At 42.8% G+C, this 144,179-nt stretch overlaps 3 protein-coding genes, 1 pseudogene and 5 gene segments (V, D, J or C); 2 read left to right on the forward strand and 7 right to left on the reverse strand.

The window, feature by feature from the left end:
• Positions 1 to 6,501: 6,501 nt before the first annotated feature.
• On the reverse strand, positions 6,502 to 14,262 carry LOC132870449 (immunoglobulin lambda-like polypeptide 1). The gene is made up of 4 exons (XM_060904093.1): positions 14,039 to 14,262; positions 12,107 to 12,176; positions 7,597 to 7,681; positions 6,502 to 6,821 (listed from the first exon to the last, which is right to left on the reverse strand). The coding sequence occupies exons 1-4, from the start codon at positions 14,260 to 14,262 to the stop codon at positions 6,502 to 6,504; spliced, it is 699 nt and encodes a 232-aa protein (XP_060760076.1).
• Positions 14,263 to 23,756: 9,494 nt separating this feature from the next.
• On the reverse strand, positions 23,757 to 35,534 carry LOC132870457 (immunoglobulin lambda-like polypeptide 5). The gene is given in 5 exon segments (XM_060904103.1): positions 23,757 to 24,003; positions 24,005 to 24,077; positions 24,825 to 24,909; positions 28,116 to 28,258; positions 35,474 to 35,534. Coding segments are annotated over 5 exon segments (609 nt in total).
• A 23,870-nt stretch (positions 35,535 to 59,404) lies between these two features.
• LOC132870466 (Ig kappa-b4 chain C region-like) lies at positions 59,405 to 61,074 on the reverse strand. The segment is given in 3 exon segments: positions 59,405 to 59,724; positions 60,504 to 60,588; positions 61,045 to 61,074. Coding segments are annotated over 3 exon segments (435 nt in total).
• Positions 61,075 to 61,396: 322 nt separating this feature from the next.
• On the forward strand, positions 61,397 to 76,052 carry LOC132870475 (probable non-functional immunoglobulin kappa variable 6D-41). The segment is given in 4 exon segments: positions 61,397 to 61,461; positions 61,577 to 61,920; positions 75,350 to 75,409; positions 75,939 to 76,052. Coding segments are annotated over 4 exon segments (567 nt in total).
• A 6,861-nt stretch (positions 76,053 to 82,913) lies between these two features.
• LOC132870484 (Ig kappa-b4 chain C region-like) lies at positions 82,914 to 84,768 on the reverse strand. The segment is given in 3 exon segments: positions 82,914 to 83,233; positions 83,979 to 84,063; positions 84,685 to 84,768. Coding segments are annotated over 3 exon segments (489 nt in total).
• A 17,104-nt stretch (positions 84,769 to 101,872) lies between these two features.
• LOC132870487 (Ig kappa-b4 chain C region-like) lies at positions 101,873 to 103,763 on the reverse strand. The segment is given in 3 exon segments: positions 101,873 to 102,192; positions 102,978 to 103,062; positions 103,680 to 103,763. Coding segments are annotated over 3 exon segments (489 nt in total).
• A 9,223-nt stretch (positions 103,764 to 112,986) lies between these two features.
• On the reverse strand, positions 112,987 to 119,983 carry LOC132870495 (Ig kappa-b4 chain C region-like; annotated as a pseudogene).
• A 243-nt stretch (positions 119,984 to 120,226) lies between these two features.
• LOC132870502 (probable non-functional immunoglobulin kappa variable 6D-41) lies at positions 120,227 to 133,141 on the forward strand. The segment is given in 5 exon segments: positions 120,227 to 120,231; positions 120,949 to 121,041; positions 130,083 to 130,104; positions 130,568 to 130,804; positions 132,962 to 133,141. Coding segments are annotated over 5 exon segments (537 nt in total).
• Positions 133,142 to 140,724: 7,583 nt separating this feature from the next.
• Positions 140,725 to 144,179, reverse strand: part of LOC132870509 (immunoglobulin lambda-like polypeptide 1) — a 12,002-nt gene continuing 8,547 nt past the window's right edge. The window contains exons 4-5 of the mRNA XM_060904179.1: positions 141,866 to 141,950; positions 140,725 to 141,044 (exon numbers count right to left, since the gene is read on the reverse strand). Of these exons, the coding sequence (XP_060760162.1) occupies positions 140,725 to 141,044; positions 141,866 to 141,950 (405 nt within the window). The remainder of the gene's footprint in view (positions 141,045 to 141,865; positions 141,951 to 144,179) is intronic.

Raw genomic sequence — 144,179 nt, forward strand, 5'->3', positions numbered from 1 at the left:
ACTGTATGTTATCATACTTTATGACTTTATTTGAAGCCATACTGGAAATGTTGTAAAATAAAGCAAGTAAGAGATAATATTACAAATGCAAGAAGAGCCATTAGCCACCATACCTATTGTTTATTTACAGGGTATTTATTTTTAATTATTTATGATATATGTAATTGCTCAGTTAAAGTAAATAAAGCATGGTCACCTGTAATATCAAAGAACTTGAACTTGTGAATAATAATTAAAAAAAAAGACAGAGAACAATATACTGAGGAGACAGGGTTTCAAAGAGGGCAAGACAGGTAGAGAATATTTGTCAGATAACAGACCCTGATGAATGCTCTATTACTAATAAGAAACATAGATAAGAAATAAATTAATAAGAAATATATTAATATAGCTTATTTAAGTATGACCAACATTTTTAAGCCCAACTTTGTGTGCACATTCCCACCTATGGCCAAGGTTCAGCTTTTTGTTTCAATACTTTTCAAACTTAATCATTTTAATGTTTCTTGTAGCACATGGCCATTTTGCTTACTGTTTAAGCATTTTATTTGTTCTTTTGCTGTTGATATTTTTCCCCATGCCAATCTTCTGCTGAACCCAGTGGTGGGGAAAGCCCTTAAATGCATAATGAATAGTCAGTGAGGGACAATCTTATTTTTGCAACAGTTATTAAAAACTTAACATTTAGTTTCAATTCAGAAGGTGTTTAGGCTTAGCTGATGAAATATTTTCAAACATGAACTTGCCTTTAAATCTGAAACACAGGTCTATAGGGCTACAGGAACATTGGCAGTCATCTGTAGTTTTCTAGTGTGGGGGCTTTTAAGCCAAAACTTGGTGCTTTTGTTGGCCACAAGCTGAAGGTCTGGCAAGTCAGGGTGTGTAAGAATGTAGGTATGGCACAGCAGGCCACTCCAAAAATCCACCAGAATGCAGGAACATCTACTAAATCCAAAATCTCACCCCCACCCCCACCCTTCATTGTCCATCTCCAGGTGGACGACCCACAAACAAAACACCAGAATGCAGGGGGACAAGTGAATATCAAACTGAATACAAAATTCCCACTTACTGCGTGGTGTGCAGAAAAATTTTGCCGTCGACCCCCCCCCCCCCCCCCCCCCCAAAAAAAAAAAAAAAAAAATCTCACTCCAAGGAATTTTGAAAAGTTGGCAGCCCTGATACAGCTAGTGCGCCACCTAAGTTAAAATGCATGCTAATAACTAGCTTGTTCACAAATGACGTCTTCACTCAACATGCACGGATGCAGCCTCAGGATTAGGGAACCCTGCCTCAACCCCCCTCCCAGTTGAAGCAGAAGCAGTATTTTGTTGATAATGTATTTACAGATAAATCTATGAATAATGGGTGGCACGGTGGTGTAGTGGTTAGCACTGTTGACTCACAGCAAGAAGGTCTTGGGTTCGAGCCCAGTAGCCAACAAGGGCCTTTCTGTATGGAGTGTGCATGTTCTTCCAATGTGTGTGTGGGTTTCCTCCAGGTGCTCTGGTTTCCCCCACAGTCTGAAGACATGCATGTTAGGCTAATTGGTGGCTCTAAATTGATTGTAGATGTGAGTGTGAATGGTTGTTTGTCTCTATGTGTCAGCCCTGCGATGACCTGGTGACTTGTCCTCTTGCCCATGTGAGCTGGAATAGGCTCCTGCGACCCTGTACAGGATAAGCGGTTATAGATAATGTATGGATGGATCTGTGAATAAAGGGCTTTGGGGTTAAGGCTCATGCAGACTGATTTTTCGTATTTATGCTGCATTAACCAAGTGAGCAGCTACTGTAGCTAGAGCAAGCAAGTACAATTTTAGCTGATAACATTCATATAGACATTCCAATAATGAAATGGACAACTGGCATATGAAATGAACAAAAACTAGCTAAAAAGACTGTTAGATAGCTTGACTTAAGATGTAAAGGGAATAACGCCATTGCCACTTTTAAGATCACCCTTGAAAAAAAATTGTTTCCCTTTTTGATCAACTAATCTTACTAACGAGGCATGCAGCTCATTCCATCCAATTGTTCATAATACATACATATAGTTCTCAAAACATACTGTGTTAGTACAATTATATGACTAGATTCAAAATTATGTGCCTTATGGATACTTTGGAGCCAAGGCCCTCTTCAAGCCATGATGCAGCCCGAGAGGAGGCCAGAGATATTCACAAAGAAGAAGAGACTAAGAATGACAGTGCAAGTAGTGACAGCAGCACAGATGAGGAGGAGGAAGCAGTGAAGAGCAAAAAACAAAGTGAGGCTGAGATCAGGGACATTTCAGTCACTGAGTCACATACACTGGTTTCAGAACTAGATGATCTGCTGTCAGTTGAGCCAGGCTTGTGGCCAGCAAAATTAAGCGACAGTGACAGGGCAACTATTGTTAGAAAATTGGCAACAAGTGAAGACAAAGAAATACCGAAAGATTCAGAGGGAAAGCCATTTCCAGACTACTTGAAATACCTCAAGGCATCAAACAGCAGAGAAAAGGTTAAAAGGTGCTGGTTAGTTCATAGTGACAGTGCAAATGCTCTTTTTTGCATTCCTTGTGCTCTTTTTTCACATGGATTAAAAAGGCCTTCTCATAGCGCTCTGAATAGTGACCACGGGTACAAGATGTGTGATGTTAAGTGGTGCTGCATGTACATTGCTGGAGTGCACAGATTGATGCTGTTTAACATGGAGCAAAACCTGATGTCATTGAGGCCCTTGGTTCCATACTCAGCTCATGCAGTCTCACAAGTGAGGCTAGACCTGAAGCTGTTGGTCTAAGGAAGTACTTTATGTTGTTTGATGTCATTGTACTTCTGACCATTTGGATGAAAGTATTGCAATGTATTGATGACAGAAATGTGATGCTCTAGTCAGGGAAAATATCACTTGAGGTGGAGGCAGCCAGTGTAAATGCACTCTAAGATGAGATGCAGGCTCTTAGAAATGGATGGGATTCTCTCCTCTCTGAGGCATCATTGATTGCTAATCAAATGGGGGTTCCACCTCAGTTTAGAAAAGAACTCAGCCGTGAGAAGAAGAGGAAGAGGTTCCAGGATGAGACCTCAGAGGAAGAAGGTCAGGAAGACAGTGCAGAAACAACATTTCGAAATACTGTATTTTTCACTGCCCTGGAGCAGATAATAAGTGACTTGGCCACTCGGTTCCAAACCATAGCCACTTTATCCTTCTACAGGGTCGCAGGCAAGCTGGAGCCTATCCCAGCTGACTACAGGCGAAAGGCAGGGTACACCCTGGATAAGTCGCCAGGTCATCACAGGGCTGACACATAGACACAGACAACCATTCACACTCACATTCACACCTACGGTCAATTTAGAGTCACCAGTTAACCTAACCTGCTTGTCTTTGGACTGTGGGGGAAATCGGAGCACCCGGAGGAAACCCACGCAGACAACATGCAAACTCCACACAGAAAGGCCCTCGCCGGCCCCAGGGCTCGAACCCAGGACATTCTTGCTGGGATGCGACAGCACTAACCACTACACCACCGTGCCGCCCCTGGGCAGATAAGTGACAGTACTATTTCTTCTCTGTGTTGGCCACTGATAATTAAGTACACAAGGGACCTCACACCTCAGTTTGAGAATGAAATCAGGCATCTTATTCAATATTTTCTGCTACTTTCCACTCTGACTGCACCTGTCTTTCTCTCCTAAATGCAATTTACTAATTGCAACTCCAGAGCATTTTTGGAGAGGGTTGCATTGCCCTTAGGATTTTTTGTACACTTCCATTTACTGTTGCTGGTAGAGAAAGGGTATTTAGTAAGCTGAAACTGATCAAGAGCTATCTGAGATCAACAATGGCTCAGGAGAGGCTGAATAATCTTGCAGTCCTTTCAATCAAAAGCAAGTTGGCTCTGTCACTTGACTGTAAAGAGCTGATCAATGATTTTGCTACCAAGAAGGTTCAGCGTTTGTCTTTTGGAATTTGAATCCTTGGTGTTAAAAATATTCTCGCGCTTCTGTTTTCGATGCATCCATTTGCAGGCAGCATGGTATGACCAAATTGTTGATGTAAAATTTATGAGCGTGTTAAATAAATGTTCCGCTCTATTGCACAACAAAGCACATAAGCCACTTTAAAAATGTATGTAGAGTATGTACAGTGGTTATCTAGCTCATTGTTGTTATTGTTCAAGTCTTTATTTAATAATTTATTTAATGTATAATTTAATTTATTTAATCAGTTGATGAATGTTGAGTTTTTCTCACTGGATTGTGGATTACTGTATTTCCAGTTTTTTTTTTGTTTGTTTGTTTTGTTTTGTTTTTTCTATTAAATTGGCACAGCCAAGAAAAAAAAACCCCGAATCATGTAATTTTCTTCTATGAATTAAATAATTATTCATCAACCTAGAAATGTAACTGCATATAATGAGTCAGTACATGAAGGAGACATCAGGATGAATTTGGAAATCTGTTTGAGACACCAAGGCCAGCCTACACAAAGTTTATACTTATCTACGAGCTCCAGCCTGGGGAGGTCTCGAACTAAAGACTGACACTGAGGGGTGAAAAGTAATATCAGGGTATGGACCTTGTGCGTGTGATGTCATGGTCACGTGATTATCTGTTTACACCGCCATATTGGGGATCACGCTTTCGCAAGTTTGATAGTGATACCCGCTGTCGCGATGTCTTCTTCTCAAGTCTGCCTCTCGACTTATGCTGAATCCCTGGATATCACAGCAAAAAATCATTATAGAGATAAGATTGCTGTCTTAGGGGTCGACCCATATATGATTAGTAAGAGTGAAACCAAATCTGTGCTTGATTGTTCAAGTAATGAGCTGCCAGACGTAAGTTACCCCGATGTATATCATTATCTAATCAACACACCAGGGGGTTACAGTGGTCAGTCACTAAAAGCCTACAAGTCACTAGAAGCTTACAGATATTTCTCCTCAGGATGGGTACGGAACGTGCTAGTTCATATGCGTGAAAAGCGTTTTGTTATTTCTTCACAGGTGCGTACCATACATTGACTTTTCAGAATAGATCTTATTTGCATATCGCTATTATCGAATCATGTAGCATGATACTGTTTTTTAATTAGTAGTAGTACTAGCTATTGTGTATAGATATTACTAGATCTACTACTAGTTTTAGTAATGGCAATGTAGAATGCCACGAGTCAAGGATTTAGGAAACATAAAATTGAAAATGCAAAAGCGTATCATGTTTATTACAAAAATGTATATTATTTATGCGCTATACTGAAACAGTTAATGTTACAGGGGTAGAAGCCACTTGCCTGACACAAAATGTTGGGCACACAATCTCGAGTGTTCGCTTGGTTCCCAGTCAACACGTTTAATGGCAGCAATCCACTTCTTCCTCCGCTCTTGATCAGTGGGGAACCGGTAAAATGATAAACCCTCCATGCTTTTTCTGTTTGAGCACCCGACTGCCACACAACAAGCCATTCTGACTGAAAATTTTAATCAATCTCCAAAAATTTCTACGTGTGAAGTGAGCTGCGGCTTGATACCCAATATGGCGGATCAACAAACTTGACCTCTGACCTATGATGTTGGTGCACAAGGTCCATAAACAAGGTCTGTGTCTTCTGTGATCAATTCAGTAGAGGTGTTCAGATCCAGTGGGTCATTACTGGTGTCTGACGAACTCAGATTTTGTTGAATGAATAACTCGCTAACACTAATAATTAATTAAAAGCACTAATAACACTTCCTCTGGATAAACTAAGGGAAGTGATTTATTTATTTATTTTTGCAGGGGTGGGTGAGGGGGGTGTTTATTATATTTTTTTTAGAGGGCCCAAAATTTCTAGCAGCGCCCCTGCATAGTAAATTGTAACATGTCTTTTAGTGTCGGAAATTCACTACAAAAGTAATACTGATGATTTTTGTAACAGAATATTGATTTGAGTTCAGTCTGAGTAACATCCAGGTTTACAGTTGTGATTAATACAATAGGTGTAACAGCATTTCCATAACCATCACACCAGTCCCCAATTCACCAATGAGTGAAAGCAACATGAAGCATTCCACTTACTCTCTTTTAAACATAAACGCTTTATAATTTAATTCGCATCCTCACTGTCGATACTTTCTCTTGAATATTATTATTATTATTATTATTATTATTATTATTTATAATGAATATATATAATATTAATATTATATATATTACGGTCCATAACAGATACTGAGACAGATGCTTTGGTGATTTGTTTATGATGTACATGAACAATAATGTGCAACAAAAGTGTTTCATGATTCAAAGGCTTTTATTAATAATTCAAAGCAGGACATTGCAGTGATACACACACTTAACACATATGTAAGTGATCATTAAGAAGAAGAGTTGAGTTAAACTGAGGAGTGTGTGAGTTCACATGTTAATAACACAAATGAAATGATGAAAGTGGGAGATTTGAGCAGTAAAGGCCACATGTAACACACAGTGAAGCAGTAGATGGTGAGCTGAGTAAAGTGTGTGTGAGCTCACAGCTCTGAGCACTGCTCTGTGTTCACTCTGCCCACCACAGTAGGTTGGTTGTCTTTGGAGGCCTCACAGGTCACCACCTTGTTCCTCCACTGCTCCGGGTGGAGGCTCAGCGTGCTGCTCCAGCTGTAGAGGCCGTCCGCGTGCAGAACGGCGGTGCTGCGGCTCTCCCCCGAGCTCCAGCTGCTCCCATCAACCTTCCAGCTCAGTGTCCAGTCCGAGGGGAAGCCCTTGTCGGCAACACACATGAGTGTGACCTTCTCCTGCTGCAGCTCCACACTGGAGGGAGGCAACACCGTCACACTGGGCTGAGTGACACCTACACACACACACACACACACACACACACACACACACACAGAGTTGAGACAGGAATGGACAGCTGTCAGTCACTCAGGCTTCGTTTCAGCTCACTGTGTGTTTCACTTCCCTTTATATCTTACAGAGCAGAACTGAGTTCAGTGGAGCATCACAAACGATTCACACTCAATTCAAACACTTTTACATCTTAGATCTATAATCATTTATATTACAGTTATCCCTGGACAGGAAAATTGAATTATACTGAGTATTCAGGAATTAAAAATATTAAACTCATTTTATAACATGAATAAGCCACATTTAAGATACAGAATATTTACCACTTAAGCAAATTCAGTTTTGCTTTCTACATTTAAATCTGTTTCAGGACTCACAGTCTCTAAGATATTAACTGGTGTTAAAATCATTCAACAAAAACATCACCTGTAATTTGCACAATGATATCTACTTCGCTTTTAGATTTAAATTATAATTAACCACAAGCACTATAATAAAATACATTAAGATTTAAATCATAATAAACAACCAGCAGTATAATCAAAGACATTTTTCAAACTTCTAAAATAATGGAAATTTGAGAAACAAAAGGATGTTACACAAAAATCACATCTCATTGAGTGGATGTGGAGGAAAAATACATGTAAAATATATTCTTTACACATTACAACATGAATCTGAACACACTCCATTTCAGTCATGAATCTGAACACACTCCATTTCAGTCATTAATCTGAACACACTCCATTTCAGTAATTAGTAAACAGGTTACTTACGGCCCACAGACAGTTTGGTTCCTCCACCAAAAGTCCACCACAGTGATACAAACAGGTTTAGCGGCCGTACAAAAACCCTGCTGCTCTAAACTCACTGCTCTCTCCATCCATTTAAACCTCTTATTACAAAACAGCTACAAAACACCAACTTCTGCTCACATCAGCTGATTAATACACTAACTCTCTGACTGTTTTACTACATTTTACTGTTTTTTTCTTTTTAAACACCAATAATGTCAATCTAAACTGAGGATGCAATTAGTGAGTGAGAAACACAAATAAATTACACAAAATAAAAGTTGAAATTTCACAAAATGTGGAATTGCAATTGCACAGGATTTACCCAGAATGCCTCATGGAGTAAAAATGCTGATGTACTCATGAGAAATTTACAATATATGACTGAATGTGTGGAGCTAAAGCGAGAATAATTCCTCCACTGCTTCTGTAGACTGATAGAAAGTTATGATATGATATTTAAATCCTACAATAATCTAAATATTAATTTACAGTCAAAAATATGAGTGTGTATTTACTCACTGCCAACACTGATGCTGCTTCTTCCACCATAAATCCACTACAGTGAGAAACTCATTAACATTCAGTACAAACACCATCCAGTGAAAGTTGAAGCTTCTCTCTCTAATTCACTTATTTATGCATCTTAGACCTCAAAGTGTTTTACAGAAAATCTCCATCTGACCCCACAAGTAAAATTCACACAATAACTCTGTAGTAGTGTGAGAATTACAGTAAGATTGGGGGAATGTGGTAAAGGTGTTTCCATACTTAGAGGACACTTTGCATTGGCAGCACATGCTTCAGTGCTCTGGGAGTGTTTATAGCGCTGTGACTTTAACACTTCATGACTGAGAGCTGCTGCTACAGCAACTTCACCCACAGCTACCATGACTTTGATCCCCGTCTTCATCTGGACACTGATCCTCTGGACTCAAGGTCAGACACGGCTTTGCCTTTTATCTTTACAGCAAACTGGTCAATACAATACATTTTTCAGGTTTGTCTCATGATTATTCTTTCAACAGTTTCTGTATCATATGTTTTTTTCAGAATGCAGAGGTCAAGCCACAGTAACTCAGACTCCTGCAGTGAAATCTGCTCTTCCAGGAGAAACAGTCACCATCAACTGTAGAACCAGTCAGGCAGTGGCTAAGGACTCATCTGGTGACTGGTTACACTGGTATCAGCAGAAACCTGGAGAAGCTCCTAAACTCCTGATTAAACTTGCGAATCAGCGAGAGTCAGGTTTTCCAGCTCGTTTCAGTGGCAGTGGATCTGGATCTGATTTCACTCTGACCATCAGTGGAGTCCAGACTGAAGATGCAGGAGATTATTACTGTCAGAGTTACCATTACATCAGTAGCAAAGACCTGTTCACACAGTGTTATAGAGTCGTACAAAAACCTCCCTCAGTCAGATTGTAGAGAGACTGCACTGCTGCAGCTGGGAGAGACTGCAGGTGCTGAGTTGGAGGATGTGATACGACACAATGACCCTCTGTGGAGGAGAGGAACCACACCACACTAACTCACAACTCACATTAGAAATCTCTCAATAATCATCACACCACACTGCACACAGTCCATCACATCCACTACTGTAAGATCAGTGGTTATGTGTTTTTCTCGATTATTATTTGTCATAACTCAAATAATTTGGTGGACAATTTTCTCTCTTTTTTCAGCTTCTATCACTAATCCTGCCTCAGTACAGTTTCTCTTTCTGACCTGATGTCAGTTACTGTTATTATTATTCACAGTGCCTTAGTTTATATCTCCATTTTCTTTCTCTTCTCTCTTTCCTGACCTCCTCCAACATGACCTTCTCCAACTGCCTCCCGACAAACAATAGTTTCAATGTTCTGGACCTGGTCTTCAGCCATTCTTCCTGAGCTCCCGTTATCATTGTTACCCCACTCTCCTTTTCAGATCATTACTTTGTATCCTGCATGTTTGTTCTCCCTGCCCTACCTCCCAGTTTCTATTTATACCTCTCCCTCTCTTCCTGAATCCTCCACACTTTCTCCTTTTCCTTCATGGCTTGCAGCATTTTGTTTCTGCACAGATCTCAACATGCCTGGCAGACATCTTGTCATAGATGGCAGTTCATCACCTGAAACTAAATCTCAACAAGACTGAGCTGTGCAGAAAACCTTGAGGTATTTTTGGACAACCAACAACCCTTCGTTTCTCATATTCCTCACCTAATTTGGCCATGCAGGTTTCTCATTTCGATCAGGAGAATCTGGGCAATTCTGCCCAATGAGGTCATTCAAGAGCTTGTTCAGTACTGTATTATCATGATATTAGTCTACTGTATTCTACACAAGTTTAATCCACTTGTATTTGGACTCAGAACTGAAGAACAGCTCAGACCGTGGCAGAGAGCTCACTTCTCTTAATATCCCAGTTAGTCCATGTAGGAAAAGCTAATGGCTACCGAGCTGACAGGTATACAGCCTCCTGACTCATTCAACAATGGATGTTTTGGATGCAGGCGCGCAGCTTGTGAACAGGCAAGGCAGGCAACTGCTTGCAGCCCCCTGGCCCAGGGGCCCCCAAGAGTCGGGGCCCGAGGGCTGTTTTATGTACTGAAATGTCTCAAAAATATATATATTTGAAAAAAAATTATGTTTGAAAAAACAATGACAGAGAGAATTGAAAAAGACAGCTTGCTCTCAACCGACCTCCCTGTTAAAAGTAAAGGTTAAATCAAATAAACAACAATGGGCGATTTACAATGACATCATCTCAGTAGGAAACCTCCCTAACGGGGCCCCACGTCAATCCCACCTCACGTTAACCTGTGTGATGTTAACGGACTGCAGTGGAAAAGAAGCTGAGGGAAAATGAAGAGGAGTTATCCATCTGGTAGTGAGAAGAGGAAGAAAAAAGAGAATGAAGAAAAAAGAAAGAAAGACAGTGGTAAGTGAAGCAGATAATGATATAAGCATAACATTAACAGTAAATGACTGCTGTTCCGGTCACTGTTGCCTCTGGAGAGAGAAGTTTCTCCTCCTTAAAACTCATCAAGACCTATCTCAGATCCACCATGTCACAGGAGAGACTTTCAGGGCTGGCTCTCATGTCTATAGAGCGCAGTGTATGAAGAGCTTTGGATCTGGAGGAAATAGTTTCTGCATTTGCTCTATCCAAAGCCTGTAGGCAGCATTTCTAGAGGCAGTGCTTACAGTACAAGGTGCTGAAGAGAATTGCGTACTTATATTTTGTACAAAGTTTATATGTGTTTTTTTCAAGTTATTTAAGCCATTTTATTGTTCCATTGTTTATTGTTGCACTGTACATGATGCTTTCTACTGATGTGAAAACTTGTTAATTTCAGCACAATTTAGTCTGCACTGATGTGGGTTATTTACAGTGTAATGTATATTTTATACTAAGTTTATATAGGCTATTTTTAAGTTATTTATTTTATTCATATTTTTATTGTATATTTTGTACTAAGTTTATATCGGCTATTTTTAAGTTATTTATTTTATTTATATTTTTATTGTATATTTTGTACTAAGTTTATATCGGCTATTTTGAAGTTATTTCTTTTATTTATATTTTTATTTTATATTTATGTGATGCCAAATTATTTACCATGTACTGTAACAACCTTGTTGTGATTTAGTTATTTATTTTGTTTTTTATTGTCCTTTACCATTGTATTTTCACATTTGGAATTTAAAAAACTTTGGTTTCATGCATTTTTCATTGGTGTCAGATTATTGATAACATATTGGTGATGAACACTGGTCAGAAGGGCCCCCTGGAAATTTTTGCTTGGGGCAACAACAGACTTTAGAATCACCTCTGTTTGGATGGAAACTGCAAATAACCTCCATGTTTGTGAACTTTTGTCAAACTCAATTTATTGGACTAACAACCACTATCTATACAGGATATAATGTTCAGCACAATGGAAAAGACGTTGTTGTTTTTTTCCTCTCTTCATGCTGTTCTCCCTCACTCTCTCCTCCACATGACCAGCTTCTTTCAATCCTGATCATGACCTTGACCTGGAAGAAAATATGGATAAAATCACAATAAATGAATGTGTAAACAGGTATTGCCCTGTCCTAAACAAGCACAAATAAATAATAAATATATGAACATTTCCCATTATCACACAAACTGAGAATTTCAGAGTGAACAAAAGCGAATATATTATGTTTCCTTTCCCACTGGATTACACTGATATTCTGAGTTTTATTCCTGAAAAGTAGCTGGATATCATTCAGTTTCAGATGAGTGAAGTTGTGAGAAAATGTATGAACACTAACCTGTTCCTTATCCAACCATAACCACTAATTTTTGGGACATTGTTCAGACCACACTGAAGAAGAGCCTTTATTTGTCACATGTATATTACAGCACAGTGATATTTCTTTACTTCATGTGTCCCAGCTTGTTAGGAAGCTGGGGTCAGCCATGATACAGCGCCCCTAAAGCAGAGAGGGTTAAGGGCCTTAATCAAGGGTCACTTGGCAGTGCTGAGGCTCGATCCCCTGACCTTCTGCTCTGTTACTCAGAGCCTTAACCACTGAACCTCTACTGCAACACAACAGAGAAACAAAACAGTTTCAAATCATATTTGCGACCTAGATACAAGAACAGTGATCCCTGAAAATACAGTATAGTTTAAAAAATACATATCCTGAATTTATTTAAAATTATTCACCTTTTCGTTTTACACACTTGTGCACATTTATATATGGAGACATTGTAACGTTGATTAACTCCGGACACATTCAGTTCAGTAAGACGTAGCGCAATACACAGATTTCCCATCCAGTTAATTAGTTTTTTTTTTTACCCCTGATTTCTAACTTGCTGTTTTATTGCTTTTGTCCAAAGAGATATACATTAAAGTGTCTAAAGCACATCTTATGTTCCAGGAAGTTTGCATGATCAGGACCTTCAGGATAGGAGCCTGATCTTACACACACACACACACACACACATGCATGCCTGAGACCCGTGAGATGGACAGCATTGTACTAGTCAGTCACAACAAATTGTTGGATTTATTTTTTATTTTGATGTCAGATGATGGTCTTGACTCTAAATTGAGCGTAGGTGTGAATGTGAGTGTGAATGGTTGTCTGTGTCTATGTGTCAGCCCTGTGATGACCTGGCGACTTGTCCAGGGTGTACCCCGCCTTTCTCCCGTAGTCAGCTGGGATAGGCTCCAGCTTGCCTGTGACCCTGTAGAAGGATAAAGCGGCTAGAGATTATGAGATGAGATGAGATGATGGTCTTGCAATTTTTTTTTTTTTTTTGTCTTGCTTAAAGTAGCGTTCCTGTTGGGCAGTTATTAAGCTTGAGGTTTGGACCTGAGTTTTAATCAGGTTGGATTGTCATTTTTATTTTCTGAGCAAGCTTCATTTACAGCTGTTCCACTGTCTTCCTGATTAATATCCACATACATGTGTGCACACACTGCCAGAGCTGGGTCAGAACGCGGCCATGCTGCTTTCTGGGGGTGGAGAGGAGCGTTGCATTTTTTTTTTTTTTTAGAATGAAAATGCCAATGGTTATTTTTCAGTTCAGTTGTGTGTCATTCTGTAAGATTCTACCAGGTTTTTATTCTCCAGGTTCTACAAGCTAGGCAGAAAATCCAGTCGGTTGTTTCAGAGGCAGCAGGTTTTGTAAGCGTTGTGGCAATAATACAGCAATGCATTGACAGAAAATGTTAATTTAATACTTCAGTATTTTTAAAAGCAAATACTTCAGTACATTAACTTAAGTAAAAAAATTGACTGTACAACTTTCACTTGTACCGGAGTAACATTTGACCAGTGGGATCTGTACTTTGACTTAAGGAATGAAGTTGCGTATTTTGTCCACGTCTGTTCATCAGTGTATTTTAAATGTACTTATTAGACTTTTCATGAGTTTAGGCATATTCTTACCAGTCACAGAAATAAGAAGTAAAAGTTCATTTGTATGAACTGTTCTGAGTCCCAGAATAGATCAACACTTTCAGCAGATGTTCATGGTTCTTCAGTCGAACTCACTCAAGCACAACACACAGCGCTGCCCTCGGCCTGCTGTTAAAGGTCTCATCTCATCTCATTATCTCTAGCCGCTTTATCCTGTTCTACAGGGTCGCAGGCAAGCTGGAGCCTATCCCAGCTGACGATGGGCAGAAGGCGGGGTACACCCTGGACAAGTCGCCAGGTCATCACAGGGCGCTTTTAAAGGTGCTGATCCAAATTACTGTCAAAGACACTTCACGACTGAAAATGGAGACATGCTTTCCACATTTAAGATTTATTTCAGTACAGCAGCACCACTGACACCACCTCAGTCTGCTAAGCGTGTTTTAAAGTGTAGACTTATTTTCTTGTGGACTTTACAGCGGCTCTTTCAGAATGAGGTCATCTAAGTGGTGTCATGGTGGGAGACGGTACAGCCGAACACCTCGGACTCTTCCCAGAATTCTTTGAAGAGGGTCAGGATTCTTCTGTTCTTCTGTGCTGGTCAGAACCCCCTCGTTCACCTCGGCACCATCCATGGTGCAGCTCAGCAGCGCCCCCTGTGGAGAATAGGCTGAGAGCAGGCAGAGCAGCGAGGCCGATTCCTCAGAGAGCTGCAGAGAGGAGGGAGGTAGCAGAGACACGGAGGAGTTCACCATTGGACCATTACATTACATTACAGGCATTTAGCTTATCGAGAACGATGTACAACATGCCCAGAGAGCCTGGGGAGCAGTTGGTGATTAGCTGCCTTGCTCAAGGGCATTTCAGCTATTTCTGATGGGCCAGGGAATGGAACCAGCAACCTTTTGGTCCCAAATCTAAACATCGCTAAACATTTGCTAAGCGTTAGGCCACAGCTTCTCCCAGTTGGTGCTCTGGTGCAGTCAGAAAAATGTGGAGCTAAACATGCTAAAGATCTCATCTCATTATCTCTAGCCACTTTATCCTTCTACAGGGTCGCAGGCAAGCTGGAGCCTATCCCAGCTGACTACGGGCAAAAGGCGGGGTACACCCTGGACAAGTCGCCAGGTCATCACAGGGCTGACACATAGACACAGACAAGCATTCACACTCACACCTATGGTCAATTTAGAGTCACCAGTTAACCTAACCTGCATGTCTTTGGACTGTGGGGGTAACCGGAGCAAACCCATGCGGACAACATGCAAACTCCACACAGAAAGGCTCTCGCCGGCCCCGGGGCTCGAACCCAGGACCTTCTTGCTGTGAGGCGATAGCGCTAACCACTACACCACCGTGCCGCCCACATGCTAAAGATGGTGGAGATAATAGTGAACATCAGGAGACACCCCTCTGCAATGCTCCCCCTCACAATTTTCAGCAGTACTGTGTCAACCATAAAGACATTTCAGTTCCTGGGAAAAACCATTTCACAAGACTTGAAGTGGGAATGCAACATCAACTCCATCCTTAAAAAAAGCCCAGCAGAGGATGTACTTTTAGCAGCAACTCAGAAAGTACGGTATGTCACAGGAGCTGCTGACACAGTTGTACACCGCTGTCACTGAATCCGTCCTGTGCACATCCATAACAGTCTGGTTCGGAGCAGCCTCAAAACAGGACAGGAACAGACTGCAGTGAACAGTAAGGTTAGCAGAAAGGATCATCGGTGCTCCCCTGCCCAGTCTCCAGGATTTGTACATTTCATGAACCAGGAAGTATGCTGAGAAATTCATGAAGGACACCTCACACCCTGGTCACAACCTGTTCCAGCTCCTCCTCTCCAGCAGGTGCTATAGAGCATTGAGAACCAGAACCACCACACATAAGAGCAGCTTTTTCCCCTGTGCCATCAACCTCATAAATATACCTGAACCATCCTTGCCATTATATTAGTGTACAATTTTTACCTCCTGTAACATGCTCTTGTTTGCACTACTACACTGCACTCTGTGGACTCTGACTGTGTGATGTGTGTATTTGTTGTATATTGTGTATTTTCTGTAATATATCCTGCACATTGTCTGTACATTGTGTACCATTGATATTGTTGATAGCATATATATTTATAATGTATACTGCAAATTGTAGATATTACAGATATTTGGATCCATAATATATTGTAGATATTGTTTTACTTGTGGTTAGATTTACAGAACACATCTGTCTGATTAAAGATTTCTTCATTGGTTAGTTTTCTTTGTCACTCTGGTGTTTAAACTCAGTGATGTTTCAGTAAAACTGTCTGACTCTGGAGCACAGTGTACTGTACACACTGCAGGAGACTGGAGGAGAAATAACACCAAATGATGGATTAGTGATGAGATTCATCTCTACAGTCAGAAAAAAAACAATATACATGATCTACGGCGGCACGGTGGTGTAGTGGTTAGCGCTGTCGCCTCACAGCAAGAAGGTCCTGGGTTTGAGCCCCGTGGCCGGCGAGGGCCTTTCTGTGTGGAGTTTGCATGTTCTCCCCGTGTCTGCGTGGGTTTCCTCTGGGTGCTCCGGTTTCCCCCACAGTCCAAAGACATGCAGGTTAGGTTAACTGGTGACTCTAAATTGACCGTAGGTGTGAATGTGAGTGTGAATGGTTGTCTGTGTCTATGTGTCAGCCCTGTGATGACCTGGCGACTTGTCCAGGGTGTACCCCGCCTTTCGTCCATAGTCAGCTGGGATAGGCTCCAGCTTGCCTGCGACCCTGTAGAAGGATAAAGCGGCTAGAGAATCAGTCAAAAATATGAGTGTGTATTTACTCACTGCCAACATTGATGCTGCTTCTTCCACCATAAATCCACTACAGTGAGAAACTCATTAACATTCAGTACAAACACCATCCAGTGAAAGTTGAAGCTTCTCTCTCTAATTCACTTATTTATGCATCTTAGACCTCAAAGTGTTTTACAGAAAATCTCCATCTGACCCCACAAGTAAAATTCACACAATAACTCTGTAGTAGTGTGAGAATTACAGTAAGATTGGGGGAATGTGGTAAAGGTGTTTCCATACTTAGAGGACACTTTGCATTGGCAGCACATGCTTCAGTGCTCTGGGAGTGTTTATAGCGCTGTGACTTTAACACTTCATGACTGAGAGCTGCTGCTACAGCAACTTCACCCACAGCTACCATGACTCTGATCCCCGTCTTCATCTGGACACTGATCCTCTGGACTCAAGGTCAGACACGGCTTTGCCTTTTATATTTTAAACAAACTGGTCAAGACAATACATTTTTCAGGTTTGTCTCATGATTATTCTTTCAACAGTTTCTGTATCATACGTTTTTTTTTTTCAGAATGCAGAGGTCAAGTCACAGTAACTCAGACTCCTGCAGTGAAATCTGCTCTTCCAGGAGAAACAGTCACCATCAACTGTAGAACCAGTCAGGCAGTGACTAAGGACTCATCTGGTGACTGGTTACACTGGTATCAGCAGAAACCTGGAGAAGCTCCTAAACTCCTGATTAAACTTGTGAATCAGCGACAGTCAGGTTTTCCAGCTCGTTTCAGTGGCAGTGGATCTGGATCTGATTTCACTCTGACCATCAGTGGAGTCCAGACTGAAGATGCAGGAGATTATTACTGTCAGAGTGTACATTACATCAGTAGCAAAGACCTGTTCACACAGTGTTATAGAGTCGTACAAAAACCTCCCTCAGTCAGATTGTAGAGAGACTGCACTGCTGCAGCTGGGAGAGACTGCAGGTGCTGAGTTGGAGGATGTGATACGGCACAATGACCCTCTGTGGAGGAGAGGAACCACACCACACTAACTCACAACTCACATTAGAAATCTCTCAATAATCATCACACCACACTGCACACAGTCCATCACATCCACTACTGTAAGATCAATAGTTTCCCAGGTCTCTCAGTCGTGGTGTTACCTGTCACACCTGAAACATCTTTAGAAAGAAGAACAGCTTTAGAGATAACAGATCCGAATCTGCACTGATGGCTGGTTGTGATATTGAATACGGGCTATATCCAATTTTACTCCTCATGTCTCACTTGCTGTTACTATTATGAAGCAATTAGAGATGAGCCTTATGACACTCACTGTGACACTCAGTGAGTCTCATTATATAAGCATAAATAAGACATACACACTCATTAAAATACACAAAGACATCAAGTTTAAATCAAGTGATTAATGTCTGTAATTTTTCTTGCTGTTTGAGGAGCCATGTGTTTGATCAGTGTTCATGGTGTCCTGACATTGACTACCTCACAGGTTCCTAACCCTGGTTTACCCCTTGTCCACCCCAGGATCCCCTGTCTTGCACATTTCAACACTTTCCCTGCACTCAACACACCTCGTTTAATGTTTACACTAATTAACAGTGCTTGTTGGTTTGAGTGAGTGTGTTAGTGCAGGTAAAAGAGTAAAATGTGCAGGACAGGGGACACTCTAGGACCAGGCACAGGAAGTTGTGGACATTCAAATAAACTCTCATTCCATACTGACAGGGGTGGTGTTGGGGGGGGGTATGTCTATTCTTAGGGCCAAACACTGTCTGGGGCCCTCAGGACTCAATACTAATATTATCATGTGTAAGATAATTTAATAAAAAAATATTTCTTTCAGAATGTTATCTCTTAAAATGAGCAAATTTTCTTCTTGTTTGGTTTTCCATTTTTCGCAAAATTATTAGACTAGATAGTCTTTATATTTCACCCTGTCCCTATTCATTACATGGTACAGTCTTGCGTAGGCAGAGCCAGAGCATGACACCACGTTAGGTTTGTTGTTTTCAAATCAAGCACTAAAGTCAGTTGCGCACAATACAGGTAGAATTGATGGTGAGTCATCACTAGATTGAAACCATCATGAAGAAGTCGGGTTACCAGAAATGTAAAGAGAGGCAGCAGAAAGCTGAGGGAGAGAGAAAAAGGACTGACAGTTAGTCACCCAGTTTTTCTTGAAGAAAGGTAGCTGATACGTTTATTCACTCTTTTTCCTTTGGTGGCTATTAACCTCACATGCTAATGTTAATGCTACAGAAGATTATTATTGTGGCTTAACCACTTTTTGGATGACCAAGCTAACAACTTAATTTCCAATGCAGTGACATTTTTCTTAAATATTTCATCGGTTACCTTTATTGCCACTGAAAATGAGATGAGTAATGAATGTAATTTTGGTCTGCAAAGAGCTCAGTGAATTTGTTAGCCCACTATACAGCTAGTGTGCCACCTAAGTTAAAATGCATGCTAATAAATAGCTTGTTCACAAATGACATCTTCACTCAACATGCACAGATGCAGCCTCAGGATTAGGGAACCCTGCCTCAACCCCCCTCCCAGTTGAAGCAGAAGGAGGTGAGCAGTATTTTGTTTATAATGTATTTACAGATAAATCTATGAATAATGAGTGGCATGGTGGTCTAGTGGTTAGCACTGTTGCCTCACAGCAAGAAGGTCCTGGGTTCGAGCCCAGTAGCCGACAAGGGCCTTTCAGTATGGAGTTTGCATGTTCTTCCAATGTGTGTGTGGGTTTCCTCCAGGTGCTCTGGTTTCCCCCACAGTCTAAAGACATGCAGGTTAGGCTAATTGGTGGCTCTAAATTGACCATAGATGTGAGTGTGAATGGTTGTTTGTCTCTATGTGTCAGCCCTGCGATGACCTGGTGACTTGTCCTCTTGCCCATGTGTGCTGGAATAGGCTCCTGCGACCCTGTACAGGATAAGCGGTTATAGATAATGGATGGATGGATCTGTAAATAAAGGGCTTTGGGGTTAAGGCTCATGCAGACTGATTTTTCGTATTTATGTTGCATTAATCAAGTGAGCAGCTACTGTAGCTATAGCAAACAAGTACAATTTTAGCTGATAACGTTCATATAGAAATTCCAATAATGAAATGGACAACTGGCATATGAAATGAACAAAAACTAGCTAAAAAGACTGTTAGATAGCTTGACTTAAGATGTAAAGGGAATAACGCCATTGTCACTTTTAAGATCACCCTTTTAAAAAACTTTTTTCCCTTTTTGATCAACTAACCTTACTAACGAAGCATGCAGCTCATTCCATCCAAGTTCATAATACATACACATGGTTCTCAAAACATGCTGTGTTAGTACAATTATATGACAGATTCAGAATTATGTACCTTATGGATACTTTGGAGCCAAGGCCCTCTTCAAGCCATGATGCAGCCCGAGAGGAGGCCAGAGATATTCACAAAGAAAAAGAGGCTAAGAATGACAGTGCAAGTAGTGACAGCAGCACAGATGAGGAGGAGGAAGCAGTGAAGAGCAAAAAACAAAGTGAGGCTGAGATCAGGGACATTTCAGTCACTGAGTCACATACACTGGTTTCAGAACTAGATGATCTGCTGTCAGTTGAGCCAGGCTTGTGACCAGCAAAATTAAGCGACAGTGACAGGGCAACTATTGTTAGAAAATTGGCAACAAGGGAAGACAAAGAAATACCGAAAGATTCAGAGGGAAAGCCATTTCCAGACTACTTGAAATACCCCAAGGCACCAAACAGCAGAGAAAAGGTTAAAAGGGACTGGTTAGTTCATAGTGACAGTGCAAATGCTCTTTTTTGCATTCCTTGTGCTCTTTTTTCACATGGATTAAAATGGCCTTCTCATAGCGCTCTGAATAAGGACCACGGGTACAAGATGTGTGATGTTAAGTGGTGCTGCATGTACATTGCTGGAGTGCACAGATTGATGCTGTTTAACATGGAGCAAAACCTGATGTCATTGAGGCCCTTGGCTCCATACTCAGCTCATGCAGTCTCACAAGTGAGGCTAGACCTGAAGCTGTTGGTCTAAGGAAGTACTTTATGTTGTTTGATGTCATTGTACTTCTGACCATTTGGATGAAAGTATTGCAATGTATTGATGACAGAAATGTGATACTCCAGTCAGGGAAAATATCACTTGAGGTGGAGGCAGCCAGTGTAAATGCACTCTAAGATGAGATGCAGGCTCTTAGAAATGGATGGGATTCTCTCCTCTCTGAGGCATCATTGATTGCTAATCAAATGGGGATTCCACCTCAGTTTAGAAAAGAAGTCAGCCGTGAGAAGAAGAGGAAGAGGTTCCAGGATGAGACCTCAGAGGAAGCAGGTCAGGAAGACAGTGCAGAAACAACATTTCGAAATACTGTATTTTTCACTGCCCTGGAGCAGATAATAAGTGACTTGGACACTCGGTTCCAAACCATAGCAAATATTGTCGAAGAATTTGCAGCCACACATGAAGTTGGGCAGATAAGTGACAGTATTGTTTCTTCTCTGTGTTGGCCACTGATAATTAAGTATGCAAGGGACCTCACACCTCAGTTTGAGAATGAAATCAGGCATCTTATTCAATATTTTCTGCTACTTTCCACTCTGACTGCACCTGTCTTTCTCTCCTAAATGCAATTTACAAATTGCAACTCCAGAGCGTTTTTGGAGAGGGTTGCATTGCCTTTAGGATTTTTTGCACACTCCCATTTACTGTTGCTGGTAGAGAAAGGGTATTTAGTAAGCTGAAACTGATCAAGAGCCATCTGAGATCAACAATGGCTCAGGAGAGGCTGAATAATCTTGCAGTCCTTTCAATCAAAAGCAAGTTGGCTCTGTCACTTGACTTTAAAGAGCTGATCAATGATTTTGCTACCAAGAAGGTTCAGTGTTTATCTTTTGGAATTTGAATCCTTGGTGTTAAAAATATTCTCGCGCTTCTGTTTTCGATGCATCCATTTGCAGGCAGCATGGTATGACCAAATTGTTGATGTAAAATTTATGAGCGTGTTAAATAAATGTTCCCCTCTGTTGCACAACAAAGCACATAAGCCACTTTAAAAATGCATGTAGAGTATGTACAGTGGTTATCTAGCTCATTGTTGTTATTGTTCAAGTCTTTATTTAATAATTTATTTAATGTATAATTAAATTTATTTAATCAATTGATGAATGTTGAGTTTTTCTCACTGGATTGTGGATTACTGTATTTCCAGGTGTTTTTTTTTTTTTAAATTAAATTGGCACAGCCAAGAAAAAAAAAAACGAATCATGTAATTTTCTTCTCTGAATTAAATTATTATTCATCAACCTAGAAATGTAACTGCATATAATGAGTCAGTACATGAAGGAGACATCAGGATAAATTTGGAAATCTGTTTGAGACACCAAGGCCAGCCTACACAAAGTTTATACTTATCTATGAGCTCCAGCCTGGGGAGGTCTCGAACTAAAGACTGACACTGAGGGGTGAAAAGTAATATCAGGGTATGGACCTTGTGCGTGTGACGTCATGGTCACATGATTATCTGTTTACACCGCCATATTGGGGATAACGCTTTCGCAAGTTTGATAGTGATACCCGCTGTCGCGATGTCTTCTTCTCAAGTCTGCCTCTCGACTTATGCTGAATCCCTGGATATCACAGCAAAAAATCTTTATAGAGATAAGATTGCTGTCTTAGGGGTCGACCCATATATGATTAGTAAGAGTGAAACCAAATCTGCGCTTGATTGTTCAAGTAATGAGCTGCCAGACGTAAGTTACCCTGATGTATATCATTATCTAATCAACACGCCAGGGGGTTACAGTGGTCAGTCACTAAAAGCCTACAAGTCACTATAAGCTTACAGATATTTCTCCTCAGGATGGGTACGGAACGTGCTAGTTCATATGCGTGAAAAGCGTTTTGTTATTTCTTCACAGGTGTGTACCATACATTGACTTTTCAGAATAGATCTTATTTGCATATCACTATTATCGAATCATGTAGCATGATACTGTTTTTTAATTATTAGTAGTACTAACTATTGTGTATAGATATTACTAGATCTAGTTTTAGTAATGGCAATGTAGAATGCCATGAGTCAAGGATTTAGGAAACATAAAAATTGAAAATGCACAAGCGTATCATGTTTATTACAAAAAATGTATATTATTTACGCGTTATACTGAAACAGTTAACGTGACAGGGGTAGAAGCCACTTGCCTGACACAAAATGTTGGGCACACAATCTCGAGTGTTCGCTTGGTTCCCAGTCAACACGTTTAACGGCAGCAATCCACTTCTTCCTCCGCTCTTGATCAGCGGGGAACCGGTAAAATGATAAACCCTCCATGCTTTTTCTGTTTGAGCACCCGACTGCCACACAACAAGCCATTCTGACTGAAAATTTTAATCAATCTCCAAAAATTTCCACGTGTGAAGTGAGCTGCGGCTTGATACCCAATATGGTGGATAAACAGACTTGACCTCTGACCTATGATGTTGGTGCACAAGGTCCATAAACAAGGTCTGTGTCTTCTGTGATCAATTCAGTAGAGGTGTTCAGATCCAGTGGGTCATTACTGGTGTCTGACAAACTCAGATTTTGTTGAATGAATAACTCGCTAACACTAATAATTAATTAAAAGCAGTAATAACACTTCCTCTGGATAAACTAAGGGAAGTGATTTATTTTTTTAATTATTTATTTATTTTTGCAGGGGTGGGTGAGGGGGGTGTTTATTATATTTTTTAGAGGGCCCAAAATTTCTAGCAGCGCCCCTGCATAGTAAATTGTAACATGTCTTTTAGTGTCGGAAATTCACTACAAAAGTAATACTGATGATTTTTGTAACAGAATATTGATTTGAGTTCAGTCTGAGTAACATCCAGGTTTACAGTTGTGATTAATACAGTAGGTGTAACAGCATTTCCATAACCATCACACCAGTCCCCAATTCACCAATGAGTGAAAGTAACAAGAAGCATTCCACTTACTCTCTTTTAAACATAAACGCTTTATAATTTAATTCACATCCTCACTGTCGATACTTTCTCTTGATTATTATTATTATTATTATTATTATTATTATTATTATTTGTCTTTATAATGAATATATATAATATTAATATTATATATATTACGGTCCATAACAGATACTGAGACAGATGCTTTGGTGATTTGTTTATGATGTACATGAACAATAATGTGCAACAAAAGTGTTTCATGATTCAAAGGCTTTTATTAATAATTCAAAGCAGGACATTGCAGTGATACACACACTTAACACACATCTAAGTGATCATTAAGAAGAAGAGTTGAGTTAAACTGAGGAGTGTGTGAGCTCACATGTTAATAACACAAATGAAATGATGAAAGTGGGACATTTGAGCAGTAAAGGCCACATGTAACACACAGTGAAGCAGTAGAAGGTGAGCTGAGTAAAGTGTGTGTGAGCTCACAGCTCTGAGCACTGCTCTGTGTTCACTCTGCCCACCACAGTAGGTTGGTTGTCTTTGGAGGCCTCACAGGTCACCACCTTGTTCCTCCACTGCTCCGGGTGGAGGCTCAGCGTGCTGCTCCAGCTGTAGAGGCCGTCCGCGTGCAGAACGGCGGTGCTGCGGCTCTCCCCCGAGCTCCAGCTGCTCCCATCAACCTTCCAGCTCAGTGTCCAGTCCGAGGGGAAGCCCTTGTCGGCCACACACGAGTGTGACCTTCTCCTGCTGCAGCTCCACACTGGAGGGAGGCAACACCGTCACACTGGGCTGAGTGACACCTACACACACACACACACACACACACACACACACACACACAGAGTTGAGACAGGAATGGACAGCTGTCAGTCACTCAGGCTTCGTTTCAGCTCACTGTGTGTTTCACTTCCCTTTATATCTTACAGAGCAGAACTGCGTTCAGTGGAGCATCACAAACGTTTCACACTCAGTTCAAACACTTTTACATCTTAGATCTATAATCATTTATATTACAGTTATCCCTGGACAGGAAAATTGAATTATACTGAGTATTCAGTAATTAAAATCTGAAGCTCATTTTATAACATGAATAAGCCACATTTAAAATACAGAATATTTACCACTTAAGCAAATTCAGTTTTGGTTTCTACATTTAAATCTGTTTCAGGACTCACAGTCTCTAAGATATTAAATGTCGTTAAAGTCATTCAACAAAAATGTCATCTGTAATTTGCACGATATCTACTTTGCTTTTAGATTTAAATTATAATTAACTACCGGCAATATAATCAAAGACATTTTTCAAACTTCTAAAATAAGGGAAATTTGAGAAACAGAAGGACGTGATACAAAAATCACATCTGATCTGGATTTGGAGGAAAAATAAATCTAAAATATATTCTTTACACATTACACCATGAATCTGAACACACTCCATTTCAGTCATTAATCTGAACACACTCCATTTCAGTCATTAATCTGAACACACTCCATTTCAGTCATTAATCTGAACACACTCCATTTCAGTAATTAGTAAACAGGTTACTTACGGCCCACAGACAGTTTGGTTCCTCCACCAAAAGTCCACCACAGTGATACAAACAGGTTTAGCGGCCGTACAAAAACCCTGCTGCTCTAAACTCACTGCTCTCTCCATCCATTTAAACCTCTTATTACAAAACAGCTACAAAACACCAACTTCTGCTCACATCAGCTGATTAATACACTAACTCTCTGACTGTTTTACTACATTTTACTGTTTTTTTCTTTTTATCCACCAAGAGTGTCAATCTAAACTGAGGATGCAATTAGTGAGTGAGAAACACAAATAAATTACAAAAAATAAAAGTTGAAATTTCACAAAATGTAGATCTGTAATTGCACAGGTTTTACCCAGAATGCCTCATGGAGTAAAAATGCTGATGTACTCATGAGAAATTTACAATATATGACTGAATGTGTGGAGCTAAAGTGAGAATAATTCCTCCACTGCTTCTGTAGACTGATAGAAAGTTATGATATGATATTTAAGTCCTACAATAATCTAAATATTAATTTACAGTCAAAAATATGAGTGTGTATTTACTCACTGCCAACATTGATGCTGCTTCTTCCACCATAAATCCACTACAGTGAGAAACTCATTAACATTCAGTACAAACACCATCCAGTGAAAGTTGAAGCTTCTCTCTCTAATTCACTTATTTATGCATCTTAGACCTCAAAGTGTTTTACAGAAAATCTCCATCTGACCCCACAAGTAAAATTCACACAATAACTCTGTAGTAGTGTGAGAATGACAGTAAGATTGGGGGAATGTGGTAAAGGTGTTTCCATACTTAGAGGACACTTTGCATTGGCAGCACATGCTTCAGTGCTCTGGGAGTGTTTATAGCGCTGTGACTTTAACACTTCATGACTGAGAGCTGCTGCTACAGCAACTTCACCCACAGCTACCATGACTTTGATCCCCGTCTTCATCTGGACACTGATCCTCTGGACTCAAGGTCAGACACTGCTTTTCCTTTTATATTTTAAACAAACTCTTCAAGACAATACATTTTTCAGGTTTGTCTCATGATTATTCTTTCAACAGTTTCTGTATCATACTTTTTTTTTCAGAATGCAGAGGTCAAGTCACAGTAACTCAGACTCCTGCAGTGAAATCTGCTCTTCCAGGAGAAACAGTCACCATCAACTGTAGAACCAGTCAGGCAGTGTCCAAGGACTCATCTGGTGACCGGTTACACTGGTATCAGCAGAAACCTGGAGAAGCTCCTAAACTTCTGATTAAATATGTAAATCAGCGAGTGTCAGGTTTTCCAGCTCGTTTCAGTGGCAGTGGATCTGGATCTGATTTCACTCTGACCATCAGTGGAGTCCAGACTGAAGATGCAGGAGATTATTACTGTCAGAGTTACCACAGTGGGAATGTGTTCACACAGTGTTATAGAGTCGTACAAAAACCTCCCTCAGTCAGATTGTAGAGAGACTGCACTGCTGCAGCTGGGAGAGACTGCAGGTGCTGAGTTGGAGGATGTGATACGACACAAGTTCACAACTCACAGTCGAAATCTTTCAATAACCATGATGATTATGAAAAGTGAGTATATAGTAAGCTATATTTCAATTAAATTAGTTCAGCAACGAAAGATGTAGGATTAGACTTCGAGGCTTTTTTGAATTTTTCCTGCTATATTTTCACTCAGTCCTCCTTTGAGCCCAACACCGAATTGGTTCAGAAAAAGGAAATATGGCTAATCATTTCGAAGGCCATTGTTCTGAAAAACTTAGATGAAGCTGTTGACTGTTTGCCCATTTCTGGTACATCACACACTGACATTACTGACCCTAAAGTGTATACCATGTCAGTTGCATAAGTATTCACACACACTGCACTTTTCCACATTTTCTAGTGTTACAGCCGAGAACTGAAATGCACTTAAGTGGGACTAAAGGTCATGAAGCTACACAAAACCTCCCACATTACTGAAGTTTGGGGAAAATCAGTCAAGATTCTTATGAGTTAATTAACTCTAAATTAGGCAGCACGGTGGTGTAGTGGTTAGCACTGCCGCCTCAAACCAAGAATGTCCGGGAGGGTTTGAGCCCCGTGGCCGGCGAGGGCCTTTCTGTGCGGATTTTGATGTTCTCCCCGTGTCCACGTGGGTTTCCTCCGGGTGCTCCGGTTTCCCCCACAGTCCAAAGACATGCAGGTTAGGTTAACTGGTGACTCTAAATTGACCGTAGGTGTGAATGTGAGTGTGAATGGTTGTCTATGTGTCAGCCCTGTGATGACCTGGCGACTTGTCCAGGGTGTACCCCGCCTTTCGCCCGTAGTCAGTTGGGATAGGCTCCAGCTTGCCTGCGACCCTGTAGAAGGATAAAGCGGCTCAAGATAATGAGATGAGATGAGACACTTGTACACATTTATATATGGAGACATTGTAACATTGATTAGCGACGGCCACATTCACTCCAGTAAGACACAGATTTCCCATCCAGTTAATTTGTTTTGTTTTTTTTGTCCCTGAATTCTAATTTGCTGTTTTATTGCTTTTATCCAAGGAGATATACATTAAAGTGTCTAAAGCATATCTTATGTTCCAGGAAGTTTGCATGATCAGGACCTTCAGGAGAAGAGACTGATCTCTCTCTCTCTCTCTCTCTCTGTACAATTGGAAGAGATTTTAGGTCTTGAATCAGACTCAATGACTGCCTCGATATGTCATTCCCCCCATCAATCTGTCAACATTTTGTCTTTCAGTGTCTTCACTCCTGTCATAGTTTATGACTATTTTTATGTTTTCTCAGAGATCAGATTATTCTTCAGTATATTTAAAATGTACTTGTTAGATTTTTCATGAGTTTAGGCAGATTCTTCCCAGTCAGAGAAATAAGAAGTAACAGTTCATTTGCATGAACAGTTCTGAGTCCCAGAATAGATCAACACTTTCAGCAGATGTTCATGGTTCTTCAGTCGAACTCACTCAAGCACAACACACAGCGCTGCACTCGACCTGCTGTTAAAGGTGCCGATCCAAATCACTGTCAAAGACACTTCACGACTGAAAAAGGAGACATGCTTTCCACATTTAAGCTTTATTTCAGTACAGATACACCACTGACTCCACTCCAGTCTTCTAAATATGTTTTAAAGTGTACACTTCTATTCTAGTGGACTTTACAGCGGCTCTTTCAGAACGAGGTGATCTGAGTGGTGTTGTGGTGGGAGATGGTACAGCCGAACACCTCGGACTCTTCCCAGCATTCTTTGAAGAGGGTCAGGGTGCTGAAGGGTCCTTCTGTTCTTCTGTGCTGGTCAGAACCCCCTCATTCACCTCGACACCATCAATGGTGCAGCTCAGTAGCGCCCCCTGTGGAGAATAGGCTGAGAGCAGGCAGAGCAGCGAGGCCGATCCTTCAGAGAGCTGCAGAGAGGAGGGAGGGAGCAGAGACACGGAGGAGTTCACCACCGGACCAGCTGGAGAACACACACACACAGTGTCAATGTGGTTATATTTACAGAACACAATTGTCTGATTAAATGTTTTTTTCATTGGTTAGTTTTCTTTGTCACTCTGATGTTTAAACTCAGTGATGATTCAGTAAACCTGTCTGACTCTGGAGCGCAGTGTACTGTACACACTGCAGGAGACTGGAGGAGAAATAACACCAAATGATGGATTAGTGATGAGATTCATCTCTCCAGTCAGAAAAAAAACAACAACATGATCCATAAAGATAGTAAGGAAAGAACTTTTTATTGCTGCTCACCTCTAAATCTCCTCTGTAGTCAGTCTGAATCCTGATGGAATTAAAGTGAAAGACTCAACTTCTGTCATTTCTCTACTACATTTATACACCTGTAATTTCCAGGAAATCTCTCATTTTGACTTTCTGATCAGTGAAAGTTTAAACTTCTCTCTCTCTCACTCACTTTTATGCATATTAGATCTACAGTGGTGCTTGAAAGTTTGTGAACCCTTTAGAATTTTCTATATTTCTGCATAAATATGACCTAAAACATCATCAGATTTTCACACAAGTCCGAAAAGTAGATAAAGAGAACCCAGTTAAACAAATGAGACAAAAATATTATACTTTTTCATTTATTTATTGAGGGAAATGATCCAAAATTACATATCTGTGAGTGGCAAAAGTATGTGAACCTCTAGGATTAGCAGTTAATTTGAAGGTGAGATTAGAGTCAGGTGTTTTCAATCAGTGGGATGACAATCAGGTGTGAGTGGGCACCCGGTTTTATTTAAAGAACAGGGATCTATCAAAGTCTGATCTTCACAACACATTTCTGGAAGTGTATCGTGGCACGAACAAAGGAGATTTCTGAGGACGTCATAAAAAGCGTTGTTGATGCTCATCAGGCTGAAGAAGGTTACAAAACCATCCAAACACACCTCGTTTAACGCTTCAGCTAATTAACCGTGCTTGCTGAGTTGAGTGAGTGTGTTAGTGCAGGTAAAACATTAAAATGTGTAGGACAGGGGACACTCCTTACATCTAAAGTGCTAATTGTTAATGAACTTATTACTGATCAGGAGTTTAATGTACTGTTTTTAACTGAAACATGGATGAAGCCAAATGAATATAGAGCATTAAATGAAGCGAGTCCTCCTGGATACAGTTATATACACCTGCCTCGTCTAACTGGCAGAGGACGAGGTGGCGCAGTTATCTATAATGATTATCTAGGTGTAGCACATAAACCTGGTGATAAATTTAATACATTTGAAGTTCTTCATACTAATATAATGTATGCAAAATAAGTCTACCCAGTTAATTCCGTTACTTATTATTTACAGGCCCCCGGGGCCATATTCTGAGTTTCTTTCTGAATTTGCAGATTTTATGTCAGACCTGGTTATTTCCTTAGCCAAAGCTTTAGCTGTCGGAGATTTTAATATTCACTTCAATAACCCAGAAGACCCTTTGAAAACAGCGTTTGTGTCCATTTTAGATTCAGTAGGGGTTAATCAGAATGTCATAGGACCAGTGGTGATCACTCCCTCGATCTAATACTAACATTCGGGTTAAACATAGAAAATATAGTCATACTTCCACAGTCTGAAGTTCTCAGATCATTATCTCATCTCATTCATAATATGTCTGAGTAATAATATATGCACCTCACCACGCTACTGTATTAAACATACATTCACATCAACTACTGCACAGAGCTTTATAAATGATCTCCCAGAGTTATCAACTTTGATTGGGTCACTGTCAGCCCCTGCAGAACTCGATCAGGCAACTGAATGCTTAACGTCAACATTCCGCTATACTTTAGATAATGTAGGTCCTCTTAAAAGGAAAATGATCAGAGAGAAAAAATTAGCACCCCGGTATAATGATGACGCACTTTAAAACAGACCACTCAAAAATTGCAATGTAAATGGTGTCAAACAAAATTGGTAGCGTTCAAATTAGCTTAGAAGAAGAGCCTCCTGAAGTATAGAAAATCTCTTAGTGCTGCTAGATCAACATATCTCTCCTCCCAAATAGAAGATAACAAAAATAATCTTAGATTCCTATTTAATACTGTAGCAAAATTAACCAGGAATAAGTCCACTATAGACACATGCACACCTGTAGTATGTAGTCGCAACGACTTCATGATTTTTTTTTTTTATGAGAAAATTGAAAATATCCGACAAAAAAATTCAAACTACTAATTTAAGGTCAGACCCTGTAGTTAACAATATAAGTGTATCAGATCAGCAATTAGAATGTTTTACTCCCCTGAGAGAAATTGAATTACTTTCATTAATCTCCGCATCAAAATCCTCAACTTGTGTACTTGACCCCTTACCTACACGTCTATTCAAACAGGTAATACCTGAAGTAATTGAACCACTTTGAAAAAGAATAAATTCTTCTCTTAGGATCAGTTATGTACCCAAATCCTTTAAACTAGCAGTTATCAAACCCCTGATTAAAAAACCTGACCTTGATCCCTGTCAGCTGTCCAATTATCAGCCAATATCAAACCTCCCCTTTATCTCCAAGATCCTTGAAAAAGCTGTGGCACAGCAGTTATGCTCATATTTGCATAGGAATAATATTCATGAAATGTATCAGTCAGGATTTAGACCTCATCATAGCACAGAGACAGCTCTGATTAAAGTAATAAATGACCTACTGTTGGTGTCTGATCAGGGCTGTGTCTTGCTGCTTGTGTTGCTTGACCTTAGTGCAGCATTTGGTACCATTGATCATTCCATTCTTCTGGATAGACTAGAAAACGTTGTGGGAGTTAAGGGAACGGCCCTCTCCTGGCTCAGGTCTATTTAACTGATCGCTATCAGTATGTTGATGTAAATGGTGATTTTTCTAGACATACTGAGGTAAAGTTTAGTGTTCCACAAGGTTCTGTCTTGGGTCCACTGCTTTTTTCTTTATATATGTTACCTCTGGGTGATATTGTTTGTAAAGATTGTATTAGTTTCCACTGTTATGCTGATGACACACAGTTGTATGTTTCTGCAAAACCAGATGAGAGACACCAGCTTCGTAGAATTGAAGAATGTGTAAAGGACATTAGACACTGGATGCTTACATATTAACTACCTTCTGCTTAACTCTGACAAGACTGAAGTACTTGTACTAGGACCACATGCAGCTAGAAGTAAGTTTTCTGATTACATAGTAACTCTGGATGGCCTTTCTGTTTCTTCACGTGCAGCAGTAAAAGACCTCAGGTGATTATTGACCCCCGTCTTTCATTCGAAACTCACATCTATAACATTACCCGGATAGTCTTCTTTCATCTCAGAAATATTGCTAAGATAAGAAATTTAATGTCACTACACGACGCAGAAAAACTTATTCATGCTTTTTTTACCTCCAGGTTGGATTATTGTAATGCCTTAATGTCTGGATGTTCCAACAAGTGAATAAACAAGTTCCAGTAGGTTCAAAATGCAGCAGCAAGAGTCCTTCCTAGAACTAGAAAATATGACCACATCACCCCTGTCTTATCCACACTGCATTGGCTCCCAATCAAATTTCATATTGATTATAAAATACTACTATTGACCTTCAAAGCACTGAATGGTCTCGCACCACAGTACCTGAGTGAACTTCTGGTCCTTTATGACCCGCCACGCCTACTTAGATCAAAAGGTGCAGGCTATCTGCTGGTACCTCGTATAGTGAAGGCTACATCAGGGGGCAGAGACATTTCTTACAAAGCCCCACAGTTATGGAACAGCTTTCCAAGTAATGTTCGGGACTCAGACACAGTCTCAGTGTTTAAGTCTAGGCTGAAAACATATCTGTTTAGTCAAGCCTTTTATTAATGGTGTTTATGAGGTAAAGGAGTAGATCTGGAGGGTCCTCAACCATAGAGTGTTTTGGTAAACTGGGATGTATGGATGTTGTCAGTCCCCCACTCGCTTGCTCACTCGAGTTTGTTGGTGGTATAGTGGCTGGCTGCTTTATGTCCTGGGGCTCCCTCATGCCTGTGTTACCTTCTGGCTCTCCCCTTTTAGTTATGCTGTCATATTTAGTTTCGCCAGAGTCCCTGCTTGTACTCAGTGCAAAATGTATACTGTTCCTACTTATTCAGGTGACACTGGGTATACCTAACAACCTGTGTTTTCTCTCTCTTCCTCCCCCACCCCCAATCTGTCCCTCTGAGTTACATGTCAATCCTGAGATTGAGATGCTGACCTCTTCTGCTCCTCGGACCTGCCTGATCCATTCTGATGCCCTGTGTCTGGTTGGAGTTTCATCACATCGCTCCTGTGGAGGACGGCCCCATATGGACAGTTGAAAGTCATACTTGGAAGACATTCTAGAGACTTACAGTAATGCTTTTATGGCTGAGGACTACAGTTGACTTGCTAACTTTAGGACTGCAGTTGTCACTCAAGGTTGCATCAGTGAAGAGTTATAACAATCAACAAAACTGACTTCATGTTAAAATTGTTAATGTTATAGTGATGTTGTCTCTTGTTGCCCAAATGAGGATGGGTTCCCTTTTGAGTCTGGTTCCTCTCGGGGTTTCTTCCTCATGTCGTCTGAGGGAGTTTTTCCTTGCCACTGTCTACCACAGGCTTGCTCATTGGGGATAGATTAGGGATAAAATTCGCTCATGTTTTAAGTCATTCAAATTCTGTAAAGCTGCTTTGCAACAAGGTTTATTGTTAAAAGCGCTATACAAATAAACTTGACTTGACTTGATCTGCATCATACGGAAGCCAAGAGAGGCCCTTCATATAATCTTTTTTTATTCACCTTGTTATCCCGAGATAACGACATAATTAATTCAGGATCTCGAGAAAACAACACAACTAATTCGAGATCTCGAGAAAACAAAACTGTTATTTCGAGATCTCGAGAAAACAAAACAATTATTCCGTTATCTCGAGAAAACAAAACAATTATTTCATGATCTCAGCTGGATCACTGTGTCTCCATCGGTAGAGACAAAGCCGGGCCAGTCTTCTGCGGAGGTGCCGCGGACTAATTTTGAAATTATCCCTTATTAAAAGACTTAATGCAATCTCTCCCTGTGTCAACCCCTGATCAAAATATTGCCTTATTAGGTGATCGATTATTCCAGACATTCTAATGACCAAAGTTGCGTCTATACAGAATGAGAAATAGCCCCAAAGTCAGCATATCACAAGTCTCTTGGTGTACCTGAATGAACCATTTCTCAGCTGTTTACTCGAGATCATGAAATAATTGTTTTGTTTTCTTGAGATCACGGAATAATTGTTTTGTTTTCTCAAGATCTCGAAATAACGGTTGTGTTTTCTCGAGATCTCGAACTAGTTGTGTTGTTTTCTCGAGATCCTGAATTAATTATGTCGTTATCTCGGAATAACAGTTTTGTTTTCTCGAGATCTCGAATTAGTTGTGTTGTTTTCTCGAGATCCTGAATTAATTATGTCGTTATCTTGGGATAACAAGGTGAATAAAAAAAAAAGGATTATATGAAGGGCCTCTCTCAGCTTCCGTAGCATCAGCTTATTGCTTTAAGACATCAAATGGACAAACAAGCCAAAAGCTCAGGTCGTCAGAGTGACATGAATGATGACAAGACAATGACAAATAGAGGAAACTACCTATTCCAACAAGCAAAAAAAAAACAACAACATGCTGTTCAAACAGTAGTCCAAGGGGCTGAAGAGGAACAGCCTGGGATATGGAAGACCATAAGGAAGTTAATACCAAACAAAACATCAAACACTGTTACGTACCTTGAGCATGAGGGACAGACCATTAATGATGAGGAGGGGATAGTGAACACTTTCAACCAGTTTTACCACAAAGTCATAGAAGACCTGTACAGGTCATTGTCTGTAGCTTTTTCTCCCTTTACTCCTGTTCAGTTTGTTCAGAAAGCCACCAGTATGTTCACCTTTACTCCAATCACAGTCGAATTTGTAACGGACCAACTGACAAAACTTAAAGCTAAGAAGGCGATGGGGTTTGATAACATTGACAACAAGCTGCTGAAAGTGGGAGTGCAAATTCTTGCGCCACTCCTTGCTAAGCTGCTAAACAAATCTTTGAGTTCAGGAATATTCCCGACTAAGTGGAAGTCTGCCAAAATCATCCCCATATACAAAAAGGATGACAAATCAAACCCCGGAAACTCCTGTCCTGTGTCTATACTGCCAGGCGTGTCCAAAATATTAGAAAGAGTGATTCATAATCAGCTATATGAATAGCTGGATCAAAACCAGCTCCTTACACAATTCCAGTCCGGTTTCAGGAAGCTTCATTCCTGTGAACCTGCTCTTCACTTGGTAGTAGAAGACTGGATTCAGTCCATTGACATACAACAACAAACTGTTGGTTTTCTGTGATTTATCGAGAGCTTTTGATACGCTCGACCATGACATAATGTTGCTTAAACTCAGAGCCTATGGTGTGAATGACTTAGCCTGTAAATGGTTAAAGTCTTACCTGACTGAAAGATTACAATCCACATGCCTTAACTCTGTTGTATCTACAACATCAACTGTAACTTGTGGTGTACCACAGGGATTGATTCTTGGTCCACTTCTTTTCATTTTATATATCAATGATTTACCAAACTGTATCCAGGCATGCAAGGTGGTATGCAGATGATACCATTATTTACTTTTCAGATCGCAACATTCAAACAATCAAACAGACCATTCAGCGAGACTCCATTAGACTTGTGCAGTGGTTCACTGCAAACATTTCATTGAATCCGTCTAAGTGGACACTTTTAAGTATTTAGGAGTTGTTCTGGACAGTGGTCTACGGTGGACTTATCACTATCTCCATGTTACCAAGAAACTGTCACAGGCCATCGGTATCATGAAATGTATAAAGCCATACCCAAACAGACAGACATTGCTCGCAATCTACACAGCACTGTTCCTCCCTCACATTCAGTACTGCAATACAGTATGGGACCAGGGAGGTAAGGGGTACCTTGAGAAACTGCAGAAACTTCAAAACAGAGCTGGCAGAGTAATACTAGGATGTGATTACTACACCCTCTCTGCCACTGTCCTCGGCATTTTAGGCTGGGCATCGGTAGCTGATATACAAAAAAGAAATAAGGCAACACTAGGCCCTAAACAGTTTGTCCCCTCCACACATTTCAGATCTGTTCACCCAGCTAGCTAACATACATACATACAACACTCGCCTCAGAACACAAGGACATCTTCAATTGCCTAAAGCTCACCTGCAGCAGACACAGAGAGCTTTCTCTTTCTCTGGGGTGGCAATGTGGAACACACTGCCATCCCAGTTAAAATCCGCCAGCTCTCTTTCAGCCTTTAAATGCATATATAAACAAGAGTTCTGATGTAAATATAGTAAATAACAATATGCAAACTCCTTCAAGCTTTGTTTGTATTCTTTGGAATAGCTTCACTTTGTATTGTTTACCTGTTTATCTTATTTATGATTTACTTATTGTAACATTATATTATGTTATTATCAGTTGCCATTTATTTTATGTATGCAGTATGTTTCATGTTATGACTTCATATTTTTTATTTACTATTGTATATTTTCTTATTTCTTTTTGTCCCCCCCAGGGCTCACTGAAAAACACCTTGGGCGATATGTACCCCCTGGTAAAATAAATAAACTGAAACACAATTTACTGGACTAGCAATCACTATCTATACAGGACACAACTTTTAGCACAATGGAAAAGACGTTGTTGTTGTTTTTTCTGTTTTCATGTTGTTCTCCCTCACTCTCTCCTCCACATGACCAACTTATTCCAATTCTGACCATGACCTTTACCTGGAAGAAAATATGTATAAAATCGAAATCAAATAAACTTGTAAACAGGTATTGCCCTCATAAAGAAACACAAATAAATAATAAATATATTAACATTTGCCATTATAGCACAAACTGAGAAAATCAGAGTGAACAAACATAAATATATTATTTTTCCCACTGGACTACACTGAGATTCTGAGCTTTATTTGTGAAAAGTAGCTGGATATCATTCAGCTTCTGATGAATGAAGATGTCAGAAAAGGTATGAACATTAACCTGCGCCTTATCCAACCATACCCACTCATTTTTATGACATTGTTGAGACCACACTGAAAAAAAGGAGAACAGAAGCTTTTGTTACATATGTATTACAGCACAGTGATTATTCTTTACTTCATGTACAGCATCTTGCAAAAGTATTCATCCCTCTTGGTGTTTGTCCTGTTTTGTCACATTACAAGCTGGAATTAACAAGGATTTTGGGGAATTAGCATCATTTGATTTACACAACATGCCTACCTCTTTAAAGCTGCAAATTATTATTATATTTTTTATTGTGACACAAACAATAATTCAGATGAAAAAAAAAAAACAGAAATCTGGAGTGTGCATAGGTATTCACCCCCTTTCGTATGAAACCCCTAAAAAAGAGCTGGTTAACCAATTCACTTCATAAGTCACATAATTAGTTGATTAAGATCCACCTGTGTGCAATCAAAGTGTCACATGATTTGTCACATGATCTCTGTATAAATCAACCTGTTCTGGAAGGACTCTGACTGCAACACTATTGAGCAAGCAACATGAGAACCAAGCAGCACTCCAAACAGGTCAGAGACAAAATTATGAAGTATAGATCAGGGTTGGGTTATAAAAAATATCCCAAACTTTGAATATCCCACAGGACACCATTTAATCCATTATAGCTGTTAGGGCTTTGCTGGGATTCAAACCTGGTTCACTGGTGTAATAATCCAGCAAACCCCCACTAGGCCACCAGGGGAATGACTCAAGTGCAGAGGCGTGAGGCGGAAGTAGAAAAGTATCAAAAAGTTTATTTACAAAATGTACAATCCACGACAAAAAACAAAAGTAATCCAAAAGCTCAGAAGATAAAGGGAAAATAAAAAAAATATCCAAAAGTTCAAAGTCCAAAAATAAGAAAAGAAAAGGCAAAAATGCAAACGCTCAGAAGATCTCAAAAATGGTAAAAAACAAAATTCAAAAAGGTCCAAAAAGAAAGCAAAGTACAAAAACCACAAAGACACAGGCAAGGAACATGGAACAGACACTAACAGGCATAGCATAGGAAAAAGACTCCGTGACAAGGGAACAAACAGAGGGGTATTTATACACACACTAATTAAGGAACAGGGCGGGGCAGGAAACAGGCAATGAAGACAAACACAAAAACACAGTGGCGGCCTCTAGAGGCCAAAACAAACATGACAAGATGGAAATAACAGCGGCCTCTAGAGCCCAAAACAGTCCCAGTCCTAACAGGAGCGTCTCCTGACGTTCCCAGGGCGATCCGGATGGGCCGAATGGAAGTCCCGGCATAGTCCTTTATCTAGAATGTCCCGGGCGGGGACCCAACAGCATTCCTCTGGGCCGCAGCCCTCCCAATCTACTAGATATTGAAGCCCGCCACGGACCCGGCGGGAGTCAAGCAGGCGATGCACGGTGAACACAGTCTGACCCTGGAAGATGCAGGGGGGTGGGGGTTTCCTAGGGGCAGGGGCATACATGGACGTCAGTACGGGCCGCAACAGGGAAACATGGAATGTGGGGTTGATCCTCAGAGTCCGGGGCAACTGGAGCCGGTAGGCGACAGGGTTCACCCTGCGCACCACCTTGAAGGGGCCAATGTAGTGAGGAGCAAGCTGGCGGTTCTCCACCCACAGCGGAAGGTCCTTAGTGGACAGCCAAACCCGCTGCCCAGGGCAGAAAGCGTGGGCAGGTCTTCTTTGGCGGTTGGCCTGAGTCTAGTTGGTTCTGGAGGTCTGGATGAGGGTCTTCCTGACCTTGCTCCAGGTCTTGCGACACCGTCTCACATATTGGTTGACCGAGGGCACCCCCGCGTCCTCCTCCTGGTCCGGGAACAGAGGTGGCTGGAACCCGAATTGGCACTGGAATGGAAACAGCTTGGTGGCCGATGACTGCAGGGTGTTGTGGGCGTACTCTGCCCATGGCAGCCAGGTGCTCCACAATGTCAGGTTATCCATAGCCAGGCCTCGCAGGGTGGTTTCCAGGTCCTGGTTGAGCCTCTCCGTCTGGCCATTGGACTGTGGGTGAAACCCAGAGGAGAGGCTGGCAGTGGCTCTGATGACCTTGCAGAACCCGTGCCACACTTGGGAGGAGAACTGGGGCCCTTGGTCTGAGACGATGTCCTGCGGGAGACCAAAGACTCGGAAGACATGAGTGAATAATAGTTTAGCAGTTTCAAGAGCAGAAGGGAGCTTGCACAGTGGTAAAAAGCGGCAGGCCTTGGAGAATCTGTCAACTATGACCAATATGACAGTGTTACCTTGTGACTCAGGGAGACCCATGATGAAGTCAACTGCCACGTGGGACCAGGGATGCCGGGGAATGGTCAGAGGATGCAGGAGACCCTGGGGGTGCTGTCGTGGGTTCTTGCTTCTGGTGCACACTTCGCAGGAAAGGACAAATGACCTCACTTCCTTCTCCATGCTAGGCCACCAGAAGCGCCTTCTCAAAAAGTCCAGGGTCCTTCGAGCTCCCGGGTGGGCAGTGAGAGGGGACGAGTGACCCCACTGGAGAACCTTGGCCCGGGCTTGATGTGGGACGTACAAAAGGCCCGGTGGCCCAGTCCCAGGACCGGGGTCCTGGCGTTGGGCTCATCGGACGGCCTCCTCAATACCCCAGCGGCCAGGGGCCACAATCCAGGACACAGGGATAATAGGCCCGACTTCACTCTCCCTGTTAGTGGCAGAGAACAGCCTGGACAGTGCATCAGGTTTGGTGTTCTTGGAGCCGGGGCGGTACGATAGGGTGAAGTCAAACCGACTGAAAAACAGGGCCCACCTAGCCTGTTGTGGGTTCAGTCTCTATGCTGGCTGGAGGTACTCCAGGTTCTTGTGGTCTGTCCAAACCAGGAATGGATGTTGCGCTCCCTCCAGCCAGTGCCTCCACTCCTCAAGGGCCAGTTTGACCACTAGCAGTTCTCGATCCCCCACATCGTACCGGGACTCCGCAGGACTCAGGCGGTGGGAGAAGTATGCGCAGGGGTGCAGCTTTCCTTCCGAACGTTGAGGGAGCACCGCGCAGACACCACTGTCCGAGGCGTCCACCTCCACGATGAATGGTTGGGAGGTGTCCGGGAGGACCAGAATGGGTGCCGTGCAGAAGCGGTGCTTGAGGTCTTTGAATGCCTTTTCTGCCTGAGGAGACCAGACATAAGATCCACCTGTCCCTTTGGTGAGGTCCGACATGGGTGCTGCTACAGAACTAAAGTTCCTGATAAACTTGCGGTAGAAGTTAGCAAATCCTAAGAACCGCTGAACATCTTTGACGGACTTGGGAGTGGGCCAGTCCCGGACGGCCAGGGTCTTGACTGGGTCCATTTGAAGTTGGCCTGTCCATACAATAAAACCCAGAAAGGAGACCTCGGGAACATGAAATTCGCATTTCTGGGCCTTGGCGAACAGATTGTTCTGTAGCAGCCTCTGGAGAACCTGGCGGACATGGTGGCGGTGCTCCTGCATGGTCTTGGAAAAGATAAGGATGTCGTCGAGGTAGACAAAAACGTACAGGTTAATCATGTCCCTCAAGACATCGTTGATTAGGGCCTGAAAAACAGCTGGTGCGTTGGTGATTCCGAAGGGCATCACCTGGTATTTGTAGTGCCCAGATGGGGTGTTAAAGGCAGTCTTCCACTCATCTCCCTGTCGGATACGGATGAGGTGGTATGCGTTCCGCAGGTCCAACTTGGTGAAGACAGTGGCGCCTTGGAGCAGGTTGAATGCTGTGGACATCAGCGGAAGGGGATATCGGTTGTGCACAGTGATCTTGTTCAGGCCCCTGTAGTCAATACATGGTCGGAGCCCCCCATCCTTCTTGCTGACAAAGAAGAAGCCGGCACCAGCAGGTGAGGTGGAGGGTCGAATGAACCCAGAGACCAGGGCGTCTTTGAGGTATTCCTCCATGGCCTTGCGTTCTGGCTGAGAGAGGGAAAACAGTCTGCCACAAGGAGGGGTAGTCCCAGGGAGCAAGTTGATGGCACAGTCGTAGGCCCGGTGCAGAGGAAGAACAGCGGCCCTGCTTTTGCTGAATACCTCCTTCAAATCCCAGTACTCTGTGGGAACTTGAGATAGCTCGGTGAGATCAGGGGGCTCGGCAGGAGACACAGGAGAGCTAGAGAGCAGACAAGAGGCATGGCACGCAGGGCCCCATTCCACAACCTGGCTTGTTACCCAGTCTATGCGAGGGTTGTGGCGGGTAAGCCAAGGAAGGCTTAGAATCACTGGGAATTCTGGTGAAGGAATCAGGTGCAGGGATATTTCTTCCTTGTGACCTTGAGACTGGAGGAAGACTGGAGAAGTTACTTGGGTGACTCTTCCGTCACCTAAGGCTTGGCCATCCAGGGCAGACACAGACAGTGGGACTTCAAGAGGTGCAGTCGGGACATTGATACTTTGGGCGAAGTGAACATCCATAAAGTTTCCAGCCGCCCCGGAGTCTAACAAGGCTTGACAAGAGTGGACGGACTCACCCGAAGGAGATGGAGACCGGGATGTAAACTCCTTGGCCAGGAAGTTCAGGAGAGAGGGTAGGCCCCGTCGCAACCCTCCCTCGGCTGGACGGGGCGGTCCTTTTCCCGAGAGTTCGGGACATGATGCTCGGAAATGACCAGGCTTGCCACAGTAGATGCAGCACTTGTCCCTCCTTCTGCGCTCCCTCTCAGATGTGGAGAGGCGAGTACGACCCACTTGCATGGGTTCCGGACAGTCACTGGAGGAAGTAGATGGGCTCCAGGTAGAGGCAGGGAGGCCCGGGAGGCTCAAAACTTGGCGGCGTTCTCTCATCCTGTTGTCCACACGAGTAGAATGTGAGATCACTGTGTCGAGGTCACTAGGGCATCCGATAGAAGCCAGACCATCTTTGATGGGGTCAGACAGACCATGGTGGAAGGCTGACACCAGGGCAGTCTCGTTCCATCCACTTACTGCTGCGAGCGTCCGGAACGAGATGGCGTAGTCTGTGACGCTTCCCCCTTGCCGGATGGACATGAGCTTTCTGGCTGCGTCTTTACTGATGTCTGCTTGAAAGGGGAAAGGGAAGTTTGGGCTTCCATGCTTAGACTACTGCCTCCGCGACCCGGTCCCGGATAAGCGGAAGAAGATGACGACTCCACAGAGAAGGACTTTATGGAAGAGTGGCCAGAAAAAAAAATCCATTGCTTAAAGAAAAACAAAAAAAGAATAAGAAACCACATTTTGAGTTTGCCCAACAGCATGTGGCAGACTCCCCAAACACACGGAAGAAGATTCTCTGGTCAGATGAGACTAAAATTTAACATTTTGTCCATCATGGGAAATGCCATGTGTGCCACAGACGCAACACTTCCCTTCACCCTGAGAACACAATTCCTACAGTAAAGCATGGTGGTGGCAGCATCATGCTGTGGGGATATTTTTCATCTGCAAGGACAGGAAAGCTGGTCAGGATTGAAGGACATATGGATGGCACTAAATACAGGGTAATTCTGGAGGAAACCCTGTTTGAGTCAGTCAGAGGTTTGAGACTGGGAGGAAGGTTCAAGTTCCAGCAGGACAATGACCCTAAACTTACTGCTAAAGCTACACTGGAGTGGTTTAAAGGGGAACATTTTAATGTTTTGGAATGGCCGAGTCAAAGCCCAGACCTCAATCCAAGTGAGAATTTGTGGCAGAACTTGAAGATTGCTGTAAATCAACACAACTCATCTAACTTGATGGAGTTGGAGCAGTTTCACATTGAAGAATGGGCAAAAATCCCAGTGAATAGATCTCATCTCATTATCTCTAGCCACTTTATCCTGTTCTACAGGGTCGCAGGCAAGCTGGAGCCTATCCCAGCTGACTACAGGCCAAAGGCAGGGTACACCCTGGACAAATAACCAGATCATCACAGGGCTGATACATAGACAACCATTCACACCTACAGTCAATTTAGAGTCACCAGTTAACCTAACCTGCATGTCTTTGGACTGTGGGGGAAACCGGAGCACCTGGAGGAAACCCACGCAGACAACATGCAAACTCTGCACAGAAAGGCCCTTGCCGGCCACAGGGCTCGAACCTAGACCTTCTTGCTGTGAGGCGACAGCGCTAACCACTACACCACCGTGCTGCCACCAGTGAATAGATGTGCTATGCAAATAGAGACATACCCCAAGAGACTTTCAGATGTAATTGCAGCAAAAGGTGGCTTGACACAGTACTGACTTTATGAATACCTGCCCGTATGCACACTCCAGATTTCTGTTTCATCTTAATTATTGTTTGTGTCACAATATCAATCAATCAATCAATCAATCAATAAATAAATAATTTGCACCTTTAAAGTGGAAATCAGATGCTGCTAACCCCCCAATAATCCATTTTAATTCCAGCTTGTAATGCATCAAAACATGACAAACACCAAGGGGGATGAATACTGTTGCAAGACACTGTTCAAACGCATGTTTCACAACCATGTTATAACAGTTAATAAGCATGTGAGCCATCTTTGGAGCTCTGTCACTGGTTAAAATAACACGTCAGGTGTTGTGAGTGAGCTTGTTGTTTCATTTTCGATCATTTTCGATCATTTTCCCCATTATTTATTCAGTCAAATTTTTGGGAGAATGTACAAATTTATTTCTTTCGAAGACACACAGTTTACAATATTAAAACTCTGTTCGTAGCAGCTTTTGATTTAGTTTTAAACAGAAATGTGCATTGTTGATTCTGAAATGCAAAACAGAGTCTTTTCAGTCCAAAGTATTCTTCATTAAAATTTAGTTCAAAATATTCAGAGAATCAAATTAAATTGGATCATGAAGCCAGCATTGTGAATAGAATTTTGTAAAATATAATTACACACCAACCTTCCTCCTGTTGTTGTCGAAGACAACATATAGGAAACTGTGAGATTCTTAAAGGGTTGAGGTTTCTGGTTGAAATAAAAACAGTGAACACCTTCCACACAGAGAAGTGGTTATTATTATCTCAATAGATTTGTTACAGAGAGCAAGCAGTTAATATGAAGTTACTGGGATGAAGCATATAGGCAAGGCAAGGTAAGGCAAGGCAAGTTTTTTTATATAGCACATTTCATACACGGTGGCAGTTCAATGTGCTTTACAGAAGTAAAAGCAAAACAGTAAACAATAGAAAATAAAATTACATAAAATAAATGGGGAAGAAAAATAATAAGAATCAAACAATAGTAGAAATAAAATAATAAAATGAAGTAAAAGTTCAGTAAAAAAACAGCAGAATAAAATAGAACAAAAGTTAAGTAAAGTTTAAAACATGCAGAGACTGTAAAAGTTAAGAAAGTTTAAAACATGTAAAGATGACAAAATTAATCATTTAGCAGAAAGCATCTGAAAACAGCTTGGTCTTTAGTCTAGATTTGAAGCTGCCAACAGCAGGAGCATTTTTAATGTCCTCTGGGAGTTGGTTCTATAGCTGTACTGCATAGTAACTAAAAGCTGCTTCACCACACTTTGATTTAACAACACTTTGTTTTAACAATATAGTGTTGTATGTCGCTTTAAAATGCTTGACAAGGAAAGTACCAAAAAAAAAAACATTGAGGTTTTTTTTTTTGTCCGACTGGCTGTTTCAGTGCTTGATGTCCGTAGTGAAAATGTGTGTGTGTGTGTGTGTGTGTTTTTGTGTGTGTGCATTTGAATCCCATGCTTCAGTGCTCTGGGAGTGTTTATAGCGCTGTGACTTTAACGCTTCATGACTGAGAGCTGCTGCTACAGCAACTTCACCCACAGCTACCATGACTTTGATCCCCGTCTTCATCTGGACACTGATCCTCTGGACTCAAGGTCAGACACTGCTTCATATTTTATCTCAGCAATGATCTGTTCATACAAAAACACTGATAGTTTCAATTAAATTTCAGCTTTTAATAATTTATGGTGTTTTATAATTATTTCAGAATGCAGAGGTCAAGTCACAGTAACTCAGACTCCTGCAGTGAAATCTGCTCTTCCAGGAGAAACAGTCACCATCAACTGTAGAACCAGTCAGGCAGTGTATTATCACAGCTCATATGGCCACTACTTACACTGGTATCAGCAGAAACCTGGAGAAGCTCCGAAACTCCTGATTAAATTTGTGAATCAGCTACAGTCAGGTTTTCCAGCTCGTTTCAGTGGCAGTGGATCTGGATCTGATTTCACTCTGACCATCAGTGGAGTCCAGACTGAAGATGCAGGAGATTATTACTGTCAGAGTTACCATTACATCAGTAGCAAAGAGCTGTTCACACAGTGTTATAGAGTTGTACAAAAACCTCCCTCAGTCAGATTGTAGAGAGACTGCACTGCTGCAGCTGGGAGAGACTGCAGGTGCTGAGTTGGAGGATGTGATACGACAGAATGACCCTCTGTGGAGGAGAGGAACCACACCACACTAACTCACAACTCACATTAGAAATCTCTCAATCATCATCACACCACACTGCACACAGTCCATCACATCCACTACTGTAAGATTGTTAGGGTTTTGCTGGGATTCGAACCTGGTTCGTTGGTGTGATAATCCAGCAAACCCCCACTAGGCCACCAGGGGGATGACTCAAATGCAGAGGCGTGAGGCGGAAGTAGAAAAAGAATCAAAAGGTTTATTTAAACTATATACACTATATACAGGGCAAAACAAAAGACAAAAAAAAACCAAAGAGTATAATCCAAAAGAAAAGCAAAGTGCAAAAATACAAAAGCTAAGAAGATCAAAAAACACAGTACAAAGGAAACTGGAGATAAACATAACAGCACAAAGACTCCGTGACAAGAGGACTGAACTCAGGGGTATAAATAGACAAACTAATTAAGGACACAGGTGAAGATAATTAGGCAATTAACACAAACACAAAACACAGGAACAGTGGCGGCCTCTAGAGGCCAAAATAAACACGACATGAAAAGGAAATAACAGCGGCCTCTAGAGGCCAAAACAGTCCAAGTCCTAACAGGACCCCCTCCTCTAGGAGCGTCTCCTGACGTTCCCAGGGCGATCCGGATGGGCCGAATGGAAGTCCCGACACAGTTCTTTATCTAGGACATCCCGAGCAGGAACCCAGCAGCGCTCCTCAGGACCATAGCCCTCCCAGTCCACCAGATATTGCAAGCCGCCACGGACCCGGCGGGAGTCAAGCAGGCGATTCACAGTGAACACAGTCTGCCCCTGGAAGATGCGGGGGGGTGGGGGGTTCCTAGGGGCAGGGGCATACGTAGATGTCAGTACGGGCTGTAACAGGGAAACATGGAAAGTGGGGTTGATCCTCAGAGTCCGGGGCAACTGGAGCCGGTAGGAGACAGGGTTCACCCTGCGCACCACCTTGAAGGGGCCAATGTAGCGAGGAGCAAGCTTGCGGTTCTCCACCCGCAGTGGAAGGTCCTTAGTGGACAGCCAAACACGCTGCCCAGGGCGGAAAGCGTGTGCAGGTCTTCTATGGCGGTTGGCCTGAGTCTGGTTGGTTCTGGAGGTCTGTATGAGGGTCTTCCTGACCTTGCTCCAGGTCTTGCGACACCGTCTCACATATTGGTTGACCGAGGGCACCCCCGCGTCCTCCTCCTGGTCCGGGAACAGAGGTGGCTGGAACCCGAATTGGCACTGGAATGGCGACAGCTTGGTGGCCGATGACTGCAGGGTGTTGTGGGCGTACTCCGCCCATGGCAGCCAGGTGCTCCACGATGTCGGGTTATCCATAGCCAGGCCTCGCAGGGTGGTTTCCAGGTCCTGGTTGAGCCTCTCCGTCTGACCATTGGACTGTGGATGAAACCCAGAGGAGAGGCTGGCAGTGGCTCCGATGACCTTGCAGAACCCGTGCCACACTCGGGAGGAGAACTGGGGCCCTCGGTCTGAGACGATGTCCTGTGGAAGACCAAAGACTCGGAAGACATGATTAAACAAAAGTTTCGCAGTTTCAAGAGCAGAGGGGAGTTTGCACAGTGGTATGAAGCGGCAGGCCTTGGAGAATCTGTCAACTAAGACCAAAATGACCGTGTTACCTTGTGACTCAGGGAGACCCGTGATAAAGTCGACTGCCACGTGGGACCAGGGATGCCGGGGAATGGTCAGAGGATGCAGGAGACCCTGGGGACGCTGTCGTGGGTTCTTGGTTCTGGTGCAAACCTCACAGGACAGGACAAATGACCTTACTTCCTTCTCCATGTTAGGCCACCAGAAGCGTCTTTTCAGGAAGTCCAGGGTCCTCCGAGCTCCCGGGTGGGCGGTGAGAGGGGAAGAGTGACCCCACTGGAGAACCTTGGCCCGGGCTTGATGTGGGACGTACAAGAGGCCTGGTGGCCCCGTCCCAGGACCGGGGTCCTGGCGTTGGGCTCGTCGGACAGCCTCCTCAATACCCCAGCGGACAGGGGCCACAATCCGGGACACAGGGATAATAGGCCCGACTTCATTCTCCCTGTTAGTGGCAGAGAACAGTCTGGACAGTGCGTCAGGTTTGGTGTTCTTGGAGCCGGGGCGGTATGAGAGGGTGAAGTCAAACCGATTGAAAAACAGGGCCCACCTAGCCTGTCGAGGGTTCAGTCTCTTGGCTTGCTGGAGGTACTCCAGGTTCTTGTGGTCAGTCCAAACCAGGAATGGATGTTGTGCTCCCTCCAGCCAGTGCCTCCACTCCTCAAGGGCCAGTTTGACCGCTAGCAGTTCTCGATCCCCCACATCGTACCGGGACTCAGCAGGACTCAGGCGGTGGGAGAAGTAAGCGCAGGGGTGCAGCTTTCCTTCCGAACGTTGAGAGAGCACCGCGCCGACACCACTGTCCGAGGCGTCCACCTCCACGATGAATGGTTGGGAGGTGTCCGGGAGAACCAGAATGGGTGCCGTGCAGAAGCGGTCCTTGAGGTCTTTGAACGCCTTTTCTGCCTGAGGAGACCAGCCATAAGATCCACCTGTCCCTTTGGTGAGGTCAGACATGGGTGCTGCCACAGAACTGAAGTTCCTGATGAACTTGCGGTAGAAGTTAGCGAATCCTAAGAACCGCTGAACCTCCTTAACGGACTTGGGAGTAGGCCAATCCCGGACGGCCAGGGTCTTGGCAGGGTCCATTTGGAGTTGGCCTGTCCGTACAATAAATCCCAGAAAGGAGACCTCGGGAACATGAAATTCGCATTTCTGGGCCTTGGCGAACAGATTGTTCTGTAGCAGCCTCTGGAGAACCTGGCGGACATGGTGGCGGTGCTCCTGCACGGTCTTGGAAAAGATAAGGATGTCGTCGAGGTAGACAAAAACGTATAGGTTAATCATGTCCCTTAAGACGTCGTTGATTAGGGCCTGAAAAACAGCTGGTGCGTTGGTGAGTCCGAAGGGCATCACCTGGTATTCGTAGTGCCCAGACGGGGTGTTAAAGGCAGTCTTCCACTCGTCTCCCTGTCGGATACGGATGAGGTGGTATGCGTTCCGTAGGTCCAACTTGGTGAAGACGGTGGCGCCTTGGAGCAGGTCGAAAGCTGTGGACATCAGCGGAAGGGGATATCGGTTGCGCACAGTGATCTTATTCAGGCCCCTGTAATCAATACATGGTCGGAGCCCCCCATCCTTCTTGCCGACAAAGAAGAAGCCGGCTCCAGCAGGTGAAGTGGAGGGTCGAATAAACCCAGAGACCAGGGCATCTTTGAGGTATTCCTCCATGGCCTTGCGTTCTGGCTGAGAGAGTGAAAACAGTCTGCCACGAGGAGGGGTAGTCCCAGGGAGCAAGTCGATGGCACAGTCGTAGGCCCGGTGCGGAGGAAGAACGGCGGCCCTGCTCTTGCTGAATACCTCCTTGAGATCCCAGTACTCTGTGGGAACTTGAGATAACTCGGTGAGATCAGGGGGCTCGGCAGGAGACACAGGAGAGCTAGAGAGCAGACAAGAGGCATGGCATGCAGGGCCCCATTCCACAACCTGGCTTGTTACCCAGTCTATGCGAGGGTTGTGGCGAGTAAGCCAAGGAAGGCCTAGAATAACTGGGAACTCAGGTGAAGGAATCAGGTGCAGGGATATTTCTTCCTTGTGACCTTGAGACTGGAGGAAGACTGGAGAAGTAACTTGAGTGACTCTTCCATCACCTAACGCTTGGCCATCGAGGGCAGACACAGACAGAGGGACTTCAAGAGGTGCAGTAGGTATATTGATGCTTTGGGCGAAGTGAATATCCATAAAGTTCCCAGCCGCCCCTGAGTCTATCAAAGCTTGACAAGAGTGGACAGACTCACCCCAGGAGATGGAGACCGGGATGTAGATTCCTTGGCCAGGGAGTCCGGGAGAGAGGGTAGGCCCCGTCACAACCCTCCCTCGGCTGGACGGGGCGGTCCTTTTCCCAAGAGTTCGGGACATGATGCTCGGAAGTGACCAGGCTTGCCACAGTAGATGCAGCACTTGTCCCTCCTTCTGCGCTCCCTCTCAGATGCGGAGAGGCGAGTACGACCCACTTGCATGGGTTCTGGACAGTCACTGAAGGAGGTAGACGGTCTCCAGGTAGAGGTAGGGAGGCTGGGGGGGCTCAAGGCTTGGTGGCGTTCTCTCATCCTGTTGTCCAGACGAATAGCATGTGAGATGAGGGTTTCGAGGTCACTTGGGCATCCAATAGAGGCCAGACCGTCCTTGATGGGGTCAGACAGACCATGGTGGAAGGCTGACACCAGGGCAGTCTCGTTCCATCCACTTACTGCTGCGAGTGTTCGGAACGAGATGGCGTAATCTGCGACGCTTCCTCCTTGCCGGATGGACATGAGCTTTCGGGCTGCGTCGGTACTGATGTCTGCCTGATCGAAGACCCGAAGCATCTCTTCAGAAAACAGCTGGAAATCAAAGCACTCAGGTCCCTGTCTTTGCCAGATAGCAGTAGCCCAGGCTCGCGCCTTACCAGCTAATAAGGTGATCACAAAGGCAATCTTGCGGCGATCCGTAGTGTAGGTGGTAGGCTGAAGCTCAAAGGTGAGTTGACACTGGGTAAGGAACTCTCGGCACTCACTGTGCTTGCCGTCATACCTCTGTGGTGCAGGAAGGCTGGGTTCGCGAGGTGAAGAAGGCAGCATTGCAGGAGGCACTGGAGCAGGAGTGGGAGCTGGATCAGGAGCAGGAACTGGATCAGGAGCAGGAGATGCAGGCAGAGATGTCAGCTGTGCCAGGGTTTTCCCAATTTGCTGAAGCAGTTCCTCGTGGCGAGCGAGGGCCTCACGTTGGCTGGTGAGCGTACGTCCATGAGCGTCCATGGTCGCTCCAAAGCGTGTCAAAGCTGCCATAATTCCCTGAAGGTTGGCCGGGTAGACAGTTGAAGCAGCCTCTGCTGAGTCGGTCATGACGGAGTCTTTCTGTTAGGGTTTTGCTGGGATTCGAACCTGGTTCGTTGGTGTGATAATCCAGCAAACCCCCACTAGGCCACCAGGGGGATGACTCAAATGCAGAGGCGTGAGGCGGAAGTAGAAAAAGAATCAAAAGGTTTATTTAAACTATATACACTATATACAGGGCAAAACAAAAGACAAAAAAAAACCAAAGAGTATAATCCAAAAGAAAAGCAAAGTGCAAAAATACAAAAGCTAAGAAGATCAAAAAACACAGTACAAAGGAAACTGGAGATAAACATAACAGCACAAAGACTCCGTGACAAGAGGACTGAACTCAGGGGTATAAATAGACAAACTAATTAAGGACACAGGTGAAGATAATTAGGCAATTAACACAAACACAAAACACAGGAACAGTGGCGGCCTCTAGAGGCCAAAATAAACACGACATGAAAAGGAAATAACAGCGGCCTCTAGAGGCCAAAACAGTCCAAGTCCTAACAAAGATCAATAGTTTCCCAGGTCTCTCAGTCGTGGTGTTACCTGTCACACCTGATACATCTTTAGAAAGAAGAACAGCTTTAGAGATAACAGATCCGTATCTGCACTGATGGCTGGTTGTGATATTGAATACGGGCTAAATCCAATTTTACTCCTTATCTGTGACTTGCTGTTACTATTATGAAGCAATTAGAGATGAGCCTTATGACACTCACTGTGACAGTGAGTCTCATTATATATCAGAATCAGAAACACTTTATTGCCAGGTGTGTGGACACACACGAGGAATTTGACTCCGGTTTCACTTAGCTCTCATAGTACAAAACAGATAAAAAGCATATACACAAAACAAACAAACAAACAAACAACAACGACAACAAAAAAGGGGGTGCAATAGGTGCATAATGCAAAGTAATCCAGGTAAGTCAAGTACGAAATAGATAAATAAATATAAATTACACAGTGTGCACAGAATGACGGTATGATTGTTCAGATATTTTCCAAGTGATATTACTGATATATGAGTCTGGATTTTAGCTGTTTATCACAGAAAGGATTTTCTGTTTTGGTGCAATATGGTGCATAGTGCAAAGATGAAATAGTAAATATAAATAAGTATAAATATAATATAAGTAACAATGAGCACAGAATGACTGTATGAGTGTGCAGATATTTTGCAAGCGATATTACTGATATATGAATCTGGATTTTAGCTGTTCATCACAGAGACAGCCTGAGGGAAGAAACTATTCTTGTGTCTGGTTGTTTTTGCATACAGTGATCTATATCGCCTCCCTGAGAGGAGAAGTTCAAACAGTTTGTGACCAGGGTGTGATGGGTCCACAGAGATGTTACCTGCCCGTTTCCTGACTCTGGACAGGTATAGGTCTTGGATGGAGGGCAGGTTGACACCAATAATTTTCTCTGCAGACCTTAGTGCTGGATATGATGCTCCCCATCCTCACCTGCTGCTTCCTGTCAGTCAGGAAGTTTGTAATCCACTGTCAGGTGGAGGAAGGCACAGTGAGCTGGGTGAGCTTGGTGTGGAGGATGTCTGGAACAATGGTGTTGAATGCCGAACTGAAGTCCACAAACAGGATCCTGGCGTACGTCCCTGCAGTGTCAAGGTGTTGCAGGATGTAGTGTAGACCCATATTTATTGTATCATCCACTGACCTGTTTGCCCAGTAGGCAAACTGTAGAGGGTCCAGCAGGGGGTCTGTGATGTACTTCAGGTGTGACAACACCAGTCTCTCGAAGGACTTCATGACTACAGATGTGAGGGCTACAGGCCTGTAGTCATTCAGTCCTGTGATGGTGGTTTTCTTGGGAACCGGGATTATTGTGGAGCATTTGAAGCATGAGGGGACTTCACACAGCTCCAGGGATCTATTGAGGTATTTCACCCACATGACCAAGTCATGTGATGCTGCCATTTTGGACGGCACGGCTCGAATCAGTTTGAATGCGAGGAAGGCGACAAACGAAAAACATAAAAGAAAAAGGAGCGAGATGCAGAAAACACCTTCACTATCCAGCGACATAGGGCATTTACAGGGCGAGCAGAGGGAGAGGTATTTGCAAAAATTGAGGTTAGCAGGTTTAGAGAACGACGTTTACCTGCTTGCACCAGGATTGTTCACTGACCCATCGCCATACACAGGTTTGGGCAATTAGAATAGAGTATTGAATAGAATATTATTTTCCTTTTGATGAATAAAGTTAATAAATACTACTTATATCATGTCATAGCCGGAGTGCGCTAGCGAGCTCCCCCGGCGCGCCAGCGAGCTCCCCCGGCGCCCGAGCGCGCTAGCGAGCTCCCCCGGCGTGCCAGCGAGCTCCGGCGCCCGAGCGCGCTAGCGAGCTCCCCGGCGCGCCAGCGAGCTCCGGCGCCCGAGCGCGCTAGCGAGCTCCCCGGCGCACCAGCGAGCTCCGGCGCCCGAGCGCGCTAGCGAGCTCCCCGGCGCGCCAGCGAGCTCCGGCGCCCGACCGCGCTAGCGAGCTCCCCAGCGCGCCAGCGAGCTCCAGCGCCCAAGCGCCCAAGCGCGCTAGCGAGCTCCCCGGCACGCCAGCAAGCTCTGGCGCCCGAGCGTGCTAGCGAGCTCCCCGGCGCGCTAGCGAGCTCCCCGGCGCACCAGCGAGCTCCGGCGCCCGAGCGCGCTAGCGAGCTCCCCGGCGCGCTAGCGAGCTCCCCGGCGCGCCAGCAAGCTCCGGCGCCCGAGCGCGCTAGCGAGCTCCCCGGCGCGCCAGTGAGCTCTGGCGCCCGAGCGCGCTAGCGAGCTCCCCGGTGCGCCAGCGAGCTCCGGCGCCTGAGCGCGCTAGCGAGCTCCCCGGTGCGCTAGCGAGCTTCGGCTATGACATGATATAAGTAGTATTTATAAACTTTATTCATCAAAAGAAAAATAATACATGACAAACAGGAGAACAAAATGTCTGCTACATGCAACCCTAGACAAATTAACACTGCCTTGTTTCACTGCTCAGATGGGTTAACAAACACTGACCCATTTACTTTTTGCTATATATTTTATCAAAATTGCGTTGACTGATAAACTAACCTGAAATTAAATGATCACTGCAAAGTCTGGAGTACTCTGTTGGCTCCCAATCCTGTCTCTTCACAGCTGCAATCCATTTGGCCCTCTTGTCTGGGTCAGTAGGAAACCGGTAAAAGGAGCGTCCTGCATGCTGTCCCTGTCTGTTGTGGCAGCCCTCAGCACAACAAGCAAACACCATGGTTATTTATAGAGTGATTACTGACAAATTAATCTATTCTAGGTGTCTGTAACACGTTTTTTTCCAAGCTGGTTCTCCCTCTCTGTCTGCAGCATTAGTATGTAGCTTGCCATCCAAAATGGCAGACACCGGGGTGTCATGTGACCCTGTGACATCAGGTGAAATACCTCAATTGAAGATCGGGGCGAAGATGGGAGCCAGCTGATCAGCACAGACCTTCAGACAGGAGGGTGACACACTGTCTGGGCCGGGTGCCTTCCTGATCTTCTGTCTGCAAAAAAGCTGACAAACATCCTCTTCACAGATCTTGAGTGCTGGTGTGGGGTCAGAGGCGAGAGGAGGCACAATAGCAGGGGGTGTAAATGGGTCTTTAATGACTGAGGGGGGGAGAGGTGTGAATGTGTCAAATCTGCAGTAGAACTCATTCAACTCGTCAGCCAGTTGATGGTTCACTGCAGTATATAAGCATAAAAAACACATACACACTCATTAAAAGACACAAAGACATCAAGTTTAAATCAAGTGATTAATGTCTGTAATTATTCTTGCGGTTTGAGAAGCCATGTGTTTGATCAGTGTTCATGGTGTCCTGACACTGATTAACTCACAGGTTACTAACCCTGGTTTACCCCTAGTCCACCCCAGGACCCCCTGTCATGTACATTTCAGCACTTTCCCTGCTCTCAACACACCTCATTTAATGTTTACACTAATTGACAGTGCTTGCTGATTTGAGTGAGTGTGTTAGTGCAGGTAAAAGAGTAAAATGTGCAGGACAGGGGACACTCTAGGACCAGGGACAGGAAACTGTGGACATACAAATAAACTCTCATTCCATACTGAAAGGGGAGGTGTTGGGGGGAGTTATGTCTATTCTTAGGGCCAAGCACTGTCTAGGGGCCCTCAGGGGACAATATTAATTTATCATGTATAAATTAATTGAATAAAAATATTTATTTAAAAATGTTATCTCTTAAAATGAGCAAATACAACAACCTTCTTGTTTGGTTTTCCATTTTCCGCAAAATTATTAGACTAGATAGTCTTTATATTTCACCCTGTCCCTATTCATTACATGGTACAGTCTTGCGTAGGCAGAGCCAGAGCATGACACCACGTTAGGTTTGTTGTTTTCAAATCAAGCACTAAAGTCAGTTGCGCACAATACAGGTAGAATTGATGGTGAGTCATCACTAGATTGAAACCATCATGAAGAAGTCGGGTTACCAGAAATGTAAAGAGAGGCAGCAGAAAGCTGAGGGAGAGAGAAAAAGGACTGACAGTTAGTCACCCAGTTTTTCTCGAAGAAAGGTAGCCAATACATTTATTCAATCTTTTTCCTTTGGTGGCTATTAACCTCACATGCTAATGTTAATGCTACAGAAGATTATTATTGTGGCTTAACCACTTTTTGAATGACCAAGCTAACCACTTAATTTCCAATGCAGTGTGAGTTTTCTTAAATATTTCATAGGTTCCTTTTATTGCCACTGAAAATGAGATGAGTAATGAATGTAATTTTGGTCTGCAATGAGCTCAGTGAATTTGTTGGCCCACTATACAGCTAGTGCGCCACCTAAGTTAAAATGCATGCTAATAACTAGCTTGTTCATGAATGACGTCTGCACTCAACATGCACAGATGCAGCCTCAGGATTAGGGAACCCTGCCTCAACCCCCCTCCCAGTTGAAGCAGAAGGAGGTGAGCAGTATTTTGTTGATAATGTATTTACAGAGAAATCTATGAATAATGAGTGGCATGGTGGTCTAGTGGTTAGCACTGTTGCCTCACAGCAAGAAGGTCCTGGGTTTGAGCCCAGTAGCCGACAAGGGCCTTTCAGTATGGAGTTTGCTGTTCTTCCAGTGTGTGTGTGGGTTTCCTCCAGGTGTTCTGGTTTCCCCCACAGTCTAAAGACATGCATGTTAGGCTAATTGGTGGCTCTAAATTGACTGTAGATGTGAGTGTGAATGGTTGTTTGTCTCTATGTGTCAGCCCTGCGATGACCTGGTGACTTGTCCTCTTGCCCATGTGTGCTGGAATAGGCTCCTGCGACCCTGTACAGGATAAGCGGTTATAGATAATGGATGGATGGATCTGTAAATAAAGGGCTTTGGGGTTAAGGCTCATGCAGACTGATTTTTCGTATTTATGCTGCATTAATCAAGTGAGCAGCTACTGTAGCTATAGCAAACAAGTACAATTTTAGCTGATAACGTTCATATAGAAATTCCAATAATGAAATGGACAACTGGCATATGAAATGAACAAAAACTAGCTAAAAAGACTGTTAGATAGCTTGATTTAAGATGTAAAGGGAATAACGCCATTGTCACTTTTAAGATCACCCTTTTAAAAAACTTTTTTCCCTTTTTGATCAACTAACCTTACTAACGAAGCATGCAGCTAATTCCATCCAAGTTCATAATACATACACATGGTTCTCAAAACATGCTGTGTTAGTACAATTATATGACAGATTCAGAATTATGTACCTTATGGATAGTTTGGAGCCAAGGCCCTCTTCAAGCCATGATGCAGCCCGAGAGGAGGCGAGAGATATTCACAAAGAAGAAGAGGCTAAGAATGACAGTGCAAGTAGTGACAGCAGCACAGGTGAGGAGGAGGAAGCAGTGAAGAGCAAAAAACAAAGTGAGGCTGAGATCAGGGACATTTCAGTCACTGAGTCACATACACTGGTTTCAGAACTAGATGATCTGCTGTCAGTTGAGCCAGGCTTGTGGCCAGCAAAATTAAGCGACAGTGACAGGGCAACTATTGTTAGAAAATTGGCAACAAGGGAAGACAAAGAAATACCCAAAGATTCAGAGGGAAAGCCATTTCCAGACTACTTGAAATACCCCAAGGCATCAAACAGCAGAGAAAAGGTTAAAAGGGACTGGTTAGTTCATAGTGACAGTGCAAATGCTCTTTTTTGCATTCCTTGTGCTCTTTTTTCACATGGATTAAAAAGGCCTTCTCATAGCGCTCTGAATAAGGACCACGGGTACAAGATGTGTGATGTTAAGTGGTGCTGCATGTACATTGCTGGAGTGCACAGATTGATGCTGTTTAACATGGAGCAAAACCTGATGTCATTGAGGCCCTTGGCTCCATACTCAGCTCATGCAGTCTCACAAGTGAGGCTAGACCTGAAGCTGTTGGTCTAAGGAAGTACTTTATGTTGTTTGATGACATTGTACTTCTGACCATTTGGATGAAAGTATTGCAATGTATTGATGACAGAAATGTGATACTCCAGTCAGGGAAAATATCACTTGAGGTGGAGGCAGCCAGTGTAAATGCACTCTAAGATGAGATGCAGGCTCTTAGAAATGGATGGGATTCTCTCCTCTCTGAGGCATCATTGATTGCTAATCAAATGGGGGTTCCACCTCAGTTTAGAAAAGAAGTCAGCTGTGAAAAGAAGAGGAAGAGGTTCCAGGATGAGACCTCAGAGGAAGCAGGCCAGGAAGACAGAGCAGAAACAACATTTCGAAATACTGTATTTTTCACTGCCCTGGAGCAGATAATAAGTGACTTGGACACTCGGTTCCAAACCATAGCAAATATTGTCGAAGAATTTGCAGCCACACATAAAGTTGGGCAGATAAGTGACAGTACTGTTTCTTCTCTGTGTTGGCCACTGATAATTAAGTACGCAAGGGACCTCACACCTCAGTTTGAGAATGAAATCAGGCATCTTATTCAATATTTTCTGCTACTTTCCACTCTGACTGCACCTGTCTTTCTCTCCTAAATGCAATTTACAAATTGCAACTCCAGAGCGTTTTTGGAGAGGGTTGCATTGCCTTTAGGATTTTTTGCACACTCCCATTTACTGTTGCTGGTAGAGAAAGGGTATTTAGTAAGCTGAAACTGATCAAGAGCTATCTGAGATCAACAATGGCTCAGGAGAGGCTGAATAATCTTGCAGTCCTTTCAATCAAAAGCAAGTTGGCTCTGCCACTTAACTTTAAAGAGTTTATCAATGATTTTGCTACCAAGAAGGTTCACCGTTTGTCTTTTGGAATTTGAATCCTTGGTGTTAAAAATATTCTCGCACTTCTGTTTTCGATGCATCCATTTTTAGGCAGCATGGTATGACCAAATTGTTGATGTAAAATTTATGAGCGTGTTAAATAAATGTTCCGCTCTGTTGCACAACAAAGCACATAAGCCACTTTAAAAATGCATGTAGAGTATGTACAGTGGTTATCTAGCTCATTGTTGTTATTGTTCAAGTCTTTATTTAATAATTTATTTAATGTATAATTTAATTTATTGAATCACTTGATGAATGTTGAGTTTTTCTCACAGGATTGTGGATTACTGTATTTCCAGTTTTTTGTTTGTTTGTTTGTTTGTTTGTTTGTTTGTTTGTTTTGTTTTGTTTTCTATTAAATTGGCACATCCAAGAAAAAAAAAACAAATCACATAATTTTCTTCTCTGAATTAAATAATTATTCATCAACCTTGAAATGTAACTGCATATAATGAGTCAGTACATGAAGGAGACATCAGGATGAATTTGGAAATCTGTTTGAGACACCAAGGCCAGCCTACACGAAGTTTATACTTATCTACGAGCTCCAGCCTGGGGAGGTCTCGAACTAAAGACTGACACTGAGGGGTGAAAAGTAATATCAGGGTATGGGCCTTGTGCGCGTGATGTCACGGTCACGTGATTTTCTGTTTACACCGCCATATTGGGGATCACGCTTTCGCAAGTTTGATAGTGATACCCACTGTCGCGATGTCTTCTTCTCAAGTCTGCCTCTCGACTTATGCTGAATCCCTGGATATCACAGCAAACAATCGTTATAGAGATAAGATTGCTGTCTTATTGGGTCGACCCATATATGATTAGTAAGAGTGAAACCAAATCTGCGCTTGATTGTTCAAGTAATGAGCTGCAAGACGTAAGTTACCCCGATGTATATCATTATCTAATCAACACGCCAGGGGGTTACAGTGGTCAGTCACTAAAAGCCTACAAGTCACTAGAAGCTTACAGATATTTCTCCTCAGGATGGGTACGGAACGTGCTAGTTCATATGCGTGAAAAGCATTTTGTTATTTCTTCACAGGTGCGTACCATACATTGACTTTTTAGAATAGATCTTATTTGCATATCGCTATTATCGAATCATGTAGCATGATACTGTTTTTAATTAGTAGTAGTACTAACTATTATGTATAGATATTACTAGATCTACTACTAGTTTTAGTAATGGCAATGTGGAATGCCACGAGTCAGGGATTTAGGACACATAAAAATTGAAAATGCACAAGTGTATCATGTTTATTACAAAAATGTATATTATTTATGCGTTATACTGAAACAGTTAACGTTACAGGGGTAGAAGCCACTTGCCTGACACGAAATGTTGGGCACACAACCTCGAGTGTTCGCTTGGTTCCCAGTCAACACGTTTAACGGCAGCAATCCACTTCTTCCTCCGCTCTTGATCAGCGGGGAACCGGTAAAATGATAAACCCTCTGTGCTTTTTCTGTTTGAGCACCCTACTGCCACACAACAAGCCATTCTGACTGAAAATTTTAATCAATCTCCAAAAATTTCTGCATGTGAAGTGATCTGCGGCTTGATACCCAATATGGTGGATAAACAAACTTGACCTCTGACCTATGATGTTGGTGCACAAGGTCCATAAACAAGGTCTGTGTCTTCTGTGATCAATTCAGTAAAGGTGTTCAGATCCAGTGGGTCATTACTGGTGTCTGACAAACTCAGATTTTGTTGAATGAATAACTCGCTAACACTAATAATTAATTAAAAGCACGAATAACACTTCCTCTGGATAAACTAAGGGAAGTGCTTTATTTATTTATTTATTTATTTATTTATTTATTTTTTGCAGGGGTGGGTGAGGGGGGTGTTTATTATATTTTTTAGAGGGCCCAAAATTTCGAGCAGTGCCCCTGCATAGTAAATTGTAACATGTCTTTTAGTGTCGGAAATTCACTACAAAAGTAATACTGATGATTTTTGTAACAGAATATTGATTTGAGTTCAGTCTGAGTAACATCCAGGTTTACAGTTGTGATTAATACAGTAGGTGTAACAGCATTTCCATAACCATCACACCAGTCCCCAATTCACCAATGAATGAAAGTAACAAGAAGCATTCCACTTACTCTCTTTTAAACATAAACACTTTATAATTTCATTCACATCCTCACTGTCGATACTTTCTCTTGAATATTATTATTATTATTATTATTATTATTATTATTATTATTAGTCTTTATAATGAATATCTATAATATTAATATTATATATATTACGGTCCATAACAGATACTGAGACAGATGCTTTGGTGATTTCTTTATGATGTACATGAACAATAATGTGCAACAAAAGTGTTTCATGATTCAAAGGCTTTTATTAATAATTCAAAGCAGGACATTGCAGTGATACACACACTTAACACATATGGAAATGATCATTAAGAAGAAGAATTGAGTTAAACTGAGGAGTGTGTGAGCTCACATGTTAATAACTCAAATGAAATGATGAAAGTGGGACATTTGAGCAGTAAAGGCCACATGTAACACACAGTGAAGCAGTAGAAGGTGAGCTGAGTAAAGTGTGTGTGAGCTCACAGCTCTGAGCACTGCTCTGTGTTCACTCTGCCCACCACAGTAGGTTGGTTGTCTTTGGAGGCCTCACAGGTCACCACCTTGTTCCTCCACTGCTCCGGGTGGAGGCTCAGCGTGCTGCTCCAGCTGTAGAGGCCGTCCGCGTGCAGAACGGCGGTGCTGCGGCTCTCCCCCGAGCTCCAGCTGCTCCCATCAACCTTCCAGCTCAGTGTCCAGTCCGAGGGGAAGCCCTTGTCGGCCACACACATGAGTGTGACCTTCTCCTGCTGCAGCTCCACACTGGAGGGAGGCAACACCGTCACACTGGGCTGAGTGACACCTACACACACACACACACACACACACACACACACAGTTGAGACAGGAATGGACAGCTGTCAGTCACTCAGGCTTCGTTTCAGGTCACTGTGTGTTTCACTTCCCTTTATATCTTACAGAGCAGAACTGAGTTCAGTGGAGCATCGCAAACGATTCACACTCAATTCAAACACTTTTACATCTTAGATCTATAATTATTTATATTACAGCTATCCCTGGACAGGAAAATTGAATTAGACCAAGTATTCAGTCATTAAAAATATGAAGCTCATTTTATAACATTTAAAATACAGAATATTCACCACTTAAGCAAAATCAGTTTTGGTTTCTACATTTAAATCCGTTTTTGGACTCACAGTCTCTAAGATATTAAATGTCATTAAAATCATTCAACAAAATGTCATCTGTAATTTACACAATGATATCTACTTTCCTTTTAGATTTAAATTATAATTAACTACCAGCAGTAGAATCAAATACATTTAAGCTTTAAATTATAATAAACAACCAGCAGTATAATCAAAGACATTTTTCAAACTTCTAAAATAAGGGAAATTTGAGAAACAGAAGGACGTGATACAAAAATCACATCTGATCTGGATTTGGAGGAAAAATAAATCTAAAATATATTCTTTACACATTACAACATGAATCTGAACACACTCCATTTCAGTCATTAATCTGAACACACTCCATTTCAGTCATTAATCTGAACACACTCCATTTCAGTCATTAATCTGAACACACTCCATTTCAGTAATTAGTAAACAGGTTACTTACGGCCCACAGACAGTTTGGTTCCTCCACCAAAAGTCCACCACAGTGATACAAACAGGTTTAGCGGCCGTACAAAAACCCTGCTGCTCTAAACTCACTGCTCTCTCCATCCATTTCAACCTCTTATTACAAAACAGCTACAAAACACCAACTTCTGCTCACATCAGCTGATTAATACACTAACTCTCTGACTGTTTTACTACAGTTTACTGTTTTTTTTCTTTTTATACACCTAGAGTGTCAATCTAAACTGAGGATGCAATTAGTGTGTGAGAAACACAAATAAATTACACAAAATAAAAGTTGAAATTTCACAAAATGTGGACTTGCAATTGCACAGGATTTACCCAGAATGCCTCATGGAGTAAAAATGCTGATGTACTCATGAGAAATTTACAATATATGACTGAATGTGTGGAGCTAAAGTGAGAATAATTCCTCCACTGCTTCTGTAGACTGATAGAAAGTTATGATATGATATTTAAGACCGACACTAATCTAAAGATTAATTTATTGTCAAAAATATGAGTGTGTATTTACTCACTGCCAACATTGATGCTGCTTCTTCCACCATAAATCCACTACAGTGAGAAACTCATTAACATTCAGTACAAACACCATCCAGTGAAAGTTGAAGCTTCTCTCTCTAATTCACTTATTTATGCATCTTAGACCTCAAAGTGTTTTACAGAAAATCTCCATCTGACCCCACAAGTAAAATTCACACAATAACTCTGTAGTAGTGTGAGAATTACAGTAAGATTGGGGGAATGTGGTAAAGGTGTTTCCGTACTTAGAGGACACTTTGCATTGGCAGCACATGCTTCAGTGCTCTGGGAGTGTTTATAGCGCTGTGACTTTAACACTTCATGACTGAGAGCTGCTGCTACAGCAACTTCACCCACAGCTACCATGACTTTGATCCCCGTCTTCATCTGGACACTGATCCTCTGGACTCGAGGTCAGACACGGCTTTGCCTTTTATATTTTGAACAAACTGGTCAAGACAATACATTTTTCAGGTTTGTCTCATGATTATTCTTTCAACAGTTTCTGTATCATACATTTTTTTTCAGAATGCAGAGGTCAAGTCACAGTAACTCAGACTCCTGCAGTGAAATCTGCTCTTCCAGGAGAAACAGTCACCATCAACTGTAGAACCAGTCAGGCAGTGTATTATGACAGCTCATATGGCCACTACTTATACTGGTATCAGCAGAAACCTGGAGAAGCTCCTAAACTCCTGATTAAACTTGCGAATCAGCGACAGTCAGGTTTTCCAGCTCGTTTCAGTGGCAGTGGATCTGGATCTGATTTCACTCTGACCATCAGTGGAGTCCAGACTGAAGATGCAGCAGATTATTACTGTCAGAGTTACCATTCTATCTCTGGTTACTGGTTCACACAGTGTTATAGAGTCGTACAAAAACCTCCCTCAGTCAGATTGTAGAGAGACTGCACTGCTGCAGCTGGGAGAGACTGCAGGTGCTGAGTTGGAGGATGTGATACGATACAAGTTCACAACTCACAGTAGAAATCTCTCAATAACCATGATGATTATGAAAAGTGAGTATATAATAAACTATATTTCCATTAAATTAGTTCAGCAAAGAAAAATATAGGATTAGACTTCGAGGCCTTTTTGAATTTTTCCTGCTATATTTTCACTCAATCCTCCTTTGAGCCCAACACTGAATTGGTTCACAAAAAGGAAATATCGCTAATCATTTCGAAGGCCATTGTTCTGAAAAGCTTAGATGAAGCTGTTGACTGTTTGCCCATTTCTGGTCCATCACACATTGACATTGCTGACCCTTAAGTGTATACCATGTCAGTTGCATAAGTATTCACACACACTGCACCTTTCCACATTTTCTAGTGTTACAGCCTGGAACTGAAATGCACTTACAGTAAGTGGAACTAAAGGTCATGAAGCTACACAAAACCTCCCACCTTAATGAAGTTTGGGGAAAATCAGTAAAGGTTCTTATTAGTTAATTAGCTCTAAATTAGTTCTGATGAAACAAGTTCTCATCAGAAGTCATATAATTAGTTGAACGGTGTCCACCAGTGTCACATGATCGCAGTGTAAATCTACCTGTTCCTGAAAGGTCCTGAAATATGTTGGAGAACTTCCTGAAACAAACGGCAACATGGAAAACAAGTTCTTGATGGAAGTCACATGAAACCCCATTTGAGTTTATCTTCAGGCTTGTGACAGACTCAGCAAACATGGAAGAATCGGTCTGATGAGAACAAAACACAACTTGGAGCAATGAACTGAACCATATTTGGTCGAAACTGATGTCCCGATTGAAGCATGGTGGTGGGAACATCATGCTGAGAGAGTTACCTTTGGCCCCTTTGTGGCATCCTGAGTAATGCCCTTCTTTACCTGGACACTGATTTTTGGTGAACAGCCTCCTCTAGGCAGAGTCTCATTTGTGCCATATTTGATCCAGTTTTAAAATAATGGATTTAATTGTGCTCTGTGGTATATTCACACATTGGGAAATGTTTTTACCAAACCAAACCAAACCAAACCAAGACTGATACTTTTCCAGTGAGACCATGGAGATTTTTAATTGCAATGATGTGCTATTTTGTGTAGATTCATGACATTTAATCACACTACTTACTCTTTCCACACTTGCGCACATTTATGGATGGACACAATGTCACTTTGATCAGCTACAGCCACAGTAAGTTCAGGAAGGTGGAGCACAATACACAGATTTCCCATCCAGTTCAATCTTTTTTTTAATTTATTCCTGACATGTACTTTGTTCATTTATTGCTTTTTTTTCCAAAAATATATAAATTAAAATGCTTAAATAATATATTGTGTTCAAGGAGGTTTGTATTACTCTTTGTGTGTGTGTGTGTGTGTGTGTGTGTGTGAACGATAGGACAAGATTTTAGATCTTGAATACGTCTCTACTACTGCCTTGATATGTGATTCTCTCTCTCTTTTGATCTGTCTACAGTTTCTGTGTCTATCACTGTCTTGACTCCTGTTGTGGTTTATACAAATATTACAGGAGAGATTTCTTTTAAAAAGGAAATCATATTTTTATATTTTCTCTGACATCAGTTTATTCTTGAGTGTATTGTTATGGCATGTGTGAGATTCATTCTGATATGATGCACATTCTAACCAGTCAGAGAAATAAGCAGTAACAGTTCATTTGCATGAACAGCTCTGAGTCCCAGAATAGATCAACACTTTCAGCAGATGTTCATGGTTCTTCAGTCGAACTCACTCAAGCACAACACACAGCACTGCACTCGACCTGCTGTTAAAGGTGCTGATCCAAATCACTGTCAAAGACACTTCACGACTGAAAAAGGAGACATGCTTTCCATATTTAAGCTTTATTTCAGTACAGCTACACCACTGACTCCACTTCAGTCTGCTAAGTGTTTTAATTGAATTCTAGTGGACTTTACAACAACTCTCTCAGAACGAGGTGATCTGAGTGGTGTCGTGGCGGGAGACGGTACAGCTGAACACCTCGGACTCTTCCCACATTCTTTGGTGAGGATTGGGGTTCTGAAGAGTCTTTCTGTTCTTCTGTGCTGGTCAGAACCCCCTCATTCACCTCGGCACCATCCATAATGCAGCTCAGCAGCGCCCCCTGTGGAGAATAGACTGAGAGCAGGCAGAGCAGCGAGGCTGATCCCTCAGAGAGCTGCAGAGAGGAGGGAGGGAGCAGAGACACGGAAGAGTTCACCACCAGACCAGCTGGAGAAAACACACACACACAGACACACACACATATTCAATAATTGTGGTTATATTTACAGAACACAACTGTCTGATTAAAGATTTCTTCATTGGTTAGTTTTCTTTGTCACTCTGGTGTTTAAACTCAGTGATGATTCAGTAAACCTGTCTGACTCTGGAGCACAGTGTACTGTACACACTGCAGGAGACTGGAGGAGAAATAACACCAAATGATGGATTAGTGATGAGATTCATCTCTACAGTCAGAAACGGAATACACATGATACAGAAAGATGGTAAAGAATAACTTTATAATGCTGCTCACCTCTAAATCTCCTCTGTAGTCAGTCTGAATTCTGATGGAATTAAAGTGAAAAACTCAACTTCTGTCATTTCTCGTCGACCTTTATACATTTATACATTTGTAATTTCCAAGAAATCTCTCATTTTGACCAGTGAAAGTTGAAGCTTCTCTCGCTAATTCACTTATTTATGCATCTTAGATCTAAAAGTATTTTCCAGAAAATCTCCATCTGACCCCACAAGGAAAATTCACACAATAACTCTGTAGCGCCCCTTAGCTCCCCGGCTACTGAGGTGTGCTCCCCAAATTATTTTAATTAGCAAGAAATCTCTTTCTTTAGATAAATTGGATTCTTGGGATAGATTCTTGAGACAGATAGATTTCATAGATTGGAGTTTGGTTGACAATGAAAGTGGTATCAACCAGGCAGTTTGTTTCTGGAGCAAAATGTTTATAGACACTGCAAATCGGCATGCACCATTAAAGGCAATAACAGTCAAAGGCATTTACAATCCATGGATGACAAGCCAGTTAGCTGAAGAGATGAAAAAGTGTGATCATTTATACAGAAAAGCAATAAGATCTAATTCACTGAAGGTTTGGTCCGCTTACAAAAAACAGAAAATCTTGGTGACAAATTCTATCAAAACATGTAAATCTGAGTACTATTCTAAAGTAATACAAGATAACAAGAAAAACCCAAGTGATCTGTGGAAAATCTTGAATGCTGTGACATCTCGAAAAGAAAGCCCACAGCTAGCTTGCTTGGAATCTGATAGTGCTATTATCTCAGATGCTAAGTCTATGGCTGAAACCCTTAACCACCACTTTGTGACTACTGGTGCTAAGCTAGCTGATAAATTAAAGCCCTTTGTTTCATTGTCCATTACTTCAACAACAAAAGTGTCAGCCCACAAGTTCTTGTTTAAACCAGTTGAAAAAGAATTTGTCATTACTCAACTTAATTGTCTGAAAATTAATAAAGCCATCTGATTGGACAATATTAGCACTCGTTTGATGAAAGATGCATCTTCTGTAATTGCAGACAGTCTTACAAGTTTATTCAATCGCTCGTTATCAACCAATATTGTGCCGTCAATATGGAAATGTGGCAAAGTAACATCTTTATTTAAAGCTGGTGATCGCTGCGATCCAAACAACTATTGGCCGATCACTATATTACCAATAATAAGTACTGTAAGCTCCTAGAGAGAGCTGTTCACATCCAGTTGTACGATTACATGAATACAAATAAGTTGATATCTTTTCAACAATTTGGATTTCGTCCTCAGCTCTCTGCTGGTGTTGCCTTATCACATTTCACAGACAACATTTTGAATAACATGGACAATGGACGATTTACAGGAACAGTATTTCTAGATGTAACTAAAGCTTTTGACACTGTCAACCATTTACTACTACTATGTAAACTTGAATACTAGGGTTTTGATCAAGATGCTCTTGACTGGTTTAAGTCATATCTCACTGATAGGACACAAGTAACATCTATTGGTGACATCATGTCTACATCTGCACCAATGACTATTGGTGTACCTCAAGGAAGCATCCTTTAAAGACCAAGCTGTTTTCAGATGCTTTCTGTGAAATAATTAATATTGTCTTCTTTACATGTTTTATAATCTGTACTTTTACAGTTTCTGCATGTTTCAAATTTTACTTAACTTTATTCTATTTTATTCTGCTGTTTTTTTTCTCCCCCTATTTGAACTTCTACTTCATTTTATTATTTTATTTCTACTATTGTTTAATTCTTATTATATTTTTTCCCAATTATTTTATGTAAATTTATTCTCAATTGTTTACTGTTTTGCTTTTACTTCTGTAAAGCACATTGAACTGCCACTGTGTATGAAATGTGCTATATAAATAAACTTGCCTTGCCTTGCCTTGCCTGGGTCCCCTACTATTCATCATTTATGTTAATGATTTACCATCATGTATTATTCACAGCAACATCATTTTATATGCTGATGATACGGTACCGTATTACTCCTCAAGCAATGCCAAAAATATTGAAAATATGCTGAATAGTGATTTACTCACAGTATCCAGGTGGTTTAAGGAAAATCTATTAACACTCAATTCATCTAAGTGCAAGTTTGTGCTCTTTGGCAGCTCTCAAAAATTAAAATCCATCAGTAATTTGACCATCATCGCTGACAGCAATACCATTGAATGCACTGATTCTTTTAAATATCTAGGAGTAACTGTGCAGCAGAATATGTCGTGGTCAATACACATAGAAAACATCTGCATCAGAGTTAAGCAGAGGATGGGTATATTGAGACATGTCAAAGATCTACCCAGACATGCTAGGATCACCCTGTGTAACAGTCTTATTTACCCACTATTCAATTATGCAGATTTCATCTGGGGTGATAAAAACAACTTCACCATCATGATCCAGCTACAAATCCTTCAAAATAAATGTGCTAAATTGATACTGAATGTTCCAGTATACTCATCTTCGACTGATGCTCTATGTGAACTTAGGTGGAAAACAAACAACATCGTGTCCATCATAGAGTATTACTGGCCTTCAAATAATATCTCAATGGCTTTATCGATAGTGGCATCAAAATCTAATACAGCAAGGACTTTCATAGCTACCACACCAGGAAAAGAGATAGCATTCACTTAATAAAAGTCAAAAGGAATTGGGGAAAAAAAGCACTACTACAAAGTATTGGCCAGGACTGGAACAATTTCCCAAGGGACCTATGTTCAATTAAAAATTTGCATATTTTTAAATAGAAAGATAATGATTATTTAATTTTATAATTGTAATTATTTGATTTGTACATTGTAGCGCGAATAACGTGTGGGTGGAGCACAGAGGACGGCAGGACAGAGATCAAGGTTCTCAGAAGGCTTTATTGCCGAACTTTTCAGTCGAACAATATTTAAACCAACAGGCAGAGACACACACACACACACACACACACACACACACACACACACACACACACACTGTCGGCTCTGCTGGGGAAGAAGCTCCCTTCCGCTCTCCCTTTCCCTCCTTAAGTAGGGCGGTTTACTGGGGAGAACACACACACAAAACACAGGTTAATTACACTCAGGTGAAGCGATTCTGCCACTTACCTTCCCCAACTCCGCCCTCCTGTCACAGACCGGCGCTTGACCACACCCCCGCTGCCACATACCCCCACCGCCCGACTCAGGCCTGGCGCCCGTCCGGCCCGCAGCCGACTCCCCCCCCTTGACGGGAGAGGAAGTCCGCCATGACCATCTGCGCCCCCGGCCTGTGGACCACCTTGAAGTTGAAAGGTTGGAGCGCCAGATACCAACGGGTGATCCGCGTGTTGGCATCCTTCATGCGGTGGAGCCACTGGAGGGGCGCGTGGTCCGAACAGAGGGTGAAAGAGCGCCCCAGCAGGTAGTAACGGAGGGCGAGGACCGCCCACTTGATGGCCAGGCACTCTTTCTTGATAGTGCTGTAGTGCCCCTCATGCACTGACAGCTTCCGGCTGATGTATAACACTGGGCGGTCCTCTCCCCCCACCTGCTGGGACAAAACGGCCCCCAGCCCTCTGTCTGACGCATCCGTCTGTAACAAAAAAAGGAGAGAGAAGTCAGGGGAGTGCAAAAGTGGCCCCCCACACAGTGCAGCCTTTACCTCAGAGAAAGCCCGCTGGCACTGCTCCGTCCACTGGACCGGATCTGGCACCCCCTTTTTAGTGAGGTCAGTCAGCGCGCTGGTGACGTCCGAATAATTAGGTATAAACCTACGATAATAGCCAGCCAGCCCCAGGAACTGTCTGACCCCCTTTTTGGTTTTGGGCCACGGGCAGGCCGCAATCGCTGCTGTCTTATTAATTTGGGGACGCACCTGCCCGTTACCCAAGTGGAAGCCCAGATACCGTACTTCCACCCGCCCAATCGCACACTTCTTCGGGTTGGCAGTGAGCCCCGCCCGCCTCAGCGACCTAAGGACGGCCCTCAGGTGTTGCAGGTGCCGCTGCCAGTCATTACTATAAATAATGATGTCGTCTAGGTAAGCGGCCGCGTAGGTGGCGTGGGGCCAGAGGACCCGGTCCATCAGCCGCTGAAACGTAGCGGGCGCCCCAAACAGCCCAAACGGAAGTGTGACGAACTGGTGTAAGCCGAACGGTGTGGAAAAGGCCGTTTTCTCCCGGGATAATGGAGTTAAGGGGATCTGCCAATATCCCTTCGTCAAATCCAGTGTCGAGTAAAAACGAGCCGTGCCTAGTCGATCGAGCAGCTCATCAATACGAGGCATTGGGTACGCGTCGAATTTAGACACCGCGTTGACTTTTCTATAGTCCACACAGAACCGGACTGAGCCGTCGGCCTTAGGAACTAAGACCACCGGGCTGCTCCAGTCACTGTGGGACTCCTCGACGATGCCCATTTCAAGCATGGCCTGAAGTTCTTCCCGAACTACCTTTTTTTTGTGTTCGGGTAATCTATAAGGACGGCTGCGCACTACCACCCCCGGGGGCGTCTCTATGTGGTGTTCTATGAGGTTAGTGCGACCGGGCAGGGGCGAGAATACATCCGAAAACTCGGCCTGCAACTGGGCGACCTCCGTGAGTTGGGTCGGGGAGAGGTGGTCTCCACAGGGGACCGGAGAGGTACGAGATGCCAATGTCCCTTTTTGGACCTCCGGCCCCAGCTCCGCCTTCTCCGGAACTACCAACACCAACGCCACGGGGACCTCCTCTTTCCAGAGTTTTAACAGATTGAGGTGGTAGATCTGTAGCGCCCCCTCCCTGTCTGTTCACCTAACCTCATAGTCGACGTCCCCGACTCGCCGTGTGACCTCAAAGGGTCCTTGCCACTTGGCGATTAATTTGGAGCTCGACGTGGGCAACAGGACGAGTACCTTATCTCCCGGAGTGAACTCTCTAAGGCGCGTGCCCTTGTTGTACAGGCGGGTTTGCCGTTCCTGGGCCTGCCGCAAATTCTCCTGAGTTAGGTGGGTGAGCGTGTGGAGTTTTGCACGCAGATCCATAACGTACTGAATTTCGTTTTTGCTCTGTGAAGGTCCCTCTTCCCAATTTTCCCGCAGTACATCTAAGATGCCGCGCGGCTTACGCCCATATAATAATTCAAATGGGGAGAACCCCGTGGAGGCTTGGGGGACCTCTCGCACTGCAAACAGCAAGGGTTTGAGCCACTTATCCCAGTTACGTGCGTCCTCACTTATGAATTTTTTGATAATATTCTTGAGGGTGCGATTGAACCGTTCAACTAAACCGTCCGTCTGTGGGTGATAAACGCTGGTGCGGATCGGCTTAATACCCAGTAGCCCATACAGTTCGCTCAGTGTTTGTGACATAAACGAGGTGCCCTGGTCAGTCAGAATCTCTTTCGGGATTCCAACCCGGGAGATGACGTGGAAGAGGGCCTCTGCAATACTGCGTGCTGAGATATTGCGAAGAGGCACCGCTTCTGGGTATCGCGTTGCATAGTCCACCAGAACCAATATAAAGCGGTACCCACATGTTGACCGGTCTAATGGCCCGACGAGATCCATCCCAATTCTTTCGAACGGGGTCTCGATTAATGGTAGGGGGCGCAAGGGCGCTTTTGGAATGGCCGCTGGATTTACTAACTGGCATTCGCGGCACGCCGTACACCACTTACGGACGTCGCCGTGAATCCCCGGCCAATAGAATCGGGCCATTATCCGGGCGAGTGTCTTATCCTGCCCGAGGTGTCCAGCCATGGGATTAAAGTGAGCCGCCTGGAATACCAATTCCCGGCGGCTCTTTGGAATTAACAACTGGGTGACCCGCTCTTTCATCTGAGTGTCCTGCGTCACTCGGTATAACCTATCCTTCAAAATAGAAAAATAGGGGAAGGGCGGGGTGGCGTTCAGCTGGAGCGTTTGACCATCGATTACTCTCACTTGGTCAAACGCGTGTCGCAGAGTCTCATCTCGCGATTGTTCCAGTGGGAAATCCGTGAGGGATTCCCCAATAGAAAGAGGAGGGGCCGGGGGCTCCTCACTCTGTCGCGGAGATGACGTAGACGGCTCTGCGACCGCCGCTCCAGCCAAAGCGACACCGGGACCCTCCCCCATCAACCGGCAGGACCCACTCTACTAGGCGTGCCATCAAACCCCGAAATCCCGGTCAATCAGTCCCCAAGATCAAAGAGTGGGTAAGGCGAGGATTAACCGCCGCCTTCACTATTGATTTTTCCCCTCTGAAATATATGTGGACCGACACTAACGGGTAGCTATGAATATCCCCGTGCACAGACAACACCTTCACCCCTTGTGCTCCCCCCAATGCCTCGTCTTGCACCAGGCTTTGGCGGATCGAGGTCTGATTGAAGCCTGAATCCACCAACGCCTGATATGTAGCCCCTTGTACACTTACCGGTATGCGATACGCTCCGGCCCGATCGAGGGCAGCCTCTGGCGTGTCGGGGATCCGCACCACCGCCCCCACCTCCATCGCTGCACACTGTTGCTGCAGGTGGCCCGGTTCCCCGCAGCGCCAGCAAACCGGCCCGGGCCTTCCCTCTGCAGCTGTGTTCTGAGGCTCACTCACCTGAGGGGGGGGAGAGACAGACACAGAAGGGAGAAACGGGAGGGCACCACGGGTGCGGCGGGCCGGCTGGGGTGGAGCCGGCCCCCGCCTCCGTGGTGGGGGAATGGGGCGAGGACGGGACACGGGAGGAGGGGGGAGAGAAAGAGAGAGAGGAGAGAGAAGACGATGTCGGTGGTTGTCCTGCCGCCGGAACAGCCGGCCTGATCCAGCGACGCCGGGCGGTGGCACTGGACCCACTCTGCGGTTCCGGCTGGTAAGCGGGCGATGAACTGTTCCAGCGCCACCTGGTCGATGATTCCCTCGGCGTCGCGATCTTCGGCCCTCAGCCACCGCCAGCAGGCGTCCCGGAGCTGCTGGCCGAACGCGAACGGGCTGCCGACTTCCTCCATCCGCAGCGCGCGGAAGCGCTGGCGCTGCTGCTCCGGCGTGCGCCCCACGCGCTGGAGGACAGCCCGGCGAAGGTCGGCGTAGGCCAGCCGGCGATCGGCGGGGAGCTGTAGTGCGGCCAGCTGCGCCTCTCCCGTCAGGAGGGGGAGGAGGCGCGCCGCGCGCTGCTCCATCGGCCACCCCGAGGCTTCGGCGACCTGCTCGAACAACGTGATGAAAGCCTCGGGGTCGTCCTGCAGGCCCATCTTAGTTAAGGTGAGGGGAGACAGGCCCACGGCCGGGGCGCTGGTGGACCCCGCCGATGCGAGGGGACGCCGGAACGCCTCTCGATCTTCCTGCTGAGCCAGCACCAGGGCTTCGAAGCAGCGCTCCTGGTCCTTCCGGAGAGTGACGAGTGCCTGGTGCTGGCTCTGCTGAGCCGTGGCGAGGGCGTGGACCAAGTCCGCCAACGGGGAGGAGTCCATGGGGCTGCAGGACTGATGCTCCACCTTTTCCCGGGTTTTGGCACCACTGTAGCGCAAATAGCGTGTGGGTGGAGCACAGAGGACGGCAGGACAGAGATCAAGGTTCTCAGAAGGCTTTATTGCCGAACTTTTCAGTCGAACAATATTTAAACCAACAGGCAGAGACACACACACACACACACACTGTCGGCTCTGCCGGGGAAGAAGCTCGCTTCCGCTCTCCCTTTCCCTCCTTAAGTAGGGCGGTTTACTGGGGAGAACACACACACAAAACACAGGTTAATTACACTCAGGTGAAGCGATTCTGCCACTTACCTTCCCCAACTCCGCCCTCCTGTCACAGACCGGCGCTTGACCACACCCCCACTGCCACATACATTTTTTTGCATTCGTGTTATAATTTGTGAATGATTTTTTTTCCTGTAATTATTGTTATGTTTTATAGACAGGACCTCATTGAAAATCACGTAATGTGACATGAGCTTCCTGAATAAATATAAAAAAAATGAATGCTTTATGGTAAATAACTTATTATTACAAATAGGCCAATTTAAGCAGCTAGAAATAAAACCTTCACTTAACCTTACCGGGCCCTGATAATATTCCTGGTCGGGTGCTCAGGGAATGTGCAGACCAGCTGGCTCATGTTCTAACAGACATCTTCAACACCTCACTGGATCAAGCCAAAGTCCCATCATGTTTCAAGACTGCCACCATCATCCCAGTGCCAAAAACCCCTCAAATCACATCACTTAATGACTACCGGCCCATCGCACTCACTCCCATTATGATGAAGTGCTTTGAGAGGCTGGCAAAGGAGTACATCACCTCCAGGCTCCCTCGCACATTCGACCCCTTCCAGTTTGCCGACCGTCCAAACCGCTCCACTGAAGACGCCATCTCCTCCACTCTTCACCTGAGCTTTGCACATCTGGAGGAGAAGAACACTCATGTGCGGATGCTGGTCCTGGACTTCAGTTCAGTGTTCAATACTATCATTCCACAGCATCTGGTGAACAAACTGGGTCCTCTGGGCTTCAGCACCCCCCCATGCAACTGGCTGATAGACTTCCTCACCGAAAGACCACAGTCAGTGCGGGTCAGACAGAACAACTCCAGTGTCATCACTCTCCGCATAGGCTCCCCTCAGGGCTGTGTCCTGAGCCCTCTGCTGTTCATGCTGATGACACATGACTGTGTCCCCAAGGCTACCAGCAACCACATTGTGAAGCTTGCGGATGACACAACAGTGGTGGGCCTCATTAGGGACAATAACAACCTGGCTTATAGAGAGGAGGTGGAGCAGCTGATGGGCTGGTGCAGAGAAAACAACCTGATCCTGAAAGTGGACAAAACCAAAGAGATCATTGTTGACTTCAGGAAAAAAAAAAAAACAACCCAGCCACGCTCCACTTCTCATCAACAACATGGCCGTGGAGGTGGTCAGTAGCACCAAGTTCCTGGGGGTGCACATCACAGACAACTTCACCTGGTCTGTGAGCACTGCATCACTGATCAGGAAGGTACAGCAACATCTGCACTTTGCTTAGGATGAGGAGAGCCCACCTGCCCCCGCCCATCCTCACTACATTCTACAGAAGCAAGATAGAGAGTGTTTTAACCAGCTGCATCTCTGTGTGGTGTGAAGGCTGAAGTACCTCTGACTGGAAGAATGTGAGGAGAGTGGTGAGGACAGCAGAGAAAATCATTGGGACTTCTCTTCCCTCCATTCAGGACATTGCACGTTGCATGTCTCGAGCCAGAAACATCATCAGTGACCCCTCACACCCTCACTATGGACTGTTCTCACCTCTGGCCTCTAGAAAGAGGTTCCGCAGCATTAGGTGCAGGACCACCAGGTTCTGTAACAGCTTTTCCCGCCAGGTCACTAGACTCCTGAACTCCAAACCCAAACTCTAAACTTCTATTTATACTTGAACATTCCTAATTCCACAGGTCACTTTATACTATTGCACTTTATAATATATTTGCTGCTGCATAATTTAATTTAGTAGACTTCATATTTAATTCTGTGCTGATACACACATACACAAAAGGTTATATCAAAACCCCAAATCCTAAAGCAAGGTTCCCGCTGGCACTCATCACACTTGTCTTTAACAAACATAATCCATCAGTGATGAAGAGAAAATTACTAGCAATCATCACAGTGAAGAATGTATTTGTCATCTTTATCATCAGAATTCATCTTTTCTAGAAATCCCTTAAGAAATCCCTCCGTTTGCTGAAATCCAACCACAGTGAAGAGACAGCGGGAAGCCAGAGTGTAAACAATGAGCATGTGCTTATGACCAATAAAAATTGACTACACATAATCACCAAATGAGTGCCAAGCTTTTGACCAATCACAGTGCGTCTTATTCGGCCTGGAGTGGTGGTGTGATTATCTTTGCGTGAACCAAACAATGGTGCAGTCTAAGCTGATGAAGTTTTTTGGGCAGTCTTCTTCAAGCACTGAAGGTGATTTAAGGGCTGAAACAGCGACGGTCGAAGCACACTCAGAGCCCCTACTGTCCCCGAGCACATTGGACAGGTTCAGTAATACAGGGGTCCGTAAAAAGCGCCAAAGTGAAAATGCTGTCAGCCGGCAAGTGACTGAAGGCAGCTACATTTTGGGAGGCATAGCGTGTTGAGTCCCCTTGGTGAACGTATGATGTAAAACGCTGTCATTCTGTGTTGAGTTTGTAAATTAACGGGAAATTCGCACACTGAACTCAGGGTCATTGTTGTTTGTTCCCAGACTCTTCTCCACTCTGTTCAATTGTAAATGAAGTTTTGTGTTAAAGTAAAGGGGTAAAGGGAATCCTAAAAGCTCTTTTGAACAATTCCATACTAAAATAAACTTAAATAAGCTCAAACTAAAGAGGTTGATTTTATCTTGATGGTGCATAGGGCGCCCAAAATCAAGAACTTTCTTATAAGAGGCTGGAGTGGAGCTTAAATTTTACATGTAATGGAGAAGCCTAGCTGTATCTGTACAAATGTTTGAATTGTGCCAGTGTGGTTGGTATAAACCTGTATTACATCCACTTTGATAAGTCAGTAACAAAGAAAAATTACAGACTAAGTGAAGACAAAAAAGAAAAAGTGAAGAATACTGCTTTGACTTGATTTTTCAAGGAAAAAAGTGGAGAACATTTTTCAGAACCCATGGGGAATGCTGCTAAAGCCACCAGTTATTCTCACTGAGATGAAATAAAATTGAAATCAAATTAATTGGGGAAATGAAATTAATTTAAAATGGGTACCCAACAGGTTATCAGTCAGAAGGTGCAGGCCTGTATCGACGCTTCTGGGCGTAGTCACCTGAAGCGCCTGTTTTATGCAATATCTCACTCGTGTCTCCCTTTCTTCTCCCTCGTGTTGTTCTCTCCCTCAAGAACACCTTCCTGTTTCTTGCTGACCTCTCACCCCAACTGCTGACTGGATCCACGTTAAAGGTAAGTAAATTTAAACTAACTTATTTATTATTAAATGTCAAGGATGTTACCATATTATAAAAGACATGAAATTAAAATTTTAATAACAATAAATAAATAAACTGATAACAAAATTTCCACTGGGCTACAACTCTGTAATAATGTGAGAATTACAGTAAGATTGGGGGAATGTGGTAAAGGTGTTTCCATACTTAGAGGACACTTTGCATTGGCAGCACATGCTTCAGTGCTCTGGGAGTGTTTATAGCGCTGTGACTTTAACACTTCATGACTGAGAGCTGCTGCTACAGCAACTTCACCCACAGCTACCATGACTTTGATCCCCGTCTTCATCTGGACACTGATCCTCTGGACTCAAGGTCAGACACGGCTTCATATTTTATCTCTACAATGATCTGTTCATACAAATACAATTACTGTTTCTATTATAATATTTCAATTTCATATTGTGATATTATATTATTTTTTTCAGAATGCAGAGGTCAAGCCACAGTAACTCAGACTCCTGCAGTGAAATCTGCTCTTCCAGGAGAAACAGTCACCATCAAGTGTAGAACCAGTCAGGCAGTGTATTACTACAGCTCAAATGGCCACTACTTACACTGGTATCAGCAGAAACCTGGAGAAGCTCCTAAACTCCTGATTAAATTTGCAAATCAGCGACAGTCAGGTTTTCCAGCTCGTTTCAGTGGCAGTGGATCTGGATCTGATTTCACTCTGACCATCAGTGGAGTCCAGACTGAAGATGCAGGAGATTATTACTGTCTGAGTCATCATGATATCTCTGGTTACTGGTTCACACAGTGTTATAGAGTCGTACAAAAACCTCCCTCAGTCAGATTGTAGAGAGACTGCACTGCTGCAGCTGGGAGAGACTGCAGGTGCTGAGTTGGAGGATGTGATACGACACAATGACCCTCTGTGGAGGAGAGGAACCACACCACACTAACTCACAACTCACATTAGAAATCTCTCAATCATCATCACACCACACTGCACACAGTCCATCACATCCACTACTGTAAGATCAATAGTTTCCCAGTTCTCTCAGTCGTGGTGTTACACACTCATTAAAAGACACAGATACGTCAAGGTTAAATCCAGTGATTAATGTCTGTGAAATTTCTTGCTTTTTGAGGTGTCATGTGTTTGATCAGTGTTCATGGTGTCCTGACATTGACTACCTCACAGGTTCCTAACCCTGGTTTACCCCTTGTCCACCCCAGGACCCCCTGTCCTGCACATTTCAGCACTTTACCTGCTCTCAACACACCTCATTTAACTCTTCAGCTAATTAACAGTGCTTGCTGAGTTGAGTGAGTGTGTTAGTGCAGGTAAAATAGTAAAATGTGCAGGACAGGGGACACTCCAGGACCAGAGACAGGAAACTGTGGACAAATGAATTAACTCCAGTTACAGACTGATCTTTAAATTGTAGCATGTCTGTTGGTGTGGGAAATGCACTCCAGAAGTACCGGTAATAGCGGAGCTCCCGAGCTGGGCACCATACCTAAGAAAAAATGTTAAACCCATCGAGTCGATTTTTTGTGGTTTGTCCGTGTACGTGTCCCACCAGTCACACACACTGCCTAGTGGTCAGTGTTAGTAATTACCAGTCAGACACACTGCCGAGTGGCCAGTGCTCGCCAGGAAAGAAATAAAACAAGAGACTGGCTATGATATAAGAAAATTCTACAACCCAGAAACAGATGGGAGCTCTGCTTTTAGGCAGTGCCTAAATCTATATATTACTTAAGACAGCACAGATGAAAATTCAGTCCTCTCTGACCCACGGTGCAAACAGACAATGCAATAAATAAAAATAGAATAACTGAAATAAACAATATCAACAGTATAAACACTCAAGAAATAGACATAGACGAAACACTCACAGGTATATATATATATATATATATATATATATATATATATATATATATATATATATATATATATAAATTGAGCAAAGCACATAAAATAAACAGTCAAGGGTACTTGAGGTATAGCAAGTAAACAAGAAATAAGCAGTATAAACAATAAACTAAAAGCTGTTAAGGTGAGGTAGTGTGGAATAGTGCAAATGAGCGACGTAAAGTGAAATGTGCAGACCCTGAGTTCAGTGTGCGAATGAATGTTGAGAGTCTGTGTGTGTGTGTGTGTGTGTGTGTGTGTGTGTGTGTGTGTGTGTTGGGGGGGGACTGTGAGGGTGACATGATGTCAGATGCTGAAGGGGGGGCAGGGGGGTGTGTGGGCAGAATCTGTGGCAGGGGGCAGAGGGGGGAGGAGGGGCAGAACAGAGAGGGAGTTGAGCCTCCTGACTGCCTGGTGAAAGAAACTGTCCTTGAGCCTGCTGGTTTTGGCCCGGAGACTCCGCAGTCTCCTCCCCGACAGCAGCAGGCTGAAGAGGCTGTGAGATGGGTGGGTGGGGTCACCTGCAATCCTGATGGTTTTTCGGGTGAGGCGGGAGTTATAGATATCCATAAGAGAAGGGAGAGAGACACCAATGATCCTTTCAGGTGCTCTCACGATGCGCTGCAGAGTCTTGCAGCAGGACACGGTGCAGGCGCCATACCACACAGTGATGCAGCTGGTCAGGATGTTCTCGATGGTGCCTCTGTAGAATGTGTGTATGATGCGGGCCGGGGCGCTTGCTCTCCTCAGTTTGCGGAGGAAGTACAGACACTGTTGGGCTTTTTTGGCCAGTGATGCGGTGTTGTTGCTCCAGGACAGGTCTTCAGAGATGTGCACACCCAGAAACTTATACCCAACAACCTTTTGGTCCCAAATCTAAACATCGTTAACCATTTGCTAAGCATTAGGCCACAGCTTCTCCCAGTTGGTGCTCTGGTGCAGTCAGAATAACGTGGAGCTAAACATGCTAAAGACGGTGGAGATAATACTGAACATCAGGAGGCACCCCTCTGCCATGCTCCCCCTCACAATTTCCAGCAGTGCTGTGTCAACCATTAAGACATTTCAGTTCCTGGGAAAAACCATTTCACAAGACTTGAAGTGGGAATGCAACATCAACTCCATCCTTAAAAAAAGCCCAGCAGAGGATGTACTTTTAGCAGCAACTCAGAAAGTACGGTATGTCACAGGAGCTGCTGACACAGTTGTACACCGCTGTCATGAATCCATCCTGTGCACATCCATAACACTCTGGTTCGGAGCAGCCTCAAAACAGGACAGGAACAGACTGCAGTGAACAGTAAGGTTAGCAGAAAGGATCATCGGTGCTCCCCTGCCCAGTCTCCAGGATTTGTACATTTCATGAACCAGGAAGTATGCTGAGAAATTCATGAAGGACACCTCACACCCTGGTCACAACCTGTTCCAGCTCCTCCTCTCCAGCAGGCGCTATAGAGCATTGAGAACCAGAACCACCACACATAAGAGCAGCTTTTTCCCTGTGCCATCAACTTCATAAATATACCTGAACCATCCTTGCCATTATATTAGTGTACAATATTTACCTCCTGTAACATGCTCTTGTTTGCACTACTACACTGCACTCTGTGTACACTGACTGTGTCATGTGTGTATTTGTTGTATATTGTGTATTTTCTGTAATATATCCTGCACATTGTCTGTAAATTGTGTACCATTTATATTGCTGATAGCATATACATTTATAATGTATACTGCATATTGTAGATATTACAGATATTTGGATCCATAATATATTGTAGATACTGTTTTACTTGTGGTTATATTTACAGAACACATCTGTCTGATTAAAGATTTCTTCATTGGTTAGTTTTCTTTGTCACTCTGGTGTTTAAACTCAGTGATGTTTCAGTAAAACGGTCTGACTCTGGAGCACAGTGTACTGTACACGCTGCAGGAGACAGGAGGAGAAATAACACCAAATGATGGATTAGTGATGAGCTTCATCTCTACAGTCAGAAAAATCAATATACATGATCTATATAGATGGTAAAGAATCACTTTATAATGCTGCTCACCTCTAAATCTCCTGTGTAGTCAGTCTGAATGCTGATGGAGTTAAAGTGAAAGACTCAACTCCCGTCATTTCTTTACTGCATTGATAAATTTGTACTTTCCAAGAAATCTCTCATTTTGACCAGTGAAAGTTGATGCTTCTCTCTCTAATTCACTTATTTGTGCATCTTAGATCTAAAATTATTTTCCAGAAAATCTCCGTCTGAACCCACAAGCAAAATCCACACAATCACTCTGTAGCGCCCCCTAGCTCCCCGGCTATATGGACTGAGGTGTGCTCCCCAAATTCTTATAATTCGCAATAAATCTCTTTCTTGAGGTTAAATTAATGCTTTATGATAAATAACTTATTATCACTCATAGGCCTATTTAAGCAGCTAGAAATAAAACCGTCACTAAACCTTTTTCTCAATGCCCAATGTCACTCATCAAATAAATCAGATTATCTGAACGTGTTCTTAATACACAATTAAATTAACCCTTGAATGCACTTTAACTCTGAGAGTACTTGAAAGCCTTTTGCAAATATAAACTCAGTATTACCAGTGTATGAAATAATCCATGAAATATGCAAAATGCAACAGATAATTTAAACTATTAACTTAAAAATAGATTTACATATATACATTCAAATATAAAGGGTCATAAAATCAAATTAAAAGCTTTTGGAGTCTTTCAAGTCTCTTTCAATGTCTCATCTCATCTCATTATCTCTAGCCGCTTTATCCTTCTACAGGGTCGCAGGCAAGCTGGAGCCTATCCCAGCTAACTACGGGCGAAAGGCGGGGTACACCCTGGACAAGTCGCCAGGTCATCACAGGGCTGACACATAGACACAGACAACCATTCACACTCACATTCACACCTACGGTCAATTTAGAGTCACCAGTTAACCTAACCTGCATGTCTTTGGACTGTGGGGGAAACCGGAGCACCCGGAGGAAACCCACGCGGACACGGGGAGAACATGCAAACTCCACACAGAAAGGCCCTCGCCGGCCCCGGGGCTCGAACCCAGGACCTTCTTGCTGTGAGGCGACAGCGCTAATCACTACACCACCGTGCCGCCCCCTCTTTCAATGTAAATTAAAAAAAAAAAAAAAACCTCAGTGTTTCAGTTCACGGCCATGCATTCAGCAACACACTTTCAGTATCAACACACAAAATGTGATATCAAAACCCCAAATCCTAAACCACGGCTCCCGCTGGCGCTCATCGCACTCATCATTAACAAACATAATCCATCAGTGATGAAGAGAAAATTACTAGCAGTCGTCACAGTGAAGAATGTATTTGTCATCTTTATCATTACCATACCTGGCGACCAGGGTGTACCCCGCCTTTCGCCCGTAGTCAGCTGGGATAGGCTCCAGCTCGCCTGCGACCCTGTAGGACAGGATAAAGTGGCTAGAGATAATGAGATGAGATGAGATCACACACACACATCACATTATCTCTAGCCGCTTTATCCTTCTACAGGGTCGCAGGCAAGCTGGAGCCTATCCCAGCTGACTACGGGCGAAAGGCGGGGTACACCCTGGACAAGTCGCCAGGTCATCACAGGGCTGACACATAGACACAGACAACCATTCACACTCACATTCACACCTACGGTCAATTTAGAGTCACCAGTTAACCTAACCTGCATGTCTTTGGACTGTGGGGGAAACCGGAGCACCCGGAGGAAACCCACGCGGACACGGGGAGAACATGCAAACTCCACACAGAAAGGCCCTCGCCGGCCCCGGGGCTCGAACCCAGGACCTTCTTGCTGTGAGGCGACAGCGCTAACCACTACACCACCGTGCCGCCCTATGAGATGAGATCATTACCATAAATCATCTTTTCTAGAAATCCCTCTGTTTGCCGAAATCCAACCACAGTGAAGAGACGGCGGGAAGCCAGAGTGGAAACAATGAACACGTGTCTGTGATCAATAAAAATCGACTACAAATAATGACCAAATGAGCACCAAGCTTTTGACCAATCATTGTGCGTCTTAATCGGCCTGGTGTCATGGGGTGATTATCACGGTTTGAACCAAACAATAGTGCAGTCTAAGTTTTCGGGCATCTTCTTCAAGCACTGAAGATGAATTCAGGGCCGAAAGAAACACGGTGGAGGCACACTCAGAGCCCCGACTGTCCCCGAGCACATTGGACAGTGCCAGTAATACAGGGGCCAGTAAAAAGTGCCAAAGTGAAAATGCTGTCAGCCGGCAAGTGACTGAAGGGAGCTACGTTTCAGGAGGCATGGCATGTTCAGTCCTCGTGGTGAACGTATGATGTAAAACGCTGCCTTTCTGTGTTCGGTTTGTAAATCAGCAGTAAATTCGGATTCCTTCACTGTTGTTTGTTCCCAGACTCTTCTTGACTCTGTTCAACTGTAAATCAAGTTTTGTGTTGAAGTAAAGGGGTAAAGGGAGTCCTAAAAGCTCTTTTGAACAATTCCATGTGAAAATAACCTTAAATAAACTCAAACTAAAGAGGTTTATTTTACCTTGATGGTGCACAGGGCGCCCAAAATCAAGGTCTTTCTTATTAGAAGCTGGAGTGGAGCCTAAAATTTATATGTAATGGAGAAGCCTAGCTGTATCTATACAAATGTTTGAATTGTAACAGTTTGGTTGGTATAAACCTGTATTATGTCCACTTTTATAAGTTGGTAAGGAAGAAAAAAATACAGACTAAGTGAAAGAAAAATAAGAAAAAGTGAACAATACCTCTTTGACTTGATTTTTCAAGGAAAAAAGGGGAGAAATTTTTTTCAGAACCCATGGGGAATGCTGCTAAAGCTGTCAGATATTCTCACTGAGATGAAATAAAAATGAAATCAATTTAAATGTGGAAATTAAATGAATTTAAATGGGGACCCAACCAGTTATCCGTCAGAAGCTGCAGGCCTGTATCGATGTTTGTGGGTGTAGTCGCCTGAAGCAATATGGCTGCTTCACACCAGTGGCATATAAAAAAACAATCTCACTCGAGGCACCGATGGATGTCGTCCTTACTGTCTCCACATGATGCTGGCAGTGCTGGGTAATGGAGACTCACTGAGGCTGTGCGTAGCTCATTGAGTCTGTGTGTATATGTTTGGACGACTAGATGACTCATGCCAAGTCCTTAACAACTCCAGTAAGCTAGCTAATAATGATGATGATTATTATTAATATTATTATTATTATTATTATTATTACTATTTTTGATCTTTAGAATAAATATGATGGTCTATTACAGATACTGAGACTGATGCTTTGGTGATTTGTTTATGATGAACATGAACAATAATGTGCACCAAAAGGGTTTCATGATTCAAAGGCTTTTATTAATAATTCAAAGCAGGACATTGCAGTGATACACACACTTAACACATATGTAAGTGATCATTAAGAAGAAGAATTGAGTTAAACTGAGGAGTGTGTGAGCTCACATGTTAATAACTCAAATGAAATGATGAAAGTGGGACATTTGAGCAGTAAAGGCCACATGTAACACACAGTGAAGCAGTAGAAGGTGAGCTGAGTAAAGTGTGTGTGAGCTCATAGCTCTGAGCACTGCTCTGTGTTCACTCTGCCCACCACAGTAGGTTGGTTGTCTTTGGAGGCCTCACAGGTCACCACCTTGTTCCTCCACTGCTCCGGGTGGAGGCTCAGCGTGCTGCTCCAGCTGTAGAGGCCGTCCGCGTGCAGAACGGCGGTGCTGCGGCTCTCCCCCGAGCTCCAGCTGCTCCCATCAACCTTCCAGCTCAGTGTCCAGTCCGAGGGGAAGCCCTTGTCGGCCACACACATGAGTGTGACCTTCTCCTGCTGCAGCTCCACACTGGAGGGGGGCAACACCGTCACACTGGGCTGAGTGACACCTACACACACACACACACACACACACACACACACACACACACAGAGTTGAGACAGGAATGGACAGCTGTCAGTCACTCAGGCTTCGTTTCAGCTCACTGTGTGTTTCACTTCCCTTTATATCTTACAGAGCAGAACTGAGTTCAGTGGAGCATCACAAACGATTCACACTCAATTCAAATACTTTTACATCTTAGGTCTATAATCATTTTTATTACAGTTATCCCTGGACAGTAAAAATGAATTATACTGAGTATTCAGGAATTAAAAATATGAAGCTCATTTTATAACATGAATAAGCCACATTTAAAATACAGAATATTTACCACTTAAGCAAATTCAGTTTTGGTTTCTACATTTAAATCTGTATTTGGACTCACAGTCTCTAAGATATTAAATGTCGTTAAAATCATTCAACAAAATGTCATCTGTAATTTGCACAATGATATCGACTTCGCTTTTAGATTTAAAATACAATTAACACCAGCACTATAGTCAAATACATTTAAGCTTTAAATTATAATTAACAACCAGCAGTATAATCAAAGACATTTTTCAAACTTCTAAAATAAGGGAAATTTGAGAAACAGAAGGACGTGATACAAAAATCACATCTGTTCTGGATTTGGAGGAAAAATAAATCTAAAATATGTTCTTTACACATTACAACATGAATCTGAACACACTCCATTTCAGTCATTAATCTGAACACACTCCATTTCAGTAATTAGTAAACAGGTTACTTACGGCCCACAGACAGTTTGGTTCCTCCACCAAAAGTGTACCACAGTGATACAAACAGGTTTAGCAGCCGTACAAAAACCCTGCTGCTCTAAACTCACTGCTCTCTCCATCCATTTAAACCTCTTATTACAAAACAGCTACAAAACACCAACTTCTGCTCACATCAGCTGATTAATACACTAACTCTCTGACTGTTTTACTATATTTTACTGTTTTTTTTTTCTTTTTAAACACCAAGAGTGTCAATCTAAACTGAGGATGCAATTAGTGAGTGAGAAACACAAATAAATTACACAAAATAAAAGTTGAAATTTCACAAAATGTAGATCTGCAATTGCACAGGATTTACCCAGAATGCCTCATGGAGTAAAAATGCTGATGTACTCATGAGAAATTTACAATATATGACTGAACGTGTGGAGCTAAAGTGAGAATAATTCCTCCACTGCTTCTGTAGACTGATAGAAAGTTATGATATGATATTTAAGTCCTACAATAAACTAAAGATTAATTTACAGTAAAAAATATTATTGTGTATTTACTCACTGCCAACATTGATGCTGCTTCTTCCACCATAAATCCACTACAGTGAGAAACTCATTAACATTCAGTACAAACACCATCCAGTGAAAGTTGAAGCTTCTCTCTCTAATTCACTTATTTATGCATCTTAGACCTCAAAGTGTTTTACAGAAAATCTCCATCTGACCCCACAAGTAAAATTCACACAATAACTCTGTAGTAGTGTGAGAATTACAGTAAGATTGGGGGAATGTGGTAAAGGTGTTTCCATACTTAGAGGACACTTTGCATTGGCAGCACATGCTTCAGTGCTCTGGGAGTGTTTATAGCGCTGTGACTTTAACACTTCATGACTGAGAGCTGCTGCTACAGCAACTTCACCCACAGCTACCATGACTTTGATCCCCGTCTTCATCTGGACACTGATCCTCTGGACTCAAGGTCAGACACAGCTTTGCCTTTTATATTTTAAACAAACTGGTCAAGACAATACATTTTTCAGGTTTGTCTCATGATTATTCTTTCAACAGTTTCTGTATCATACGTTTTTTTTTTTTCAGAATGCAGAGGTCAAGTCACAGTAACTCAGACTCCTGGAGTGAAATCTGCTCTTCCAGGAGAAACAGTCACCATCAAGTGTAGAACCAGTCAGGCCGTGTACACAGACTCATCTGCTGACCGGTTACACTGGTATCAGCAGAAACCTGGAGAAGCTCCTAAACTCCTGATTAAACTTGCGAATCAGCGACAGTCAGGTTTTCCAGCTCGTTTCAGTGGCAGTGGATCTGGATCTGATTTCACTCTGACCATCAGTGGAGTCCAGACTGAAGATGCAGGAGATTATTACTGTCAGAGTTTCCATTCCATCTCTGGTTACTGTTTCACACAGTGTTATAGAGTCGTACAAAAACCTCCCTCAGTCAGATTGTAGAGAGACTGCACTGCTGCAGCTGGGAGAGATTGCAGGTGCTGAGTTGGAGGATGTGATACGACACAAGTTCACAACTCACAGTCGAAATCTTTCAATAACCATGATGATTATGAAAAGTGAGTATATAGTAAGCTATATTTCCATTAAATTAGTTCAGCAACGAAAGATGTAGGATTAGACTTCGAGGCCTTTTTGAATTTTTCCTGCTATATTTTCACTCAGTCCTCCCTTGAGCCCAACACCGAACTGGTTCAGAAAAAGGAAATATGACTAATCATTTCGAAGGCCATTGTTCTGAAAAACTTAGATGAAGCTGTTGACTGTTTGCCCATTTCTGGTACATAACACACTGACATTACTGACCCTAAAGTGTATACCATGTCAGTTGCATAAGTATTCACACACACTGCACTTTTCCACATTTTCTAGTGTTACAGCCTGGAACTGAAATGCACTGAAGTGGGACTAAAGGTCATGAAGCTACACAAAACCTCCCACATTATTGAAGTTTGGGGAAAATCAGTCAATATTCTTATGAGTTAATTAACTCTAAATTAGGCAGCACGGTGGTGTAGTGGTTAGCGCTGTCGCCTCACAGCAAGAAGGTCCGGGTTCGAGCCCCGTGGCCGGCGAGGGCCTTTCTGTGCGGAGTTTGCATGTTCTCCCCGTGTCCGCGTGGGTTTCCTCCGGGTGCTCCGGTTTCCCCCACAGTCCAAAGACATGCAGGTTAGGTTAACTGGTGACTCTAAATTGAGCGTAGGTGTGAATGTGAGTGTGAATGGTTGTCTGTGTCTATGTGTCAGCCCTGTGATGACCTGGCGACTTGTCCAGGGTGTACCCTGCCTTTCGCCCGTAGTCAGCTGGGATAGGCTCCAGCTTGCCTGTGACCCTGTAGAACAGGATAAAGCGGCTAGAGATAATGAGACGATAACTCTAAATTAGTTCTGATGAAACAAGTTCCCATCAGAAGTCATATAATTAGTTGAATGGTGTCCACTAGTGTCACATGATCGCAGTGCAAATCTACCTGTTCCTGAAAGGCCCTGAAATATGTTGTAGAACATCCTTAAACAAACAGCATCATGGAAAACAAGTTCGTGATGGAAGTCATATGAAACCCCGTTTGAGTTTATCTTCAGGCTTGTGGCAGACTCAGCAAACATGGAAAAATCAGTCTGATGAGAACAAAACACAACTTGGAACAATGAACTGAACTACTGTATATTTGGTCGAAACTGATGTGCTGAATGAAGCATGGTGGTGGGAGCATCATGCTGAGAGATTTACCTTTGGCCCCTTTGTGGCATCCTGAGTAATGCCCTTCTTTACCTGGACACTGATTTTTGGTGAACAGCCTCCTCTAGGCAGAGTCTCATTTGTGCCATATTTGATCCAGTTTTAAAATAATGGATTTAATTGTGCTCTGTGGTATATTCACACTTTGGGAAATGTTTTTACCAAACCACACTGAGACTGATACTTTTCCAGCGAGACCATGGAGATCTTTAATTGGAATTATGTGCTATTTTGTGTAGATTCATGACATTTAATCACACTACTTACTTCTTCCACACTTCCGCACATTTATGGATGGACACAATGTCACTTTGATCAGATACATCCACAGTAAGTTCAGGAAGATGGAGCACAATACACAGATTTCCCATCCAGTTCAATCTTTTTTTTTTTTTTAATCCATGAAATTTACTTTGCTCATTGATTGCTTTTATCCAAAGAGATATAAATTAAATTGCTAAAAGCGTATATTGTGTTCCAGGAGGTTTGTATGAACAGGACCTTTAGAATAGGAGCCTGATCTTACTTAGTGTGTGTGTGTGTGTGTGTGTACAATAGGACAAGATTTTAGATCAAGTCAAGTCAAGTCAACTTTATTGTCAAATATGCTATACATGCTCGACATACAGCACAGATGAAATTTCAGTCCTCTCTGACCCACGGTGCAAACAGGCAATGCAATAAATAAAAATAGAATAATTGAAAAAACAAACAAACAACAATATAACCAGTATAAACACTCAAGATAGGAACTAGACATAGACTAAACACTCAGACAAACAATATACACAGTATAAATAAACAGTATAAATACTAGATAAGAACAAGACATAGACTAAACACTCAAACAGTATAAACAGTATAAACACTCTAGATATGAACTAGACTTAGACTAAACACTCATATACACACACACACACACACACACACACACACACACACACACACACACACACACACACACACACATAAATTGGTTCAAATAACCAAACAGTCAAGGGCACTTGAGGTATAGCAGATAAACATGAAATAAGCAGTGTAAACAAACTAGCAGCTGTTAAGGTGAGGTAGTGTGGAATAGTGCAAATGAGCGAGGTAAAGTGAGATGTGCGGTCCCTGAGTTCAGTGTGTTAATGAACGATGAGATGTGTGTGTGTGTGTGTGTGTGTGTGTGTATGTGTGTGTGTTGGGGGGAAACTGTGAGGATGACATGTCAGATGCTGAAGGGGGGGCAGGGGGGTGTGGGCAGAATCTGTGGCAGGGGGCAGAGGGGGGAGGAGGGGCAGAGCAGGGAGGGAGTTGAGCCTCCTGACTGCCTGGTAAAAGAAACTGTCCTTGAGCCTGCTGGTTTTGGCCCGGAGACTCCGCAGTCTCCTCCCCGACGGCAGCAGACTGAAGAAGCTGTGAGATGGGTGGGTGGGGTCACCTGCAATCCTGATGGCTTTTCGGGTAAGGCGGGAGTTATAGATATCCATAAGAGAAGGGAGAGAGACACCAATGATCCTCTCAGCTGCTCTCACGATGCGCTGCAGAGACTTGCAGCAGGACACAGTGCAGGCGCCATACCACACGGTGATGCAGCTGGTCAGAATGTTCTCGATGGTGCCTCTGTAGAAAGTGTGCATGATGGGGGCTGGGGCTCTTGCTCTCCTCAGTTTGCGGAGGAAGTACAGACGCTGTTGGGCTTTTTTGGCCAGTGATGCGGTGTTGTTGCTCCAGGACAGGTCTTCAGAGATGTGCACACCCAGAAACTTGGCGCTGCTCACCCTCTCCACTGCAGCACCGTCAATAGATAGTGGAGCATGCTGGGTGTGCTCTCTCCTGAAGTCCACAACAATCTCCTTCGTCTTCTCCAAGTTCAGATGGAGATTGTTGTCCTTGCACCACATGGCCAAGCAGCTCACCTCACTCCTGTAGATTGTCTCATTGCCATTGTTGATGAGACCCACCACAGTCATGTCATCCGCAAACTTAATGAAGAGATTTGAGCTGGATGTTGGTGTGCAGTCATGGGTCAACAGAGTGAAGGAGAGGGGGCTTAGCACACATCCTTTGGGGGCCCCCGTGTTCAGTGTGATGGTGCTGGAGGAGTTGCTGCTGACCCGTACAGTCTGTGGTCTCCCCGTCAGGAAGTCCAGCAGCCAGTTGCACAGGGAGGTGTTGAGTCCCAGCTGGTCCAGTTTATGAATGAGCTGCTGAGGAATGATTGTGTTGAATGCTGAGCTAAAGTCTATGAACAGCATTCTGACATACGAGTCTTTTGTCTCCAGGTGGGTGAGGGCTGAGTGGAGGGCAGTGGAGATGGCATCATCGGTCGAACGGTTGGACTGATATGCAAACTGGAAAGGATCCAGGGTGGGGGGGAGGGCAGACTTGATATGCCTCATGACTAGCCGCTCAAAGCACTTCATGAGGATGGGAGTGAGTGCGACAGGGCGGTAGTCATTGAAGCAGGAGGGAGACGGCTTCTTCGGGACCGGGATAATGGTGGTGGTTTTGAGGCACGTGGGGACAACAGCCTGGCTCAACGAAATGTTGAAGATGTCTGTAAAGATCTTGAATATGTCTCTATTACTGCCTTGATATATGATTCTCTCTCTCTCTTTTGATCTGGGTTAAGGGCCTTAATCAAGGGTCACTTGGCAGTGCTGAGGCTCGATCCCCTGACCTTCTGCTCTGTTACTCAGAGCCTTAACCACTGAAACTCTACTGCAACACAACAGAGAAATGAAGCAGTTTCAAATCATATTTGCGACCTAGATACAATAACAGTGATCCCTGAAAATACAGTAGAGTAAAAAAAATACATGTACTGAACTTAGTCAAAATTATTCACCTTTTATTTTTACACACTTGTGCACATTTATATATGGAGACATTGTAACGTTGATTAGTGACGCCCACATTCACTTCAGTAAGACACAGATTTCCCATCCAGTTAATTTGTTTTGTTTTTTTTGTCCCGGAATTCTAATTTGCTGTTTTATTGCTTTTATCCAAGGAGATATACATTAAAGTGGCTAAAGCACATCTTATGTTCCAGGAAGTTTGCATGATCAGGACCTTCAGGAGAAGAGACTGATCTCTCTCTCTCTCTCTCTCTCTCTCTCTCTCTCTCTCTCTGTGCAATTGGAAGAGATTTTAGGTCTTGAATCAGACTCAGTGACTGCCTCGATATGTCATTCCCCCCATCAATCTGTCAACATTTTGTCTTTCAGTGTCTTCACTCCTGTCATGGTTTATGACTATTTTTATGTTTTCTCAGAGATCAGATTATTCTTCAGTATATTTAAAATGTACTTGTTAGATTTTTCATGAGTTTAGGCAGATTCTTCCCAGTCAGAGAAATAAGCAGTAACAGTTCATTTGCATGAACAGCTCTGAGTCCCAGAATAGATCAACACTTTCAGCAGATGTTCATGGTTCTTCAGTCGAACTCACTCAAGCACAACACACAGCGCTGCACTCGACCTGCTGTTAAAGGTGCTGATCCAAATCACTGTCAAAGACACTTCACGACTGAAAAAGGAGACATGCTTTCCACATTTAAGCTTTATTTCAGTACAGATACACCACTGACTCCACTCCAGTCTTCTAAATATGTTTTAAAGTGTACACTTCTATTCTAGTGGACTTTACAGCAGCTCTTTCAGAATGAGGTGATCTGAGTGGTGTTGTGGTGGGAGACGGTACAGCCGAACACCTCGGACTCTTCCCAGCATTCTTTGCAGAGGGTCAGGGTGCTGAAGGGTCCTTCTGTTCTTCTGTGCTGGTCAGAACCCCCTCATTCACCTCGACACCATCCATGGTGCAGCTCAGCAGTGCCCCCAGTGGAGAAAAGGCTGAGAGCAGGCAGAGCAGCGAGGCCGATCCTTCAGAGAGCTGCAGAGAGGAGGGAGGGAGCAGAGACACGGAGGAGTTCACCACTGGACCACCTGGAGAACACACACACACACACACACACACACACACACACAGAGTCAATGTGGTTATATTTACAGAACACAATTGTCTGATTAAATGTTTTTTTACATTGGTTAGTTTTCTTTGTCACTCTGGTGTTTAAACTCAGTGATGATTCAGTAAACCTGCCTGACTCTGGAGCACAGTGTACTGTACACACTGCAGGAGACTGGAGGAGAAATAACACCAAATGATGGATTAGTGATGAGATTCATCTCTACAGTCAGAAAAAACAACAACATGAGACATAAAGATAGTAAGGAAAGAACTTTTGCTGCTCACCTCTAAATCTCCTCTGTAGTCAGTCTGAATCCTGATGGAATTAAAGTGAAAGACTCAACTTCTGTCATTTCTCTACTACATTTATACACCTGTAATTTCCAGGAAATCTCTCATTTTGACTTTCTGATCAGTGAAAGTTTAAACTTCTCTCTCACTCACTTTTATGCATATTAGATCTACAGTGGTGCTTGAAAGTTTGTGAACCCTTTAGAATTTTCTATATTTCTGCATAAATATGACCGAAAATATCATCAGATTTTCACACAAGTCCTAAAAGTAGATAAAGAGAACCCAGTTAAACAAATGAGACAAAAATATTATACTTGGTCATTTATTTATTGAGGAAAATGATCCAAAATTACATATCTGTGAGTGGCAAAAGTATGTGAACCTCTAGGATTAGCAGTTAATTTGAAGGTGAGATTAGAGTCAGGTGTTTTCAATCAGTGGGATGATGATCAGGTGTGAGTGGGCACCCAGTTTTATTTAAAGAACAGGGATCTATCAAAGTCTGATCTTCACAACACATTTGTGGAAGTGTATCGTGGCACGAACAAAGGCGATTTCTGAGGACGTCATAAAACGCGTTGTTGATGCTCATCAGGCTGAAGAAGGTTACAAAACCATCCAAACACACCTCGTTTAATGCTTCAGCTAATTAACCGTGCTTGCTGAGTTGAGTGAGTGTGTTAGTGCAGGTAAAACATTAAAATGTGTAGGACAGGGGACACTCCTTACATCTAAAGTGCTAATGGTTAATGAACTTATTACTGATCAGGAGTTTCATGTACTTTGTTTAACTGAAACATGGATGAAGCCAAATGAATATAGAGCATTAAATGAAGTTAGTCCTCCTGGATACAGTTATATACACCAGCCTCGTCTAACTGGCAGAGGACGAGGTGGCGCAGTTATCTATAATGATTATCTACAACCCCGATTCCAAGAAAGTTGGGACAAAGTACAAATTGTAAATAAAAACGGAATGCAATGATGTGGAAGTTTCAAAATTCCATATTTTATTCAGAATAGAACATAGATGACATATCAAATGTTTATACTGAGAAAATGTATCATTTAAAGAGAAAAATTACGTGATTTTAAATTTCATGACATCAACACATCTCAAAAAAGTTGGGACAAGGCCATGTTTACCGCTGTGAGACATCCCCTTTTCTCTGTACAACAGTCTGTAAACGTCTGGGGACTGAGGAAACAAGTTGCTCAAGTTTAGGGATAGGAATGTTAACCCATTCTTGTCTAATGTAGGATTCTAGTTGCTCAACTGTCTTAGGTCTTTTTTGTCGTATCTTCCATTTTATGATGCGCCAAATGTTTTCTACTGTATGGGTGAAAGATCTGGACTGCAGGCTGGCCAGTTCAGTACCCGGACCCTTCTTCTATGCAGCCATGATGCTGTAATTGATGCAGTATGTGGTTTGGCATTGTCATGTTGGAAAATGCAAGGTCTTCTCTGAAAGAGACGTCGTCTGGATGGGAGCATATGTTGCTCTTGAACCTGGATATACCTTTCAGCATTGATGGTGTCTTTCCAGATGTGTAAGCTGCCCATGCCACACACACTAATGCAACCCCATACCATCAGAGATGCAGGCTTCTGAACTGGGCGCTGATAACAACTTGGGTTGTCCTTCTCCTCTTTAGTCCGAATGACACGGCGTCCCTGATTTCCATAAAGAACTTCAAATTTTGATTCGTCTGACCACAGAACAGTTTTCCACTTTGCCACCGTCCATTTTAAATGAGCCTTGCCCCAGAGAAGACGTCTGCGCTTCTGGATCATGTTTAGATACGGCTTCTTCTTTGAACTACAGAGTTTTAGCTGGCAACGGCGGATGGCACGGTGAATTGTGTTCACAGATAATATTCTCTGGAAATATTCCTGAGCCCATTTTGTGATTTCCAACACAGAAGCATGCCTGTATGTGATGCAGTGCCGTCTAAGGGCCCGAAGATCATGGGCACTCAGTATGGTTTTCCAGCCTTGATCCTTACGCACAGAGATTCTTCCAGATTCTCTGAATCTTTTGATGATATTATGCACTGTAGATGATGATATGTTCAAACTCTTTGCAATTTTACACTGTCGAACTCCTTTCTGATATTGCTCCACTATTTGTCAATGCAGAATTAGGGGGATTGGTGATCCTCTTCCCAGCTTTACTTCTGAGAGCCGTTGCCACTCCAAGATGCTCTTTTTATACCCAGTCATGTTAATGACCTATTGCCAATTGACCTAATGAGTTGCAATTTGGTCCTCCAGCTGTTCCTTTAGAAATCTCTCAATCATCATCACACCACACTGCACACAGTCCATCACATCCACTACTGTAAGATCAATAGTTTCCCAGTTCTCTCAGTCTTGGTGTTACCTGTCACACCTGAAACATCTTTAGAAAGAAGAACAGCTTTAGAGATAACAGATCCGAATCTGCACTGATGGCTGGTTGTGATATTGAATACGGGCTAAATCCAATTTCACTCCTCATCTCTGACTTGCTGTTACTATTATGAAGCCATTAGAGATGAGCCTTATAACACTCAATGTGACAGTGAGTCTCATTATATAAGCATAAATAAGACATACACACTCATTAAAATACACAAAGCCATCAAGTTTAAATCCAGTGATTAATGTCTGTAATTTTTCTTGCTCTTTGAGGAGCCATGTGTTTGATCAGTGTTCATGGTGTCCTGACATTGACTAACTCACAGGTTCCTAACCCTGGTTTACCCCTTGTCCACCCCAGGACCCCCTGTCTTGCACATTTCAGCACTTTCCCTGCTCTCAACACACCTCATTTAACGTTTCCACTAATTAACAGTGCTTGCTGACTTGAGTGAGTGTGATGGTGCAGGTAAAATAGTAAAATGTGCAGGTCAGGGGACACTCTAGGACCAGGGACAGGAAGCTGTGGACATTCAAATAAACACTAGTTCCATACCGATAGGGGCAGCATTAGAGGGGGGAAGTTAGGTCTATTCTTAGGGCCAAGCACTGTCTAGGGGCCCTCAGAGGACAATATTATTATGTGTAAGTTAATTTAATAATTTTTTTTTTAAATAATTTTGTCTCTTAAAATGAGCACATATAACAATCTTCTGGTTTGATTTTCCATTTTCTGCAAAATTATTAGACTATATAGTCTTTATATTTCACCCTGTCCCTATTCATTACATGGTACAGTCTTGCATAGGGAGAGCCAGAGCATGACACCACGTTAGGTTTGTTGTTTTCAAATCAAGCACTAAAGTAAATTGCCCATGATATAGGAAGAATTGATGGTGAGTCATCACTAGATTGAAACCATCATGAAGAAGTCGGGTTACCAGAAATGTACAGAGAGGCAGCAGAAAGCTGAGAGAGAGAGAGAGCGAGAGAGAAAAAGGACTGACAGCTAGGCACCCAGTTTTTCTCGAAGAAAGGTAGACGATATGTTTATTCACTCTTTTTCCTTTGGTGGCTATTAACCTCACATGCTAATGTTAATGCTACAGAAGATTATTATTGTGGCTTAACCACTTTTTAGATGATCAAGCTAACAACTTAATTTCCAATGCAGTGTCGATTTTCTTAAATATTTCATAGGTTACCTTTATTGCCACAGAAAATGAGATTGGTAATGAATGTAATTTTGGTTTGCAAAGAGCTCAGTGAATTTTTCAGTCCACTGTATGGCTAGTTAGACAAGACTATACAGCTATACAGCTAACACTAGACAAGATCGGTCCAGTTTTGGACGAAAAGAGGAATTCCAGACTGACCTATGTCAATGCACCCAACCAACTGAATGAAGCAACCATGAAAAAAGCTTGTGCCAATGCACAATGCTTTCTCAGAGAGACACAGAGGGAGTTCTGGGACAACGTTTATGAAAATGTTCAGAGTTGCGATGACTGTGGTGACATTGCGGTTTCCACGCGGCCCTGAAGTTTGTTCTAGGGCCATCACCTCGACTGACTGCGCCTTTGAAAGACTCCGATGGTAACATCTTGTTGGAGAAACCTGTTCAACTCAAATGCTAGGTTGAGCACTTCAGCTCTCTCTACAGCAACCCCGTACCTTTTGATGAATCCGCGCTGGACTGCATAGAACAACTCCTGGAATTGAAGGAACTTGATGAAGATCCCACCTTGCAAGAAATTGAGAGTGCCCTAAAGGACATGAAAAGAGGCAAGGCACCTGGGAGTGATGGTATACCTCCACATCTTCTTAAACTTGACATCCCTGTCTTGAAAGAATACCTGCTCGACCTGTTGTTATCATGCTGGTGTGAAGGACACGTCCCACAGGATCTCAAAGACGCAAAGCTGGTGACCCTCTTTAAGAACAAGGGGTCTAGACAAGTCTGTGACAACTATAGAGCCATTGCTTTGCTCAGTCTGGTCGGTAAACTCTTCGCCAGTATAATTCTGAAGAGATTACAGGTTCTTGCAGACAGAATTTATGCTGAATCCCAGTGTGGCTTCCGAAGGCATCGATCCACTGTTGACATGGTCTTCACTCTCCATCTGCTTCAGGAGAAATGCACTGAGCAAAACAAACCTTTACTTGCTGTTTTCATAGACCTAACCAAAGCCTTTGACTCGGTCAGCTGTGAAGGCCTGTATCTGGTACAGTACTATACAAGTTAGGCTGTCCACCTAAATTCCTAGCTATCATCAAAGCATTTCATGAAGGAATGTCTGCTTGCATAGATTTTGATGGTGACCTCTCAGAAGCCTTCACAGTGAATTGTGGAGTTAAACAGGGATGCGTGATGGCTCCAACTCTGTTTGGCATCTTCTTATCCACCCTGCTACATATCACTTTTCCAAACCCTGAAGGCATCGCCCTCAGCACCCAGAGCGATGGCAAACTTTTCAATCTTGCGCGCCTCAGGGCAAAGTCGAAAACCAGCACAGTCCAGATATACGAACTAATTTTCGCTGATGATGCCATGTTTTGCTCTCATAGTGTAGCCAAGCTACAAGGTACATGTGACGCATTCAGCAATACCTGTGACAAATCTGGCCAAATAATTAGTGTGAAGAAGATGGTTGCCTTCTCAATAAATGCACCCCCTCCTCACATCACCATCAATGAGAGCCCTCTTGACACGGTTGAAGACTTCCGTTACCTAGGTTCCACGGTCTCATCTTCTGGAAATCTAAACCGTTAAGTTAACTCATACATTGGCCAGACTGCCTATCTGTTCGGGAAACTGGAAAGTTATGTTTGGGACAACAAGTGTCTTACAGTCCATACCAAAGTGCACATATACCAAACATGCGTACTGTCCGCTCTGCTCTACGGTAGTGAGACATGGGCTTCTCATGCCCACATTGAAAGGAAACTTAACAGCTTCCAACTTAGATGCCTCAGAAAGATCTGTGGGGTTACATGGATGGATAAAGTTCCAAACTTGGAGATCCACAAAAGATGTGGCACCACAAGCCTGTATCCAATCCTGAAACAACATAGGCTGCGTTGGTTGGGCCATGTGTCCCACATGGCCCACTCTCGTCTCCCCCACCAAATTTTGTACGGTCAGCTTGCAGGTGGCAAATGTGACAGGGGGCATCCAAAGCTTTGCTTCATCGACGTTTGCAAGCATGACCTGAAATTATTCGACATCAGAGGTGATTGGGAGAAGCTTGTCCAAGATCATATTTCTTGGCGGCACAAGCTCCACCAAGGTGCCAAAAAACTTGAAAATGATCTGGTGACAAAGGAGTCTGACAGAAGACATAAGAGACATGAACCTTGTCAAACAATGGAATTCATCTGTGAAACCTGTGGCAAGCTCTGTAAGAGTCGAGCTGGGCTAGATGCCCACGGTCATGACCATCGGTGCTGAGCAGACCATCCAACAGGACGTAAAAGACTTTGATGATACAGCTAGTGCGCCACTTAAGTTAAGATGCATGCTAATAACTAGCTTGTTCACTAATGACATCTGCACTCAACATGCACAGATGCAGCCTCAGGATTAGGGAACCCTGCCTTAACCCCCCTCCCAGTTGAAGCAGAAGGAGGTGAGCAGTGTATTATTGATAATGTATTTACAGAGAAATCTATGAATAATGGATGGCATGGTGGTGTAGTGGTTAGCATTGTTGCCTCACAGCAAGAAGGTCCTGGGTTTGAGCCCATTAGCCAACAAGGGCCTTTCTGTATAGAGTTTGCATGTTCTTCCCACATGTGCATGGGGTTCCTCCAGGTGCTCTGGTTTCCCCCACAGTCTAAAGACATGCAGGTTAGACTAATTGGTGGCTCTAAATTGACCATATATGTGAGTGTGAATGGTTGTTTGTCTCTATGTGTCAGCCCTGCGATGACCTGGTGACTTGTCCCGGGTGTACCCTGCCTCTTGCCCGTAGTCAGCTGGGATAGGCTCCTGCGACCCTGTACAGGATAAGCTGCTACAGATAATGGATGGATCAATGGATCTGTGAATAAAGGGCTTTGGGGTGAAGGCTCATGCAGACTGATTTTTAGTATTTTATGCTGCATTTACCAAGTGAGCAGCTAGCTATAGCAAGCAAGTACAATTTTAGCTGATAACGTTCATATAGAAATTCCAGTAATGAAATGGACAACTGGCATATGAAATGAACAAAATCTGGCTAAAAAGACTGTTAGATAGCTTGACTTCAGATGTAAAGGGAATAACGCCATTGTCACTTTTAAGATCATAAATTTGTTTCCCTTTTTGATCAACTAATGTTACTAACCAAGCATGCAGCTCATTCCATCCAAATGTTCGTAATACATACATATGGTTCTCAAAACATGCTGTGTTAGTACAATTATATGACAGATTCTGAATTATGTACCTTATGGATAGTTTGGAGCCAAGGCTTCAAGCCATGATGCAGCCCGAGAGGAGGCCAGAGATATTCAAAAAGAAGAAGAGGCTAAGAATGACAGTGCAAGTAGTGACAGCAGCACAGATGAGGACGAGGAAGCAGTGAAGAGCAAAGAACAAAGTGAGGCTGAGATCAGGGACATTTCAGTCACTGAGTCACATACACTGGTTTCAGAACTAAATGATCTGCTGTCAGTTGAGCCAGGCTTGTGGCCAGCAAAATTAAGCGACAGTGACAGGGCAACTATTGTTAGAAAATTGGCAACAAGGGAAGACAAAGAAATACCCAAAGATTCAGAGGGAAAGCCATTTCCAGACTACTTGAAATACCCCAAGGCATCAAACAGCAGAGAAAAGGTTAAAAGGGACTGGTTAGTTCATAGTGACAGTGCAAATGCTCTTTTTTGCATTCCTTGTGCTCTTTTTTCACATGGATTAAAAAGGCCTTCTCATAGCGCTCTGAATAGTGACCACGGGTACAAGATGTGTGATGTTAAGTGGTGCTGCATGTACATTGCTTGAGTGCACAGATTGATGCTGTTTAACATGTAGCAAAACCTGATGTCATTGAGGCCCTTGGTTCCATACTCAGCTCATGCAGTCTCACAAGTGAGGCTAGACCTGAAGCTGTTGGTCTAAGGAAGTACTTTATGTTGTTTGATGTCATTGTACTTCTGACCATTTGGATGAAAGTACTGCAATGTATTGATGACAGAAATGTGATGCTCTAGGCAAGGAAAATATCACGTGAGGTGGAGGCAGCCAGTGTAAATGCACTCTAAGATGAGATGCAGGCTCTTAGAAATGGATGGGATTCTCTCCTCTCTGAGGCATCATTGATTGCTAATCAAATGGGGGTTCCACCTCAGTTTAGAAAAGAAATCAGCTGTGAGAAGAAGAGGAAGAGGTTCCAGGATGAGACCTCAGAGGAAGCAGGTCAGGAAGACAGTACAGAAACAACATTTCGAAATGCTGTATTTTTCACTGCCCTGGAGCAGATAATAAGTGACTTGGACACTCGGTTCCAAACCATAGCAAATATTGTCGAAGAATTTGCAGCTACACATAAAGTTGGGCAGATAAGTGACAGTACTATTTCTTCTCTGTGTTGGCCACTGATAATTAAGTACACAAGGGACCTCACACCTCAGTTTGAGAATGAAATCAGGCATCTTATTCAATATTTTCTTTTACTTTCCACTCTGACTGCACCTGTCCTTCTCTCCTAAATGCAATTTACTAATTGCAACTCCAGAGCGTTTTTGGAGAGGGTTGCATTGCGCTTAGGATTTTTTGCACACTTCCATTTACTGTTGCTGGTAGAGAAAGGGTATTTAGGAAGCTGAAACTGATCAAGAGCCATCTGAGATCAACAATGGCTCAGGAGAGGCTGAATAATCTTGCAGTCCTTTCAATCAAAAGCAAGTTGGCTCTGTCACTTGACTTTAAAGAGTTGATCAATGATTTTGCTACCAAGAAGGTTCAGTGTTTATCTTTTGGAATTTGAATCCTTGGTGTTAAAAATATTCTCGCGCTTCTGTTTTCGATGCATCCATTTGCAGGCAGCATGGTATGACCAAATTGTTGATGTAAAATTTATGAGCGTGTTAAATAAATGTTCCCCTCTGTTGCACAACAAAGCACATAAGCCACTTTAAAAATGTATGTAGAGTATGTACAGTGGTTATCTAGCTCATTGTTGTTATTGTTCAAGTCTTTATTTAATAATTTATTTAATGTATGATTTAATTTATTTAATCAGTTGATGAATGTTGAGTTTTTCTCACTGGATTGTGGATTGCTGTATTTCCAGGTATTTTTTTTTCTATTAAATTGGCACAGCCAAGAAAAAAAAAAATCCCGAATCATGTAATTTTCTTCTCTGAATTAAATAATTATTCATCAACCTAGAAATGTAACTGCATATAATGAGTCAGTACATGAAGGAGACATCAGGATGAATTTGGAAATCTGTTTGAGACACCAAGGCCAGCCTACACGAAGTTTATACTTATCCACGAGCTCCAGCCTGGGGAGGTCTCGAACTAAAGACTGACACTTTGCAGTGAAAAGTAATATCAGGGTATGGACCTTGTGCGCGTGACGTCACGGTCACATGATTATCTGTTTACACCGCCATATTGGGGATCACGCTTTCGCAAGTTTGATAGTGATACCCGCTGTCGCGATGTCTTCTTCTCAAGTCTGCCTCTCGACTTATGCTGAATCCCTGGATATCACAGCAAAAAATCATTATAGAGATAAGATTGCTGTCTTAGGGGTCGACCCATATATGATTAGTAAGAGTGAAACAAAATCTGCGCTTGATTGTTCAAGTAATGAGCTGCCAGATGTAAGTTACCCCGATGTATATCATTATCTAATCAACACGCCAGGGGGTTACAGTGGTCAGTCACTAAAAGCCTACAAGTCACTAGAAGCTTACAGATATTTCTCCTCAGGATGGGTACGGAATGTGCTAGTTCATATGCATGAAAAGCGTTTTGTAATTTCTTCACAGGTGCGTACCATACATTGACTTTTCAGAATAGATCTTATTTGCATATCGCTATTATCGAATCATGTAGCATGATACTGTTTTTTAATTAGTAGTAGTACTAACTATTATGTATAGATATTACTCGATCTACGACTAGTTTTAGTAATGGCAATGTAGAATGCCACGAGTCAAGGATTTAGGAAACATAAAAATTGAAAATGCACAAGCGTATCATGTTTATTACAAAAATGTATATTATTTATGCGTTATACTGAAACAGTTAACGTTACAGGGGTAGAAGCCACTTGCCTGACACAAAATGTTGGGCACACAATCTCGAGTGTTCGCTTGGTTCCCAGTCAACACGTTTAACGGCAGCAATCCACTTCTTCCTCCGCTCTTGATCAGTGGGGAACCGGTAAAATGATAAACCCTCCGTGCTTTTTCTGTTTGAGCACCCGACTGCCACACAACAAGCCATTCTGACTGAAAATTTTAATCAATCTCCAAAAATTTCCGCGTGTGAAGTGAGCTGCGGCTTGATACCCAATATGGCGGATAAACAAACATGACCTCTGACCTATGACGTTGGTGCACAAGGTCCATAAACAAGGTCTGTGTCTTCTGTGATCAATTAAGTAGAGGTGTTCAGATACAGTGGGTCATTACTGGTGTCTGACAAACTCAGATTTTGTTGAATGAATAACTCGCTAACACTAATAATTAATTAAAAGCACTAATAACACTTCCTCTGGATAAACTAAGGGAAGTGATTTATTTATTTATTTATTTTTGCAGGGGTGGGTGAGGGGGGTGTTTATTATATTTTTTTAGAGGGCCCAAAATTTCTAGCAGCGCCCCTGCACAGTAAATTGTAACATGTCTTTTAGTGTCGGAAATTCACTACAAAAGTAATACTGATGATTTTTGTAACAGAATATTGATTTGAGTTCAGTCTGAGTAACATCCAGGTTTACAGTTGTGATTAATACAGTAGGTGTAACAGCATTTCCATAACCATCACACCAGTCCCCAATTCACCAATGAGTGAAAGTAACATGAAGCATTCCACTTACTCTCTTTTAAACATTAATGCTTTATAATTTAATTCACATCTTCACTGTCGATACTTTCTCTTGAATATTAATATTATTATTATTATTATGATGATTTCTAATGGATATATATAATATTAATATTATATACATATATATTACGGTCCATAACAGATACTGAGACAGGTGCTTTGGTGATTTGTTTATGATGTACATGAACAATAATGTGCAACAAAAGTGTTTCATGATTCAAAGGCTTTTATTAATAATTCAAAGCAGGACATTGCAGTGATACACACACTTAACACATATGTAAGTGATCATTAAGAAGAAGAGTTGAGTTAAACTGAGGAGTGTGTGAGCTCACATGTTAATAAGACAAATGAAATGATGAAAGTGGGAGATTTGAGCAGTAAAGGCCACATGTAACACACAGTGAAGCAGTAGAAGGTGAGCTGAGTAAAGTGTGTGTGAGCTCACAGCTCTGAGCACTGCTCTGTGTTCACTCTGCCCACCACAGTAGGTTGGTTGTCTTTGGAGGCCTCACAGGTCACCACCTTGTTCCTCCACTGCTCCGGGTGGAGGCTCAGCGTGCTGCTCCAGCTGTAGAGGCCGTCCGCGTGCAGAACGGCGGTGCTGCGGCTCTCCCCCGAGCTCCAGCTGCTCCCATCAACCTTCCAGCTCAGTGTCCAGTCCGAGGGGAAGCCCTTGTCGGCCACACACATGAGTGTGACCTTCTCCTGCTGCAGCTCCACACTGGAGGGAGGCAACACCGTCACACTGGGCTGAGTGACACCTACACACACACACACACACACACACACACACACACACACACACACAGAGTTGAGACAGGAATGGACAGCTGTCAGTCACTCAGGCTTCGTTTCAGCTCACTGTGTGTTTCACTTCCCTTTATGTCTTACAGAGCAGAACTGAGTTCAGTGGAGCATCACAAACGTTTCACACTCAGTTCAAAAACTTTTACATCTTAGATCTATAATCATTTATATTACAGTTATCCCTGGACAGCAAAATTTAATTATACTGAGTATTCAGGAATTAAAAACATTAAATTCATTTTATAAAATGAATAAGCCACATTTGAAATAGAGAATATTTACCACTTAAGCAAATTCAGTTTTGGTTTCTACATTTAAATCTGTTCATAGACTCACAGTCTCTAAGATATTAAATGTCGTTAAAATCATTCAATAAAAAAATGTCACCTGTAATTTGCACAATGATATCTACTTTGCTTTTAGACTTAAATTATAATTAACCACAAGCACTATAATCAAATACATTTAAACTTTAAATGATAATAAACAACCAGCAGTATAATAAAAAGACATTTTTCAAACTTGTAAAATAATAGAAATTTGAGAAACAAAAGGATGTTACACAAAAATCACATCTCAATGAGTGGATTTGGAGGAAAACTAAATGTAAAATATATTCTTTACACATTACAACATGAATCTGAACACACTCCATTTCAGTCATTAATCTGAACACACTCCATTTCAGTCATTAATCTGAACACACTCCATTTCAGTAATTAGTAAACAGGTTACTTACGGCCCACAGACAGTTTGGTTCCTCCACCAAAAGTCCGCCACAGTGATACAAACAGGTTTAGCGGCCATACAAAAACCCTGCTGCTCTAAACTCACTGCTCTCTCCATCCATTTAAACCTCTTATTACAAAACAGCTACAAAACACCAACTTCTGCTCACATCAGCTGATTAATACACTAACTCTCTGACTGTTTTACTACATTTTACTGTTTTTTTCTTTTAAAACACTAAGAGTGTCAATCTAAACTGAGGATGAAATTAGTGTGTAAGAAACACAAATAATTTTCACAAACTAAAGCTGAAAAGTCACAAAATGTGGATCTGCAAATGTTCAGGTTTTGCTCCGATTGACTCATGGAGTAAAAATGCTGATGTACTCATGAGAAATTTACAATATATGACTGAATGTGTGGAGCTAAAGTGAGAATAATTCCTCCACTGCTTCTGTAGACTGATAGAAAGTTATGATATGATATTTAAGTCCTACAATAATCTACATATTAATTTTCAGTCAAAAATATGAGTGTGTATTTACTCACTGCCAACATTGATGCTGCTTCTTCCACCATAAATCCACTACAGTGAGAAACTCATTAACATTCAGTACAAACACCATCCAGTGAAAGTTGAAGCTTCTCTCTCTAATTCACTTATTTATGCATCTTAGACCTCAAAGTGTTTTACAGAAAATCTCCATCTGACCCCACAAGTAAAATTCACACAATAACTCTGTAGTAGTGTGAGAATGACAGTAAGATTGGGGGAATGTGGTAAAGGTGTTTCCATACTTAGAGGACACTTTGCATTGGCAGCACATGCTTCAGTGCTCTGGGAGTGTTTATAGCGCTGTGACTTTAACACTTCATGACTGAGAGCTGCTGCTACAGCAACTTCACCCACAGCTACCATGACTTTGATCCCCGTCTTCATCTGGACACTGATCCTCTGGACTCAAGGTCAGACATTGCTTTGCCTTTTATATTTATAAACTGGTCAAGACAATACATTTTTTAGGTTTGTCTCATGATTATTCTTTCAACAATTTTCCATATCATATATGTATTTTTTTCAGAATGCAGAGGTCAAGCCACAGTAACTCAGACTCCTGCAGTGAAATCTGCTCTTCCAGGAGAAACAGTCACCATCAACTGTAGAACCAGTCAGGCCGTGTATTATCACAGCTCATACGGCCACTACTTACACTGGTATCAGCAGAAACCTGGAGAAGCTCCTAAATTCTTGATTAAACTTGCAAATCAACTACAGTCAGGCTTTCCAGCTCGTTTCAGTGGCAGTGGATCTGGATCTGATTTCACTCTGACCATCAGTGGAGTCCAGACTGAAGATGCAGGAGATTATTACTGTCAGAGTTACCATTCCATCTCTGGCTACTGGTTCACACAGTGTTATAGAGTCGTACAAAAACCTCCCTCAGTCAGATTGTAGAGAGACTGCACTGCTGCAGCTGGGAGAGACTGCAGGTGCTGAGTTGGAGGATGTGATACGACACAAGTTCACAACTCACAGTCGAAATCTCTCAATAACCATGATGATTATGAAAAGTGAGTATATAGTAAGTGTGGCAGCGGGGGCGTGGTCAAGTGTTGGTCTGTGAATGGAGGGCGAAGTCAGGGAAGGTAAGTGGCGGAATCACTGCACCTGATGAGTATTAACCTGTGTTTGTGTGTCTTCCCCAGTGACCGGGCCCTTTAAGAGGAGAGGGAGAGCGTAGGAAGGGAGCTTCTCCCCAACCTGAATGCTTGTGTGCGTGCGTAGTTTAAAGCTGAAAAGCTAAATAAAGAGTCTTTTGAGAACTCAGTTCTGGCCTGCCGTGCTTCTGTGATTCACCCACCTAGAACCCTTGCTACAGTCAGCTATATTTCCATTAAATTAGTTCAACAAAGAAAGATGTAGGATTAGACTTCGAGGCCTTTTTGAATCTTTTCCTGCTATATTTTCACTCAATCTTCCTTTGCGCCCAACACTGAATTGGTTCAGAAAAAGGAAATATGGCTAATCATTTCGAAGGCCATTGTTCTGAAAAACTTAGATGAAGCTGTTGACTGTTTGCCCATTTCTGGTACATCACACATTGACATTACTGACCCTATAGTGTATACCATGTCAGTTGCATAAGTATTCACACACACTGCACTTTTCCACATTTTCTAGTGTTATAGCCTGGAACTGAAATGCACTTAAGTGGGACTAAAGGTCATGAAGCTACACAAAACCTCCCACATTATCGAAGTTTGGGGGAAATCAGTAAAGGTTCTTATTAGTTAATTAACTCTAAATTAGTTCTAATGAAACAAGTTCCCATCAGAAGTCATATGTTGAATGGTGTCCACCAGTGTCACATGATCGCAGTGTAAATCTACCTTTTCCTGAAAGGCCCTGAAATATGTTAGAGAACATCCTGAAACAAACAGCATCATGGAAAACAAGTTCTTGATGGAAGTCATATGAAACCCTGTTTGAGTTTATCTTCAGGCTTGTGGCAGACGCAGCAATCATGGAAGAATCGGTCTGATGAGAACAAAACACAACTTGGAACAATGAACTGAACTATATTTGGTCAAAACTGATGTCCCAAATGAAGCATGATGGTGGGAACATCACATTGAGAGCATTACCTTTGGCCCCTTTGTGGCATCCTGAGTAATGCCCTTCTTTACCTGGACACTGATTTTTGGTGAACAGCCTCCTCTAGGCAGAGTCTCATGAGTGCTGTATTTGATCCAGTTTTAAAATAATGGATTTAATTGTGCTCTGTGGTATCTTCAAACTTTGGGAAATGTTTTTACCAAACCCCACCGAGACTGATACTTTTCCAGTGAGACCATGGAGATCTTTAATTACAATGATGTGCTATTTTGTGTAGATTGGAAGCTTCACAGATTGGGAACAGTAAGTGAGCGTCACTTCCGTCTTCCTCTTCCTTTGGCAGGAAAATTCAGAAAGGCAGTGAGGCGAACAGCTGGCTGTGCTAACAGCTGATGGCGAAAGCTGGTTGTCCCAGCAACTTGCTACCGGGCTATATGGGCCCAAAGAAGATCCCCACTGCTGAGGAAGTCGATGACATAAAAAAGTCACTCGACTTCATAACAGAAGAAGTTTCTGCTGTCAGGCTGCAGCAGAAGAGCATATAGGACTTGGTGGTAGAGGTGAAAATGCTGCGGATCCAGAATGTGGAGAAGGATTAGCAGATCGCCAACCGGGAAAGCCGAGTGGCCGACCTGGAGCAATACTCCAGAATGAACGACGTTGTCGTCACCAGGCTTCAGGTAAAACCTCGGTCATGCGCTTGGGCGGTGACCGCTATCAGCAGGGAGGAGCCCAGGGAGCTGGATGTGAGCGCCACGGAGCAACAGGTAGCTGCTTTCCTGCAGTCCAGGGAAATTCAACTGGACTGCGATAACATTGAGGCTTGCCACCTGCTACCAAGGAGGAACACCAGAGACAAACAGTCCATCATCATGAGATTCATCAGCCAGAAACATAAAGCTACACTACTGAAACAAGGAAGAAAACTGAAAGGGACAAACATCTACATCAACGAGCACCTGACAAAATGCAATGCTGACATTGCCAGAAAAGCATGACATCTGAAGAAGGAAAATAAAATTCAATCTGCATGGATCACCAACTGCAAAGTATTCAGTAAGCTGAACTGTACACCGGAGGAGGCAAGAGTTCTGGTCATACGGAACATCGAGAACTTGGACAAATACCAGTGATGCTATCGGGACTGTATGGTAATCAATACCCACGTGACACTACACCAAACTCAACCATGACACACACCGAAATAACTCCTTCATCCATTACCCGGAACACTACTCGGCTAACGCAAATGCTTGTTGATTATGAAAACCTGGAACTGAAACCACATGAATTCACTGACCATAAACTATTGGATACAGAAAATGACATAGACCCAGACAATAACTTTTTCTCAACCATTAAGGACAATTGCCACTATGACACAGAGAAGCAGTACAATCAGTCCACTGAGGCTGTGGGAAAATTATCAATAATACACTTCAACAGCAGAAGTATGTACGCTAACTTCAAACACATCAAGAAATACTTAAGTCAGTTTACTCATCCATTCAACATAATTGCCATAATGGAGACCTGGTTTGACATGAAGAAAGGAGCGGATTTCGAACTGGCTGGATATGAATTTAATTATATAAACAGGAAAAATTAAGGTGGAGGAGGAGTGGTGGTGTATGTGGACTGTAATTTGAATTATAAGTTAATAGATGGCATGACATCAGTGATTGATAACTGTAGATGTCAGAGCGGGTGGGTGGAGCACAGAAGGACAGCAGGCCAGAACTGAGTTCCAAAAACTCTTTTTTATTTGCACTTTTCAGTATGAACATATACTCTCCCAGCCACACACATACACACACACAAGTCATCTGGTGCAGGAGAGAGCTACCTTCTTCTGCCCTCTCTCTCCTTATATAGGGCGTGGTTGCTGGGAAGACACACAAACACAGGTTAATTCACATCAGGTGTAGTGATTCTGCCACTTACCTTCCCTGACTCCGCCCTCCGCTCACAGACTGATGCTTGACCACGCCCCCACTGCCACATACCCCCACCGCCTGACTCAGGCCGGGCAGCCGTCCGGCCCTCAGCCGACTCCCCCCCCCCCCCTTGACGGGAGAGGAAGTCCGCCACGACCATCTGCACCCCCGGCCTGTGGACCACCTTGAAGTTAAAGGGTTGGAGTGCCAGATACCAACGGGTGATCCGCGCGTTGGCATCCTTCATGCGGTGGAGCCACTGGAGGGGCGCGTGGTCTGAACAGAGGGTGAAAGAGCATCCCAGCAGGTAGTAACGGAGGGCGAGGACCGCCCACTTGATGGCCAGGCACTCCTTCTCTATGGTGCTTTAGCGCCCCTCACACACTGACAGCTTTCAACTTATGTACAGCACTGGGTGATCCTCCCCCTCCACCTTCTGGGACAAAACAGCCCCCAGGCCTCTGTCCGACGTGTTCGTCTGCAATATAAAAGGGAGAGAAAAGTCAGGGGGAGTGTAACAGTGGCCCCCCACACAGCGCAGCCTTTACCTCAGAAAAAGCCTACTGGCATTGCTCCATCCACTGGACTGGATCTGGTGCCCCCTTTTTAGTGAGATCAGTCAGTGGGCTGGTGACATCCGAATAATTAGGTATAAACCTACGATAATAGCCAGCCAGCCCCAGGAACTGTCTCACCCCCTTTTTGGTCTTGGGCCTCAGACAGGCTGCAATCGCTGCAGTCTTGTTAATTTGGGGACGCACCTGCCCATTGCCCAAGTGGATGCCCAGATACTGTACTTCCACCTTCCCAATCGCACACTTCTTCGGGTTGGCTGTGAGACCCGCCCGCCTCAGCAACCTAAGGACGGCCCTCAGGTGTTGTAGGTGCCATGGCCAGTCATTACTATAAATAATGATGTCGTCAAGGTATGCGGCAGCATAGGTGGCGTGGGAGTGGAGGACCCTATACATCAGCCGCTGAAACGTAGCGGGCGCCCCAAACAGCCCAAAAGGAAGTGTGACAAACTGGTGTAAGCCAAACGGTGTGGAAAAGGCCATTTTTTCTCGGGATAATGGAGTCAAGGGGATCTGCCAATAACCCTTTGTCAAATCCAGTGTCGAGTAAAAGTGAGCCGTGCCTAGTCGATCAAGCAACTCATCCGAGGCATTGGGTACACATCGAATTTAAACACCGCATTGACTTTTCTATAGTCTACACAAAGCCGGACTGACCCATCAGCCTTGGGTACCAAGACCACCGGGCTGCTTCAGTCACTGTGGGACTCCTCAACGATGCCCATTTCGAGCATGGCCTCGAGTTCTTCCCGAACCACTTTTTTCTTGTGTTTGGGTAGCCTGTAAGGGCAGCTACACACTACCACCCCCGGGGGCATCTCAATGTGGTGCTCTATGAGGTCAGTGCGGCCGGGCAGGGGCGAGAACACGTCCGAAAATTCGGTCTGCAACTGGGCAACCTCTGCGAGTTGTGTCAGGGAGAGGTGGTCTCCACAGGGGACTGGAGAGGTACGCGATGCCAATGCTCCCTTTTGAACCTCTGACCCCAGCTCTGCCTTCTCTGGAACCACCGACACCAACGCCATGGGGACCTCCTCATTCCAGAGTTTGAGTAGATTGAGGTGGTAAATCTGTAGCGCCCCACCCCTGTCCGTTCACCTCAACTCGTAGTCGATGTCCCCGACTCGCCGTGTGACCTCAAAGGGTCCTTGCCACTTGGCGATTAATTTGGAGCTCGATGTGGGCAACAGTACGAGTACTTTATCTCCCGGTGTGAACTCCCTAAGGCGCATACCCTTGTTGTACAGGCAAGTTTGCTGTTCTTGGGCCTGTCACAAATTCTCCTGGGTTAGGTGCATGAGTGTGTGGAGTTTTGCGTGCAGGTCAATAATGTATTGAATTTCATTTTTACTTGGTGAAGGTCCCTCCTCCCAATTTTCTCACAGCACGTCTAAAATGCCACACGACTTATGCCCATATAACAATTCAAACAGTGAAACCCCCATGGAGACTTGTGGGACCTCTCGCACTACAAACAACGAGGGTTCGAGCCATTTATCCCAATTACATGTGTCCTCCCTTACGAATTTCTTAATTATATTTTTGAGGGTGCGATTGAATCGTTCGACTAAACCGTCCATTTGTGGGTGATAAATGCTGGTGCAGATTGGCTTAATACCTAATAACCCATAAAGTTCATTCAGTGTTTGTGACATAAATGAGGTGCCTTGATCAGTCAGAATCTCTTTCGGGATTCCAACTTGGGAGATAACGCGGAAGAACGCTTCCGCAATACTGCGTGCTGAGATATTGCGAAGAGGCACTGCGTCCGGGTATCGCCTTGCATAGTCCACCAGAACTAATGTAAAGCGGTACCCTCATGTTGACCGATCTAATGGCCTGATGAGATCCATCCCAATTCTTTCAAACGGGGTCTCGATTAATGGGAGAGGGTGCAAAGGCACTTTTGGGATGGCCGCTGGATTTACTAACTGGCATTCGCGGTATGCCGTACACCACCTACGGACATCACCGCGAATCCCTGGCCAATAGAACCGGGCCATTATTCGGGCTAGTGTTTTATCCTGCCCTAAGTGTCCAGCCATGGGATTAAAGTGAGCCGCCTGGAATACCAATTCCCGGTGGCTTTTTGGAATCAAGAGCTGCATGATTTGTTCTTTAGTTTGAGTGTCCTGCGTCACTCAGTATAATCTATCCTTCAGAATAGAAAAATAGGGGAAGGACGGGGTGGCATTTGGCTGGAGCGTTTGACCATCGATTACTCTCACTTGGTCAAATGCATGCCGCAGAGTCTCGTCTCACGACTGATCTAACAGGAATTCCGCGAGGGATTCCCCGAGCGAGGGAGGAGGAACCGGCGGCTCCTCACTCTGACGCGGAGATGACGTAAACGGCTCTGTGACAGCTGCTCCTGCCAATGCGACACCGGGACCTCCCCTTGCTGAAATATGGCAGGACCCACTCTTTACTAAATGACTCATTAATTCCCCGAATCCCGGCCAATCAGTCCCCAAAATTATTGAGTGGGTGAGGCGAGGATTAACCGCCGCCTTCACTCTAAAATTTTCCCCTCTGAAAAAAATGTGGACTGACACTAAAGGGTAGCTGTGAACATCCCCGTGCACACACAACACCTTCAGCACCTGTGCTCCCCCCAATGCCTCGTCTTGCACCAGGCTTTGGTGGCTTGAGGTCTGATTACAGCCAGAGTCCACCAAAGCCTGATATGTATCCCTTTGGATACTCACCGGTATGTGATACGCTCTGGCCCGATCAAGGGCGGCTCCTGGCGCATCGGGGATCTGAACCACCGCGCCTACTTCCATCACCGAGCACTGCTGTTGGAGGTGGCCCGGCTTCCCGCAGCGTCACCAAACCGGCCTGGGCTTTCTCTCTGCACCGGTGCTCTGGGGCTCACTCACCTGAGGGGGGGGGAGAGACAGACACGGAAGTGAGAAACGGGAAGACACAGCAGGTGTGGCGGACCGGCTGTGAGGGAGCCGGCCCCCGCCTCCGCGGTGGGGGAAGGGGGCGAGGACGAGACACAGAAGGGGAGGGGGAAAGAGAGAGAGAGGAGAGAAGCGAAGAGGGGATCTGTTCGAGAAGAAGAAGGTCCAGGTTCGAGCCCCGTGGCCGGCGAGGGCCTTTCTGTGTGGAGTTTGCATGTTCTCCCCGTGTCCGCGTGGATTTCCTCCGGGTGCTCCGGTTTCCCCCACAGTCCAAAGACATGCAGGTTAGGATAACTGGTGACTCTAAATTGACCGTAGGTGTGAATGTGAGTGTGAATGGTTGTCTGTGTCTATGTGTCAGCCCTGTGATGACCTGGCGACTTGTCCAGGGTGTACCCCGCCTTTCACCCGTAGTCAGCTGGGATAGGCTCCAGCTTGCCTGCGACCCTGTAGAACAGGATAAAGCGGCTAGAGATAATGAGATGAGATGAGAAAATGTTTAAAATTCAGGGATATTATAGAATATAAAACTGCCTTAGTAATGAACAAAGTAAGGAATTATAAAGTACCAAGGAATATCCAAACAATGTTCTCAGATAGAGAGGGGGACTATAATTTTAGGGGGAAATTGAAATTTAAAATTCGCAGTGCTAGGACAACGTTAAAAATGTTCAGTATTTCTATTTGTGGAGTAAAGCTATGGAACAGTTTGAATGTGGAGCTCATGAAATGTACAACTATAAACCAGTTCAAAAAAAGGTATAAGGAACAGATCTTTATGAGGTAAAGGGAGGAGGAATTACAATAACATTCTATTGATAATATAGGTGTATATGTGTGGGTATGGGTACATTCGGATATATTATATAAAAAGTGAGTATTTGTATATATATATATATTTATATATATATATATATATATATATATATATGTGTGTGTGTGTGTGTGTATAGTGCATAACTGAATATAATATATACGCATAATATGCATAATTATGATATGGGTGTCTGTGTACGTATGGATGTGTATAATTATAGGTAGGTGTATATGTATGTACTGTATATATGTATTGTATGTGTGTATAAATGCATAGCATAAGTATTTGTATATATATGATTTGATTTGGGTGATATTATGCCATGTTGGTATGTCTTGGTATATTGGTATGTTTTTTTTGTTGTTGATTTTGCTTTCTTTTGTATATATAGTTTATTATGGTGGAAAGTGATGTTTGATTAACGGTGGTATAGAGGGTTAGGATTTGATAAGTTATTTACTTCTTCCTAATCCTTTCAGAACATTATTATGTTATTGCCTTGTGGCTACACTATTCTGTTTATGAGGATGTTTTGATGATTGCATTTTTTATTTTTATTTTTTGTTTTTTGTTTGTTTTTATATCTTCTTTACTGTTTGGAATCAATCAATCAATCAATCAATCAATCAATCAATCAATCAATCAATAAAACGTGGCCGCATGATGCTGGCAGTGCTGGGGAATTGAGACTCACTGAGGCTGTGCGTAGCTCATTGAGTCTGTACGTATATGGGTGGTCGAGTAGATGACTCATGCCAAGTCCTTAACAACTCCAGTAAGCTAGCTAATAATGATGATGATGATGATGATTATTAATATTACTATTATTGGTCGTTAGAATAAATATGAGGGTCTATAACAGATACTGAGACAGATGCTTTGGTCATTTCTTTATGATGTACATGAACAATAATGTGCACCAAAAGGGTTTCATGATTCAAAGGCTTTTATTAATAATTCAAAGCAGGACATTGCAGTGATACACACACTTAACACATATGTAAGTGATCATTAAGAAGAAGAATTGAGTTAAACTGAGGAGTGTGTGAGCTCACATGTTAATAAGACAAATGAAATGATGAAAGTGGGACATTTGAGCAGTAAAGGCCACATGTAACACACAGTGAAGCAGTAGATGGTGAGCTGAGTAAAGTGTGTGTGAGCTCACAGCTCTGAGCACTGCTCTGTGTTCACTCTGCCCACCACAGTAGGTTGGTTGTCTTTGGAGGCCTCACAGGTCACCACCTTGTTCCTCCACTGCTCCGGGTGGAGGCTCAGCGTGCTGCTCCAGCTGTAGAGGCCGTCCGCGTGCAGAACGGCGGTGCTGCGGCTCTCCCCCGAGCTCCAGCTGCTCCCATCAACCTTCCAGCTCAGTGTCCAGTCCGAGGGGAAGCCCTTGTCGGCCACACACGAGTGTGACCTTCTCCTGCTGCAGCTCCACACTGGAGGGGGGCAACACTGTCACACTGGGCTGAGTGACACCTACACACACACACACACACACACACACACACACAGTCGTGACAAGAATGGACAGCTGTCAGTCACTCAGGCTTCGTTTCAGCTCACTGTGTGTTTCACTTCCCTTTATATCTTACACAGCAGAACTGAGTTCAGTGGAGCATCACAAACGATTCACACAGTTCAAAGACTTTTATATCTTGGATCAATAATCATTTATATTACAGTTATCCCTGGACAGGAAAATTGAATTAGACCAAGTATTCAGTAATTAAAAATATGAAGCTCATTTTATAACATGAATAAGCCACATTTAAAATACAGAATATTTACCACTTAAGCAAATTCAGTTTTGGTTTCTACATTTAAATCCGTTTTTGGACTCACAGTCTCTAAGATATTAAATGTCGTTAAAATCATTCAACAAAAATGTCATCTGTAATTTGCACAATGATATCTACTTTGCTTTTAGATTTAAATTATAATCAACTACCAGCAGTAGAATCAAATACATTTAAGCTTTAAATTATAATAAACAACCAGCAATATAATCAAAGACATTTTTCAAACTTCTAAAATAATGGAAATTTGAGGAACAGAAGTACGTGACACAAAAATCACATCTGATCTGAATTTGGAGGAAAAATAAATCTAAAATATATTCTTTAAACATTACAACATGAATCTGAACACACTCCATTTCAGTCATTAATCTGAACACACTCCATTTCAGTAATTAGTAAACAGGTTACTTACGGCCCACAGACAGTTTGGTTCCTCCACCAAAAGTGATCCACAGTGATACAAACAGGTTTAGCGGCCGTACAAAAACCCTGCTGCTCTAAACTCACTGCTCTCTCCATCCATTTAAACCTCTTATTACAAAACAGCTACAAAACACCAACTTCTGCTCACATCAGCTGATTAATACACTAACTCTCTGACTGTTTTACTACATTTTACTGTTTTATTTTTTCTTTTTATACACAAAGAGTGTCAATCTAACCTGAGGATGAAATTAGTGTGTAAGAAACACAAATAATTTTCACAAACTAAAGTTGAAAAGTCACAAAATGTAGACCTGCAGTTGCACAGGATTTACCCAGAATGCCTCATAGAGTAAAAATGCTGATGTACTCATGAGAAATTTACAATATATGACTGAATGTGTGGAGCTAAAGTGAGAATAATTCCTCCACTGCTTCTGTAGACTGACAGAAAGTTATGATATGATATTTAAATCCTACAATAATCTAAATATTAATTTACAGTCAAAAATATGAGTGTGTATTTACTCACTGCCAACATTGATGCTGCTTCTTCCACCATAAATCCACTACAGTGAGAAACTCATTAACATTCAGTACAAACACCATCCAGTGAAAGTTGAAGCTTCTCTCTCTAATTCACTTATTTATGCATCTTAGACCTCAAAGTGTTTTACAGAAAATCTCCATCTGACCCCACAAGTAAAATTCACACAATAACTCTGTAGTAGTGTGAGAATTACAGTAAGATTGGGGGAATGTGGTAAAGGTGTTTCCATACTTAGAGGACACTTTGCATTGGCAGCACATGCTTCAGTGCTCTGGGAGTGTTTATAGCGCTGTGACTTTAACACTTCATGACTGAGAGCTGCTGCTACAGCAACTTCACCCACAGCTACCATGACTTTGATCCCCGTCTTCATCTGGACACTGATCCTCTGGACTCAAGGTCAGACATGGCTTTGCCTTTTATATTTTCAACAAACTCTTCAAGACAATACATTTTTCAGGTTTGTCTCATGATTATTCTTTCAACAGTTTCTGTATCATACGTTTTTTTCAGAATGCAGAGGTCAAGTCACAGTAACTCAGACTCCTGCAGTGAAATCTGCTCTTCCAGGAGAAACAGTCACCATCAACTGTAGAAACAGTCAGGCCGTGTACAAGGACTCATCTGGTGACCGGTTACACTGGTATCAGCAGAAACCTGGAGAAGCTCCTAAACTCCTGATTAAACTTGCGAATCAGCTACAGTCAGGTTTTCCAGCTCGTTTCAGTGGCAGTGGATCTGGATCTGATTTCACTCTGACCATCAGTGGAGTCCAGACTGAAGATGCAGGAGATTATTACTGTCAGAGTTACCACAGTGGTGGTGTGTTCACACAGTGTTATAGAGTCGTACAAAAACCTCCCTCAGTCAGATTGTAGAGAGACTGCACTGCTGCAGCTGGGAGAGACTGCAGGTGCTGAGTTGGAGGATGTGATACGACACAATGACCCTCTGTGGAGGAGAGGAACCACACCACACTAACTCACAACTCACATTAGAAATCTCTCAATAATCATCACACCACACTGCACACAGTCCATCACATCCACTACTGTAAGATCAATACTCTGCACTGATGGCTGGTTGTGATATTGAATAAGGGCTAAATCTAATTTTACTCCTCATCACTATCTTGCTGTTACTATTATGAAGCCATTAGAGATGAGCCTTATTACACTCACTGTGACCAGTGAGCCTCATTATATTAGCATAAATAATAGGCATATACTCTCATTAAAAGACACAGATACGTCAAGGTTAAATTCAGTGATTAATGTCTGTAATTTTTCTTGCTGTTTGAGGAGCCATGTGTTTGATCAGTGTTCATGGTGTCCTGACATTGACTACCTCACAGGTTCCTAACCCTGGTTTACCCCTTGTCCACCCCAGGACCCCCTGTCCTGCACATTTCAGCACTTTCCCTGCTCTCAACAAACCTAATTTAAGTCTTCTGCTAACTAACAGTGCTTGCTGAGTTGAGTGAGTGTGTTAGTGCAGGTAAAATATGCAGGACAGGGGACACTCTAGGACCAGGGACGGGAAGCTGTGGACTAACGAATAAACTCCTTACAGCCTGATCTTTAAATTATAACATATATTTTGTTGTGGGAAATTCACTCCAGAAGTAATACTGATTTATTTTTCGCCGCTGAATATTTATTTGAGTTCAGTATAAGTAACATCCAGGTGTACAGTTGTGATTAGTACAGTAGGTATAACAGCATTTCCATAACCATAACGCCAGTCCCCAGTTCTGTGATGGGTGAAAGTAGCATGAAACATTCCACATACTCTCTTTTAAACATAAATGCTTTAGAACTTCAATTTCACTCAACCACATCACTATAGACGTTTTATCTTTATTATTATTATTAGCTTTTAAAATCAATATGAGGTTCTATAACAGATACTGAGACAAGTGAATTGGTAATTTGTTTATGATATCTCAAAGCTTCCCTACTTCTTTTATTTAACATAACAGTGAAAATTCCAATGGAGTGGATCGACGCAATCATATTATTCAAATGCAGAAACTACAGGGGCATTTCGCTCCTCAGCATCGTTGGTAAAGCCTTCACTGATATTATCCTGCAAAGGCTGAAACTGTTAGCAGACTGGATATACCGGAGTCACAATCTGGGTACTGTAATGATAGAGGTGCCACTGATGGTATCTTTACTCTTTGCCAACTGATGGAAAAGTCTAAAGAACAGTGCAGAGGTCTCTGTATAGCATTTGTGGATTTTGTGAAAGCGTTGGATACTGTAAACTGCGAACTGCTTTTTGTTCTGAAAAAGCTAGGCTGTCCACCAAAGTTTCTAAGGATCATGAAGAAGCTGTATATTGATGTAAGTGCCAAACTCCTTGGTGATGGAGAAGTGATAAGAGCCTTTGAGTACAATAGTGGTGTTAAACAAGGCTGCAAGTTGGCTCCTATACTATTTGGGATTTACACAGCAGTCTTACCGCAGTTCGCTTTAAGAATATCAAGCACAGCTACAGTGTACAAGTTAGGTTTTGGTATGACAGTGATCTTTTTTTATCTACGGAGGCTTAAAGCAAAGATTAAAGTCCTCACTGCATTCTTTACAGAGACTCAGTATGCAGAAGACATTGCAATCTTCAGTGATGCCCCAGAAGGTTTGCAGTCACTGCTGTCCGCATACAATGATATCTCGAGTCACATGGGTCTACAGATCAACAAAACAGAAACCATGTGTACAGGTGGCACAAAGCTTGCTAACGTCAATCGTTTCAAGTATCTCGGGAGCTATGTTACCAGTGACTGTTCTATGAGGGAGGAACTTGCATGCCGTATCCGAGCAACATCATGTGCATTTGGTCTCATCTCACCTCATCTCATTATCTGTAGCCGCTTTATCCTGTTCAACAGGGTCGCAGGCAAGCTGGAGCCTATCCCAGCTGACTACGGCGGGGGTACCAGGCGGGGGTACTACGGCGGGGGTACCAGGCGGGGTACACCCTGGACAAGTCGCCAGGTCATCACAGGGCTGACACATAGACACAGACAACCATTCACACTCACATTCACACCTACGGTCAATTTAGAGTCACCAGTTAACCTAACCTGCATGTCTTTGGACTGTGGGGGAAACCGGAGCACCCGGAGGAAACCCACGTGGACACGGGGAGAACATGAAAACTCCGCACAGAAAGGCCTTCGCGGGCCACGGGGCTCGAACCTGGACCTTCTTGCTGTGAGGCGACAGCGCTAACCACTACACCACCATGCCACCCCGTGCATTTGGTCATTTGCGTAAAAGGGTCTTTGGCTCTCGTGACTTAATGATCACGACCAAAGTAGCTGTGTTCAACCAATGCTTACTGCCACTTTTAAACGTGAAATGGGATCACTTTGTCAGCAACGAAGAGGTCCTAAAGTGGGCGGGAGCTGAGGATATCAAAAGCATTCTAGTCCACAGTCTTCTATGCTGGTTTGGCCATACCTATCGGATGGATGATAACAGGCCTCAAAAACAGCTCTTGTTTGGTGAACTTGTTCATTGCACATCTGGACAGTCATCCGCTACTTCGGTACAGGGGCACATGTAAATCGGCATTGAAATGTGGGGGTGTCCTCAGCACCTGGCAGGCCTGTATCAGCAACAGGACAAAGTGGCGGAAACTAACCACAACAGTGTGCGACAGTTTGCACGGAAAGAGGACAGCTGAATATGAGAAGAGGAGGTTGATTAGACGGAAGAGAAAAGATCTGTGACTTTACCCGTCTGCGGGTTTCTGAGAGGCGTATATATATATATATATATATATATATATATATATATATTAGACTTTATAATGAATATGAGGGTCTATAACAGATACTGAGACTGATGCTTTGGTGATTTCTTTATGATGTACATGAACAATAATGTGCAACAAAAGTGTTTCATGAGTCAAAGGTGTTTATTAATAATTCAAAGCAGGACACTGCAGTGATACACACACTTAACACACATGTAGGAGATCATTAAGAAGAACAATTGAGTTAAACTGAGGAGTGTGTGAGCTCACACGTTAATAACACAAATGAAATGATGAAAGTGGGGCATTTGAGCAGTAAAGGCCACATGTAACACACAGTGAAGCAGTAGAAGGTGAGCTGAGTAAAGTGTGTGTGAGCTCACAGCTCTGAGCACTGCTCTGTGTTCACTCTGCCCACCACAGTAGGTTGGTTGTCTTTGGAGGCCTCACAGGTCACCACCTTGTTCCTCCACTGCTCCGGGTGGAGGCTCAGCGTGCTGCTCCAGCTGTAGAGGCCGTCCGCGTGCAGAACGGCGGTGCTGCGGCTCTCCCCCGAGCTCCAGCTGCTCCCATCAACCTTTCAGCTCAGTGTCCAGTCCGAGGGGAAGCCCTTGTCGGCCACACACATGAGTGTGACCTTCTCCTGCTGCAGCTCCACACTGGAGGGAGGCAACACTGTCACACTGGGCTGAGTGACACCTACACACACACACACACACACACACACAGAGTTGAGACAGGAATGGACAGCTGTCAGTCACTCAGGCTTCGTTTCAGCTCACTGTGTGTTTCACTTCCCTTTATATCTTACAGAGCAGAACTGAGTTCAGTGGAGCATCACAAACGTTTCACATTTAGTTCAAACACTTTTACATCTTAGATCTATAATCATTTACGTATATTACAGTTATCCCTGGACAGGAAAATTGAATTAGACCAAGTATTTAGTCATTAAAAATATGAAGCTCATTTTATAACATGAATAAGCTACATTTAAAATACAGAATATTTACCACTTAAGCAAATTCAGTTTTGATTTCTACATTTAAATTCGTTTTTGGACTCACAGTCTCTAAGATATTAAATGTCATTAAAATCATTCAACAAAAATGTCATCTGTAATTTGCACGATATCTACTTTCCTTTTAGATTTAAATTATAATTAACTACCAGCAGTAGAATCAAATACAATTAAGCTTTAAATTATAATTAACAACTGGCAATACAATCAAAGATATTTTTCAAACTTCTAAAATAAGGGAAATTTGAGAAACAAAAGGATGTTACACAAAAATCACATCTGATCTGAATTTGGAGGAAAAATAAATCTAATTACACATTACAACATGAATCTGAACACACTCCATTTCAGTCATTAATCTGAACACACTCCATTTCAGTCATTAATCTGAACACACTCCATTTCAGTCATTAATCTGAACACACTCCATTTCAGTCATTAATCTGAACACACTCCATTTCAGTAATTAGTAAACAGGTTACTTACGGCCCACAGACAGTTTGGTTCCTCCACCAAAAGTCCACCACAGTGATACAAACAGGTTTAGCGGCCGTACAAAAACCCTGCTGCTCTAAACTCACTGCTCTCTCCATCCATTTAAACCTCTTATTACAAAACAGCTACAAAACACCAACTTCTGCTCACATCAGCTGATTAATACACTAACTCTCTGACTGTTTTACGACATTTTACTGGTTTTTCTTTTTATCCACCAAGAGTGTCAATCTAAACTGAGGATGCAATTAGTGAGTGAGAAACACAAATAAATTACAAAAAATAAAAGTTGAAATTTCACAAAATGTGGAATTGCAATTGCACAGGATTTACCCAGAATGCCTCATGGAGTAAAAATGCTGATGTACTCATGATAAATTTGCAATATATGACTGAATGTGTGGAGCTAAAGTGAGAATAATTCCTCCACTGCTTCTGTAGACTGATTGAAAGTTATGATATGATATTTAAGTCCTACAATAATCTACATATTAATTTTCAGTCAAAAATATGAGTGTGTATTTACTCACTGCCAACATTGATGCTGCTTCTTCCACCATAAATCCACTACAGTGAGAAACTCATTAACATTCAGTACAAACACCATCCAGTGAAAGTTGAAGCTTCTCTCTCTAATTCACTTATTTATGCATCTTAGACCTCAAAGTGTTTTACAGAAAATCTCCATCTGACCCCACAAGTAAAATTCACACAATAACTCTGCAGTAGTGTGAGAATGACAGTAAGATTGGGGGAATGTGGTAAAGGTGTTTCCATACTTAGAGGACACTTTGCATTGGCAGCACATGCTTCAGTGCTCTGGGAGTGTTTATAGCGCTGTGACTTTAACACTTCATGACTGAGAGCTGCTGCTACAGCAACTTCACCCACAGCTACCATGACTTTGATCCCCGTCTTCATCTGGACACTGATCCTCTGGACTCAAGGTCAGACACAGCTTTGCCTTTTATATTTTCAACAAACTCGTCAAGACAATACATTTTTCGGGTTTGTCTCATGATTATTCTTTCAACAGTTTCTGTATCATACTTTTTTTTTTCAGAATGCAGAGGTCAAGTCACAGTAACTCAGACTCCTGCAGTGAAATCTGCTCTTCCAGGAGAAACAGTCACCATCAACTGTAGAACCAGTCAGGCGGTGTACACAGACTCAAATGGTGACTGGTTACACTGGTATCAGCAGAAACCTGGAGAAGCTCCTAAACTCCTGATTAAATTTGCGAATCAGCGAGTGTCAGGTTTTCCAGCTCGTTTCAGTGGCAGTGGATCTGGATCTGATTTCACTCTGACCATCAGTGGAGTCCAGACTGAAGATGCAGGAGATTATTACTGTCAGAGTGTCCATTCCATCAGTAGCAACTACCTGTTCACACAGTGTTATAGAGTCGTACAAAAACCTCCCTCAGTCAGATTGTAGAGAGACTGCACTGCTGCAGCTGGGAGAGACTGCAGGTGCTGAGTTGGAGGATGTGATACGGCACAAGTTCACAACTCACAGTCGAAATCTTTCAATAACCATGATGATTATGAAAAGTGAGTATATAGTAAGCTATATTTCCATTAAAATAGTTCAGCAACAAAAGATGTAGGATTAGACTTCGAGGCCTTTTTGAATTTTTCCTGCTATATTTTCACTCAGTCCTCCTTTGAGCCCAACACTGAATTGGTTCACAAGCAGGAAATATGGGTAATCATTTCGAAGGCCATTGTTCTGAAAAACTTAGATGAAGCTGTTGATTGTTTACCCACTTCTGGTACATCACACATTGACATTACTGACCCTAAAGTGTATACCATGTCAGTTGCATAAGTATTCACACACACTGCACTTTTCCACATTTTCTAGTGTTACAGTCGAGAACTGAAATGCACTGAAGTGGGACTAAAGGTCATGAAGCTACACAAAACCTCCCACATTATTGAAGTTTGGGGAAAATCAGTCAAGGGTCTTATGATTTAATTAACTCTAAATTAGGCGGCACGGTGGTGTAGTGTTTAGCGCTGTCGCCTCACAGCAAGAAGGTCCGGGTTCGAGCCTCGTGGCCGGCGAGGGCCTTTCTGTGCGGAGTTTGCATGTTCTCCCCGTGTCCGCGTGGGTTTCCTCCGGGTGCTCCGGTTTCCCCCACAGTCCAAAGGCATGCAGGTTAGGTTAACTGGTGACTCTAAATTGACCGTAGGTGTGAATGTGAGTGTGAATGGTTGTCTGTGTCTATGTGTCAGCCCTGTGATGACCTGGCGACTTGTCTAGGGTGTACCTCGCCTTTCGCCCGTAGTCAGCTGGGATAGGTTCCAGCTTGCCTGCGACCCTGTAGAACAGGATAAAGCGGCTGGAGATAATGAGACGAGAGCTCTAAATTAGTTCTGATGAAACAAGTTCTCATCAGAAGTCATATAATTAGTTGAATGGTGTCCACCAGTGTCACATGATCGCAGTGTAAATCTCCCTGTTCCTGAAAGGCACTGAAATATGTTGGAGAACATCTTTAAATAAATAGCATCATGGAAAACAAGTTCATGATGGAAGTCATATGAAAGCCCGTTTGAGTTTATCTTCAGGCTTGTGGCAGATGCAGCAAACATGGAAGAATCAGTGTGATGGGAACAAAACACAACTTGGAACAATGAACTGAACTACTGTATATTTGTGGCAGATCACAGAATCCAGGGACACATGTCGGCCCAGGGGCATTTTGAGTTATTGACAGATTCAGAAAGTACAGTTTCTAAGCTTTCCTATGATGCCTTCCATGTGGAGATCTGACAATATTTGAAGAATGTGTGGCCTTTTGAAAGTGTATACTTCTTAAAACAGAAAAGGGAGAAAATCGCCCTCAAAGTTTTCCATCTCAGCTACTCTGGGTGCAGGGCGGCCACATAATGGTGCTCATTTGCATGATATTAAGGAAAGCCCTACCCCCTACTAGCTAGCACGATACTACTTTCATGTAAACAAAGATCACCACGTCAATTTTCCTTCCATGCAAAGTATGCCCAGCACAATTATGAAGTACAAAAATAAGTCCTAAAGTGTACTTTAACGTTTTGTGGTTGAAAAATTACTCACACCGTCAGAAAGAAAGATAGCACGATGATGACACAACTAACACAACACTAGTTTCATGTAAAGCCTCGGTCACAACCGGCTGTATGTGCTCCTACGGCCGGTCTACATGCAAAAAACGCAAGAAACACACGGAGAGCGCGCATGAAATGCACGAGAGCGCGCGTGTGAAAAGCACGAGAGCGCGCGTGTGATGTGCTGATTTTCGAGCCGCAGACCGGCCGCAGAGGTTCTTTGTCATGTCAAACAAACTCTACGGGCGCTTACGTTTTTTTTCAGGTTGCAAGACAAACTTACGGCCAACGCGCGTCTTTCTCCGTGAACAAAAAAAAAACCGCAGCGATTTGGGAAACGCCAAAAATCACACGGCCAAAAAATCGCACGTCCGGTTGTGACCTAGGCTTAACCAAACCACAACACTCTCCGTTACATGCAAAAATAACCACACAGCCTTAGATTAATAAACTTACCCCATCAGAAAGAGAAACGGCGCCTTGCACACACCAATGCCTCCGATGGAATCATGTAGTCCTAGAACGGTCCGTGTATCATCCAATCATTCAAGTATTCCATTCAATCTGGAAAACGAGGTTGCGTTTTTTTTTGCTAGAAATGGTTATCTCCGATGTAAGTACCGAGTGTCTGTTTGCTTCGCGGTGTGTCAGCTCCTCTGCGCTCTGTTTAGTAACTCATTCCATAGTGAAATCACACGCCTGTATGCAGTTAAGTAGCCATGTGCTCAACTCGGATCATACAGCTGATTCGCGGAAAAAAAACAAAACAAATTACTTAAATCATCATGTGAATGGCCCATATGGTAATTTACCCACACCCCCCAGCAGGCTACAGTCCTGATAAAAACGAGACAATTTGCAACAAAAAATGTATGCTTTTCCAACAAAACAATCTATTATCTGAAATACTGATTGCATTCTTCAAGATCTCAACTTGCACATGATGGAAAAAAACAAAAATAACAAATTTCGAAAAAAAAATGCTTCTTTTGCGATTATCTCGGATTCGTTTCGGCCGACATGTGTCCCTGGATTCGGTGAGGGGTGACATTTGGTCGAAACTGATATCCCGAATGAAGCATGGTGGTGAGAGCATCATGCTGAGAGATTTACCTTTGGCCCCTTTGTGGCATCCTGAGTAATGCCCTTCTTTACCTGGACACTGATTTTTGGTGAACAGCCTCCTCTAGGCAGAGTCTCATTTGTGCCATATTTGATCCAGTTTTAAAATAATGGATTTAACTGTGCTCTGTGGTATATTCAAACTTTGGGAAATGCTTTTACGAAACCAAACCAAGACTGATACTTTTTCAGTGAGACCATGGAGGTCTTTAATTGCAATGATGTGCTATTTTGTGTAGATTCATGACATTTAATCACACTACTTACTTCTTCCATACTTGTGCACATTTATGGATGGACACAATGTCACTTTGATCAGATACATCCACAGTAAGTTCAGGAAGATGGAGCACAATACACAGATTTCCCATCCAGTTCAATCTTTTTTTTTTTTTTATCCATGAAATTTACTTTGCTCATTGATTGCTTTTATCCAAAGAGATATAAATTAAAATGCTAAAAGCATATATTGTGTTCCAGGAGGTTTGTATGAACAGGACCTTTAGAATAGGAGCCTGATCTTACTTAGTGTGTGTGAACAATAGGACAAGATTTTAGATCTTGAATATGTCTCTATTACTGCCTTGATATATGATTCTCTCCCTCTCTCTCTCGATCTGGGATAAGGGCCTTAATCAAGGGTAACTTGGCAGTGCTGAGGCTCGATCCCCTGACCTTCTGCTCTGTTACTCAGAGCCTTAACCACTGAACCACTACAGAGAAACAAAACAGTTTCAAATCATATTTGCGACCTAGATACAATAACAGTGATCCCTGAAAATACAGTATAGTAAAAAAAAAATAGGTAAAATTATTCACCTTTTATTTTTACACACTTGTGCACATTTATATATGGAGACATTGTAACGTTGATTAGCGACGGCCACATTCACTTCAGTAAGACACAGATTTCCCATCCAGTTAATTTGTTTTGTTTTTTTTTGTTAATCCCTGAATTCTAATTTGCTGTTTTATTGCTTTTATCCAAGGAGATATACATGAAAGTGTCTAAAGCATATCTTATGTTCCAGGAAGTTTGCATGATCAGGACCTTCAGGAGAAGAGACTGATCTCTCTCTCTCTCTCTCTGTCTGTGTGCAATTGGAAGAGATTTTAGGTCTTGAATCAGACTCAGTGACTGCCTCGATATGTCATTCCCCCCTTCCTCCATCAATCTGTCATCATTTTGTGTCTTTCAGTGTCTTCACTCCTGTCATGGTTTCTGACTATTTTTAGGTTTTCTCAGAGATCAGATTATTCTTCAGTATATTTAAAATGTCCTTGTTAGATTTTTCATGAGTTTAGGCAGATTCTTCCCAGCCAGAGAAATAAGCAGTAACAGTTCATTTGCATGAACAGCTCTGAGTCCCAGAATAGATCAACACTTTCAGCAGATGTTCATGGTTTTTCAGTTGAACTCACTCAAGCACAACACACAGCGCTGCCCTCGACCTGCTGTTAAAGGTGCCGATCCAAATCACTGTCAAAGACACTTCACGACTGAAAAAGGAGACATGCTTTCCACATTTAAGCTTTATTTCAGTACAGATACACCACTGACTCCACTCCAGTCTTCTAAATATGTTTTAAAGTGTGCACTTCTATTCTAGTGGACTTTACAGCGGCTCTTTCAGAACGAGGTGATCTGAGTGGTGTTGTGGTGGGAGACGGTACAGCCGAACACCTCGGACTCTTCCCAGCGTTCTTTGAAGAGGGTCAGGGTGCTGAAGGGTCCTTCTGTTCTTCTGTGCTGGTCAGAACCCCTCATTCACCTCGACACCATCCATGGTGCAGCTCAGCAGCGCCCCCTGTGGAGAATAGGCTGAGAGCAGCGAGTCCGATCCTTCAGAGAGCTGCAGAGAGGAGGGAGGGAGCAGAGACACGGAGGAGTTCACCACCGGACCACCTGGAGAACACACACACACACAGACACTCAGTCATTGTGGTTATATTTACAGAACTCATCTGTGTGATTAAAGATTTCTTCATTGGTTAGTTTTCTTTGTCACTCTGATGTTTAAACTCAGTGATGATTCAGTAAACCTGTCTGACTCTGGAGCACAGTGTACTGTACACACTGCAGGAGACTGGAGGAGAAATAACACCAAATGATGGATTAGTGATGAGATTCATCTCTACAGTCAGAAAAAACAACAACATGAGACATAAAGATAGTAAGGAAAGAACTTTTGCTGCTCACCTCTAATTCTCCTCTGTAGTCAGTCTGAATCCTGATGGAATTAAAGTGAAAGACTCAACTTCTGCCATTTCTCTACTACATTTATACACCTGTAATTTCCAGGAAATCTCTCATTTTGACTTTCTGATCAGTGAAAGTTTAAACTTTCTCTCTCACTCACTCACTTTTATGCATATTAGAACTACAATGGTGCTTGAAAGTTTGTGAACCCTTTAGAATTTTCTAAATTTCTGCATAAATATGACCGAAAACATCATCAGATTTTCACACAAGTCCTAAAAGTATATAAAGAGAACCCAGTTAAACAAATGAGACAAAAATATTATACTTGTTCATTTATTTATTGAGGAAAATGATCCAAAATTACATATCTGTGAGTGGCAAAAGTATGTGAACCTCTAGGATTAGCAGTTAATTTGAAGGTGAGATTAGAGTCAGGTGTTTTCAATCAGTGGGATGACGATCAGGTGTGAGTGAGCACCCTGTTTTATTTAAAGAACAGGGATCTATCAAAGTCTGATCTTCACAACACATTTGTGGAAGTGTATCGTGGCACGAACAAAGGAGATTTCTGAAGACGTCATAAAAAGCGTTGTTGATGCTCATCAGGCTGAAGAAGGTTACAAAACCATCCAAACACACCTCGTTTAACGCTTCAGCTAATTAACCGTGCTTGCTGAGTTGAGTGAGTGTGTTAGTGCAGGTAAAACATTAAAATGTGTAGGACAGGGGACACTCCTTACATCTAAAGTGCTAATGGTTAATGAACTTATTACTGATCAGGAGTTTAATGTACTTTGTTTAACTGAAACATGGATGAAGCCAAATGAATATAGAGCATTAAATGAAGTTAGTCCTCCTGGATACAGTTATATACACCAGCCTCGTCTAACTGGCAGAGGACGAGGTGGCGCAGTTATCTATAATGATTATCTACAACCCCGATTCCAAGAAAGTTGGGACAAAGTACAAATTGTAAATAAAAACGGAATGCAATGATGTGGAAGTTTCAAAATTCCATATTTTATTCAGAATAGAACATAGATGACATATCAAATGTTTAAACTGAGAAAATGTATCATTTAAAGAGAAAAATTACGTGATTTTAAATTTCATGACATCAACACATCTCAAAAAAGTTGGGACAAGGCCATGTTTACCACTGTGAGACATCCCCTTTTCTCTTTACAACAGTCTGTAAACGTCTGGGGACTGAGGAAACAAGTTGCTCAAGTTTAGGGATAGGAATGTTAACCCATTCTTGTCTAATGTAGGATTCTAGTTGCTCAACTGTCTTAGGTCTTTTTTGTCGTATCTTCCATTTTATGATGCGCCAAATGTTTTCTACTGTATGGGTGAAAGATCTGGACTGCAGGCTGGCCAGTTCAGTACCCGGACCCTTCTTCTACGCAGCCATGATGCTGTAATTGACGCAGTATGTGGTTTGGCATTGTCATGTTGGAAAATGCAAGGTCTTCTCTGAAAGAGACGTCGTCTGGATGGGAGCATATGTTGCTCTAGAACCTGGATATACCTTTCAGCATTGATGGTGTCTTTCCAGATGTGTAAGCTGCCCATGCCACACACACTAATGCAACCCCATACCATCAGAGATGCAGGCTTCTGAACTGAGCGCTGATAACAACTTGGGTCGTCCTTCTCCTCTTTAGTCCGAATGACACGGCATCCCTGATTTACATAAAGAACTTCAAATTTTGATTCGTCTGACCACAGAACAGTTTTCCACTTTGCCACCGTCCATTTTAAATGAGCCTTGCCCCAGAGAAGACGTCTGCGCTTCTGGATCATGTTTAGATACGGCTTCTTCTTTGAACTACAGAGTTTTAGCTGGCAACGGCGGATGGCACGGTGAATTGTGTTCACAGATAATGTTCTCTGGAAATATTCCTGAGCCCATTTTGTGATTTCCAACACAGAAGCATGCCTGTATGTGATGCAGTGCCGTCTAAGGGCCCGAAGATCACGGGCACCCAGTATGGTTTTCCAGCCTTGATCCTTACGCACAGAGATTCTTCCAGATTCTCTGAATCTTTTGATGATATTATGCACTGTAGATAATGATATGTTCAAACTCTTTGCAATTTTACACCGTCGAACTCCTTTCTGATATTGCTCCACTATTTGTCAATGCAGAATTAGGGGGATTGGTGATCCTCTTCCCAGCTTTACTTCTGAGAGTCGTTGCCACTCCAAGATGCTCTTTTTATCCCCAGTCATGTTAATGACCTATTGCCAATTGACCTAATGAGTTGCAATTTGGTCCTCCAGCTGTTCCTTTTTTGTACCTCTAACTTTTCCAGCCTCTTATTGCCCCTGTCTCAACTTTTTTGAGATGTGTTGCTGTTATGAAATTTCAAATGAGCCAATATTTGGCATGAAATTTCAAAATGTCTCACTTTCAACATTTGATATGTTGTCTATGTTCTATTGTGAATACAATATCAATTTTTGAGATTTGTAAATTATTGCATTCCGTTTTTATTTACAATTTGTACTTTGTCCCAATTTTTTTGGAATCGGGGTTGTATTCGGCCTGCTGTGGTAGTGTGATTATCTTTGCATGAACCAAACAATGGTGCAGTCTAAGCTGATGAAGTTTTTTGGGCAGTCTTCTCTAAGCACTGAAAGTGATTTAAGGGCTGAAACAGCGACGGTTGAAGCACACTCAGAGCCCCTACTGTCCCCGAGCACATTGGACAGGGTCAGTAATACAGAGGTCAGTAAAAAGCGCCAAAGTGAAAATGCTGTCAGCCGGCAAGGGACTGAAGGCAGCTACATTTTGGGAGGCATAGTGTGTTGAGTCCCCTTGCTGAACGTATGATGTAAAACGCTGTCATTCTGTGTTCAGTTTGTAAATTATCGCGAAATTCGGATTCCTTCATAGTTGTTTGTTCCCAGACTCTTCTCCACGCTGTTCAATTGTAAATCAAGTTTTGTGTTGAAGTAAAGGGGTAAAGGGAATCCTAAAAGCTCTTTTGAACAATTCCATACTAAAGTAAACTTAAATAAGCTCAAACTAAAGAGGTTGATTTTATCTTGATGGTGCACAGGGCACCCAAAATCAAGAACTTTCTTATAAGAGGCTGGAGTGGAGCTTAAATTTTATATGTAATGGAGAAGCCTAGCTGTATCTGTACAAATCTTTGAATTGTGTCAGTGTGGTTGGTATAAACCTGTATTACATCCACTTTGATAAGTCAGTAACAAAGAAAAATTACAGACTAAGTGAAGACAAAAAAAGAAAAAGTGAAGAATACTGCTTTGACTTGATTTTTCAAGGAAAAAAGTGGAGAATATTTTTCAGAACCCATGGGGAATGCTGCTAAAGCCACCAGTTAGTCTCACTGAGATGAAATAAAATTGAAATCAAATTAATTGGGGAAATGAAATTAATTTAAAATGGGTACCCAACAGGTTATCAGTCAGAAGGTGCAGGCCTGTATCGACGCTTCTGGGCGTAGTCACCTGAAGCGCCTGCTTCACGCAATATCTCACTCGTGTCTCCCTTTCTTCTCCCTCGTGTTGTCCTCTCCCTCACACACACCTTCCTGTTTCTTGCTGACCTCTCACCCCAACTGCTGACTCGATCCACGTTCAAGATAAGTAAATTTAAAATAACTTATTTATTATTAAATGTCAAGGATGTTACCACATTATGAAAGACATGAAATTAAAATTTTAATAATGATGCATCAATAAATAAATAAACTGATAAAATTTCCATTGGGCTACAACTCTGTAATAATGTGAGAATTACAGTAAGATTGGGGGAATGTGGTAAAGGTGTTTCCATACTTAGAGGACACTTTGCATTGGCAGCACATGCTTCAGTGCTCTGGGAGTGTTTATAGCGCTGTGACTTTAACACTTCATGACTGAGAGCTGCTGCTACAGCAACTTCACCCACAGCTACCATGACTTTGATCCCCGTCTTCATCTGGACACTGATCCTCTGGACTCAAGGTCAGACACTGCTTCATACTGTATTTTATCTCTTCAATGATCTGTTCATACAAAAACACAGTTTCAATTATGTTTAAATTTGATATTGCATTTATATATATATATATATATATATATATATATATATATATATATATATATATATATATATATATATATATATATAAAATTTTTTTTTCAGAATGCAGAGGTCAAGCCACAGTAATTCAGACTCCTGCAGTGAAATCTGCTCTTCCAGGAGAAACAGTCACCATCAACTGTAGAACCAGTCAGGCAGTGGCTAAGGACTCATCTGGTGACCGGTTATTCTGGTATCAGCAGAAACCTGGAGAAGCTCCTAAACTACTGATTAAATATGTGAATCAGCGACAGTCAGGATTTCCAGCTCGTTTCAGTGGCAGTGGATCTGGATCTGATTTCACTCTGACCATCAGTGGAGTCCAGACTGAAGATGCAGGAGATTATTACTGTCAGAGTTACCATTCCATCTCTGGCTACTGGTTCACACAGTGTTATAGAGTCGTACAAAAACCTCCCTCAGTCAGATTGTAGAGAGACTGCACTGCTGCAGCTGGGAGAGACTGCAGGTGCTGAGATGGAGGATGTGAGACGACACAATGACCCTCTGTGGAGGAGAGGAACCACACCACACTAACTCACAACTCACATTAGAAATCTCTCAATAATCATCACACCACACTGCACACAGTCCATCACATCCACTACTGTAAGATCAATAGTTTCCCAGTTCTCTCAGTCGTGGTGTTACCTGTCACACCTGAAACATCTTTAGAAAGAAGAACAGCTTTAGAGATAACAGATCCGTATCTGCACTGATGGCTGGTTGTGATATTGAATACGGGCTAAATCCAATTGTACTCCTCATCTCTGACTTGCTGTTACTATTAGGAAGCCATTAGAGATGAGCCTTATAACACTCAATGTGACAGTGAGTCTCATTATATAAGCATAAATAAGACATACACACTCATTAAAATACACAAAGACATCAAGTTTAAATCCAGTGATTAATGTCTGTAATTTTTCTTGCTGTTTGAGGAACCATGTGTTTGATCAGTGTTCATGGTGTCCTGACATTGACTACCTCACAGGTTCCTAACCCTGGTTTACCCCTTGTCCACCCCAGGACCCCCTGTCTTGCACATTTCAGCACTTTCCCTGCTCTCAACACACCTCATTTAACGTTTCCACTAATTAACAGTGCTTGCTGACTTGAGTGAGTGTGATGGTGCAGGTAAAATAGTAAAATGTGCAGGTCAGGGGACACTCTAGGACCAGGGACAGGAAGCTGTGGACATTAAAATAAACACTAGTTCCATACTGATAGGGGCGGCATTAGGGGGGGAAGTTAGGTCTATTCTTAGGGCCAAGCACTGTCTAGGGGCCCTCAGAGGACAATATTATTATGTGCAAGTTAATTTAATAAATTTTTTTTAATAATGTTGTCTCTTAAAATGAGCACATATAACAATCTTCTGGTTTGATTTTCCATTTTCTGCAAAATTATTAGACTAGATAGTCTTTATATTTCACCCTGTCCCTATTCATTACATGGTACAGTCTTGCATAGGCAGAGCCAGAGCATGACACCACGTTAGGTTTGTTGTTTTCAAATCAAGCACTAAAGTAAATTGCCCATGATATAAGAAGAATTGATGGTGAGTCATCACTAGATTGAAACCATCATGAAGAAGTCGGGTTACCAGAAATGTAAAGAGAGGCAGCAGAAAGCTGAGAGAGAGAGAGAGAGAAAGGACTGACAGTTAGGCACCCAGTTTTTCTCGAAGAAAGGTAGACGATATGTTTATTCACTCTTTTTCCTTTAGTGGCTATTAACCTCACATGCTAATGTTAATGCTACAGAAGATTATTATTGTGGCTTAACCACTTTTTGGATGATCAAGCTAACAACTTAATTTCCAATGCAGTGTCGATTTTCTTAAATATTTCATAGGTTACCTTTATTGCCACTGAAAATGAGATTGGTAATGAATGTAATTTTGGTCTGCAAAGAGCTCAGTGAATTTTTCAGTCCACTGTATGGCTAGTTAGACAAGACTATACAGCTATACAGCTAACACTAGACAAGATCGGTCCAGTTTTGGATGAAAAGAGGAATTCCAGACTGACCTATGTCAATGCACCCAACCCACTGAATGAAGCAACCATGAAAAAAGCTTGTGCCAACGCACAATGCATTCTCAGAGAGACACAGAGGGAGTTCTGGGACAACGTTTGTGAAAATGTTCAGAGTTGCGATGACTGTGGTGACATTGCGGATTCCACGCGGCCCTGAAGTTTGTTCTAGGGCCATCACCTCGACTGACTGCGCCTTTGAAAGACTCCGATGGTAACATCTTGTTGGAGAAACCTGTTCAACTCAAACGCTAGGTTGAGCACTTCAGCTCTCTCTACAGCAACCCCGTACCTTTTGATGAATCCGCGCTGGACTGCATAGAACAACTCCTGGAATTGAAGTAACTTGATGAAGATCCCACCTTGCAAGAAATTGAGAGCGCCCTAAAGGACATGAAACGAGGCAAGGCACCTGGGAGTGATGGTATACCTCCAGATCTTCTTAAACTTGACATCCCTGTCTTGAAAGAATACCTGCTCAACCTGTTGTTATCATGCTGGTGTGAAGGACACGTCCCACAGGATCTCAAAGACGCAAAGCTGGTGACCCTCTTTAAGAACAAGGGGTCTAGACAAGTCTGTGACAACTATAGAGCCATTGCTTTGCTCAGTCTGGTCGGTAAAGTCTTCGCCAGTATAATTCTGAAGAGATTACAGGTTCTTGCAGACAGAATTTATCCTGAATCCCAGTGTGGCTTCTGAAGGCATCGATCCACCATCGACATGGTCTTCACTCTCCATCTGCTTCAGGAGAAATGCATTGAGCAAAACAAACCTTTACTTGCTGTTTTCATAGACCTAGCCAAAGCCTTTGACTCGGTAAGCTGTGAAGGCCTGTATCTGGTACTATACAAGTTAGGCTGTCCACCTAAATTCCTAGCTATCATCAAAGCACTTCATGACGGAATGTCTGCTTGCATAGATTTTGATGGTGACCTCTCAGAAGCCTTCACAGTGAATTGTGGAGTTAAACAGGGATGCGTGATGGCTCCAACTCTGTTTGGCATCTTCTTATCCACCCTGCTACATATCACTTTTCCAAACCCTGAAGGCATCGCCCTCAGCACCCAGAGCGATGGCAAACTTTTCAATCTTGCGTGCCTCAGGGCAAAGTCAAAAACCAGCACAGTCCTGATATATGAACTAATTTTCGCTGATGATGCCATGTTTTGCTCTCATAGTGTAGCCAAGCTACAAGGTACATGTGACGCATTCAGCAATACCTGTGACAAATCTGGCCAAATAATTAGTGTGAAGAAGACGGTTGCCTTCTCAATAAATGCACCCCCTCCTCACATCACCATCAATGAGAGCCCTCTTGACACGGTTGAAGACTTCCGTTACCTAGGTTCCACGGTCTCATCTTCTGGAAATCTAAACTGTTAAGTTAACTCATACATTGGCCAGACTGCCTATCTGTTTGGGAAACTGGAAAGTTATGTTTGGGACAACAAGTGTCTTACAGTCCATACCAAAGTGCACATATACCAAACTTGCGTACTGTCCGCTCTGCTCTACGGTAGTGAGACATGGGCTTCTCATGCCCACATTGAAAGGAAACTTAACAGTTTCCAACTTAGATGCCTCAGAAAGATCTGTGGGGTTACATGGATGGATAAAGTTCCAAACTTGGAGATCCACAAAAGATGTGGCACCACAAGCCTGTATCCAATCCTGAAACAACATAGGCTGCGTTGGTTGGGCCATGTGTCCCGCATGGCCCACTCTCGTCTCCCCCACCAAATTTTGTACGGTCAGCTTGCAGGTGGCAAATGTGACAGGGGGCATCCAAAGCTTTGCTTCATTGACGTTTGCAAGCGTGACCTGAAATTATTCGACATCAGAGCTGATTGGGAGAAGCTTGTCCAAGATCATATTTCTTGGCGGCACAAGCTCCACCAAGGTGCCAAAAAACTTGAAAATGATCTGGTGACAAAGGAGTCTGACAGAAGACATAAGAGACATGAACCTTGTCAAACAACGGAATTCATCTGTGAAACCTGTGGCAAGCTCTGTAAGAGTCGAGCTGGGCTAGTTGCCCACAGTCATGACCATCGGTGCTGAGCAGACCATCCAACAGGACGTAAAAGACTTTGATGATACAGCTAGTGCGCCACCTAAGTTAAGATGCATGCTAATAACTAGCTTGTTCACTAATGACATCTGCACTCAACATGCACAGATGCAGCCTCAGGATTAGGGAACCCTGCCTTAACCCCCCTCCCAGTTGAAGCAGAAGGAGGTGAGCAGTGTATTATTGATAATGTATTTACAGAGAAATCTATGAATAATGGATGGCATGGTGGTGTAGTGGTTAGCATTGTTGCCTCACAGCAAGAAGGTCCTGGGTTTGAGCCCATTAGCCAACAAGGGCCTTTCTGTATGGAGTTTGCATGTTCTTCCCACATGTGCATGGGGTTCCTCCAGGTGCTCTGGTTTCCCCCACAGTCTAAAGACATGCAGGTTAGGCTAATTGGTGGCTCTAAATTGACCATATATGTGGGTGTGAATGGTTGTTTGTCTCTATGTGTCAGCCCTGCGATGACCTGGTGACTTGTCTCGGGTGTACCCTGCCTCTTGCCCGTAGTCAGCTGGGATAGGCTCCTGCGACCCTGTACAGGATAAGCTGCTACAGATAATGGATGGATCAATGGATCTGTGAATAAAGTGCTTTGGGGGTAAGGCTCATGCAGACTGATTTTTAGTATTTTATGCTGCATTTACCAAGTGAGCAGCTAGCTATATCAAGCAAGTACAATTTTAGCTGAGAACGTTCATATAGAAATTCCAGTAATGAAATGGACAACTGGCATATGAAATGAACAAAATCTGGCTAAAAAGACTGTTAGATAGCTTGACTTACGATGTAAAGGGAATAATGCCATTGTCACTTTTAAGATCATAAATTTGTTTCCCTTTTTGATCAACTAATGTTACTAACCAAGCATGCAGCTCATTCCATCCAAATGTTCGTAATACATACATATGGTTCTCAAAACATGCTGTGTTAGTACAATTATATGACAGATTCTGAATTATGTACCTTATGGATAGTTTGGAGCCAAGGCTTCAAGCCATGATGCAGCCCGAGAGGAGGCCAGAGATATTCAAAAAGAAGAAGAGGCTAAGAATGACAGTGCAAGTAGTGACAGCAACACAGATGAGGAGGAGGAAGCAGTGAAGAGCAAAGAACAAAGTGAGGCTGAGATCAGGGACATTTCAGTCATTGAGTCACATACACTGGTTTCAGAACTAGATGATCTGCTGTCAGTTGAGCCAGGCTTGTGGCCAGCAAAATTAAGCGACAGTGACAGAGCAACTATTGTTAGAAAATTGGCAACAAGGGAAGACAAAGAAATACCCAAAGATTCAGAGGGAAAGCCATTTCCAGACTACTTGAAATACCTCAAGGCATCAAACAGCAGAGAAAAGGTTAAAAGGGACTGGTTAGTTCATAGTCAAATCAAATCAAATCAAATCAAGTTTATTTGTACAGCGCTTTTAACAATAAACATTGTCGCAAAGCAGCTTTACAGAATTTGAACGACTTAAAACATGAGCTAATTTTATCCCTAATCTATCCCCAATGAGCAAGCCTGTGGCGACGGTGGCAAGGAAAAACTCCCTCAGACGACATGAGGAAGAAACCTCGAGAGGAACCAGACTCAAAAGGGAACCCATCCTCATTTGGGCAACAACAGACAGCCTGACTATAATATTAACAGTTTTAACAGGTATAACCCTCAACTGTCCTCATGGGGCCGTCCTTCACAGGAGTGGGGCGATAAAACTCCGACCAGACACAGGGCACCAGGATGGATCAAGCAGGTCCGAGGGGCAGAAGAGGCCAGCATCTCAATCCCAGGATCAACATGTAACTCAGAGGGACAGATTGGGGGGGGGGGGGGGGGGGGAGAGAAAGAAAACATGTTGTTAGGTATGCCCTAAAAATGACAAGTATTAAATCTGTGTGGTAGGCTCGCAGAGACGAGAGTCTTTACATCAGGCATGACACACAATGGCATGTTAATATGGTAAAAAAAATATATCATGACCTGCTCTGGCTGGATGCTTGATTGGGTGATGGGAGCACACTCCTCAGCAATGATGAGATGCAGATGGGACCCTTAGGCCTGGCCAAGACAATTCAGTTACATTTCACCGGGTCTGGGACATGCGACAGAATGTCTGACGGCCGATTCCCTGCAGGCTACGATAGCCAGTCGAGGTCCCCACCGTCTCCACCAAAAGATTTCCTGTTGACTCCATGTAACTCAGAGGGACAGATTTGGAGTGGGGGGGGGGGAGAGAAAGAAAACACAGGTGGTTAGGTATGCCCAATGTCACCTGAATAAGTAGGAACAGTATACATATTGCACCGAGTACAAGCAGGGACTCCGGCAACTAACTATGACAGCATAACTAAAAGGAGAGAGCCAGAAGGTAACACAGGCATGAGGGAGCCCCGGGACATAAAGCAGCCAGCCACTGCACCGTCAACAAACTCGAGTGAGCAAGCGAGTGGGGACTGACAGCATCCATACATCCCAGTTTACCAAAACACTCTATGTCTGAGGACCCTCCAGATCTACTCCTTTACCTCAAACTCATAGTGACAGTGCAAATGCTCTTTTTTGCATTCCTTGTGCTCTTTTTTCACATGGATTAAAAAGGCCTTCTCATAGCGCTCTGAATAGTGACCACGGGTACAAGATGTGTGATGTTAAGTGGTGCTGCATGTACATTGCTGGAGTGCACAGATTGATGCTGTTTAACATGTAGCAAAACCTGATGTCATTGAGGCCCTTGGCTCCATACTCAGCTCATGCAGTCTCACAAGTGAGGCTAGACCTGAAGCTGTTGGTCTAAGGAAGTACTTTATGTTGTTTGATGTCATTGTACTTCTGACCATTTGGATGAAAGTATTGCAATGTATTGATGACAGAAATGTGATACTCCAGTCAGGGAAAATATCACTTGAGGTGGAGGCAGCCAGTGTAAATGCACTCTAAGATGAGATGCAGGCTCTTAGAAATGGATGAGATTCTCTCCTCTCTGAGGCATCATTGATTGCTAATCAAATGGGGGTTCCACCTCAGTTTAGAAAAGAACTGAGCCGTGAGAAGAAGAGGAAGAGGTTCCAGGATGAGACCTCAGAGGAAGAAGGTCAGGAAGACAGTGCAGAAACAACATTTCGAAATACTGTATTTTTCACTGCCCTGGAGCAGATAATAAGTGACTTGGACACTCGGTTCCAAACCATAGCAAATATTGTTGAAGAATTTGCAGCTACACATAAAGTTGGGCAGATAAGTGACAGTACTATTTCTTCTCTGTGTTGGCCACTGATAATTAAGTATGCAAGGGACCTCACACCTCAGTTTGAGAATGAAATCAGGCATCTTATTCAATATTTTCTGCTACTTTCCACTCTGACTGCACCTGTCTTTCTCTCCTAAATGCAATTTACAAATTGCAACTCCAGAGCATTTTTGGAGAGGGTTGCATTGCCCTGAGGATTTTTTGCACACTCCCATTTACTGTTGCTGCTAGAGAAAGGGTATTTAGTAAGCTGAAACTGATCAAGAGCTATCTGAGATCAACAATGGCTCAGGAGAGGCTGAATAATCTTGCAGTCCTTTCAATCAAAAGCAAGTTGGCTCTGTCACTTGACTTTAAAGAGCTGATCAATGATTTTGCTACCAAGAAGGTTCAGTGTTTGTCTTTTGGAATTTGAATCCTTGTTGTTAAAAATATTCTCGCGCTTCTGTTTTCGATGCATCCATTTGCAGGCAGCATGGTATGACCAAATTGTTGATGTAAAATTTATGAGCGTGTTAAATAAATGTTCCCCTCTGTTGCACAACAAAGCACATAAGCCACTTTAAAAATGTATGTACAGTATGTACAGTGGTTATCTAGCCCATTGTTGTTATTGTTCAAGTCTTTATATAATAATTTATTTAATGTATGATTTAATTTATTTAATCAGTTGATGAATGTTGAGTTTTTCTCACTGGATTGTGGATTACTGTATTTCCAGGTATTTTTTTTTTCTATTAAATTGGCACAGCCAAGAAAAAAAAAACGAATCATGTAATTTTCTTCTCTGAATTAAATAATTATTCATCAACCTAGAAATGTAACTGCATATAATGGGTCAGTACATGAAGGAGACATCAGGATAAATTTGGAAATCTGTTTGAGACACCAAGGCCAGCCTACACGAAGTTTATACTTATCTACGAGCTCCAGCCTGGGGAGGTCTCGAACTAAAGACTGACACTGGGGGGTGAAAAGTAATATCAGGGTATGGACCTTGTGCGCGTCACGTCATGGTCACGTGATTATCTGTTTACACCGCCATATTGGGGATCACGCTTTCGCAAGTTTGATCGTGATACCCGCTGTCGCGATGTCTTCTTCTCAAGTCTGCCTCTCGACTTATGCTGAATCCCTGGATATCACAGCAAAAAATCATTATAGAGATAAGATTGCTGTCTTAGGGGTCGACCCATATATGATTAGTAAGAGTGAAACCAAATCTGCGCTTGATTGTTCAAGTAATGAGCTGCCAGACGTAAGTTACCCCGATGTATATCATTACCTAATCAACACGCCAGGGGGTTACAGTGGTCAGTCACTAAAAGCCTACAAGTCACTAGAAGCTTACAGATATTTCTCCTCAGGATGGGTATGGAACGTGCTAGTTCATATGCGTGAAAAGCGTTTTGTTATTTCTTCACAGGTGTGTACCATACATTGACTTTTCAGAATAGATCTTATTTGCATATCACTATTATCGAATCATGTAGCATGATACTGTTTTTTAATTAGTAGTAGTACTAACTATTATGTATAGATATTACTAGATCTACTACTAGTTTTAGTAATGGCAATGTAGAATGCCACGAGTCAGGGATTTAGGAAACATAAAAGTTGAAAATGCACAAGCGTATCATGTTTATTACAAAAATGTATATTATTTATGCGTTATACTGAAACAGTTAACGTTACAGGGGTAGAAGCCACTTGCCTGACACGAAATGTTGGGCACACAATCTCGAGTGTTCGCTTGGTTCCCAGTCAACACGTTTAACGGCAGCAATCCACTTCTTCCTCCGCTCTTGATCAGCGGGGAACCGGAAAAATGATAAACCCTCCATGCTTTTTCTGTTTGAGCACCCTACTGCCACACAACAAGCCATTCTGTCTGAAAATTTTAATCAATCTCCAAAAATTTCTGCATGTGAAGTGAGCTGCGGCTTGATACCCAATATGGCAGATAAACAAACTTGACCTCTGACCTATGATGTTGGTGCACAAGGTCCATAAACAAGGTCTGTGTCTTCTGTGATCAATTCAGTAGAGGTGTTCAGATCCAGTGGGTCATTACTGGTGTCTGACAAACTCAGATTTTGTTGAATGAATAACTCGCTAACACTAATAATTAATTAAAAGCACTAATAACACTTCCTCTGGATAAACTAAGGGAAGTGATTTATTTATTTATTTATTTATTTATTTATTTTTGCAGGGGTGGGTGAGGGGGATGTTTATTATATTTTTTTTAGAGGGCCCAAAATTTCTAGCAGAGCCCCTGCAGAGTAAATTGTAACATGTCTTTTAGTGTCGGAAATTCACTACAAAAGTAATACTGATGATTTTTGTAACAGAATATTGATTTGAGTTCAGTCTGAGTAACATCCAGGTTTACAGTTGTGATTAATACAGTAGGTGTAACAGCATTTCCATAACCATCACACCAGTCCCCAATTCACCAATGAGTGAAAGCAACATGAAGCATTCCACTTACTCTCTTTTAAACATAAACGCTTTATAATTTAATTCACATCCTCACTGTCGATACTTTCTCTTGATTATTATTATTATTATTATTATTATTATTATTATTATTATTATTGGTCTTTATAATGAATATATATAATATTAATATTATATATATATTACGGTCCATAACAGATACTGAGACAGGTGCTTTGGTGATTTGTTTATGATGAACATGAACAATAATGTGCAACAAAAGTGTTTCATGATTCAAAGGCTTTTATTAATAATTCAAAGCAGGACATTGCAGTGATACACACACTTAACACATATGTAAGTGATCATTAAGAAGAAGAGTTGAGTTAAACTGAGGAGTGTGTGAGCTCACATGTTAATAACACAAATGAAATGATGAAAGTGGGACATTTGAGCAGTAAAGGCCACATGTAACACACAGTGAAGCAGTAGAAGGTGAGCTGAGTAAAGTGTGTGTGAGCTCACAGCTCTGAGCACTGCTCTGTGTTCACTCTGCCCACCACAGTAGGTTGGTTGTCTTTGGAGGCCTCACAGGTCACCACCTTGTTCCTCCACTGCTCCGGGTGGAGGCTCAGCGTGCTGCTCCAGCTGTAGAGGCCGTCCGCGTGCAGAACGGCGGTGCTGCGGCTCTCCCCCGAGCTCCAGCTGCTCCCATCAACCTTCCAGCTCAGTGTCCAGTCCGAGGGGAAGCCCTTGTCGGCCACACACATGAGTGTGACCTTCTCCTGCTGCAGCTCCACACTGGAGGGGGGCAACACCGTCACACTGGGCTGAGTGACACCTACACACACACACACACACACACACACACACACACACACACACACACACACACACACACAGAGTTGAGACAGGAATGGACAGCTGTCAGCCACTCAGGCTTTGTTTCAGCTCACTGTGTGTTTCACTTCCCTTTATATCTTACAGAGCAGAATTGAGTTCAGTGGAGCATCACAAACGTTTCATACTCAATTCAAACACTTTTACATCTTAGATCTATAATCATTTATATTACAGTTATCCCTGGACAGGAAAATTGAATTAGACCAAGTATTCAGTCATTAACAATATGAAGCTCATTTTATAACATGAATAAGCCACATTTAAAATACAGAATATTTACCACTTAAGCAAATTCAGTTTTGGTTTCTACATTTAAATCTGTATTTGGACTCACAGTCTCTAAGATATTAACTGGTATTAAAATCATTCAACAAAAACATCACCTGTAATTTGCATAATGATATCTACTTCGCTTTTGGATTTAAATTATAATTAACTACCAGCAGTAGAATCAAATACATTTAAGGTTTAAATTATAATAAACAACCAGCAATATAATCAAAGACATTTTTCAAACTTCTAAAATAAGGGAAATTTGAGGAACAGAAGTACGTGACACAAAAATCACATCTGATCTGAATTTGGAGGAAAAATAAATCCAAAATATATTCTTTACACATTACAACATGAATCTGAACACACTCCATTTCAGTCATTAATCTGAACACACTCCATTTCAGTCATTAATCTGAACACACTCCATTTCAGTCATTAATCTGAACACACTCCATTTCAGTAATTAGTAAACAGGTTACTTACGGCCCACAGACAGTTTGGTTCCTCCACCAAAAGTCCACCACAGTGATACAAACAGGTTTAGCAGCCGTACAAAAACCCTGCTGCTCTAAACTCACTGCTCTCTCCATCCATTTAAACCTCTTATTACAAAACAGCTACAAAACACCAACTTCTGCTCACATCAGCTGATTAATACACTAACTCTCTGACTGTTTTACTACATTTTACTGTTTTTTTTCTTTTAAAACACCAATAGTGTCAATCTAAACTGAGGATGAAATTAGTGTGTAAGAAACACAAATAATTTTCACAAACTAAAGCTGAAAAGTCACAAAATGTCGATCTGCAATTATTCAGGATTTACCCAGAATGCCTCATGGAGTAAAAATGCTGATGTTCTCATGAGAAATTTACAATATATGACTGAATGTGTGGAGCTAAAGTGAGAATAATTCCTCCACTGCTTCTGTAGACTGATAGAAAGTTATGATATGATATTTAAGTCCTACAATAAACTAAAGATTAATTTACAGTCAAAATATGAGTGTGTATTTACTCACTGCCAACATTGATGCTGCTTCTTCCACCATAAATCCACTACAGTGAGAAACTCATTAACATTCAGTACAAACACCATCCAGTGAAAGTTGAAGCTTCTCTCTCTAATTCACTTATTTATGCATCTTAGACCTCAAAGTGTTTTACAGAAAATCTCCATCTGACCCCACAAGTAAAATTCACACAATAACTCTGTAGTAGTGTGAGAATGACAGTAAGATTGGGGGAATGTGGTAAAGGTGTTTCCATACTTAGAGGACACTTTGCATTGGCAGCACATGCTTCAGTGCTCTGGGAGTGTTTATAGCGCTGTGACTTTAACACTTCATGACTGAGAGCTGCTGCTACAGCAACTTCACCCACAGCTACCATGACTTTGATCCCCGTCTTCATCTGGACACTGATCCTCTGGACTCAAGGTCAGACACAGCTTTACCTTTTATATTTTAAACAAACTCTTCAAGACAATACATTTTTCAGGTTTGTCTCATGATTATTCTTTCAACAGTTTCTGTATCATACGTTTTTTTCAGAATGCAGAGGTCAAGTCACAGTAACTCAGACTCCTGCAGTGAAATCTGCTCTTCCAGGAGAAACAGTCACCATCAACTGTAGAACCAGTCAGGCAGTGTATTATTCCAGCTCATACGGCCACTACTTATACTGGTATCAGCAGAAACCTGGAGAAGCTCCTAAACTCCTGATTAAATTTGTGAATCAGCTACAGTCAGGTTTTCCAGCTCGTTTCAGTGGCAGTGGATCTGGATCTGATTTCACTCTGACCATCAGTGGAGTCCAGACTGAAGATACAGGAGATTATTACTGTCAGAGTTACCATTACATCAGTAGCACCAACCTGTTCACACAGTGTTATAGAGTCGTACAAAAACCTCCCTCAGTCAGATTGTAGAGAGACTGCACTGCTGCAGCTGGGAGAGACTGCAGGTGCTGAGTTGGAGGATGTGATACGATACAATGACCCTCTGTGGAGGAGAGGAACCACACCACACTAACTCACAACTCACATTAGAAATCTCTCAATAATCATCACACCACACTGCACACAGTCCATCACATCCACTACTGTAAGATCAGTGATTATGTGTTTCTCGATTCTTATTTGTCATAACTCAAATCATTTGATAGACAATTTTCTCTCTTTTTTCAGCCTCTATCACTAAACCTGCCTCAGTACAGTTTCTCTTTCTGACCTGATGTCAGTTACTGTTATTATTATTCCCAGTGCCTTAGTTTATATCTCCATTTTCTTTCTCTTCTCTCTTTCCTGACCTCCTCCAACATGACCTTCTCCAACTGCTTCCCGATAAACAATAGTTTGAATGTTCTGGACCTGGTCTTCAGCCATTCTTCCTGAGCTCTCGTTATCATTGTTACCCCACTCTCCTTTTCAGATCACTACTTTGTATCCTGCATGTTTGTTCTCCCTGCCCTACCTCCCAGTTTCTATTTATACCTCTCCCTCTCTTCCTGAATCCTCCACACTTTCTCCTTTTCCTTCATGGCTTGCAGCATTTTGTTTCTGCACAGATCTCAACATGCCTGGCAGACTTCTTGTCATAGATGGCAGTTCATCACCTGAAACTAAATCTCAGCAAGACTGAGCTGTGCAGAAAACCTTGAGGTATTTTTGGACAACCAACAACCCTTCGTTTCTCATATTCCTCACCTAATCTGGTCATGCAGGTTTCTCATTTCGATCAGGAGAATCTGGGCAATTCTGCCCAATGAGGTCATTCAAGAGCTTGTTCAGTACTTT

This window comes from Neoarius graeffei, chromosome 2, assembly GCF_027579695.1.
Source record: "Neoarius graeffei isolate fNeoGra1 chromosome 2, fNeoGra1.pri, whole genome shotgun sequence".
NCBI classification, from domain to species: domain Eukaryota; kingdom Metazoa; phylum Chordata; class Actinopteri; order Siluriformes; family Ariidae; genus Neoarius; species Neoarius graeffei.

What these genes read in the sequence shown, in the direction of transcription:
- LOC132870449 (XM_060904093.1), bottom strand. Translation starts at nt 14,262, where the DNA reads ATGGTGAACTCCTCCGTGTCTCTGCTACCTCCCTCCTCTCTGCAGCTC. An exon ending in TCGAGCCTCAGCACTGCCAA is followed by an intron (nt 7,682 to 12,106) that starts GTGACCCTTGAT and finishes CAGTGAGTTTAG; the next exon opens with AGCAGCAGGGTTTTTGTACG. An exon ending in AACCAAACTGTCTGTGGGCC is followed by an intron (nt 6,822 to 7,596) that starts GTAAGTAACCTG and finishes GTGTGTGTGTAG; the next exon opens with GTGTCACTCAGCCCAGTGTG.